The 144179-nt window shown below is 37.8% G+C and overlaps 3 protein-coding genes and 1 pseudogene across 10 annotated transcripts in view; 2 read left to right on the top strand and 2 right to left on the bottom strand.

The window, feature by feature from the left end:
* The window catches only part of LOC127415739 (circadian locomoter output cycles protein kaput-like), a 91714-nt gene extending 56298 nt beyond the window's left edge, over positions 1–35416 (top strand). For 6 of the 8 annotated variants that reach the window (XM_051654612.1, XM_051654609.1, XM_051654607.1 and 3 more), the window contains 19 exons: positions 7113–7172; positions 7690–7838; positions 8513–8604; positions 8766–8855; positions 8966–9086; positions 15294–15407; positions 16726–16844; positions 17148–17230; positions 18116–18222; positions 18738–18885; positions 20366–20441; positions 20582–20726; positions 22753–22853; positions 23059–23148; positions 23585–23743; positions 24731–24970; positions 25202–25386; positions 26134–26407; positions 29539–35416. In XM_051654612.1, the coding sequence (XP_051510572.1) occupies positions 7113–7172; positions 7690–7838; positions 8513–8604; positions 8766–8855; positions 8966–9086; positions 15294–15407; positions 16726–16844; positions 17148–17230; positions 18116–18222; positions 18738–18885; positions 20366–20441; positions 20582–20726; positions 22753–22853; positions 23059–23148; positions 23585–23743; positions 24731–24970; positions 25202–25386; positions 26134–26407; positions 29539–29835 (2650 nt within the window). In that variant the 3' untranslated portion in view covers positions 29836–35416. The remainder of the gene's footprint in view (positions 1–7112; positions 7173–7689; positions 7839–8512; positions 8605–8765; positions 8856–8965; positions 9087–15293; positions 15408–16725; positions 16845–17147; positions 17231–18115; positions 18223–18737; positions 18886–20365; positions 20442–20581; positions 20727–22752; positions 22854–23058; positions 23149–23584; positions 23744–24730; positions 24971–25201; positions 25387–26133; positions 26408–29538) is intronic. The other 2 variants (XM_051654613.1, XM_051654614.1) reach the window with 2 other exon arrangements.
* A 10258-nt stretch (positions 35417–45674) lies between these two features.
* On the bottom strand, positions 45675–51551 carry LOC127415740 (transmembrane protein 165-like). The gene is made up of 6 exons (XM_051654616.1): positions 51254–51551; positions 49860–50091; positions 48128–48303; positions 47820–48005; positions 47227–47332; positions 45675–47062 (listed from the first exon to the last, which is right to left on the bottom strand). The coding sequence occupies exons 1-6, from the start codon at positions 51389–51391 to the stop codon at positions 46986–46988; spliced, it is 915 nt and encodes a 304-aa protein (XP_051510576.1). The 5' UTR covers positions 51392–51551; the 3' UTR covers positions 45675–46985.
* Positions 51552–54599: 3048 nt separating this feature from the next.
* LOC127415983 (polyprenol reductase-like) lies at positions 54600–57476 on the bottom strand (annotated as a pseudogene).
* Positions 57477–69422: 11946 nt separating this feature from the next.
* Positions 69423–121981, top strand: LOC127415736 (vascular endothelial growth factor receptor 2). The gene is made up of 30 exons (XM_051654601.1): positions 69423–69707; positions 91901–91997; positions 92243–92457; positions 92840–92961; positions 94142–94310; positions 94679–94815; positions 96274–96466; positions 100161–100278; positions 100659–100831; positions 100929–101085; positions 104938–105049; positions 105238–105346; positions 105986–106330; positions 106438–106584; positions 108446–108577; positions 111133–111239; positions 113381–113516; positions 113606–113710; positions 115082–115195; positions 115534–115622; positions 116402–116567; positions 117411–117502; positions 117593–117715; positions 117834–117945; positions 118319–118418; positions 119093–119198; positions 119358–119482; positions 119712–119796; positions 120554–120639; positions 120759–121981. Exons 1-30 carry the CDS (start codon positions 69644–69646, stop codon positions 120973–120975), a joined length of 4053 nt encoding a protein of 1350 aa, XP_051510561.1. The 5' UTR covers positions 69423–69643; the 3' UTR covers positions 120976–121981.
* The last annotated feature ends 22198 nt before the right edge of the window (positions 121982–144179 follow it).

The raw sequence follows: 144179 nt of genomic DNA, 5'->3' as shown, positions 1-144179 counted from the left end.
CACAAGTATTGCATTGTTTTCATTGGATAAATGTCACTGAGAGGTCTTTAGGGAAAGACACATTTAGCTACATCTAATTGTTCATATTAGTGCTGTTTCACTTTACTCATATGATTCGCAGGATCAAAACAAGTGAGTCGTTGTAGACCGTTAGATCATGTGCCCTGCAGATAACAGAAGAAAGTACCACACTCTGAGTGTGCCATGACTAATGGTCATGTTTGTGTGGCTTCACAACAATTACATCCCTCTGTTCTCACTTTAAAGCCATAGAAAATGTGTGTGGTGCGTGAGTGTGTCAAAGTGAGTCTCATAACTGTGCAGAGGGTCCATATAAATACACCAAGTTTAAGCTTAAAGGCAGGTGTGGAATGGGGTCATTCAGAGTCGTGATCCAGTACACACGCTCTTATGCTGGCACCATGTCACGCACAAGGCTGTAGTGGAAGATCCAGTGACGCATTTTGCGGTAACTGACACTTGCTGGTGTCCCTTAAAATGCGACCAAAGCAATCATTTGCAATTTCTACGTAATATGGTGCTTCTATGGCTCTGAGGCAGACAAACTTTACTAGATTCATGTCGTAAAAAAAAAAAAAAATGTATTCTTTTTGTGACAAATGAATGAGTTAATTGATGAAAGAAACTGACACATATAACTTGCCCTTATCGTTTAGCAACAAAACAAAAATTAATCCTACCTGGTCTCATAGTTGGGTCATACTAAAACATACGACTCGTAGAGAAAATAAATGAATCAACAAACAATTTTTAAATGTAACCCCTAACCCAAACCTAACCTAACCAAAAAGTTTAACCCCTTACCCAGACCCTAAACCTAACCATGCTGGTAATAGGAAAATAACTTTTGTGTACAAAGGAAGAACGTGGTTTGGAACAAGATGAGGGAATTATATTACAGGTTATATTACAGGTTAATGCATCAGTCATTTGTACTGCATAAATAAATGTGGAATGAGTAACCAGATTTGTTCACAGATTTTTCCTTTTTTTAAATAGTGTTGGATTAAAAGGTAGCTAAAATTTGATGCCTGTTTTGTGTCGATTTGAAATGCGTATTGTTTTTTAGTTTCTATGGATTAAAGGTCGTACCTATTTGCACAAGCCAAGTCATACGGTATCTTGAGATTTCGCCATTTCTTACTAATTATTACAAGTTTTCGATTTTGTTGGATTTATCAAACCCATAATCTGGATTGACCCATTTTTGGTGCAAATTTTTAAAGAGGTGGTTTAAACATTGGCTATTTTAAACTCTTTTTCTCTTAATTGTCATGTTTAAATTATGTTGCCTGATACTACCTCTTGTACCCGCCCACCATTTCAAGCAGATTAAATTTTAGAGAGTATATATAAATATATTTTTGTTAGCCAGCCAAATCAGTTGACGTCAGTTGTATTTCTAAACTCACTGATAGAAATTTACATTCGCAGCATGTAAATCCACCATATAATGTGACCATTTCAGAGCAGTGCTTCCTTATTCATTAACACTAACTTTGAAGCAAATGGGGCGAACTCTAGATTATATAAAAATGCTGGTAATGGACACCCATTGACAAGCAAAATGCACATTCATTTATTTTCCCAGCCTGTTATTTGTACTCATTAATCTTCTAACTTTGCAAATTCAAACTCATACGTTAGACTTGCGTCAGTAGTATCACGCACACACAAAAAGCACATGCATTGTAAGGTCATGCTGATCTCTTCGGTTACATTGACAGACACACTTGGACATTCTGTGTGAAAGACCAATTATTCTCAAGGCTAGAAAAGACTGAGTGACTGTCAATGCAGTGATGACCTGAAAGGGATAGTTGACTTAAAAATGAAAATTCTGTCATCATTTACTCACCCTGATGTTGTTTAAAACCCAAATGACTTCTGTGAAACACAAAATATGATGTTAGAATTTTAGGAATATCCTCAGTCACCATTCACTTGCATTGCATCTCTTTTCCATACAATGAAAGTGAAAGGCGACTGACCACTGTCATTCTGCCTAACATCTCCTTTTGTGTTCCACGGAGGTTGCGTTAGTTTGAGTGATGTGTCCACATCTTCAAAACCATAATATTAATACATTTCTTTTTGATTTTAAGGACATTTTTGTTTACTTTTGTATGAGAAACAACTGTAATACTTGTATTTTAGTGTGGGTTCACCACTTGATGTTCAGTGTAGAATCTTGGTCCAAAAGCAAAACCAGCTGAGAACCACAGCTGTAGAGAGCTGTTTTGATGCACTCTTTGGTCAGGTGTATGTTACTGACCAATGGTGACCTGAGAAGCAACCATGACGTCAGTCCTTCAAAATCAAATCCCAGTCACTGCCATCAAAAACTGTTCTCAGATCAGCTGTCATGACCAGCTGATCTCCCTTGCTGTGCTGTGAAAGGCTAGCTGCTGAGTCAGAGAGCACTGCGATTCTAAATATATATTGAAACACACAGCACCCCTACAGGTCTTCACTGCAACCTCCATCACTGACCTACTGCCTCTTTTAATGAATTATTGACCACATTGAATATTGCATGGCCTGATATGATGCACAGTATCGGGGAAGCTACTGACAAAGTACAAGCTACTTAAATGTGCTGTAAGTGATTTTTTTCATGGAAAAGTATGCAAAACATTTTCTAACTCCCTTAAAGATTTGAATGGAATGAGTGCCTGAGAAATCTCACCGGTCTCTGTGACAGCTGTAGACTTTGTAAACAGCAAACAAAAATGTGTCTGTGGACCACGGACATTGACGCTTTTTACCTGTCAGTCATTTTGCTTGTTCTCATAATGTTGTATTTGAAGCGGATCTTTGAGGCTGATTCATAAAGTTTGCCAGTTGAGGGTGCTGTTGTGCCACTTTTGAATTTGACAGCCACAGGAAAAAACAATGCTGCTTGGTTTTGGTCTCAAAATTATCTTTGGAGGGTGGGGTTTTGGATTGAGGGGGCGTGGCTAATTAAATCATTCTCTGTTGACCTCTCTCATCAACAAGGCATTTCTGTCCACAGAACTGCCGCTCACTGGATGTTTTTTGTTTTTGGCACCATTTTGAGTAATTTGTAGAGACTGTTGTGTGTGAAAATCCCAGGAGATCAGCATTACAGAAATACTCAAACCAGCCAGTCTGGCACCAAAAATCATCCATGCGATTATCTAATCAGCCAATCGTGTGGCAGCAGTGCAGTGCATACAATCATGCAGATATGGGTCAGGAGCTTCAGTTAATGTTCACATCAACCATCAGAATGGGTAAAAAATGTGATCTCAGTGATTTGGACCTTGGCATGATTGTTGGTGCCTGATGGGCTGGTTTGAGTATTTCTGTAACTGCTGATCTCCTTGGATTTTCATGCACAACAATCTCTAGAATTTACTCCGAATGGTGCCAAAAACAAAAAACATCCAGTGAGCGGCATTTCTGTGGATAAAAATGCCTTGTTGATGAGAGAGGTCAACAGAGAATGGCCAGACTGGTTCGAACTGACAAAGTCTACGGTAACTCAGATAACCGCTCTGTATAATTGTGGTGAGAAGAATAGCATCTCAGAATGCTATTCTAAGATACGGGTTGGCGCAGTTTTACCGGCACGAGGGGGACCTGCTTCCCCTCTTTTGAAAACCACCAGCCGCCACTGATATACAGTGTGTGTGTATGTATGTATGTATGTATGTATGTATATGTGTGTGTGTGTGTGTGTATATATATATATATATATATATACTGTGTATATACTGTGTATATATGTATGTATGTGCATATATATATATATATACTGTGTATAAATGTATGTATGTATATATGTATGTATATATATGTATATATATTTATATATTTGTATATATATATATATATATATATATATTTATATATGTGTATATATGTATATATATATTTATATATGTATATATATATATATATATATATATATATATATATATATATATATATATATATATATGTATATGTACAGGAAAGAGCGGATTTTCTTGAAACCCAGCGAACATGCACAGATCCCTGCATCAAAACTAACAAACTTGTATGATCTTGCAAATCAGTGTGTTCTAATTTGCAGGTGCAGCATTCTGCTTGCATGCCTCCAACCTATAAATTAGCATTTGATTGGTTAATACCTTCTTTCGCGCGTACAGATTTCAGGGTATTATCTCACTTAATCTACTGCCTGCTGCTTTCGATTTTTGCTCCGGGATAAAGAGGTCTGTAACTGCTTGTCTAGGTTACTGACTCTATTATATCTGTCACTGCAGATAACTTCATTGCACATCGCTTGCTTCAATCATACGGAGAGAAAATTAAGCTTTAAATTATTGAAAAAATAAATAAATAAATAGTGTAATTTGTGGATTTAAATATCAAGTATTTTGATATCATTAAACATGATTAAATCTGAAAAAAAAAATATGTTTGTATGTATGTATACAGTTGTGCTCAAAAGTTTGCATACCCTTGGAGAATTGGTAATATATGTACCATTTTTAAAGAAAACATGAGTGAGCAGGCAAAACACATTTCTTTTATTTCTTATGGGATTCATATTCAACTGTAGGTTATAACAGAATGGCACAATCATAAAACAAAACATGGCAACAAAGAAAAAAATGAAATGACCCCTGTTCAAAAGTCTGTATACCCTTAGTTCTTAATACTGTATATTGCCCCCTTTAGCATCAATGACAGCGTGCAGTCTTTTGTAATAGTTGTCTATGAGGCCCCAAATTCGTGCAGGTGGTATAGCTGCCCATTCGTCTTGGCAAAATGCCTCCAGGTCATGCAAAGTCTTTGGTCATCTTGCATGAACCGCACGTTTGTGATCTCCCCAGAGTGGCTCGATGATATTAAGGTCTGGAGACTGTGATGGCCACTCCAGAACCTTCACCTTTTTCTGCTGTAACCACTGGATGGTAAACTTGGCCTTGTGCTTAGGGTCATTGTCATGCTGGAAAGTCCAAGAGCGTCCCATGCGCAGCTTTCGTGCAGAAGAATGCAAATTGTCTGGCAGTATTTTCGGATAACATGCTGCATTCATCTTGCCATCAATTTTCACAAAATTCCCCGTGCCTTTAGAGCTCACACACCCCCAAAACATCAGTGAGCCACCACCATGCTTCACAGAGGGGATGGTATTCTTTTCACTATAGGCCTTGTTGACCCCTCTCCAAACATAGCGCTTATGGTTGACCATAAAGCTCTATTTCGGTCTCGTCACTCCAAATTACAGTGTGCCAGAAGCTGTGCGGCGTGTCAAGGTGTTGTCGGGCATATTGTAACTGGCTTTTTTGTGGCATTGGCGCAGTAAAGGCTTCTTTCTGGCAACTCGACCATGCAGCTTATTTTTGTTCAAGTATTGTCGTATTGTGCTCCTTGAAACAACCACACCATCTTTTTCCAGAGCAGCCTGTATTTCTCCTGAGGTTACCTGTGGGTTTTTATTTGTATCCTGAACAATTCTTCTGGCAGTTGTGGCTGAAATCTTTCTTGGTCTACCTGACCTTGGCTTGGTATCAAGCTTCTTAATAAGTGATTTAACAGTACTGACTGGCATTTTCAAGGCTTTGGATATCTTTTTATATCCTTTTCCATCTTTATAAAGTTCCATTACCTTGTTACGCAGGTCTTTTGACAGTCCTTTTCTGCTCCCCATGGCTCAGTATCTAGCCTGGTCAGTGCATCCACATGAGAGCTAACAAACTCATTGACTATTTATACACAGGCACTAATTGCAATTGCCATTTGGGTGATTTCTGTTATCATTATGATTTAAAAAGGAACCAAACAACTATGTGATAATAAATGGCTTCATATGAATACTATCCTTAAATAAAAGACAGTTTTTTTGCATGATCAGTCATATGTTCAAAATCAATGCCAAAATGTCTAACTTTTGCCAGGGTATGCAAACTTTTGAGCACAACTGTGTATATATATATATATATATATATATATATATATATATACACTGGCGGCCAAAAATGTGGAATAATGTATAGATTTTGCTCTTATGGAAAGAAATTGTTACTTTTATTCACCAAAGTGGCATTCAACTCATCACAATGTATAGTCAGGACATTAATAACATGAAAAATTACTAATACAATTTGAAAAAGATGTTCAGAATTTCTTAAACTACTTCAAAGAGTTTTCATCAAAAAATCCTCCACATGCAGCAATGACAGTTTTGCAGATCCTTGGCATTCTAGCTGTCAGTTTGTCCAGATACTCAGGTGACATTTCACCCCACACTTCCTGTAGCACTTGCCATAGATGTGGCTGTCTTGTCGGGCACTTCTCACGCACCTTACAGTCTAGCTGATCCCACAAAAGCTCAATGGGGTTAAGATCCATAACACTCTTTTCCAATTATCTGTTGTCCAATGTCTGTGTTTCTTTGCCCACTCTAACCTTTTCTTTTTGTTTTTCTGTTTCAAAAGTGGCTTTTTCTTTGCAATTCTTCCCCTAAGGCCTGCACCCTTGAGTCTTCTCTTTACTGTTGTACATGAAACTGGTGTTGAGCAGGTAGAATTCAATGAAGCTGTCAGCTGAGGACATGTGAGGCGTCTATTTCTCAAACTAGAGACTCTGATGTACTTATCCTCTTGTTTAGTTGTACATCTGGCCTTCCACATCTCTTTCTGTCCTTGTTAGAGCCAGATGTCCATTGTCTTTGAAGACTGTAGTGTACACCTTTGTATGTGGGGGGGGGGGGGAGTCAATTTCAAGCATTGTATAGCCTTCATTCCTCAAAACAATGATTGTCAGATGAATTTCTAGAGAACGCTGTTTTTCTGTTTCTGGAACTGGGCCTGGTCTTATGCTTTCATTTAGTTACTCCCCAACACTGATGATTAAACACTATGGGGTGGTCATTATTTAATATTGCCTCATTAGAAAATGAAGGATTGCAGATCCTTGAATACTAATAGTTGTGCACAATTAACGATGTTATGATCACATACTCCGAAATGGGTGGGGAAGGAAGCTGGCTTTGATTGGCCAGTTAAACAGACAGGGTAGAGCTGACATTGGTTAAGCTGGTCTAACCTGTTTTGCTATTGGTCTGTTTTCAGGGATGATAGCAGTATTTTTGATGGGTTGATGGAAGAAGATGAGAAGGACAAAGCAAAAAGGTGATTAGACATACAAAACAATGATTGTGATAGTAATTGCTCACTTGGAATATTCTTTCTCTCACTTCAAGCCAAATTCTTATTAGAAGCCAACCCCTTATTTCCATTTCTTGATGCAAGAGTGGTTTAAACATGATTTAGCATACTCATGTTTAGATAGACACCTAGATGTCTAGAGAGTTGTATAGACGAGTCATTCTCTTGGTAGTTTAGCCAAAGTGGTTTCTCACCAGAAATAGAAACTCCAGTTTGACCTAGTTATGACTGCTTATGTACGAACTGTATTTTCTGTACATGATCACAGTACCGTGAATTGGTTTCTCTCACTTTTGCCAGTTAGATCTTTGTTTGATGAGATTGCTTCCTAATATCACTTTGAAGAGTGTGAAGTGATTTTAAAAGATTGAATACTCTTTGTCAGTTGGGAATTTCTGAAATGCCAATGAAATGTTATCCTTTAAAGTCAAAGACTGATTTCCTCTGTGAAATTTTCCACCTTTTGTTTTTCCACCTACAGAGTTTCTAGGAACAAGTCTGAGAAGAAGAGGCGGGACCAGTTCAATGTGCTCATCAAGGAACTGGGCACCATGTTGCCGGGCAACACCCGCAAGATGGACAAGTCTACCATCCTACAGAAGAGCATTGACTTCCTGCGCAAGCATAAAGGTTGCTGTAGTGACATGCTTACACTTAGTTATGTTTCACATAATAACTCGTAGTCATAGTCTCAAAGTACTGTATATTTTGTATGCGTCAAAATGCATATAAACTAAACTGCAAATATAATGTGCAGTATAATATGTAGGAAAAAAAGACTTTTGTTTTCATAGTTTCAATCAAAGCTGCAAGATGTCTAGGTTTCTTAGTTAAGTTAAAACTTCCAAACCACACTTTTTACTGTTGTTGTATTCTGGCCAAGAACCACATACCTAGACAGGAAAGGGCTGCCTGACAATATGTAAAACCACTTTTAAAAAAACTGCTCCTTTTTTTTTCCATACACAGTAGCAGATCATTAAAACATTGTTGCAGCTAAAATAAATTAATACGTTGTACAGGGATAGTGACATGTATAATCAATCTTGAACCATTTTAAACAACATTTGACATTTTATCATTATGCATGTAGTTTTTAGGACCATATTAATTGATACTACATTGAAAATTTGTACTCCAAAACTATTTTCTCACATTGCAGGGCCATTTAAAATTAACCTTTCAAATGCAAAAATTAGGAAAAACTTGATGACCAGTCAGCACCTAAAAAATACACATATATTCATATAAATTGTAACATAAACATTGCATTCAACTCCTGTTACCTCTCTCCACTCTATCAGAAATTGCTGCACAGTCTGAATCCAGTGAAATACGTCAGGACTGGAAGCCACCCTTCCTTAGCAATGAGGAGTTCACACAGCTGATGCTGGAGGTGAGAGAACTTTCTCTCACTGACACACACACTTGCCGAAACCCCATACTCGTGTATGAATTTGGCAAAAACTGAAACTACAGGCCTGCAATGTAAGTCCCAAATTCTGAATTCTTCCAAACTCCAGCTAAATTGATATTCTGCATTGCTTCATTTTTTAGGCCCTAGATGGCTTCTTTCTGGCTATCATGACAGACGGCAACATAATCTACGTCTCAGAAAGTGTCACCTCTTTATTGGAACATCTACCTGTGAGTATTAACACTCTTCTGGTTGCTATGTGTGCTTGTTTACTTCTGTAGGTCTGAGAGATGTTGACTTAATGTCCTGGGTTTTGTTTGAATTTTTTTCGTATTTTCAGTCGGATCTTGTCGACCAGAATCTGTTGAATTTCCTTCCCCTGGGTGAGCACTCCGAGGTGTATAAAGCCCTGTCTACACACATACTAGAGGGAGAGACCCTCACACCAGACTACCTAAAGAGTAAGAATCAACACTTATTCTGTCTCGCACTTCAATCTGGGCACATTCTGGTCCTGTCCCTCTAACACCACTGTCCCTATGAGGTCACTTAAAGCATTATTACTGATCAGATAGCTATCCGATCGAAAAGACCAAGTGTAAATGCAGAGGAAGTGATTTGAGATGCATAGAAGATGCAGCTCACCAACTGTCAATTAGGGGTGTTACGATTCACTCGTTTTGCATCGATTAGTAATCCTGCCAGTTCATATGCATCGATCTTGAAATATGATTGTTGAATAGATAATCGTTAGTGTTGGTCAAAAATAGATTTAGACTGTTAAAAGTCCAATGAATCGCGTTTAATCAAATGAGTAAACAGTATTTTAGAATATATAAATATTAGATTAGTTACATGAGACCTATACGGCTTCATTCGAGACTGTCCTCACTGCAGACTGTAGCACGATGAAGTGGTGGATTTAATCCGATTAAGTCGATTTCCATGACGTACTGGATGTTTTGTTTTTTTATATTTGCACGCCCACAGCTACATATTATATCAGATTCTCTTTACAATGTGATGTTATTTAGTGTTGTCAGTACGGCATATAGCCTATACTTCATTTTGTTTGACAGGTTATATTAGCCTAGTGGATAGCTAAATGTTAGTAGTTTAACTACTGCCGGTAGATCTGTGTCTATATAAGCTTTAATGTTTAATAAATTAATCGATATAATAAATGTTTGTTTCTCTCTGGCAGCTTCAGAATTTCGTGTTTAAATACTTGATATATGCAATGTTTTGTTTTTAATCACCACGAAACTGCTCTACTTGTGCCGTATCGTAATCGACCATTGCGGGATACATAAAGATCAACGTTTTCTTCTTTTTATTCTTGTCATCTCAAGTAAGTCATATTTAATAACAATATACTGTATGTGTTGTCCGTAATCCACATAAATTAGTTTTAGAAATAAAAATCTACTAGCCTACACATTTTTATTTGTCCTTTTTGTTTTATGTAAGGTTTAGAGACTGAAAATATCTATCTGTAACTGTATAATTACACTCTTGTCTTAGAGACGTTGTTTCATAGACGTGTAGAAGCAGTCATCGGCGTGTAATTATCATTAATGTATGAATCAAATAAAGGCTATAGCCTATATTTCTCAATTATATAATCCCAATTCAAATTAAATGTATATGTTCCCAAAACTGAATACAAAAAAACATATAGCCTAATAGTCATAATACATACCAAACAAATTTACTCCAAATACTCAGCAACCTCTCATATTCTTTAGAAGACTAAAATCCCCGATGCTCAAAAGTTATTAATACACTATACTATACTACTAATATAATTTTTTTTTTTTTAAGGAAATACAATCATTATTGCACTTTTTCCCTTTTTATTGACACATAAGACTACATACTTTACACGCTGAATAAAATGTTTGCATTAAAACATCCAGTATATTGCGGCTCTGAACGTTTAAAACATGGAATTAGTCCACTACGTAATGGATGTCCGTGATGTAGTAGGTGAAATCCACCACGTCATCGTGCTACAGTCCGCACACTGTTAAAGATTTTCCAGTCAAAAAACAGTAAAGAACTGGCAGCAGATTTGCCAGCAAGTTACTGTAAAATTAACGGTGTCTTGCTGTTGCTGAAATTAACAGCTAGATACTGTTTTTACAGCTACAGTATACAACTGTAATTTAGCTGCATATAGCCGTTAAATGACATACTATCTACTTTTGTTGAAATTAACAGCTCCCAGCATGCACTGCGGCATGAAAAATTGGCTTTTACACTGGGCACGTTTGCTGCGGTCCGATTCCGAGTGCGATTGTTCCCGGTGCCCCCCGCAGCATTGGTCTGGTTTCACACTCACTTGATTCTATCGAACCCCGGTCCATTTGCGTTCATCTTACGTCATCATAAACGCGCATGGAGAACACAACGCGACTCATCATACTTTTAGTTTTTTTGTTATTTTGGTGCCATTATGCACAGCAGAGTGAACTACAACTGCGTTCAGATGTCCAGGGGAAGGCAAACAGCGTTTTTTGAGGAGACAGCTGATTGCAAGGAATTCATTTGCATCTTTGTTTACACTGCACGCATACTCACGCTCGTGTCCAAGTTGAAGTTATCGCCACTGTCATCTCCTATTATACCCTGTATTTATTAGTCGAAACTAATGATGTCGTCATCGGCTAAAACGCATGCGCAGGTTACTTTACTTCCTGAACGAGTGCGCACCCGAGTCTGAGTTGCTTTCACATTCACGCGAATCGCGCTACAGTTCCATTGCAACCGAACTCAAACCACCTCCTACAGGTAGTCTCGGGTTCGGTACCGTGGTGCACTCCCCGGTCCGCATGACAGCTTTCACATTACCAATTTATCATGCGAACCGTGCTCTGATTCGTACTAAACTGCCAGTGTGAAAGCACCCTTAGATTTTTTTACTATTTACTGGTATATTTTGATGTATATTTTGAAGTTACTTGTATTTTGATGTTCAGCTTTTACTTTCTTATGTAAAAGTATGCTTGTTAATTGTCACCACTGTTGCGTTTTGTATGCCGAGAGTTGATTTCTGTGTGTGTCTTGTTAACAACTAGAGTTATGCTGTAAGTTCATCAAAAACATTAAACACTCAATTTGCTGATATCATTTTGCTGAAATATCCTTTAATGATTTTGCTTTTATGTTTTTATGTGTAATGCATCACTGTTGCCACATATAGTGCCTTTTGCGAGGTATGATCAGACATTCAGTTTGAACTTAGGTTTTGTCTTCCAGGTAGCGCAGTGCAACAACTAGTGTTGTACTTAAACACAAATTGACTGACTGGAAGAACATAATATAATAATAAAGAAGGTCCAAGGTGCCAGCTCAAGAGATCACTAATCACCATAATGGTGACTTCAAACAAAACACAACTATTGATAACAAAACAACAACACTAAATAAAACTAAGACTTCTATTAAGTCTGAACACAATTTTTTTACATGTTTGTTTTTTTTTTGTAGCCCCAGTGCATTGCCAAATCATACATACTTATTCAAGTGCAAAGGCTTATGGGTATTTCACCATTATAACCCACAATGTAGTGCTATACTGTTATTTTACTGTGTACAGGTTGTTGTTGTTGTTGTTTTTTTTTTTTTTTTCATAAAAAATATACTGTTCAATCCTGGTAACATTTTACATTTAATATGTACATTGCTTCAAAGGTTGACTTCTCATTAGACAAGTGAAGGCTGATGCGAGATGATAAAGTACAGAGGAGTTGGTCAGAAACATCATGAACACTAACCATGTGCCTCAAACTTGGATTTTCATGGGGGGTTTTAAAATATACGTTTCAAAATGTCACTAGCTTTCACCAAGATGTTTAAATGTTCGTTTTTCCCTAATGCCTTGCAAACAACAGCTATTTACCATAAAACTAGTCACTTCACAGTGAGCCTGCTCACAGCAAACCACTGTATTTAAGAATCACAGTAGATTGCTGTAGGAATTTGGCCATAAATTTACAGCAGTTTTTAACAGAGCAGCGAGGACCTCTTGGTTCATTCTCTAGCGCATCCCAGAGCACGCGCCCTCACAGCTCTCCTCTCACAGACATGCGCTCACGCTGCAGTCTTCCATCACTCTTCACGGGATTGCGCCTGCTCTCCGTTCCATCCATAACTCTCACTGAAACTTTTTCTGAGCAGCTTTCCAAGTCTTTCAAGCATCTTATCTACTCCGGATGGCCACTATCTCATGAGCAAATGACAGCTCACAATAGTGCTCTTGTTGCGATTCAAATGCGCTCAAACCATTTGATAAAGCTGCCAACTCGCTGCATGGCTACTACATGGTCGGAAATTAAGAGGAGATATAAAAAATGCCATTACAAATCATGAACATGCTCCCGAAATTCAAAATGTGGGGGCAAACAATTGCCCTCGTAATTAATTCTTCTGTTTTGTTTTTGTTTTCTGATATAGTTGATTTTTAGGGTAAGACGTATACATTCTCAGACTTAAGAATTTGTATTAATCAATTGATTAAATTGATATTTTGACAAACAGATAAGACACAATTTATGTTTTAAATTGTTAAAAATGATGCCCTCATAAAGGTATGCCCCTGAAAATCAAATAAAGAGGGTAAATATTGACCATAAATATAAAAGTTAATTTCTGACACTGGGTCACTACTGAAATAAATTGATTTAATTGTGAGGAAACTTCTAAAGACGTTATTCTCTATAGGATAAAATAGTGCCAATTTACTGGTATCATTGTTTATTTGGGGACTTGGTTTGCAGAAAACATTTAAATTGAAGTCATCTACTGTATATGACTGCTTATCTCTTTTCTTTGAAATGGAATGTAGTCAGATGATGTTACTTTAATGTTTGGATTAATATTTGGATTAGTTCATTGATTCAGGGTCCCCACGGTCATAAAAAACCCCTGGAAATATTAGGGAATTTTAAAATTGTGATTTCAAGGCCTGGAAAAGTAATGCATATTAATGAAAATACTTTTTATAGTGAAAAACTTTTCTAGCTATGTTCATTTTTTTAGCTATGTTCATATTTCATCTTTGAAATATTTTATTGGCACATTGTGCTCTTGTACTATTATTGCATTCCAAATAGCCTGCACTGTATGTACATGTATTTAATGTTTTCTTTCAAGTTACTGTCATAAGATATCTCACCTGTCTCTGTAACAGCACTAGACTCCGCAAATAAAACCGCAAATAAAAATGTGTCCACAGACGTGGACAATGGCACTTTCGACCTGCCAATAATTTTGCGTGTTCTCATAGTATTGTAGGTGCAGCTAATTATTGAGGCTTACTGCCATTTTTAAGCCATGTTGTTCATAACAGGTGTCTGTTGAGGGCGCTATTTTGCTGTTGTTGTTTTAAACAACCGTTTCTGCACGATGTCGGTCTCAATAAAGCTCATTTGGTATCTTTGGAGTGCAGGGATTTGGAAAGCAGGGGCGTAGCTAATTCAACAGCTCAGTCTCGTGGAAGTAGACCGGCTTAAATCGCTTACAGCACCTATACTATAAATGCATTTAAAAAAAATGCAGAATTGAATCGTTAATCGAATTGAATTTCACTGTGAATCGAATTGAATCGTTTTGAATTTTCAAAAATCGTTTTTGAATCAAATCGAAAATATTTGAATCGTGAATTAAATCGATTCGCTTACAACCCAAAAAATTCACACCCCTAGTGTTAATGCATCTGGTTGTTCAGGCCACATGCGTTAACTAGGGCTGGGTTAAAATATTGATTTTCAGATGAATTGCAATCTTCATTTAAACGAGATCTACATCAATCCTTAAAATTCCAAAATCAATCTTTTAATTTTGCTTTAAAGTTTACTGCCATTTTAATGTGTTGATTATTATACCTGCTAAACATATTGCAATTGAACTGTTTAGTTTGGGCCCTCTTGTTTATTTTCTAAATTAATATTTTCCTAATGTACCAAGTTAAAAGGTTCCTTGGATAATTTGCAGCATTAGCTGAGAAAGAATTTCTTTTACATGTAAACAAAATAGACAGTTTAACTGAAATATATCCAGATTAATCATAATCGAATCAAGAGTTTGTCAATCAGAATCGAATCAAATCAGGATATCTGTATCGATACCCAGCCCTAACATACATTTTACTCCACCTAAAAAAGGAAAGAAACTGAACTTCATCAGCATACGGGAGTTTGGGACCACAATAGTCCACATGTGAGTCAGGAATCATGGATGAGAATTACAAACACGAACACTAATTGCCAAATGGGGCGAAGAGAGTATTTAACAGAAACTATCAAACTTATAGTAACAAAATTATCTTTTGAAATCATTTTTGTTGCCTGGCATTAGCATCACCATCACCATGGAACTGAACTCTGTATGTGCATACAGGAACAGTAGATCTGATTTGTATCCGTTTTAAGGAGACACGTTTATGTGGTTATGTTTAAATAGAATTTGCAATTCGATCAATCAGGACGCATGAAGTGACTGTGTGAAATTAGGCCCTTTCTCATCTCCTCTTGACTGGATCATTTGTTTCATTCGTATTATGTTGCATCTGGGCTCTCTCTCTCTCTCTCTCTAATCACATAGTGGCTGTGACTAGCGCACATAAATGCTATTTTCTTGTTTTTGTTTTGTTTGTTTCTCCTTAGCAAAAAACCAGTTAGAGTTCTGCTGCCACATGCTCCGGGGGACAATCGACCCCAAAGAGCCACCCGTTTATGAGTATGTGAAGTTCATCGGAAACTTTAAGTCCCTCAACACTGGTGAGTGTCAGAACCAATGCCTGTGGCATCAGCCTGAGTCTTTCATATGGATCCATTTATTGAATTACCCAGCCAAGTGCCTGATTGCTTGGCTTCTTTGCAGAGTTGATGCAGCCAGGATCATTATTTAAATAGGGAGTGTTGGGGAAAGCTAGTGTGGCATCGACCCAGATTTAATATCATGGGAAGTTGACCATTTGTGATTAATTTAGTTGTAATTTCTGTAAAGTTTCTCATTTCTGTGCCATTATTGTCACCAAACAGAAAAGCGAAAATAAGGATTGTTTTCAAACACTTTATCCATCTTCCATTGGTTGTCAAATTTATAATGCCGCCCTAAACTCAAAGCCAGTGTTGCTATGTTAGGGTGGTTTGTTGGGATACTTAAACAGACAGAGTAATGTTTTGATAGCGCCACAGAGCCACAGTATTCATGTTTCCATCTAAATTACGAATTTGATTTATGCACAAAATCTGAATATTTGCGAATAAAGCAGCGTTTCCGACCACTGTGTTTTTAAGCAAACGCTCTTAAGCACTTTAATGTTTTCTAACATTCAATGGCAGAGGTAATTCTCATCATTTCAGAAAAACCAAAGCAACCTTTGAGATGCTATGCGTATGCTATGATATTGATGGTATTCTCTGAGCGAATTATGTGTTCACATGGCTTGTTGAGGCAAAGTCATATTACTTTTTTGATGCGCCAAAAATCTGGAGTTCAAACTCTACATTTTCATGAAAGGTTTGCTGGAAGTTTACCAATACAGGTGAAGAGCTGCAAACTTCTGGCAAACATTTGTGGCGAATAACAAGGTAATTTGCATGTGAAAATAACAAGTGGCGAATTTGCGGCAAGTTTGCCAAAACTTTAGATTTTTTTTGTAGAGCATCTTTATTCCTATATAAATTCTGTAGGAATATATTTGGCAAATGTCTCGTTTTCGCACAGGTCTTATTATCAAATAAAACATTTATCCACCTCAAAAGAGCGTTTAAGTTTTTGATGCGCATTTTTTAGATTTTTATTTTTTTTATATTTCAGTGGAAACAACCTACAATTGTAGTTGTCTGTGGAAGGTGGAATAGGAGAAAGTATTTCAATTTAAAAAAGTTACATTACATTTATGACGTACTTTGCACAAAGTACACACAGGAAGTTCCGATTTTAAATACAATATGTGTTTTTAACATATGAATTAAATTCAACACAAGTGCTGCCACCTAGTGGCCGACCAAAAAAAGAAACTGAATTCTCCTTCAAAAGCTTCCATTAATTAAGATTTGCTAATTGCCCTGATTTGTCTATTTTCTCTAGTGCCTAACTCAACACGTAACGGCTATGAGGGAGTGATCCAGCGATCGCTGAGGGCCGCATTTGAAGACCGAGTGTGTTTCATTGCAACTGTGAGGTTAGCCAAACCTCAGTTTATCAAGGTAGGCTGAGCCAAAGCTGATTTGGCACCTTCTCATTGGTCTGCCTGATAGATAGTGACAAACATCAATGAGATCTGCTTGTGGATGTGTGTGTGTGAGAGAGCTGGTGTCTATGTGTGGGCGTGTTGATAGACACAGTGCATGTTTGTGCAAGAATTAGCTTTGTTTTTTAGACTCTGATAAATGATCAGCATGCAAAACAGTCTCTGAGTGAGAAGTAGGTCACTTGGTTTCTGTTTTCGTTAGATGTATTTCTGGGAGACGTACATTAAGAAGGTTTTGTGTGTAACCTCTTTTCTACAGGAAATGTGTACTGTGGAGGAGCCAAATGAGGAATTTACCTCCAGACACAGTTTAGAATGGAAATTCCTGTTTTTGGACCACAGGTACAAACCATCATTTGTTCTAACTGTTTGGACCAGTGGTTCTGACATAGTGCCAAAATTGGTTATCGTACAAATTGGCAACAGAATATCTGCAAGGACACACATCACCACACCTTACACATCTTTTCACAAATTTACTGCTTTTAGTGTCTCTTCTATTTCTCCATCACATCCCTTCATCCACCTTCCTTTCCACTCTGTTCTGTCACCTGACTCATGGTACATTACAGTACCATGTTTTCGAAAAGTCCTACGCCCCTGGCTGTGTAAGCCTGTGACAGTCACAACACACTCCCCTTGAGACTGCTCTCAGTTCAGATTGTATTTAGACCTGTGTTTGTTGTACATGAGTCAGTTAACCCCTGAGGGCCTGTGGTGGGACCAGCTTGCACTTTGTTAGAGCACAATATGGCTTGGATCAGAGTCTTTAATCAGTGGCTCACGTGCAGCTTTTGTTCGCCCATGGGCTCAAAGAACTACATAAACATCTGGAATAGCACAAACCTAATTTTCTTGGTAAAATCCTCAAATGTGTATTTGCTTGGCGAGATTTGTACTGAGTTTAGATGATTTATTGCTGGCGCCATCACTATATTTGGTTCAAATCAAGGTTTTGGTTTAATCGGTACAGCTGCTATGTATTGGAGTGAATAAGATTTTCCGTGGTATCATTTGTTTAGCAGAGCTACCAAGCCCCCCTGTACAAATCCTTTTATGCCTATTTAATCCCAAAAAGCTTTGTGACGTAAATGACTCGAGAGTAATGCCTGAAAATCTGTCATTGCAAAAAAATGAAAAACACTTGACTGCAGTCAATAAATGGGCTGTTTTATTCTAAAAATGGGTTTGAAAATGTTCTGAAGTTGCATACGTTATACTCTGCAGGGCACCTCCCATCATAGGTTACCTTCCTTTCGAAGTCCTGGGTACATCGGGGTATGACTACTACCACGTGGATGACCTGGAGACCCTGGCCAAATGCCATGAACACTGTGAGTTGAACTCTGCTGCACTTCTACAAATGGATGATGGTTTGATTGATGATTTAATCACATTGTCTTGGTTGACATGTGCAGCATACAGTGGGTTCAAATGTCCACATTGAATATCTGGAATTGAAAATCTAATTAAAACCTGGAAATGAACAAAGTGTAAGGATTTTGTAAATTTTAAAACAAAGAAACGTTATAAGAGAAACACTATTTCTAGGTCACTAAACCAATAAGCAAATTTGTGACATTGACCATGTTAACATACATCATGCTGAGATAACATGGTTTATCAGATTTTGCTGTCATTAAAACAGAAGCGGACATACCAAATACTAAGGAATTCTCAAATTTTTCAATTCAAATTTTCACTCAGATTCTTATGCTGATAAAATAATTTGTATTGCAAAAAAAAAAAAAAAAAAACATTTCCACTTGGTGGACTTTTAAACCCCTTTGTATATGTACTGTATGAGTTATGACTTTTTGGGTAAGATGTAAGATGTCTCTCTCTGCAGTGATGCAGTACGGTAAGGGGAAGTCATGCTATTACCGCTTCCTAACTAAAGGTCAGCAGTGGATCTGGCTTCAGACTCACTACTATATCACCTACCACCAGTGGAACTCTCGGCCAGAGTTCATCGTCTGCACACACACTGTGGTCAGGTGAGGGCTCTACCATGCACCAGGGAACTCACATTTTACACATACACACAAATTTGCGAGGACCTCCCTTTAATCAGTGTCAGAATTTAACTGTTCCAATAAGAGGCAATATTTGCCCCCTGCATTTAATTTTCAGGTGCATTTTATATATATATATATATATATATATATATATATATATATATATATATATATATATATATATATACACACACACACACACACATTTAAAGGTGCATTCAGTATGTTTTTGTTCATGTTGTCTAGAACTTACACTGACACCTAGGGGCCTGTATGCAGCATCATTCAAAATCACTAGTTTTCAGTTACTGTTGCCAATGCAGAATTTCACTATTCACAGTAATTTAATCCTTGAGTGAAAGTGGCAATAACAAGGTGGTTGCTGAGATAAAACGAGTAGTATTCAACTGGTCATGTGATCTGAACATGAGGGGACCCTCTCCATGTAAAATAAAATAGCTTTTATAAGGTTAACGATATGACTAGAGTCTTTATCTCATGTGAGTCGCCATGATTTTATACATATGTTTCCAAATTACAGTTAATTTCATGAAGAATAAAACTTTTTTAATAAGGAAAAAAATTACTGAGTGCACCTTTAAGAGGACATATTTGTTTTCCAATCAGATACAATATTTATTTAAAATACTTAAATTTAATCAATTAATTAACAAATTATCAATCTGAATAATTAAATTGAGAATTTAATACCTCTCATACAATAATCAATAACAACTAATATTTCAAACTGTATTTATAACTTGGCCTGAAATATAGTTTTAAAGCTGAAGTATGTAATTTCTGCAACACTAGAGCAACCAAATGGAATTCCAAAAATAAGCATTGTTTTCAAACATCTTTCCGAATACGCACCCCGCCTGCCGTTCGTCAAACAAAGAGATGGTCCTGCCCCCAAAGCCATTGGTTGAGTAATGTTGGTGGGCGGGGTCTAAATGGGTTGCTCAAAACAAACAGAGGAATTTTTATAGCGCCACAGAGACACTGTGTTTACAGTTTTCTCGAAAATTAACCTGTGAATGGCTTACTTCTAGTTGTCTCTGCATATTATGTTGGGATAGGAGAAAGTATTTTAACACCGAAAAAGTTACACGTTCAGCTTTAAGAACTATATCAGATGTTTAGAAATTTATCAGTGGGGTATATTGTTCTTAAATTATGATTATTACCCCCTAACACTTACACTACCCATTACAAGCACCCTTTGGCATTTTTTTATATTGTAATAAAGAAATTATTTGGCCCATTTATAAACCTTTTTATAAGTAGGATCATTTATCTCAAGTATGATTTATTTGATTTGTGCAAGACATATTTAGATATTTGGCCATTACAAGTTTAGCAAAACAAGTGTACACGGTTTGGTTGGGTCACATCCTGACAAGAAAGAAACAGAATTGTTATGGTCTGATATACTGTCTCTGTGTGTTTTCTCTCTCAGTTATGCTGAAGTGAGGGCGGAACAGCGCAGGGAGCTGGGTATTGATGTGTCGCCTCCTGAGATCTCGGCAGACAAGGTAAGACATTCCTGAATCCAATTCTCTATTCCAAATCTTTCAACAAATATAACAGGAAAATAGGTCAAATATCATTACATTTAGAGTGGCAAAAAACTAATATGGCAAATGCTATCAACCACTTTCACTCTCTGTTTCAGTCTCAAGACTCGGGCTCTGAGTCTCAGTTAAACACCTCCAGCCTGAAGGAGGCGCTGGAGCGCTTTGATCACAGCCGCACGCCGTCAGCCTCCTCAAGGAGCTCTCGCAAATCCTCCTCACACACCGCTCTCTCTGACCCCACATGTATGTATTACATATTACAGAGAGAATGCAGTTTCTCATGATCTTAAAAATCTTTTGATCTGCAGGTGTATGCTTAAATGTTTGAAATTAGTTTTGTAGGCCTGAGTAGCTCAGTGGTAAAAGACGCTGGCTACCGCCCCTGGAGTCACGAGTTTGAATCCAGGGCATGCTGAGTGACTCCAGCCAGGTCTCCTAAGCAACCAAATTGGCCCAGTTGCTAGGGAGGGTAGAGTCACATGGGGTAACCTCCTCGTGGTTGCTATAATGTGGTTCGTTCTCGGTGGGGCGAGTGGTGAGTTGAGCGCGGATGCCGCGTGGATGGCGTGAAGCCTCCACATGCGCTATGTCTCCGTGGCCATGCGCTCAACAAGCCACGTGATAAGATGGGTTGATGGTCTCAGACGCGGAGGCAACTGGGATTCATCCTCCGCTACCCAGATTGAGGCAAATCACTACGCGACCACGAGGACTTAAAAAGAGCACTGGGAATTGGGCATTCCAAATTGGGTGAAAAAGGGGAAAAATTCCCCCCCCCCAAAAAAATTTTTGTTTTGTATACAAAAATATAATTGTGCCACCATATTAATTTATTTCATTATAAAACTACAATTTAATAAAAATAAAAATTTTTTTTTTTTTTAATGGATGACTTGGACCAAATAATAAAGAAAAGCAGCCAATAAGTGACCAACATAGATGGGAACTCTTTCAGTACTGTTTAAAAGCATCCCAGGGTGATACCTCAAGAAGTTGGTTGAGAAAATATCAATAGTATATATCTGCAAATTCTAGGCAAAGGGTGACTACTTTGAAGATGCTAAAATATAACACAGTTTTGATTTATTTTGGATTTTGTTTAGTCACAACATAATTCCCAAAGTTCCATTTATGTTATTCCATAGTTTTGATGACTTTACTATTATTCTAAATGTGAAAAAAAAGAAATTATAATAAAGAACGAATAAGTGTTTTAAAACTTTTAACCGGTAGTGTGTGTGTGTGTGTGTGTATATATGTATGTGTGTGTGTGTGTATATATATATATATATATATATATATATACATATACACCGATCAGCCACAACATTTAAACCACCTGCCTAATACTGTGTAGGTCCCCCTCGTGCCACCAAAACAGTGCCAACCCACATCTCAGAATAGCATTCTGAGATTATATTCTTCTCACCACAATTGTACAGAGTGGTTATCTGAGTTACCGTAGACTTTGTCAGTTCGAACCAGTCTGGCCATTCTCTGTTGACCTCTCTCATCAACAAGGCATTTCCATCCATAGAACTGCCGCTCACTGGATGTTTTTTTTGTTTTTGGCACCATTCTGAGTAAATTCTAGAGACTGTTGTGTGTGAAAATCCCAGGAGATCAGCAGTTACAGAAATACTCAAACCAGCCCATCTGGCACCAACAATCATCCATGCGATTATCTAATCAGCCAGTTGTGTGGCAGCAGTGCATAAAATCATGCAGATACGGGTCAGGAGCTTCAGTTAATGTTCACATCAACCATCAGAATGAGGAAATAATGCGATCTCAGTGATATGGAGCATGGCATGATTGTTGGTGCCAGATGGGCTGGTTTGAGTATTTCTGTAACTGCTGATCTCCTGGGATTTTCACGAACAACATTCTCTAGAATTTACTCCGAATGGTGCCAAAAACAAAAAACATCCAATGAGGGGCAGTTCTGTGGATGGAAATGCCTTGTTGATGAGAGAGGTCAACAGAGAATGACCAGAATGGTTTGAACTGACAAAGTCTACTGTAACTCAGATAACCGCTCTGTATAATTGTGGAGAGAAGAATATCATCTCGGAATGCTATTCTGAGATGCGGGTTGGCGCTGTTATGGTTGCACGAGGGGGACCTACTGATCGGTGTGTGTATAAATACAGTATGTTACATTTTAACCTAAACTTTTGATGTTGATAACATCCACAATCATGAATTGATGCATCAACTATCTTTGTGCGTATTTTAATAGTGTGAAAATATGTTTGTGTCTCTTTAGCCACACAAACAAAGCTGCAGACAGACCATAGCACACCGCCTCGCCAATCAGTGTCAGCCATTGAGATGACATCACAGCGGAGGTCCTCCATTAGCAGTCAGGTTAGTATATGTCATCATCAGTGAAACTATGAAATATATTACCCTCTTGTCCAAGTGAGTTAACTAGAACGAAAATACTTCAAAAAGAACATCACCTCTAGCAATTCTGCTGCTGTTGTAATAATTTCTAGTTTAGCTGTTGGTCATATTGTCCTTGATGTCCGTGTATGTGTGAGCACTGAACCGTGTCTGTGTTATCCCTCAGTCGATGAGCTCTCAAAACACAGGGCAGACAATGGCCACATCTCTGGTGTCTCAGCCTCAGCAGCTGCAGACTCTGCAGCCCACTGTGCAGGTAATTCAACCATCATCATCACCAGTGCCCGATGCCAGTATCTAGAGAGCAGGGTTGTGTGTGTATGTATGTATGTTTTCCTTGGCTGATATATCGGTGTATCACTATTGATACAAGGTTTATACTGTATGTTGTAGTTTAGTTTCTACACATTCATAGAATATGAATTCTATATATGTGTGTAATCCTCAATATTAAGTGTTTCCTTTGTCAACCTGTAGTGTCGAACTCTTGAGGCTGTATTTTCTTCTTCTATTTTCTTCAAGTGTTTGCCCTTGACCTTTACGAGCCGTTGTTTTCTTGCCACAAGGCATTTTGCAGAAACTGTTTGAAGACTGGCATTGTGCTGAAAGCATTAACCCTTATGGTATGTTGTGGAAACCCAGTGAGGCTCTTTTTAGCAGTCACGTGACTAGTGCTGTTCATTGTTTTGCAGCCAGTGCTGCAGTTTTCCACACAGATGGATGCAATGCAACATCTCAAGGAGCAGCTGGAACAGCGCACACGCATGATTGAGGCCAACATCCAGAGACAACAAGAAGAACTGCGGCAAATCCAGGAAGAGCTGCAGAAGGTGCAGGGACAGGGCCTACAAGTGAGAGCGCCCCCTAGTTTCCAGTTAAAGGATAGCATTAGTGGTTGAAATAAGAAAAAATGTGTTGTAGGTGAAGATCATCTTGTTGTCTTGGTAGAAGAGATTAGAGGATACCAAATTAAGATGATGCTTTCACTTAGATCTAACTTTTGCAAGCTATTTTTTTTTCCTTCTTAAAGATGATAATTCTCACATCATTTACTCGTCTCTAACTCGTATGACTTTTGATCTTCTGCGGAACACAAACAAAGATATTTTCATGGATGTATAAATCTGTTGCGCAGAAGAAAGAAAGTCATACGAGTTTGAGATGGCAAAAGGGTGAGTAAATGATAAGAGAATCGTCATTTTTGGGTAAACTATTCCTTTAGTTGTGGCAGTAATTTTCAAATTTGGTTTTCTAACTTTTCAGGCCAAGGATAGCCTTTGATTAAATCAGATAATCCAAAGATATTTGTTTTTTTTCACCACTGAGAAAATCTTTTTGAGTGCAATCCTAAAGACTGCAGAATTGAAATCTGAAAGACCCTGTGAAATGACTTAATGAGCAGTTTTCTTTCCTGTGTTGACATGTTTCCTATTGAAAAAGGAAGTTGGGGGTGGGACATATCGAAAGGCCCAATAGGCTTGTTCATAAATATTTTGGCTATATAAATCTATCTGTTTCTGCAGAATAGAATGTGAATATCTGCTAAAGGCCTCTGTCAACTTTTAGGAGTCCTTGCAACTCTTTGGTCAGGCATCATCAAAATCATACTAATAAATAATGTCTAAATCCAATGTTTCAGAGTCAAAAGCAGCTCATTTTTTAATCTTGCCTTCAGGAAATCAAAACATTTGGATTCTGTTCACAGGCTAAGAGAGTAAACAATATAAAACATTGCCATTGTCAGTCGTCTCGGTTTTATGCTTACTTTACCTATGCTTAATATGCATTTTGGATCAGTAAAAGTGCACTCTCTGTCGGTAATTGACACCCTCTTGTAGATGTTCTTGCAGCCAGGAGGAGGCGGTCTTAACCTTGGCTCAGTGCAGTTGACGCAGGGGTCATCTGTGCAGCCAGGAGGCGCTCTTTCCATGCAGGGGGCAGTGGTGTCAGCAGGGAATCTGCAGAGTGGCCTGCAATCCACACATACAGGGACACAGCACACTGTCCAACAGCATCCACAGCAGGCACCCCTACAACAACAGAACCTTCTCAGAGATCAGAGCTCCACTCTAACACAGGTAAGAGATGTGTTTGTATTGGTGAACTGAAAGTAGGTTTTATTTTTATAGCACTTTTTTTTTACAGTACATAATGTGTCAAAGCAGCTTTATAGAAAATATTGCATCTTGTAAACAAGTCAAAAGTGTGTGTGCGGGGGGACTCCATAAGATGTTTAGGTGAAGAGGGAGAAAATCTTGTGTGGAACCCCTTGCCTTGACTCTTGAATATTCTCTTTGTCTGTTTCTCAGCAGTCTCAGAGGTCGTCTCACATGTTGCAGTCTCCTCAGGGAGCACTGCCTGCATCTCTCTATAACACCATGATGATCTCTCAGCCGACACAGGCCAACGTAGTGCAGATCGCCACAAGCCTGGCCCAGAACAGTAGCCCCAGCGGAGCCGCAGTTGCCACGTTCTCACAAGACCGGCAGATACGGTACAGCATGCCCAGGGCCAATCACATCAACTTCATTAGCACAGTACATGATCTCTTAACACATATTTGAATACTAGACTGGCTTCAGCAATCATTTAAACTTCATTCCATTACCTGTTGCTAGATATAAATATGTATTATTATATACTATATATTATATTATTATATATTACTATACATGCTCTGATAAGTCTGTCTTTCTGTTATATTTTGTATTTGCCTTATTGAATCTATTTAGGTTCAATGTTTTTATTAGCTGATTTTGTGATCATGCTGCTTCAACCAAGGAGCTATCCAAGTACCAGCTTAAATGAATAATACACCTAAAAATTTAAATTCTGTTATTTACTCACCCTCACCTTGTTCCAAACCTGTATGACTTTCTTTCTACCATGGAACACAAAAGAAGATGTTAGTTAGGCAGAATGACAACCTCAGTCACCATTCACTTATATTGCATCTTTTTTTTTCTTCTTTCATACAATGAAAGTAAATAGTGACTGAGGCTGTCATTCTACCTAACATCTCCTTTTGAGTAAATGGGTGAGGACAAATGGGTAATGTCAGAATTTTCATTTTTGGGTGAACTATCCCTTTAATACATTAGCTTTATATTAGACCATTGCTACTTCATGACAAAAGAAGCCTTGAGCACCTATGGAGAAACCTGACCATGCCATGGTGCCACTGACACCTGTGTTGCAAACAGAAACTAATAACAAACCACTGACTCACCTCCTCACACAGGTTCCCCGCTGCCCCACAGCTACTTACTAAGCTTGTAACCAGTCCAATGGCATGCAGTGCAGTTATGGTGCCTACCACCATGTTCATGGGGCAGGTGGTGACAGCGTTTGCCCCGCAGCAGGGCCAAGCTCAAACAATCAGTATCACCCAGCAGCCATCTGCGCAGACACAGGAGCAGCAAGCCCAGATGCAGTCACAGGCAGCTGCAGGAACAACCCAACAGCAAGGCCAGGCCCAGGCTCAGCTTGCCCAGCAGCAAACACAGTTCCTACAGGTACCATTCAAAGTATTAGGATCCTGTGAGCAATAGAGATTACTCCTTGATTTGCATATTTTTGGTCATTTATTACTGATTAAGACTAAGGTTATTGATCATTACAATAACTAAGTCACTAAAGAAAATAAGCAAGTATTTATTTATTTTTGTATCTGGCTATTTGAATTGGACATCCTGCCAAATAACTATCAATTTCCTGCTAAGTGCCTAGAATAGCAGCTTAGAATAGAATTTGATCCTCAGTTGCAGGGGTCAACAATAAGGATTTTAGTGAGTCAGATAATAGTTCAGATTTGTACTTGCCCTGCCATCATATTCACTGGCCCCACCACACAAATTATTATTATTATTTTATTTTTTTTACTTTCTTTTCTTTAAAAAAACTAAACAAAAGTAATAATATATTTTTAATTTGCAATAAAAGACGAACATTTTAAACCTATAATGTAACTCAATTTGAGCTATAAACGTCATAAACACTTTTTACTGGAAAAGATGGCATAAGGTGTACAACATTACTGATTTATTTACTGTTTAAAATGTTCAAACCATTCTAACGGATGCTTTACAAGTCACTTTTGCAAATTACAACAAATCCTCATCTATATTGTTACCTTGGTGACATGTTTACAGACATATCAGCTGAATTCGCAAACCAACAATGTTCAAAACATCACAGGAAACCAAATGTATCAGTTCACAAGTTATAAAAACACATGCAATAATCATCGAATGTTAGATCAATGGAACGTAGGAACCAGTGTTATTATTGTTTATGAAAACTAAAATGGAAGCCAAATAAAAACAACATAAAATAAAAACAAAAACGAACATACCATTGGTAAAACTGAAACTAAAATACATTTGCACGGCCTAAATTAAAAATGATCAGAAATTAAATGTAGTTTTAGTATTTAGAAAGTATTTAGTTTTGAAAAGTTTAAAGTATTTAGAATTAATACAAATTTGTAGTATGTTGTAAAAATTATTATGAGAAATAAATGTAAATACATAAACTAAATTTACTGAAAAACTAAAACTAATCTGAAGCTACAAACACAAAAAAAAAAAAAACTAAAACCTAGCAATGGTAGGAACTAGGGCTGTCAATCTATATATATATATATATATTACATATGATGTGCAAATTAATTAATTGAAATAATTGCATATCAATATTTTTGGGATAAAGCCCCTGCCCCACAAAAAACAATTTCTTTTATATATTAAATCATTATAAAAATAATAATATGTAATAAATATTATAATTCAAATACATAACATCATGTACATATATTGTGGCAGCAGACAAGTAAAGCATTTAGTCAATACATAAAGTGGCTTTAAAAGTCAAAATATTGTTTGTGTTCTTTCCATATCACTGAATATTACCCTTTTATTGCCCTACTTCCCTCTGTGCTATTTTTAACTGTTGGTCTATGTACTTGTGCGTCAGATGGACGCTTTTGGAGCGCCTTACTTTGCAGGGCTCCAGACTGAAAAAATGACTTAGGAGCCACTGGCTCCTAAACTGAAACATTCATGAGCCAAATGGTTGTTTTTAGTCACCAAATCACAGAATTGCTCAGTTTAGATTGTTGTTCAGAAACAAGATAGAAAGCCAAAGAAAAGGAAGACAGCTGATAATCCATTAATCGAAGGTTTAATAAACAGTACATATAGTTGAGAAGATTTCATACTTTATACAAATATAAGAGATAAAAATATTTTTTTATTTAGTACTGCTCTTCAGAATCTACATAAGCAGATATTTACATAAAGTTTGCATATAGTAGTGTGTTGCCTTCTTGAGCAATGAATGTTTGCACCTTGTGTAATAGTTGTGTATGAGTCCATCAATTGTCCTAAGTGTCAAAAACTTGAGATATATATATATATATATATATATATATATATATATATTTAAATTGTTTTACAATATTGCCTTATTCTTTCTTTACTGTTACCGGATGGCCCAGACACAGAGACTACAAGAGTGCAAACTGAATGAAATCCCAGATGCAGTTTATTGTGCTACTCCAATCCCAATCAATAATTACCGGAATGAAAAAAGTGGTACACAATACGGGACTTTTAATTATAAAGAAGCCTTAAATACACATGGGACTCTTACTTTGAAATGTCTGCACTCCCAGTTGTGAGCTCACCTGACAGCTGATTCGCTGAGAAAGTGAATCTGATTCAAATTGCTAACCTGAGCTCCTGAATTCAAACCCTCAGTTCTTTTCTGGTGATTAATGAAAAAGACCCGGTTCAAAAGAGTAATTTGTTCACGACTCTCTCGCACTGGATTTGTTGTTGTTGCATGCGGTGCAGCAAGCTCGTCAGAAACAGAATAGGTGAAAAGGGGCGCAAGACACACTGGCGCTCTAAAGATGTATTCAATAACGCACAAGATGATATCTGACAAAACCACACATGAACGCACACAACCCGACTGTCGCCAATGGCGACTAGAATTTAAATTATAGTCGCAATCAATTATTTCTGGTCGCATTTGCGACCATTTTAGTCGCAGTCTGGAGCCCTGCTTTGATTGCATTCTCAATGCATGTCAAGGGTTGTCAGCGTCTCTAGTCATAAGCGCTGTGTTTTTAGGACGCTATGTCAAGTTAAACGTAGTTTGAAACTTTGAGAATTGCATTCTGTTGTGCTCCGTCTTTGAGCACAAGAACACATCATCTATGAAAGGCTGTGCTGCCTGCTCTTGTTGGTTTGATGAGGCACGTTGCCTGTACAGCTGGAGCGCTGACTGCCCCCTCCTGCCACTTATTCGAAAATATGTCAATGTGGTACATCAAGCTTGAATTACTTCTATGGTAAGAACATTTCTTATTACAGAATTTCTGTACGAGTCGGGGGACGGGGCCATGATTAATTGCGTTCATTTTTTTTTTACAAGATATTTTTCATGTAATTAAACACAGCCCTAGTAGGAACGCATTCTCTGTCCCAACAGGGCAAAGGACCATTCTGTCAACTGGCCCAAACATCTTTAACACTGGGCCATCCTTATTGTTGAGCCCTGATGTCTTTAAATATATACTGTTTTGTTGTTGTTTTTCTTTTGTTAACATGTCATTTATGCTGCACATTTTCTCTTGTAGGCACCGCATCTTTTACACAGCAATCAGTCTGCCCAGCTCATACTTCAGGCAGCATTTCCTCTGCAGCAGCAAGGTGCGTTTGCAGCCACAACACAACAACAGCAGCAACTACAGCAGCAGCAGCTGCAGCATCAACAACAACAGCTGCAACAGCAGCATCAACAACAACAGCAGCAGCTGCAACAGCAGCAGCATCAACAACAGCAGCAGCTGCAGCAGCAGCTCCAGCAACAGCAGCAACTGGCAGCTCATAGGTCAGACAGCATGTCAGACCGCTCCAACGCACAGCCACAGTAACTGAGCCTTGGCTGATCACAGGGCAGCAGGGGCCGAACCAAGTCTCCATTGAGCAGTCTTGCATTCTGGTAGTGGTCCAAAAGGGGTTGTTTGGAGCTGAATGAAAACTATAGCAGTATTTGTACTGTACCCTTTCAGATACCCTTCCCTTTCCACTGCTTGGAGGTTCAGGAGAAGGGCAAGACCTAAAGTGGTGTTGTTTTCCACCCTATGCCCTCTCTGACCTATGTTTTGATCAGTGGCTGCTTGCACTGAATTCTGGAAGAGGTCCGAACACGAAACACCAAACTTTCTGCTGGCTGGTGGCAGAGAAGCAGGTTCCTGGTTTGTTTTCATAACCCTGCGTGCTCCTCAACCTGTCACCTCCACAAAAACAAGGGGGAGAAGGGTTCCACCCTCCCCTTTATCATGTCCGTTTGTCTTGTACACCCAATGTGTGCTGTTGTCACCCTTTCACAGGTTTAATTTATGCAGAACACTCTGGTTCACGAGCTGGAGCAAGTACTTCAAGACTTCGAAGAAGTCCTCCTGGACAAACAGCGCCTCTTTGTCTGTCTCTAATTTTCTTTTTCTCCTTTCCCCTCTCTTGCTCTTTCCTTCTCATTTTACTTCTCGAAAGTAATTATGGGTCAGAAAATATTTTTAAGAACGACACGTGGATTCAACTTTTATTGTACAGTTCACCTGTAAAATTTTGTGTAAATATGTGGACAAAAGGAAAGAGAAACTAATATTTTATATGATGCATGAGATGAAAAGTGTAGTCTGTTATTTGTAGCTTTGAAAATACTTTTTTTCTAACATTCAAAGGAAAAAAAGCAAACTTATTACACATGATGGCTGATCTCTTTACAGACTTACTTTTTCCAGTGGGATGGGGGGTGAGTGTGTGGGTATGTGCTTGCCTCATGTGTTTGTATGTATGTGTGTCTGCCTGGAATGTGTGTCTAGAATGCTTTATCCGCAGTTTGTGTCACAGTTGGTTTAAAAACTGCCTTCATATTTTAGTAAAACTGTTATATATAAAGATATATTGCTTTGTGTTATACAGTGACACCTTAGTAACTGCAAAAATATTGATCTACATATTTGCAGAGGTTTTTCCTTTGTAAATACTTAGAATAGGATTTAGTACATTACGTGGTTAGACAAAAATCTAAAAATGGTGCTTCGACTGTTACACTGTGCAGTTGTGCACCACTGCATCATAATCATTACAGGTTTTGAAGGCTGTGAATGGCCTCTAATGACATTCACTATTATGTACCAATGTTTTATATTTAAAACTGAATGCAGGATTATGAAGATGAGAAATATATTTACATAATGTGTAACAATCTTAAATCATACAGGTAAAATTGCTTAGGGCTAAGCTATAGTTTCCTCTAGTTTTAAAATTGTTTACAGTATGGTTGTTTACACTGTTGTACAGTGTTTTAGGGTATGATTGTACTAGATGGCTAAGAAAAGAAAGATATAGAAATATAATTTCACAGAACCAAACCTAATTGTCATTTAGATAGTAAATTGTCATGTTTGCACAGCTTTAATGCAGATGTTAATGTTGGATCTGGACAAACAATGAAATTTCAGTGCAGTTAAATGCATCTCCCATGACTTGACTTTGCAACCAATCTTCCAGACAACTCTGGAAAAGCAGGAATGTATAGGCTTAATAAAGTACCTCTGTAACAATGACATGTAAAGAATATAGCTGCAGGAGCATTATAGCAACTCCTGATCTATACCATAGGATAACATGGTATTTGTTTGGTGATTTAGGTCTACCAAAGTGTAGAACTATAACACTTATAGGCGAATGATCAGATCTAGTTTTGCCCAAAGCACAAGCTTTAGCTTTTTCATAATGAAAACCCAAATTTTGACAATCTGAATCTAAATAAATTTGCTCAATGTAGTATTAACATTTTAGATATGCCAGATTTACAGTAAATACATCCAATGTTTAAATTTTAATTGTGACTCTCTTTTAAGCTGCTCAATTAAGTGGCTTCCACATGACTCGCGTCAAGGCTTCAGCGCATCGCTCAATGGCAGGGAAAAATGCTGCTTTGAGGTCCAGATGAAATGTCTCATTTTTATTTTAGTGGTGGTACTGATGGATCACCTTAATTTTCCAGTAATCATTGGCTGATGCTTCAAAAGGTCAACGGCACCTGGTCAAAGTTGAATTTTTTTTTAACTTTGAGCACCGCGTTACATCTCTTGATGGAAGCGCAATGTGTTGCCAGGGGTAATGCTGGAGCTGATGCTTTACTCTATAGAGTTCAGTGTATTTGGCAACAGTGAAGTGAGTTATGTGGAAGGGCATTGTTAGAACAGAAATTTAGCTATCATGAATTTTCAAATTCAAGAGTACATTTTTCTGTAGGGAAGCAGTACCTGTACCTGTTAGACAGCTAATACAGTTCACAACTAAGATTTTTGCTGTTAAATGAATCTTCCATATAAAATAATAATAATAATAATAATACACTATACATTTTTAGCTTTTATTATAAAAGTGAAAAAGTCACTTTCATTAGCACTTTCGGATGACAGGTATTTATTGATAAATTGCTCTTGTCTGAAGATCATGTTATTAATTTTTATTATTCTATCTAATTTTCAAAGGATAGTGCACTAATGAGCAATATTGCCTTATTCAGGTTAGTACAAGTAGTCAGGTTCTGTAAATTAAAATGTTTATCATATCAGACCTCAGTATATTAGTGCCAGTCAGAATGTTTTGTTTGCATGGGATATTTAAGCCAACAACCCCAGAGTTCTGGTCTATTCACAGTTCATATTGCAGTATCCATCCAATTACAGAGTAACCCCAGTAATCTTTGGTAATGCAGTATGTAATCTAAATCTGTGCCACTAGGTTACTCATATTCGTTCAGTCAGTCAATCCCATTGTATATGGTGGTCACCAGTTTGGCCATTGAATTGTCTTCTACTAAAATAGATTGGTGTACTTTTCAGTGCTACTGACATCTCTTCTCTTTAAAATGTAATGTATGTGACTGTGTTATCAATGTTTTCCCCCCGACTGAACAGCATGACTAGAAACAGGCTAGGCAGGATTATTGCCTGAATGTAAAAATGTCACTTAGCTTTATAGTGGGTATGCTTTATAGTAGGTATGCATCCTAACTCTAGAATCCCATCTAATCTGTTTTGTAACCATGGACATTTTAGATAGAATCTCATTTCAAACATAGATCTTTTGGCCACATCCACACTTTTTCATTTCTGTTTGAAAACGCACTTATTTAGCTACATTTACACATCTTATCCACACTGGAATGGTGTTTTCCTCCACTGAAAACACTCTCCATAACCACAAAGTTTGGAAAACTATGATGTTGGGAAATGAAACAGAGTTTTTAAACAAAAACGGATGTACCCTTTTCACAGACCTATGATGATGCATTTCCGCCATATTTAGGGGTGTAAATATAGTAAACTATTTAGTGCAAATAAAAAAAATAAAAAACGAGTTACCACAGCTGCTAAGTATCAGAAAATTTGCCATCTTGTCTCTTCTGACTGTCGTAATCAACCACTCTATTTTTTCTTAATTTGAAAAGTTGTGGAAATGTAATAGTGCCATTTTTCTTTTGATGTTGGAGCAAATGTGTAAGGAAAAATTATATTTGCCGTGGTCTCCCATTCACTGCTATTGAGGTTTACCCTGCAATCCTTTACATTCCGCATTCCAAAACCCGGAAGTGTGAAAAGGGTTAATTGATTTTGCTATGTTTACGCCACCAACAAATCTGTTCTCCATAATCGCATATTTGGGAAAACGATTACAATGGGAAACTGAAAACAGAGTTTTCAAATGAAAATGGATTGATCTCATCAACACTGGAATGGCTATTTCCTCCACCGAAAACTGAGACTTTCGAAAACACTCTCCATAACTGCATAGTTAAGAAAATGATGATGTTAGGAAAATAAAAACAGAGTTTTCAAATGAAAACAGATTGATGTTGCTACATTTACACCTCTCATGCACACTGGAATGACATTGTCCCCCACCGAAAGTTGAGACTTCAAAAGACTCGAAAACGCTCTCCATAACAGCATATTTGGGAAATCGCTGACATTAGGAAGCTGAAAACTGAGTTTTCAAACAAAAATGGATTAGTGTTTATCTTGCCTTAGACTTTAAATAGGGCATTTCTTTAATACGGCCCCAACGTGCACATTCTTAACCATTTAACACTTAATAAATAAAGCATATTTTAAAGAGGGATATATACAAATCATAGATTTTATTTTTCTACAGCAAAGTCAGAACAGAGAATTTATGCAGCTAGGCTATACTTGATGTGTAAAACACCTGTTATAAATGCCTTTTGCTAAGAAAGGGAACCAATAATAAAGCTTACTCCATATTGTAACCTCAGATGAAGGATTTAAACAAACTGTGACACACTGCTGGACCAGTCGAACTTTCTCCCAACAATGCAGTTGGATTCTGGAAGTGGTTATTTTAAAGTCTTTGCCTGTATGTAAGAGAGGTCATTTATGCTCCAGGCTCCTGCTTATGTTATGGAGTATTTGAAGGTAATTTTTTTTTTAATTTTTATTATAACTAGTCTTGATTAATAAGTATAGGACACATACAAATTCAGGCTGGGCCTAGAATGACCCTATCCTTTGATGCATAACACATCCTTACTTTGTCACAAACTGGCATCAGATGTCAGCAGTTGACACTTGGGATGATGTTTTAGAGTTCAAGGGGTTGAGTTTTTTTTTTCTGCACTGATTTGTATTGTGAGCCCCAAGGTAACAGTGAAATGTCGTGGCTTCCTCGGGTTGGTTCAGAATACTCAATTCACATCAGTTATTTTTTCTTTTCTCACACTTTATTTATCTTGTGCTAGTGACCTCTTCAATGAAATGCTTTCTTCTGCACTTACCATAAAGAGACACAAAAACAGCAGTTTCCCCTCCTTCAAAATATAGTTACCCTCGAATGTTATGTACCCCTAAATTGTTTTTTGTGCTCAGTGCAACTTCAACATGTCAGTTGGTATTTAGTGATTAATCCAAAGAGCTAGAAGGAAAGATTGGGAGTACTTCAAATCTTGTTAAATTTGTTTGCAAAACTTTAATGCTCATCTTAAAGATGCCCAATGGAAAAGGTGGTGTTGAACCAAGTTTAATGTTTTGTAGTTCTGATGTACTCACTAGAAGTTCTGAATGTCTATCAGTGTTCTCTCTTGCTATCATTTAATCTTTGTACGTGTGATGTTCTTCGCAGAGCACTTGTGTTTGGCTCATGAAATGTATCTGTTCAGTACACTTTATGAAAAGCTAAAAAAATAATTTAAAAACACCTATAAATAGGTTTCACATGATAATTCATTCTATGGGGCTACCAGAGCATGGCTCTTTTTTTCCTAATATCAAAGAAAATACTGTAATAGCAGAAATAAAATAAAAAAATTGTGTGCTGTATGGGGTTCATTTTGTGAGCCAGGCAATTCTTACATTAACAAAGAAATAATGGAACCTTTTTAAACAATGTTCCATTTATTCCCCTTATTCAATTTTGAAAATAAACATATTTTAAAAATTATACATCTCGGCTGTCTTAAATTCCTTTGTTTGTTGTGATGTACTCTTTTAAGTAAATGTCAAATTATTAAAATTATTTATTATAATTTTTACATTAAAGGGATATTCCGGGTTCAATACAAGTTAAACTCAATCAACAGCATTTATTAAATAATGCTGATTATCACAAAACATCATTTTGACTCATCCCTCCTTTTCTTAAAATAATTTAGGCCACAGTGAGGCACTTACAATGAAAGTGAATGTGGCCAATTTTTGGAGGGTTTAAAAGCAGAAATATGAAGCTTATAATTTTATAAAAACACTTAATTAATTCCTCTGTAAAGAGGAATTGAATTTTCATTTTTACAGTAGTTTTAGGGTTTGTTGACAAAAGGGTTAAGTTTTAAAATTGGCTATAACTTTACACAGAAAAAGTTAGTAAGTTGTTTTATCACACTAAAATCATGTTAACACATATTGTTTACATTTTGTGGATATACTTTTGAAAGTGAATGTTTTAATATTTACGAATTGGCCCCCATTCACTTCCATTGTAAGTGTCTTACTGTAACTCAGATTTTTGCTTTTTATATATATATAAAGAAAAGGATTGGCAAGTAAAAATACATTTTTGTGGTAATCAATATTATGCCACAAATACTGTCGATTGGGTTTAACTTGTATTGAACCTGTAACATTAATTTGATTATAACTATATTTACGTTTTAAAGCTTTTTAGTTTTTTATTTATTCATTATAATTCATAAAACATTTTAGGATTTAGTATGTTAAAGCTGCACTACGTAACTTTGTGCTCAAGCGACATTTGTGGTTGAAACTTAAAATTGCAAGCAATTTGCGGAAGAATACATTGTCAGTTGTGTTCTGGCCCTGCTCTTCTGGCGGATGAATCTCCTAATTTGAGTTTAACTGGACATCGCCTGTGTGTGATAATGACTGGAGCCGGAATAACGTGCTATTTTCATGTTGATATTATGTTGTACGATTAAACATTTGGAACGGAAATAATACATGGTTTGATGAAGATAAACAACACTCATATTTAAATGTTTGAATGAATTTTACACTTAAATCGCTTTTCTGACCCTACACTCAAAGCACTTTAAAATAGAGAACTGTCTTTTGGTCTTAGGTTTTTTTGGTCTGAGGCAGTTTGGTATGATGCCTTATTGCAGTGGTTCTCAATTTTTTTGGTTCACGCCCCACTTAAAACTAGAAATACTTCCTCCAGTGGGCGCTTGACCGCTCAGAAAACCGAATCCTCCATTCATCCGCATTTAACTATCAGAAAGTTTTACATCTCCTTGGAGACATTTTTACACTAGATAGTTTTTATTATTATTATTATTATTATTATAATTATTATTAACCCACACTCAGAATGGATGTATGAACTATAGTCATATAGAATGAATTAACCCCTTCACAAACCCAGTCGGGAAGGAAGTTTCATTTATAATGAAAGTGCTTGTGACTTTATGGGAAATTACAACGGCCTGAATGGTTGTGTCAAATGATGGGGAGCCCGTACTTAAAAAGAGGGGCATAAGTATATGTTTGGCCAACAAAATAGCAAGCGCTTTAAACAGAGAGGACTTGTGAAGACAGAGAAGTCATGTCTAGGTTATAAAACCTAGCAAATGTGTTTTGAGAAGGCCATCCTGCTGCAAAACATATGTCTTGTAAAGACACACCATTCATCCATGCCCATGAGGAGGCCATGCCTCTAGTTGAGTGTATTTTAACACCAATTGGGCAAATCTTATCCTGTGAATCAAAAGCCAGGGCAATCACATCAACGATCCAGTGAGAAAGTCTTTGTTTGGAGACGGACATTCCTTTCGTGTGTCCTCCATAGCACACAAAGTGCTGACCAGACAGTCTGAGCGTATCAATGTATGTGTATAGCGCCCGCACAGGGCATAACAAATGCAAGGATTGTTCCTCATCCTAATTAAAAGGAGGAGGGTAGAAGGCTTGAAGGTGAACCACCTGCACTCTGAAGGGCGTGGTTAGAACCTTAGGCACATAGCCTTTTCTGGGTTTGACAGTGGCTTTTGAAAGACCGGGACCAAACTCCAGACATGAATTGTCGATTGATAGTGCATGTAAATCACCAACCCGTTTTACTGAGGCCAGAGCCAGCAGTAATGCGGTCTTAATAGAGAGCATGCGCAAATCAACAGAGTCCAAAGGCTCGAAGGGGGGCCCTGCAACCGCTTTTAGGACCAAAGTTATGTCTCAAGTCGGGACTGTAGCTGGCCGAGGTGGATTTAACGTTCTTGCTCCTTTAAGGAACTTAAATCATTTTTGCCTATAGTGGCGCCGGATTCAGGTGCGTGATACGCAGATACAGTTGCCACATAAACTATGAGCGTTGACAGAGTAAATCCTGCGTCTAATCGCTCTTGAAGAAATATAAGAATTTCAGGTATGGGGCAGTTCACTGGGTCTTTACCAGGTGAAAGACACCAATGAGTAAACACATTCCATTTTAGCACATAGAGGCGTCTTGTGGATGGCGCTCTGGCCTGCAAAATTGTGTTCATAACTGAATGCGTCATTTCTGGCACGTTTAGCGCACTCCGTTCAGAGGCCACACATGCAGTTCCACAGCTTGGGCTGGGGATCCAGATTGTGCCTTGAGCCTGAGAGAGAGGAGTTTCCCAAATCCTCAGGAGTGTCTGAGGTTGAAGTCTCCATTCACCCGGTATCACCCCTTGGCGTGACAACAGGCCCGTACCGTAATTCAGACAGACAGACATATGTGTCGCTCTCAGGGAAAGGAGATGACGCTCGCTCCACAGGAGGTGAAGGTGGAGTCTCATCAGTGGTGGTGAATGAATTCCGCCTTGGAGGTTTATATATGCACAACTGTCATGTTGTCGGAGTGAACCAGAACATGACAGATCCCTATTTCGGACTGAAAAGCCTTCAAGGCTAGGAATACAGCTGATAGCTCTAGGTGGTCCAGGTGCCAAAAGTCGGGTGTCCATCACACACCGCCCCCAACCTGTGTTGGAAGCATCTGTAGTCTACTTTCCGCATGAAAATTTGCCCTCGCTGGTAAAAGGCAGGAGTTGTCCAAGGTGCTAGAGCAGCTATACAGCGGCAAGATATAGTGATGCGCCCATGGCGCCAAGCATGTTGTGGCACACGGCGCTTGAGCCAGCACTGAAGAGGTCTTGTGTGTAAAAGACCTAATGGAATGACAGTGGATGCCCAAAAAGGAGATTTTTTTTTGCTGGGGGAGAGCATACTCTTCACCCAGTTGACATTGAGGCCCAAGCTGTTTAGATGTTGAAGTCTCTGTGCTGGCATAACAGCCTCTGATTGGGCCAGTGACAGCCAATTGTCGAGATAGGTCAAAATGCGCACGCTGCTCCGTTTCAGAAGGGCGAGAGCCGCATCGATGCACTTTGTGAACTTGCGAGGAGCCAGAGACAGTCCGAAGAGCAGGACTTTGAATTGATAAGCAGTTCCCTCGAACGCAAATCTCAAAAACAGCCTGTGATGTTCGAGATACATTTTTTTTATTGATTCATATAATAAACAGATAAAAGCAAAAACAAATACAAACCGAATCAATACTTAACCCCCTCTATTACCCCCCCTCAGTCCCCAACCCCACCCACAAGAACACCCCAGTGTTCCCACATGATTATAGACACACAAAAACATATATTAAAAAATAAAATAAAATAAATCACACACATAACATCTACACCTCTCTCTCCACTATCCCTCCCCGAGAGCCCTCCAAAAATGCCAAATATTTGTCCCACTTTCCCACAAATAAGTCCAAATTATCCAATCCTCTAGATACCTTCTTCAAAAGCTGCCACCCTCCCCATCTCCGCATACCACTCCGGAAATGATGGCACTCCGTCCGACTTCCAACCCCTTAAAATAACTTGTCTGCCAATCACAACACTAGTCAGAACCCAATTTTTAATACATTTGTCCCCCAAATTTATGACCGCCCCATCGCCCAAAATACAAAGTCAGGGGCAAAGTAAAACGTCACAAGTGCCCAAAACATCACACAAATAACTCTGAACCCTCAACCAAAAATCTTGAATCTTAACACACTCCCAAAAGACATGAGTTGTGTCTCCAACTTCTGATTGGCATCGCTAACAGGTGGGTGTGTCTTTAAGACCAAGCCTATATAATCTAGAGGGGGTCCAATAGAATCGATGTAAAATCTTAAATTGCATAAGGTGCACACTTGCATCTCTAGATGTATACTTGACATTTTTCAGAATCCTAGCCCACACTCTCTCCTCCAATACCAAATTAAAATCTTTCTCCCATAATCTCTTGATAGAAGTTAAAGCTCCGTCCCCCAGACTCTGAATTAGCAGGGAGTAATACACTGCTGCCTCATGACCTTTTCCAAAAGCAGCAATCACCACTCCCAGAGTATCTGCCGCTCTTGGGGGGTGCATGCTACTCCCAAAAACAGTGCAGAGCAGGTGGTGCAGCTGTAAATACTTATATAATTGAAATCTGGGAATCCCAAAATGTTGAATCAAATCACACTCACATATAGGTCACCGAGTGTACTAACCCCCCTCACAATCCAATCTGGCCAACAGAAAGGCGACTTATTAATACATAGTTTAGGGTTCAGCAATATGCTCAAGGCTACATTTAAATAAATATCCGAGTTAAACACTCTGGACACTTTTGTCCATATCGAGTGTAAATGCGATATAACGGGGTGTGACTTAACTTCTCCAATTAGTTTGATAGAAGGGCTTTGCAGTGGTGAGATAGGGGCAAGAACTTCCTTTTCAATACAAAACCAGGGAGGGGCTCTCTCAGGTGGAAGCAACCAATGAGCCAAATGTCTGAGACCGAATGCATAATAATAAAACCTTGGTCAATCGGCCTATGTAACTTACTGAAATTTAACCTGGGACACTTACCATTCCAAATGAAGGATTTTGCAATGCTATCAAATTGCTTGAAATGAGAGGGGGACATCTACAGGGAGAGATTGTAACAGGTAGATGAATTTTGGAATACAATTCATTTTAATTACATTAACCTTCCCAATCATAGATAAATGTAATGAAGCCCACCTGCCCACATCGTTCGAAAATCTATTTATTAAGGGATCAAAATGAACTCTGACTAAATCAGACAAATTTGCTGGGAATAAAATGCCCAAATACTTAATGCCCTGTTTGGGCCACTGGAAGGCCGTTTCTGGACAGTACGCTGTCAGAGCCAAAGCTTCGGATTTAAACCAATATCCTGAGAACTTGGAAAAGGAACTGATAATTCTGTGGAGGCAAGGCATAGATCTAGTAGGGTCGGAGACAAATAATAAAATATAATCTGCGTAAAGCAAAAGCTTATGTGCCACACCTCCCGCCACCACACCTGGAAAATCCTCCTCCTTTTTTATGGTTCCAGGGCAAGACAGAACTATAATGGGGAAAGAGGGCAACCCTGCCGGGTGCCCCTATCCAGAGTAAAATAATCTGAAATTAATCCATTTGTTTGTACCGCTGCTACAGGGTGTCTATAAAGTAACTTAATCCAACCAATGAATGTACTCCTGAACCCATACATTTCCAAAATCTTAAAAAGATAATCCCATTCTACCATATCAAACGCCTTTTTGGTGTCAAGTGAGATGGCAGCGACCGAAGACTGATCATTCGCTACTGACCACATAATATTGATGAAACGCCTAATGTTATCAGAAGAGCTACAGCCCCGAATAAACCCCACCTGATCTATATATATAAAAGATGTCATAACTTTACTTAATCGGTTAGCCAAAATTTTTACATCTAGCTGGATCAGGGAAATTGGATGGTAACTATTACACTCCCTTGGATCTTTGTCCTTTTTGAGAATCACACTGATCTGGGCTTGTGTCATGGTTGGGGGAAGCTTTCCATTCTTTAATGATTCCGTATAAACTTCTAACAAAAGTGGAGCCAATTCTGTAGCAAAAGATCTAAAAAAATTCAGCAGCAAAACCATCTGGCCCCGGAGCCTTGCCTGTAGGTAAGGTCTTAATTACCTCGTCAAGCTCCTCCAAGGTTATCTCAGAATCAAGACCATTTTTTTGTTCAGTAATCAATTTAGGGAGTTCTAATGGTTCCACAAATTGTCTAATATCCTCATCAGTAGACGAAGATGTGGAACTATAAAGATCAAGATAGAATTCTTTAAAGGAATTATTAATATCAATGGCCGAGGTAAAAATTTCACCAGCAGATTTCACTTAGGGAATGGTGGAAAAAAATACTCTCTGCTTTATATATCTAGCCAAAAGCTTCCCTGCTTTGTCCCCCGACTCAATGTATGACTGTCTTGCCCTGAGTAACCAAAACTCCGCTTTCTGCTACAAAATAGTATTATATCTGTGTTTCAATCGGGTCAATTCTCTGAGGCCATCAGACGACATTCTGCACTTCAGCTCTGCCTCTGCACTTTTAATATTCCCTTCCAACTCCACGAGTTCTCGTGCTTTGGATTTTTTGGTAAATGAGGCATACTGTATGATCCGACCCCTGAGAACCACCTTAAGTGCCTCCCAAGCCATGCCCACAGAAGATACTGAGGACCAGTTGGTTTCCATATAAACATTGATTTCAGTCTTTAACATTTGTTGGAAATCAGGATTTTGCAAAAGGGATACATTAAAGCGCCAACTATATGATTTATTTTTCTCCGCATGTGGCAACACCTCTAAACTCACCAGGGCGTGATTTGAGACTAAGATGCTTCCAATTGAGCAATCCACAACAGATGAAATGAGGGACTTAGATATTAGACTTAGACCTCCCAATATTATAACATCCTGTGATGCTGTACAAATTGGACATGAAAGTACTCATTTTTCAGATCTATTGACGCAAACCAATCGTGTGGGTGGACGTGCGATCTGTTTCCAAGTAATCATTTTGAATGGGTGCTTTACTAGTGCGTGATTCAAATGTCTCAGATCTAGGATTGGCCGAAGCCTGTCGTCTTTCTTTGGGACAAGAAACTAACGGCTGTAAAACCCTTTTTGGGCTTGAGAATTTGGAACAACCTCTATCGTGCTTTTCACGAGACTGTATTTCGGCTCGTAACACTGGCGAGTCTTCAGAACGCCTTTGAAACGGGGTGGCCGACGTGCAAATTGGATCGTATACCCATGTTCGATCGTTTTTAGCATCCAATCTGAAATACCCATAAGGACACGTGTCCGTGTAACGGGACAGAGGGCAATTTGGTTTGCTCATTGTATGATATAATGTGCTGCTCGCCAGTGGGATGCAGTTGTGCACAATGTGTGGGCTTTGAAGAGGAAAAAGCTCTTTATTGAGAATATGTGAGGGTCTCGTGCATATGCCACGAGTGCTGTATTCTTTTTTGCATTTATTGCATTTTTTTAATTGCATTCATTTGAATATGAGACACAGAAACAACATTTTGAACAATATTGTGAACAACAATATTCCTTTCCCAGTGTTGTTCCTCTCCAATCAAACCTTCTTTGGAGCAGACCCGGAGGGAACAGCAAGCTCTGCATGCCACTTCAAAGGGCTGTGCCTGTCAGGGTTTTGTTTTCCCCATCTGCATGGGCCGCACACTGTTACGGCTGCTTCCGTTTGAGCCACTGCTTGTGTGGCCTCACCGGTGGCTAGGCGGCGGCACTGAGGCAGCAAGCATGGGGCTTTTAGCCAGGCACTGAGGCAGCAGGCATAGGGCTTTTAGCCAGGCACTGACTCAAAACAGAGCGGAAGCAAACCAGCTGTGATGTATTACTACGTTTCGGCATAAAGTGTCTCTCGTCCATTTGCGTGAGGAGTTTGGCTTGAAAGACCTGGAGCACCACCATTGCTTGGAGTGCTGAACCAGCTAGCAACTAACTAGTATGCTAGTGTGGATGTCAGTCGGCACAGCTTGGAAGGATGAATGGGGCGTGATTTCCACTGCTACTCGCTGGACAGAGGTGTGCCACTACCGCCTCCTCCACAGGGGGTACTTGGGCATAACCTTTGTTTTCCCTGTGATCCACATTAGAGAGGATGGAATCGCTGCACGAGCGAGCTGAATAGGGCGTGTGCCAGAATTTTGATAGTTCTTTATAAACTTCAGGGAATAACGGGGCAGATCTGTGGAGCACGGCCGCTTGACGGCGTCCGGACTGCAAAAACCATTCATCGAGGCAAGATTGTACAGGTTCCTCTGGAGGAGACCACTCGAGATCGAGATCGAGCTCTTCGACCACCCTTGAAAGGATGCAAACATCTCCTTGTCAGTGGCACATGCATGCTCCTCGCACTCGCTGGGGGAAGGGGTGGCAGCGTAATCCACTGACCACTCGCCTGATGCAGCGAGAGACATGACATTGTCATCATCCCTAGTGTCTGAACCACTGCACAAGATGAGGCTGTGCGCTCCTGCAGAGGTCTGGAGCTCGTCACACATATAATGTATAGGCAAAGACACATTACATGGAGACTGAGGGCCTTGCGGGCTGTGTGCCGGCACGAGATCAGCCTCGAATTCATCCTGGTCGACCTCGCGGCCCCGCCATGCCTCGTGTGATCACTCGCATGCGCTCAGAACAAGGGTGAATTGCTAGCGAAGCATCTTGAGACTCATGCCCTCACAGTGAGGACAGCCTGTTTCGATGAGAGTTGACTCTGCATGGGCGCAGCCCAGACAGTGACTGCAGCTCTCATGCTGATCTGATGGAGGGATGTGCCTCTCATACAAGGAACACTTACGGAACGACATCTTTAAAAAGATGCAAACATGTAAGCGACTCATCTATATATATACATACATACATACATATACACACACACAATATAACTATCACAATTGCTTATAAGGATACACAACTCCGTGAAGATCCCTCCCGCTGACTCGTGTAGTTGATGGCGAAGTAGTAGAGGGCTTCTAGACGAGAGATGAATCGCTGTCTTGAAGAAAATTCTGAGGAATGGCATTTGCGCACCTGCTTTTACAGCGGACAGTGTCGCGCTATGGCTCAAACACCATAGCCAATATTAGAATATTGCCGTTATTGTAGAAGGGTTTCAACTAGGTCGTTTAGGACACTCCCCATTTGCGTTAGCAGAATGCAATGTCAAGTGTATCGAGTCGTAAGGGAACAGTTGTTTAGCAATGGAAAAGCTAAATAAAAGAATGGCAACACTCACTGCTGCTGAGAAGTATACTTAAACGTACATTTTGGCAATTTGAATCGATGTTATTCCTGATGAGAGCTGCTTCAAACACAGGCAATTTGTGAAAAAAACTTGTGATCTCTTTCAGTTTCTCCCTTTCTCTCGCTCTCACGCAAACACACTACCTTGTTACTCCAATGCCGAAAAGAAGCACATCCTCAGTTGCCAGTTCTAAAGTGACGTTTTCGAACTAGCAATGGAGGCTTGAGCTGTATCAAAGCTAGATACACTTGATCAATACAAGTTTTTATATTATCTGAAATATCTATGGGAAGTGCGCTCCCCCTCCCACACACGTGAACACACATATATGCATATGTATGTATTCGCGAGCGAAAAACAGAGCCGTCGTGTCAGCGCACACCTGCGTGTCAGTGTGGTTGAAAAGTTACGATTTACATCAGAGAAGATATATACAAAAATGGGGACACTCACTGCTGCTGAGAAGTGTGCTTAAATGTACATCTTTGCGATTTTGAAGCGATGTTACTTCTGATGAGAGCTGCAAAAAATAAAGGTAATCCCACACAAGATCTCTCCGTTTCTGAGTTTCTCTTTCAATCATTCAAACACAAACTCACACACACACATGCACAAACGCACTACCTTGTTACTCCAGTAAAGCAGCGCAAGCTTCGCAATCCATTGCTGTTTCTAGTTCTAAAGTGACGTTTTCGAATTAGCAACGAAGGCTCAGACTGTATAAGAGCAAGATGCTGAATCCATGGTGGAAGGAAGTAGTTCCACTCACTTAAGAGCGTTTTATGGACGAAAACCAGAAAACGTCTTGAGATAAAATCCGAATGATGTTACCACACCTTACTTTATTATTATGTAATTCAGTGGTCCGTCGTTAATTATTCCTTACATCTAACACACGCTATTGTTGTCTTTCATTGCAACACGTTCTGTATATATCTGTTCAATCGTGACCCTTTAGAGCTAGAATTAAACAACAGCATCACAATTTGCTCCTTGGATATACATTTGAGTATTCAAATTATGAAAAATAACCACATCTGACTGACACTGACCATTTTATTCAATATTTACAGGAATCACAGTTTTTGTAGTTAAATTCCTCTGTGACAGATTATTCAACACACTTTCCAAAATTAAACAACCCCTGTCAAATATTGACAATAAAGTCAAGTCACCCTGAAAATATAACAAAAAACAACTACAACAAAGCTAACCCCCTCCTTGGCTAATAAACATAAATACAATTCTTCAACCTTGACAAAATCTCATCATTCCTGTGTTCCATAGTAGAATAAATAAAAACTCCTCAGAGGAAAAAAAAGGGTAGACTTCAGAATTCCTTAAATTACTCTTCTTTGATGAACAGATTCCATCAACATTTTGCCAGTGTGCTTCTTTGAAGGGAGTCTGTGAAAAGCATGTCCATAAATCTTCATAAATGCATTTATAATTGAAAAATAATGACCAGTAAATAATTTATCTGAGTTAAAGGCCACATGTGATGAATGTCTACGTGTAAATTAAATCTAACACGAAGTCATACTACTTTTGGTTAGAATCAGTGTGTTTTTAGCCATTGACTTGATATTGCAATATGGATAAAGAATAGAAAAGCCCATCATCAACTGGCAGCTTAGACACCAAGCAAGACTGTACTGTATTGCAAACGCATAGTTCCATGCTTCATTACAGTCCTATGTGAACAACATTCATATCTAGCATGTTTGTTATTGTTGAAGGAATATATTACAATATACTGCTATATTGCTGAGGTTCTTACCCACTAAATGCTCCTGAGATGCAAGTAGATTTACTGCTGTGCAGTGGTTAGACAGCACAGAATGTCATGGGGACAGTGATGTATACTTTTTGTGGCTGAACTGGTTTTAGTTTTACAGTTCTTGTAGTGAAGATGAATTGGGCTTGAATATAGTAGACTGAAACCAAGTTCAAAGGGCCAGGATTTACCCAAAGTGCACTGCTCAAACACAAGTTAAAATGATATGAAAAAGGTTAATGATTGGCTATTTAAAACGTTACGTATGTGCCAGCCCTTGACATATGACTGATAGTTCAAGTAAACTGTTAGGTGGCATACTGGAGAAATATGGTGATCACCTAAATACAGACTAGTGTATCTGGTTGAAAGTAAAGAGACAGAAAAACCTGAAATGCTCATTAATACATGAGCGGTAAATTGTCATTCATTCAGCCTTAGTTTCACCCACACAAAACACAGGTGTCACAAGAGTAACACTCTAGACATCCACACTTCACACAGTCTCTCTTTGTATGGGTTGTCCTGTAGCGATTGTATGTACAAAATGAAACCAAGAGTCACTTCTTCAATCAGAATCCAGAATCAGGCTTGATAAAGAGGGCGGAGAACGCAAAGGCGAGGAATACGATTCCACCGATAATTGTAACTAGAGAGATTAGGGGGAAAAAAAAATAATACCATTAATAACCAATCAGTCAATTAACAATGATGCCATGAAATTAAGAAAATAATATGAAAATAGATTCTTTATAACGTAAACTCATAGAACTTAATGTTTTAAGCACTGTAATAAATAAGCCATTATCTCACCAGTTCTGACGGATATCTTCTGAGCCACCATCCTTCCACCAATAACAGCCAGTCCTGTGCACAGGCAGTGTCCCAAAGTTCCACCAACTGCTACTCCAAATGGATCCTGCAGTACAACACAAGTTTGGGGCCAATCATTCACTGATAGAACAACTCTAAAATGATTTGCTTGCTGCTAAAAATGAGTAATTGTGAGTAGTATGATGTTACAATCATCTTGTAGATGTCTCACAGAGCTAGTTAAATGTATTAATTGGCCTATAGTTTTTCAAATAGATTTATAGAATGTTAAAAGTTTTTTTAGCCTTTCCTTACTATGGAAGGCGCAGACAAAATTAATAAAACCCCATATGCTGTTTGTTTTTCCAAAATAATACTAACCAGAAAAAAAAAAAATGAAGATTTGGTGCATAATACGGGACTATTTTAAACAAACACACAAGGCCACAGAGGAAAATGGATGAATAATAAAAAAGAAAATCTGCAACTATGGGCATAGATTTTTGCAGATAACCGATTTTTCCAAAAAGCAACTATCGGCACAGATTAATTGGTAAAACCAATATATACTGGTCTGTCTCGATTTATTATACCTCTCTCGCAGCCAGTACAATGGTGGCAAGCTGAGAGCGGTCGCCCCACTCAGCGAGGAAGGTGAGGGTGAGTGCCTGAACGAAAATGGGTGAGATCACGCTGTGCCACTTCCTCTGGGGCAACATGGTCGCTGCTGTCCCTGCCTCCACATCAGGCGCTCCATTTGCCATTTTATAGCGTTGCAGCTGCAAGAGAGAGAGAATCAGCAAGTCAGAGGTCAAATAAGATGCTTAAATTATGCAGGGGGTGTTATATTGCCATGTCTGAAGACAGACACTTTGGTTACAAGTAGATGCTTCCCTATCACCTCCTCATCTTTTTTCTTTATCTCTGCCTGGACCTCCTCCAGCTCCTCCTGCCCTTCATCAGGACTCATCCTCAGTCCCTCCCTCAGCATTCTCAAGCCAAAGATGGCGAAAAGCACTGTCGATATGTAGTAGGTGTAGAGCCGTGGAATAATGGTAGTGGCATAGCCAAACAGGACTATTGGGAACACAAATGGGTCACAGGTCCTTCAAGCATTCTGAGAATTTATACAAGACACACAGTAGAAAAACACTCACCGTTTACATATTAGCCATTTAGGATGTATTCAGAGAGACACACTAGCCTAAGTATATTTAGCCTATATATACCATGTACCGTAAATACACCAGTTTTATATATATATAAGCAATATCACACAAGCAAGAGTGCGATATGGCCCTACATCAGCACTGCTGTGATTCAGCCGCAGGCAGAGTGCCGTAGGCAATCACAGCAGTGCTGATTTAGGGCCATATAGCACGATTACGAGTGTGATATTGCTTATATACAACAGTTCAATGAACAACTACATTTTAAAAAATTAGGAAAAACTTAGTACGGTCATAAAAAATGCATCCGTGCATGGAACTACTTTCTTATGCCATGAATCAGAATTTGCCGTTGCTGGTTCTAACCAAATGATGCATCCAAGCCTCTCAAAAACGTCACTTTAGAACTAGTATCACGGCTTGGACTGTTTCTAACATGTTATTGGAGAAACAAGGATGTGTGTGTGTGTGTGTGTGTGTGTGAGAGAGAGAGAGAGAGAGAGAGAGAGAGAGAGAGAGAGAGAGAGATGGAGCATGTGCGATCACCTGTTGATGATGCTGTAGTCTGTTAGTCAGCTTTCTGAAGATAATGTCATTTTGGTGAAATTCATCCTATTTTCTCAGTGGAAAAATAGCTGTCCAAGCTGGGACATTCCTCCCTATTTCGCGGTAGCCTGTCTGTCACTATTGAAACCGCAATCTCCTCTGCCATTTTGAACAGTAGTTTCTCTCCAATGTGGAAAGTCTGGTAAGAGGTAAGCGCCTTGAGTTTGTGTAATTAATCAGTCTGTTGTGTCTCTCAGCTGTGATAAGCCTTAATGCTGAAGTTGTTAGTTCAAAGCCATTTAAAGCTATTTCCTAGCTTTAGTAGTAATACGAGCGATCATGCAGTACTCATTTCACATCACCAACTGGCTCATAATACACGCAAAAAGGGCCTTTTGCCTCCACCTGCTGGCTAAAATATGTAATGTCACAAAATTAAATGTAAAGAGACAGATTGCTCTTAACACATCTGCACTGCTCTTACACTTTAATTAAGAAAGGCACGAACACAAGCGGAGTGATACACACAGTGAAGCGTCCGAGTGCTGATGGTGTCAGACCATCAGTGGATGAGAAAGAAATAAACCCAGATAATTTGAATGACAGGTAACACGAGTAAAGAACTAAAGAAAGCTGACATGCACATTTAGCACATAATCAAAATTAAATTAACTAAAGCTTGTGTGATAGTGACAATCTCTGATTTCACAGTTTCACTTAATTTCCTATTAATTGTCTAAACTAAACTACATCATAGAAATCTCTGGTAAATAGAAGATGAAAACACCATCAATCACTCCTGGCAACCAAGGTAAACTCCTCTGAATTGCATTGTTGTGATTGTGGTTATGTGAAGTTTCTCAATTTCTGAATAAGATAAAAAAAAAAAAAAAAGCTTTAGAACTGTATTTTACCCACCTGACAAACACGTCATGAGTCCCAGAGCCAACATGGCACCCACCAAAATAGTGAAGCGATTGTAGCGCATAGCCATGATCGCCGCGATGAAGAACGTCTTGTCTCCCAGTTCAGAGACAATGATGACTGAAATGGCTGCCACAAAGGCATGAATAAAGCCCAGGTTTCCTTTATTGGGCTCATCGACACTAACTGCTGGGTCAGGTGCATGACCGGTGGTGGCCTTCTGGAGCTGAACAGAAATTTTGTTGGTTGTTAGATCAATTATTAGTGATGGTAACAATCGCACGATACTTCAGAAGCATGATACTTTCTTGTTTGTGATTCTTGTAAATCACAAAATGGAGAAGTAGAAACACTTACAGTAACTCCTATCTGGGTCAATGTTAACAAACTTATGATTTGAAAGATCTTGAAGACGGATTTAAAGAATCTCTTCAAGGAGACACATTACAACTACTAAGAGCAATTGTGTTTGTCACCCCATTCACATGAAATACACATGGTGACATCTGAAATGTGTGTATTGCCAAAAGTATTTGTACCATTATGACACTTTTGTTTGAATCACTGACTCTTGGGTAAAAGTGACAAGTGTCAGCTAAATATGCTTTCTTATTCTTCCAAATATCTTTGCCTGAAGAAAATATCATATAATTGGGTACAACAACGTAAAGAAGTGATCAAGAATATTTAAAATGTTCAGCTTTTTAATCATCACCTTCTTTCTCACACATTTTGAGTAAACCTGCAGATTTACTCCACTAGCTTCCCTTGTCACCTTATTTTATTGCCGTGTTCTGCAAATGAATCTCATTTTGATACTTCATCCATAGATCCTTTAGATGGTAGAAGTCTTGAGGCTCTAAGATTTTACATAAACAGCAGATGCATCTTTCTAATGATTCAGAATATGAAGCGCGAGAGTACATATCTTTAAGATGTTATGAGATTTGTTCACACACACACAAAAAAAAAGGAAACTAAAGTCAGCCTAAACTGGTTGGCTAACTGCATGGTCGGTTTGGAGCATTTTTATTTATTCATTTATTTCTGGAGTTTAATCTGGATGACCATCTAAAACGAGTTAAAACCATCTTCGACTGGTGTTAGTTGTTTTAGCAGGAAAACTAGATGAAGAGTAATACTGTCTATACAGTAATCACTGCATGTCAAAACTGGACCATCCGTTTATTCCAGCCTGATAAGTCATGTGGATATAAACCTGTGAAAGTGAGTGTAGTCAAACTAGTTTGCCCTGAACTATAACGCTAATGTACAGCCCTAATTACCCTGTAAATTCCAGCTTTACTCCACTTTGACGAATAGACAGTTTTAATTAAACCTCTCCCACGCGTATATTCATTAGCGTATAATAAATGTTTTATATGTACCTGCACAGGCTGTTCCTCTTTAATGACTTTATTCTCCTCTTGAGTTGCAAAAACTCCGGCTGACAACAACGCGACGTTCAAAATCAGGAAGCATATAAATCTGCGCCCGCCATGCCGCTCACCGGCGCGGAGAGGCATTTTTGTGGTTGGATAACACGGCTCCTAGTGTTTTAATACTCTGCAAAGTACAATAGTAAAAATGTCACATTTATGTACATCCACTTTAGGTTGTTACGGTCTTGTTAACCCACCGTGGTCAACCTGGCGGAGAGGCTGACGCCAAGGCAACACACGAACATGCTTTTTAAAGCGCACCGTGATTGGTCAGTTGAGAGTTCAACGTGTACCCAAGACCTTTACGTCGGTAAAATTGATAGAGACTATTGGCTGAGACGTCTGTTTCGTTGACGTACGACGGAACACCTTCAGTTAGGTAGAGTTGCAGCGCAAAAGGGAAATACTGTACAAGGAACGTGCATAGCCCTTATACCAAGTTGAGCCTGCAAGGTCAGCAACAAAATGCATAGACATAGATATTCTAAAGGCGGTACAGAAGATTTTCTTTTTTTAATGGATGTCTATGGAGGAAATTCTTGAGTGTGGTAAATAAACTACTTTTGTGATTAAGGTGCTCATCACTTAATTAATTTATCGCCTGTCAGCTAATCTTCAACACGTTTGACACTACTAAAATGCTTATAGAGTGAACTATGTGTTTAGTTTACAACTACCAAAAAAAAAAAAATAAAATAAAAAAAAAATAAAATAAAAATCGGAAGGTAAAATCGCTGAGGTTGTTACTTTAGAATAAAAAATAAATAAAAATAAAAAAATCGGAAGGTAAAATCGCTGAGGTTGTTACTTTAGAATTAAAAAAAAAAATAAAAAAAATCTCTGGCTCATAGACTAATGAGTAAAATTAAAGGGATAGTTCACTCAAAAATGATTTACTCACCCTCATGCCATCCCAGATGTGTATGGCTTTCTTTCTTCAGCGGAAAACAAACCAAGATTTTTAGAAGAATATCTCAGCTCTGTAGGTCCATACAATGCAAGTGGAAGGTGATCAGCACTTTAAAGCTAAAAAAAAAAAAAAAAAAAAAAAACAGAGACAGTCGTAGAAAAAGTCATCCATACAACTCCAGTGGTCAGGGCCGGAGTGGGATTCATATTCAGCCCAGGATGTCATGTCCAAGTCAGCCCACACCCAAAAGGGGGGTTGGAGGTGAAGATGATAACAATAAAAAAAAGATCACAGCAAAAATATGCAATATATGTAATTACTTGAAAATTATTTAAGCTCTCCATGTCATTATACCACATACGGCATTCACTAAGATTTTCACTTTGTCATAAGACATCATTGTATGTCTTGTAAAAGTAAATGAATGTTAAAGGGATATTTGATAATTTCCTCACCCTCATGCCATCCCAGATGTGTATAACTTTCTTCTGCAGAACATGAATGAAGATGTTTAGAAAAACTGTTGGTCCATTCAAAGCAAGTAAATGAGAAGCAGTGAGAAACAGATCAATAATTAAGTCATTTTTTACTATAAATCTCCACTTTCACTTTCATAAGTGCTCTTCTCTCTTAAGAGTTCTTCTTCTGTTTTTGGTGATTTACATAAGCATATCGCCCCCTACTGGGCAGGGAGGAGAATTTATAGTAAAAAAACTTAAATATTGATCTGTTTCTCACCCACACCTATCATATCACTTCAGAAGATATAGATTAAACCACTGGAGTCTTTTTGGATTACTTTTATGCTGCATTTATGAGATTTCTGTACCTTCTGAGTTCTGATCACCATTCACTTGCATTGAAAGGACCAACAGAACTGAGAAATTCTTCTAAAAAGCTTAATTTGTGTTCAGCAGAAGACAGAAAGTCATACAAATCTGGGATGGCATGAGGGTGAGTAAATGATGAGAGAAATTTCATGTGTGGGTAAACTAAGTTTATTTTAAAGACTATCTTGGCACATAATAACACTATAGAACTGTAAATGTTTATAACTCTTTCAAGATGTACAGGCTCACACTTTAAATGGTCAATGCTTTGTATTTTAGATCATTAAAATAGCAACAGATCCAGTGAAACAATGAAGGTTGAGTGGTTGTTTTTACATTTTTACATGCCATTCAAAAACGTGCCATTTTACAATGATAAGGGTGAAATAAAAGACTAAAAATAACACATTTGTACTTTTCTTTTACTTGGAATGTAAATGTTCAGGACAAAGGCAAAATGGTTACTGTCTCTTTAAGAGGGATTTATCGCATGATACAACATTGAAGGCACTTTGTGCAGTTTGTTTCGTTGAGTTTAATCTTTTGAGAGCTGTAAAGTCCCATTATTTTCGTACCGTGTCGTGCTGTTGCATCTGTATTCATTTACTTTAAGTATTCTGTTATTTTGTGACAAAAAATAATTTTGCTATTATCATTCTGCACTGCTAGGGAAGAGGATTTCAGAGATTAATTGATTGAGATTGTGAGACTGCAGTCAGTATTAAACTTTTGATGATCATGTACCTGAAGCACGTTCATCCATTCAGCTATTAGTAGCCTATCTGTTCTCGATGGATCTTCCGTGATCCTTCCCGTGCTGTCAGGTGAAGCTACTCCCTCATTTGTTTGGGTGTGAGATGATAAAATACAGACTGCGTCCGCTATAATACGGAACGCAATTCTGATCCTTTAAATACTGGATGTTACGGACTGTTGGCAATTGTTATGCGACATAAGATGAAAGTTTGTCAATCAACATGCGGGCCTAACCGGCCCAACTTTTGACCGGCCCAGCGGGAATTCTCTCGATCTTCCCGATTGCCACTCCGACCCTGCCAGTGGTTAAATTAATGTCTTCTAAAGCAATACGATCGCATTGGGTGAGAAACAGATCAATATTTAAGTCCTTTTCTCTACAATTGTTTACTTCCGGTGGCTCTACAATGCACGTTCATGAGAGGACCGAGTACACAGCCTCTCCTACTGTGGTAACATGCTTGACCATTAAGCTGTCTCCTATGACAGAGCCGCAGAGGTGGTTATCTCAATAAATACAAGAATATCTGATATTATCCATACTGACACAGCTTAGGAAGGAAGCTGCTTTTGTCAATCACTTACTGCGGTGTCTATGTCAGTCCATTGCAGATATGTTGTTTGTATTTCCCTTCACTATAGTTCTTCAAACAACATACATGGTCAATAGGTGTCAGCTCTCTCTGAAAAGTGGCATTGAGAACATCTATGCTTTTGTGCACTGCAGTCAAGTTTATTCATTCATTCAGTTCTAAATTCCATATAAATAGATTATTACATAAAAAATAAATAAAAATCACTGGACAAAAGGAATAAAAGCTTTGCGTTGACAAGGATATGTTTCAAACATCCCCTCTGTATTAATCATGACAGAGCTGGGCTGCCAGTGCCTGTTTACAGAGTACATAGAATACCACCAGCCACCAGGTAAGTGAACTGCTACCACAAAAACACTCATGGCAATGTAAATCAGAAGTTCAGCCAGGTAATGAGGACAAGAGACCACCTCAAACCAGCCACCATGTGGCATCTTGTGGGCCAGAGTCTCCACTTTACCTATACATCAAAGCACAGAGTGAACAAAGGTTCAAGTCCAGTTGTGGCTTTTAAACAGACTCTTCATTCCTCACAAACAAATGTAGCAATTTGTTAGTCACATTCTAAATTTGGTTGTTGTTATTTAACTGAAATGCATGAATTTGGTTACTTGGTTTCTACCTTATATACTGATATAAAAAACAAGCTGTATAGAGCTTTTCAGTTTGTAGTCCACAACCCCGGAAGAGAATTCGCCATGGGTTTGCTCTGGATTTTCCTATGGGGTTTTATAATGGGAGTTTTGGATTAATGAGTAATATGAGGTCTGTGGTAAATATTACTTAACGATACGTGGGTGTTTTGTTCTACAACATATACTACACACTTTTATACCTCAAATGTGAATTTAAGCCGTATTGAATTGCATGTTTACACGCCGGCTTCAAAATTCACGTTTGAGGTATAAAGTGTAGAACATGCTGTAGAACAAAATGTCCACGTATCATGAAGTAATGTCTACCACAGATCTTAATTTACTCAAACGTTGAAAAACCCCATGGTAAAAACCCAAGGGAACCATGGTGAATTAGACTTCCATGTTCGCCAACAAATTGTCACGGCTGAAGAGCTATGTTATCAAAACTGTACATATCAAGGTTTAAGGTGGCAAAATTATTTAAGGATTTTTCTTTTGCCAGGCAACTTCATTGGTTTCTTACCTGAGGAGTCAGTTCTTAGCTTGGCCAGCATTGAGAGGGACCGATGCTGGAGGGGTGATGCCCAAATGAAAATTAGAGTCCCGATTACATGATGCCATGTTAGTTGATAAAAGAAATGGACAGATGGAGCCCCTAGCAGAGCAGAAGGACAAACATTACTTTATACAAATATCTGTCCTATAATTGTAAATAATATACTACAAATTCTAATATTAGCATTTTTAGTAAAACTCTGGGATATCGTAAATATACTAATAATACTAATATTAGCATTATTAAAACTCAGGATCACTGTACTTTTGAGTTTGTCTGGTTAGGTTAGGTGTTTCCTACATGGCAATATGATGACAGGATAGAACTAACCTGCTTTAGGCAGAGATACATTTATACACAAGACAGTTAGTCCAAGTAGGATGTAGTAACACAAACCAAATGCATACTGGACTATATGGATAAACCCATTAGAGAATACGCTTTAGAAGGCACTCCAGTAGCCATCTAAAGGAATGGATCCATAGTTACACTTGTAGAAGAACAACGGACAGCTGCAACTCTTAAAATCATATGTAATATTTAATTATGCATTTGATATTTACGTTTCATAAATGTAAAATACATATAAAAGCACATTCTTATAAGTATATTCTCAAATATCCTGTAAGATAAAATGATAGAACCATTACAGAAGTTTACCATTGTAACCATAGTCTTTGCTCAGACGCCACAATTACTACAGTTGTTACTACAGACATAATAAATTAAAGCTGAATTGTGTCTATTCTGTACTACCAAACTGAACTGCAAATCTAAAAAATCGCTGCGTCCAAATATCCATACTTCCCTACAATATAGCATCCCAAAAATAGTAAGCCAATAGAGTAGTATGTCCGAATCTTCAGTATTTATAAAATAGTAAGTGGAAATACCCGGGTGACCTACTATTTCCAGTGAGATTCTGAAGTGCGGATTGACTGGACACTTTACTATCCTGTAATGCCATGGGAGCCAAGGAGACATCACGTTCAAAACGCTGGATTTAAAAGAACGGCAGAGAACTGTGAGTCAGATGGCACTTCTCAACTGTAAATCTAAATATATAACAAGAAAGTTGTTCCTTGTGCTTAAATGGTGCTTATTTAACAAAGCCAGAGAAGATTATTTTTGTGGTTGTTGTTATTACACCACATATTCGAGTCATTGGGCAATGTCCACATTCACGGATGAAGTATTTCCAGAATCTATTCACACTACTCGTATACCTAAAGAATGTACTGTTTTTACCGCCTGTCATGATCAAATACAATACAGTACTCAGACAGTACGCAATTTCGGATTCAGCTATTGTTTTCAAACAGTTTTTTTTCCCCCGAACACTCCCCCAGTCTGCTGCTGATTGAAAACAAACAGATAGTCCCGCCCCAAACTCATGCTATTGGTTGAGTCAATATTGTTGCGTCGGGCTGGACAGGTTTCTCAAAACAAGCAGAGCAGTCTTTATAGCACCACATATAGATGAAGTTACTGTTTACAAATAAACGCTCTGTCCTGCCCCTTCTGGGTTCTTTTGGTTGCCCAGAAAAGAGCTACTGTCTATGGGTGCTTTGTTCAAATTGTGCTGAAACTGCCCAAACAATGCTGTTTGTGGGGCTGAAACACCCCTTTTCCCATAGATTATTGGAGATAAGGGCTTCTTTAAATTTCCACCAGATCATTGCATCAGGAAAACTCTGCTCTATTAGACACAATTGACCCACAGCACATGTTGGTGGATATTAACTTTTTTTAAAGAAGAAATCACGCAAACTCTGATCGCAAACGGCTGTTTATAATTTCCAAAGTGCTGTCTCTGTGACAGATACGAAGTCAAATATGATCTAACGATGATCTTCTATGATCAAGACCACCAGATACGACATAACGGGAGGAACGGGACCCATCTCCACCACCGCAGTGCATGGATTACTGTTTATTAAAGGATAAATGAATAAAAATAATGTCATACTACTAAAATTATGTCTTTGCATTTATTTTGAATGCAGTAAATAATATTGTTCAATCGAAAACAGCTGTTATTAAGTTTTGATTTGGAATATGATCATATTGAAGTACGAATATTATTATTTATTGTATGTGGGTTAATAATTCAAGCAGTTAAGACACATATTGTATGTCTGATGGTAGTTTTCATTTCTAAGTACCAAAAGTACTAAATTCTTAGGCTATAGAAATATGTTAAAGGTGTGTAGATGTGTATTCATCACCCTGTTACATGTCCGACATGATCATACAGGCTCAATGAACCAAGTTTAAACTTGCTTTGCCGATATATCAGAAAAGAACCCACATACTTTCTTCACTGTAAACCATAGATAAACCATTTATAATAACTTTTATTAACAGACATTATTACATTCTATAAAGCTTAAAAGATTATTAGAACTGCAGCGCTGCCTATTTCCACCACTGAAATCTAATGTTCGAAAGAACCCGCAAGCGTGGGTTCCTGCGGTGTGACGTCAGAGTAATTTCATTATAACATGGTGTTTACAGTTTTCAAAGATATCAGCCTGTGAAAGGTTTACATATAGTTGTCTCTGCATATTAAGCTGTAGTAGGAGAAAGTATTTTAACCCAGAAATTCAGCTTTAATATGGGGTCTCTGGTTGATCTTATTTGAAATTTGATGTATGTTCCAAGCAGCTCTTGGGTTGCAAGCACTGATTGCAAGTCAAAAACCAAGGCGTGTCAGTCAGCCAATCAGGGAACTCCACATCCATGATGAAAGAAGGAATGGAGAACAGTAGGAAGAGCCCATTCCACATGACTGACATGGCATAGAAATGACAGAAACAGCTACAGAATACATAAGAGAAAAATGTTTCCCTACATGCACAAACTATCTGAGAAATATACAGAATGACTTGAAACCATATTTATCCCCAAATCACCTCTTTGATGCATCAAAATTGAGCTGCCAGCATGGGCGTGTGACGTGTTCCTTAGTTTTTCCATTTCAGATTAAGTCCTGAAACACCTGCTCAATTTTATAAGGCAGTGGCAATGAAAATGTATAGAGGCATAAAGCTACTAGAAAACATAACGCTAGCAAAAACCATATAATATTAACTATTGGGACGGTGTCAAGCATCGCAGCATCGTAATGCCATCCGCTCATTTAAAGATACCAGGGGGAACAAATACTTAAAATGTCTGGTTCTGTGCACTGACATTTGCTGATCGATCCCAAACCCTTTCGTTGTCATGTCACATAAAATAAAATCCACAATACAGAAACCACTGCATTACTTTGATATTTACAGCATTTTAGCTGAAATGATATCAAATTAAGTCCTCTATGTAGTATCTACAATGTATGGTTCTACTTATGAACACAGGGGGGCAGCAGGCAAAAATATTTAGCCGTGAGTCTATCAAAAATGTATTTGTTCACTGGATAAACTGGTTAGATGTATTTTCTCTCACCTACTTACTGCTTACATGCACAGACAAACCTGACCTAGGCATCATGACCCAGTTAAAATATGACCTTTACCAGGTTATTATTATTATTATTATTTAGAAATATTGTGACAGAGTGGATGCATAGGCTACCTGGTGTTTTGTTTCTGTATACTTGAATTATCATTGCATAAATGAAAAGGTAGCTATAATGTTTGGTATCTGACTTGACATTTCAAGCAGTGTGTCATGCTATATTTAATCAAAAACTAGATTAAACATGTTTCTAATTGTAATTAGGTATAATAAAGTATAATTATTAGATGTGCACTTTTATTAACTCAAATTAAGAGACTGCATATGTACGAAAACTATCAAATAAATGGTGACCAATTACAGTACCAAAAATATACACTTCCCTCTATGCATTTTAACATAATGTCTTGTTTTGTTTTGTTTTTTTTTATCCTAAAATCTTGATGAAAAACAAAATGCACATCAGTCTTATCCTTCAACTATACCCAATTGTATTTAATGAAAATACTAAATCAGAATATTATTGTGAGAATGCATGCTACACATTATACTGGAACTGTTGTTAGATTTTATGTATCAAAGAGGTGATTAAAAGTGAAATAAATTCTCTTTTATTATCATCTATTTATATCTTTCTAATTTATTTATATTCCTAATTTATCTCTATTGCCTGTTTATTCTTATCTATCATACTTTGTTATTGCATTACGTGGTATTTATTATATTGCTACTTTCTGTTTTATATTTATGTTTCTGCTGTAATGTCTCAATTTCCCCCTGGGGATTAATAAAGTAGTATTGTATTGTATCGTATCTCACCAGGGATATTAGCTTTGTAAAATAAGATGCAAGATTTTATTTCCGCATGTTGGAATCTAGTAGTGCATTTGCAGTTACTCCAGCCATTTGCTTCGAACAATTCTGAGGTTCAAATGACATAATTTAACTTTAAATCCTATCAAATGTAACATTACCTTCAAAATCCTTACTCTAAGTGTGCTAAATTAATCTAAATTGTTATATATAACAATATATAACAATTATACATATATATATATATTAAAAAAGGGTCATATGTTTAGTCTTTAGGTAAGTAAATGTTCTCAAAAGCAGTAGGGTATGTGTGAGCTCATGGCTCTGCGAACATCAAAGAGAAGCTTTTGTGTTTATTTGGGCTCATCTTCTGTCGACTCAAACAGGAACACTGAGACTGTATGCACTCTTAGGGAGCCAGCTGTGAACGTGTGTTTTTCAGAATTGAGGAAGACATAATCTCACAAAACAAGACTAAACAAACACAGCATCACTAAAATTCCCCAATACACAGGGAGACTGCAGATGTTGTAATCTCTCAAATTTATTATTTTTATTGTGAGAGTAAAAACGCATCCTGGTTGTGTTATTGAAGTTACTTTCAGATGATTACTTGATTCTGACAAAGAGTTGAGATATTCATATTTGGATGACAGCAGAGGATAAGGAGAGTTAGGCGTCAGTTTCTGCAAGGGATAGTTCACCCTAAAATGAAAAACCTGTATGAATTTCTTTCTTCCATGGAAAACAAAAGTAGATGTTAGGCAGAATGTTAGGGACTGACAGCCTCAACCACTATTCACTTTAAATATATGGGAAAGATGCAATGAATGTGAATGAGATTAACAGTTTGCCTAACATCTCCTTTTATGTTCCACGGAATAATGAAAGTTATACAGGTTTGGAACAACATGAATCTGAGTAAATGATTACAGTATTTTCATTTTTGGGTGAACTATCCTTTTACCAACAGAAGCAACACAATAATAAAAATGCATGAACCTCTTAGTAGCCTCACATGTCTCTGACATCTAACAATTTTTAGACCTCACAAAAAGACCTGACTGATCTCACAGTGAAATTGGAAACAGTAGGTTGACTTTCTTTAGCTAAAAAACAGACTATTTAGCCTGAGACGGACCAATGGTATTAAAATGATTGGGAGAAATTTGAACCCCTTATGACCAACTGATGTAGAAAAAGAAGTCCCACCTTGCAGGTAAAAGAGCCAATCACATTTTAGAAACAGACTTTGCCTGTCAGTCAACTTGAGAATGTGAATGTGCATTAGCTGGACCAGTCTGAGAAATAGCATTTTTTATGCTTGATCTAAGCTAAAGAAGCACAATTTATGATACCATTGTTGTCAGATTTTACTGCTGATTTGAAATATGTTAATTAATGTTAATTAATTTTAATCTTGACCAACTGTTTTGGAGGTTTCAGTCTTTCCCCATTCAAGTAGATAGGAGCTGTACTTTTATGCCGTGTTTACATAGAAAATAGCTTGCCAGACTGCGAGATGGTCGCCAAGTTAACTGACTTGCCTTGAAAGGGACTTAGGCTTTGTGCTTACCAAAATGCGAAACACTGTCCCAGTGGCCAGAGCGGTAAGTGTTGTTGGGCACAAGAGCAAGTGTTAGCTCTATTTTTTGGAGGGGCCCCAAAAGCAAGTTGTGAAGTGAGTGGCTTTCAGCTGTACAGGCTTCAATACTGTGAGGAGGAATGCATATTTTATCAACTTTACCCCCCAGCCCAAACCCCAAACCTAACCATCAGTGTAAATTATACCAAATGAAGTTGTATTGTCATATACAAAAATGTTACATTATAGGGGAAATGCAACCTCCAAATCACGCTCGTCTCTGATTATGCATACGCGATTACTTCCTGGTTACAACGTGAGATGTGAACTCGCTTGTTGGTGAGTGGGCATAATATGGCTGATCCAAGGGTACCGGAACTTTCAGAAACATCATGCCAACCTCCCATGTGATCATATTGAAAAGACAGAACTTTGAACATTTCATTGGTCTAATTAATGATTTAAGTGTATCCATGATGTGATGAATTGACAGTGTTATAAAGTAGTAGTTAACCCTTTAGTTCTTCACAGAAGATTGAATATTATTGATTAAATTCAAACCTTATTTTGTGCAAGCTTTTTCAGGATTGATTTAAGAAGCTATATTGTTAATGTTTATAATGCATTATTAATGTTTTAATTAAGATTGTGTATCTGTGTATCAAAATAGCTGAAAAGGCCATTAAAAAGTTATAATTTTTTTTCTCATTATATGTCCCTACATTTTTACCCTTAACAAGATTATGATTTATAGCAGGAAGCAGAGCAATAACCATACTAGACAATATGCGTTTTACTGTTTGCTTGCACACTTTGTCTGCCAATGCAAGGAAACCTCATTATCCTCTAGAACTATTAACTATACTGTGTGTTCAATCAGTAAAAGAGAGAGAGAGACAGACTGTTTGTGTGTGGCAGAGATATGTAAGCTGAAGCCTCTAAAATATTTGACTCCAGGATGCCTCATAGAAAAGGCAGGTTTCCTATCTGAGGATGTGTGCACCGTTTCCTGCCCACTCCCGACTCTTCCTCACTCTGGATCCTCATTAGGCTCCCCTCTGATTCTCTCATTGTCACTTCTCCCCTCTTTCCATCCTTTTATCCCTCTGCTTATCCATCAATGCTGCCTCTTCACACAATTTTCCATGGCCTCCACTCGACTTCCGCTTTGCAATCCCCAAACACCAGAACACACACACTAACCCCATTTCTCACAATACCTCAGCCTTATTTTTCATTGTTCTCTATACATTGCACCAATTCTCTACCTCTCTCCAACACATACACAAACACCTAGTGAATCTATTTTAGAGTTTGACTGAATCACTGTAGATTTTCACTGTAATGTGTTGCGAGCTTTGAAAAGCCCCTCTGTCCAAAAAAATCACAGGTGAGAATCTAATTTAGTCTAGGTTAATGTTTATTCTCTGGAAAAATACATCATGAGAAACACTGATAGAAAAACAAAATAGAAAAACAACTAAATTATGGGAGAATGCTGCATTTGGATTAGCCCTGACCAAAATTAGAGAAGCATCCATACTGAGATACAATAGCTGGAATACAATGATAATGCAAACCGCTCATAACAAAACCAACAAACATTCAACCAGTTCATAAATTAAATTGGTTTATATATGAATCGCTTATGAGTTCTTGTGATGGCTTTTTGCCACTGTGCTGTGGCCAGATAACACTACTGAAGTATTATTCTCATTTCAGCCTCCAACCAACAACCACTAAATCCTCATTCCCAGCTACAAACCAGATATTCTCAGACTTTTGTTCCTCTGTTTTTTGCAGCCGTGAATTTTGTGGCCCTGCTCTCTGGCAAAATTATGTGAAGCATGCCATTAATCAGACTGAAAACAGGCTTAACTGTGATGAACATTTAGACTTTTCACATGCAGTTCTTCTGTAGTTACTTCTCACAGTTTGAGGAATTACGATTTTTTTTTTTAACCATAATTACAACAGATAAAATGACAAGAGAAAAAACAACTGACGTTTTCACATGAACTGCTGATTTTTTCCTGAAAGTATTTAAAAAATAATCCATTTTAAAAGTTACTGTTAAATGGATATACACAAAACAGGGGTGTATACTTCAAGCCATTTTCAAGCCTCTTTCCCCTCCTTTTTGTGATTTAAATGCAGTAGTATTGTTTACCATGGCATAGACAGTTTCTTTAGCGTTAGCCATTCGAATGTATGTAATTGACTTTGCTCTTCTGTAAGAAGTCAAACAAATTAAAGGTTGTGTTGCTAACATAGTTATGGATGTGAATACACACGAGCTAGTTCAATATGCCATTACTGTCTTTAATACTTTGACGATATAATTTTTAAACCCAGAGTTTTCCTGTCATGAGGTTCTGAGAGCCTACAGTGCTGTGAAAAAGTATTCTGTTTTTGTGTATATCTCATACTTAAATTATTTCAAAAATTCAAACAACATTCTAACATAAAACAAAGGCAATCTACGTAAACACAAAATACAGTTTTTAAATGATAATGTTATTTATTGAAGCAAAAAAAGTTATCCAATACCAACTGGGCTTGTATGAAAAATTATTTGCCCCCTTAGCTACTAAATCCCCAAATCTATGAAACTGCATTCATAAAGGGGTTCAGCTGGATTAGACACACCCAGGGCTGATTACTGCCAGCCCTGTTCAATCAAATCAACACCTAAATAGAACTTTTTCAGCAGCATGAACCTTTTAGCCAACAGGTTTCACCCAGTAGCACACTATGCTAAGGTCGAAAGAAATTCCAGAAATGATGAGGAAAAAGGTGACTGAAATACATCAGTCTGGGAAGGGTTACAAAGCTATTTCAAAGGCTCTGGGACTCCAAAGTACCACAGTGAGAGGCATTGTCTCTACATGGAGAAAACTTGGCACAGTAGTGAACTTTCCCAGAAGTGGCCGACCTTCCAAAATTCCTCCAAGAGCACAGCGACGACTCATCCAGGAAGTCACACACACAAAAAAAGCCAAGGACAACATCCAAGGCACTGCAGGCCTTTCTCTAATCAATAAAGGTCACTGTTCATGACTCCACTATCAGAAGGACACTGGCCAAAAATGGCATCATGGAAGAGCGGTGAGGCAAAAACCACTGCTAACCCAGAAGAACGTTAATGCTTGTCTGAATTTTGCCAAAACACACCTTGATGATCCTCAAAACTTTGGGAGAATGTACTGTGGACTGATGAGTCGAAAGTGGAACTGTTTGGAAGACAGGGGTCCCATTATAACTGGCAAAAATCAAACACAGGATTCCACAAAAAGAACATCATACCTACGGTCAAGCATGGTGGTGGTAGTGTGATGGTTGCTTTGCTGCTTCAGTGCCAGGGTGACTTGCACTAATTGAGGGAAACATGAATTCTGCTCTCTACCAGAAAATCCTAAAAGAGAACGATCAGTCATCAGTCTGTGAGTTGAAGCTCAAGTGCAACTGGATTATGCAGCAAGACAATGATACAAAGCATAGGAGAGTAAGTCCACCTCTGAATGGCTCAAAAGAAACTAAATTAAAGTTTTGGAGTAGCCAAGTCAAAGTCCTGTCTTGAACCATATTGAGATGCTGTGGCAGGACCTTAAATGCAAAGAAGAGTGGGCCAAAATTTCACCACAGCATTGTGAAAGACTGATCTCCAGTTATCAGAAGCGTTTGGTTGCAGTTGTTGCTGCTAAAGGTAGCACAACCAGCTATTAAGTTTGAGGCAGGTAGTTTTGCACATGGGTGATATAGGTGTTGGATCACTTTTTTGCTTCAATAAAAATATATATTTGAAAACTGTATTTTGTGTTTACTTACCTTTGTTGTATGTAATATCTCATCTGAAGATCTAAAACAATTCAGCATGAAAATACAAGAAATCAGTAAGGGGGCAAATACTTTTTCACATCACTGTATAATACATGCCAGAAGACTGTAGATAGTGAGCTGTTGTTTATACAAATCTTGGTGTAAGCCAGATTTGAACATGTTCTTGACTGCGTTCCCAGGTGAAAATCGACTGTCAAGATAAGGACAGTAGATTTTAGCTTAGAGATCCACTGCCACATTAGGTGTAATGTACTTTACAGTAGTATTGCCTTGCTCCACAATGCTTTCAAACAAATCAAACACTCACAAATGTGACAGTATCTTATATAGCATTGGATTTATTGTGCATTTGAGTTCATACATTTCACATGATTCATGAAGTGGTATGCTTAGAGCATGTTGGTCATACTGCTCTCTCTCTCTATTGTCTTGTGCTGGTTGGCTGTAGGTTACTTTTCCATGGTTTTCCCTGTGTTTTATTTTCCAGTAACCAGTGCTGATGACAGAACAGGAACTTGCACACCTTGGCCAGGGCCAGTGGGATGTGGGACTCAAGAAGTATTCAATAATTATATCACAGTAAAAAAAAAGTGTGCTTTTAATTTATAACATAATTAAACTTAAACAGTCAAAACCTAAAATTATAAGATTTTAAATGCATGTTAGAATCAATTGTAACTTTAACAGAAAACAAGACTTTTGTATCAAGAGATCATGGATGTCATAAGGATGATGCCCCTAATTCTCCGTGTACTGGAATATACTGTATGATGTATTATAGTTTTCTAAAAAAAAAAAAGTTTAGTCAGACAATCTAAATTAACCTGTATTATTCAAGTCAAAAGTATTATTTAATATGATTGAATCAATCTGAATGCATTAGGTTACACCAACAAAACTAACTGTAAGGGTTAGATTAAGCCGAAATAGATCCTTAAGGGAACAATTACAGGTTGCCACTTTTTACAGTGTGCCAGATCGATGTAATTTATGCTTAATCATCTTAATTTGTATCCAATGATATATTGTCCTTGTTTTGCTCTTGCTTGTATTGAGACAAAGCTGTACATGCCACTCGATTGAAAATAGCACATCTAAAAGTACAAACCAACACAAAGAGTTCCCTTTGGGGGCTTTTCTATGCCCGCTGTTCACACTGGTCCAAAAGATAGGAAGTGCTTTCTTTTTCTGATCTCCTGTTCAGAGGGGAAGTGCTTTGGTGCTATGACTCCCAGTAGAAATGCCCAGGACAGGAAACATGTGGTGTATGGAGACTCAAACTCTAACCCTTTCAATCAAGACCCCACCTCAACAATCCAGGCTTTCTAAGACCCAATGCATCAGCACACATTGCGCACCCACCAACAACAACTACGGGAAAAAAAAAAAAAAAGTGTAATTTTGCTGGTTCTAAAGTTTAAAATCTGACAGAAAAACCCACAGATCTTAAAGTTCCTATAAAGAACAAGTAGAGTGCTGATATCCTAAATATCAGCACTCTTGGAACGCTGCTTGTCCAATCAGATTAAAGGGCCGTACCTGTTGTATAATTGCAGTTAAGTCGGGGACAATGTAGGGTTTCTAAACTGTCAATGTTTGGCCTGTACTACCAATGTCCTCACAAGGTTGTGTAGCTACACATCCAGCAGTTGACTCAAGACACAGCATTGTCCATCATTCATACGCAACACATGGCCTTTTCAAGTGCATTGTTTTTTCTAGAGATGTCCTGTATCATACCAGCTTACCGTTACACAACAAAAGCTTTATCCTTTGGATCCACCCATATTCCACTGGCAGCTTCTAGGACATTCTATCTCAGCTTGCTGCAAAAACAAGGGAGGTTACCAGTACTCAATCTCCTTACCTTCAGAGAGAGAGAGTGGGGGAAAAGAGACACTGTTAATGATTGTAGTTCTGTAACTCTTTAAGTTACAGGAAAAATGACCACCCAGATTGTTTACAGACAAAGGAATGGTCAAAGGGTCTTCCTCTGCTAAATAAATACGTTTAAGACTGTTAGTTGTTTAGGCGCAAGCTCTCAAATAGTCTGTACCATTTTTGTTTCGGTCAGTATGCCTGAAGCCAGTCCAAGTATAGGGTATTTAATGAAATGTAAAGACAGTTTTGTACATTTAAAAATGCTGTGAAACATGTTTATAATTTTAAAGGCAAAAAAAAAAAAAAAAAAAGAAGTGCTATAGTAAAAACTGTTAAATGGTTAATTGGCAGTTACTTTATGCCATGAAAATTATATTTCACAAGACAATTTAATTTTACAGTAGAATTGTTAACTATTTTTTAAGTAGAAAGTATGATTGACCTAATAGTTATTGGTGACAATTTATTTTAGCCAAGTTTAACAAGACAGTTGTAACGTAGAGGTAGGCTGAAGACAGAACGAGATGAAGACGATGATGAAATGAAGAACCCAAGTGCAGTTTATTTACAAACGTGGAAATCCAGAACGTGAAACAAAAGACTAGACTTCACTACAACTTTAATAAACTATGAAATTAAACCATAAACAAGAACATGAAGCAAAAACTATGAATAAGACCGATAACAAGACCATGCACAAGTGCTACAAAGTGTTGCACAACCACAATACCTGACAAAGGACAAGAGAACATGAGGACTATAAATACACAGACTAGGGAGAACATAATAACAAGTCAACCAATGAAAATACAGAACTGATAACGAGTTGCCCAATGACAAACTAGAACTGATAACAAGATGACAAGACTAATAAAGAAGAAACAATAACAAGATGAAACCCATGTTAAACAAGATCACGTGACACAACCGGGTAAATCACATGACAGACAGGAACTAGGAAGTAAACTTCAAAATAAAAGACATGAAATCAAAACATGAAAAATGAAAGTGAACAAAAATACACAAACACGTGACAACAATACATGTACAATGCAAATTACTGTGAGAAAATCAGCGATTCCAAGAATTGCCTGCATGATCCATCACATCTGATTATGTTTTATACAAATATTAATGTTTTCTTTTTATTTTTGCATTATTTTTGTGACATTGTGTGTTAGCCTGATGGAAATCTGTTGTTTGTATGAGTGACACTCTGCACTGTGTATACATGATTGTTGGCCTTTGCTCCTGAAAGCAAGTTTCCTTTTATTATTATTATTATTTATTTTTTTTTTTTTTACCATGAATAATAATAATAATAATAATAATAATAAATAAGCTTATTTATTCCAATTGTTATTATTATTTATTCCTTATTTTTTTTTATAAAGAAAACTCACCATTGGCCTTTGTTTTGTGCATGTTTAAATAGTGTTATTATATCTAACTCTCTCCATTCTTACACTGAAAAAATTATTTATTTTTAAGATTTAAACAATTTCAAAACAAAATTCCATCAAACTGAATTGTGTAGGCTAATGTTTAACTAAATTAAATTAATTTAAATAGTTTTTCTGAAAGACTAAATTCAATTTGATGGAATTTTGTTATGAAATTGAAATGCGTAAATATTAAAATTATTTTTCTCAGTTACTAATATTAAATCAAGTGTATTTCAGAGATCTCAAAAGGTGTCATTCATGTCCAAAGCAATCAGGTATACTTTCTGTTTTATTATTTCCATACATGTGCCAAGAAAGTAAAAGTGAGGAACAAAGAATACTGTGGAGCGTTTTATGTATTAATAGAACTCTCTCTTTCATCCTTAATTTCATTTGGGGCGCAATGGCCACTCGTCCATATGTGCGTGTCAAGCTCAAAACCTGTAGTCTACCTGGATTTACAAACATGGCCTATGTCATTTAATGCAAAGGTAACTAATGTTATTGACAAACCTATGATTGAAGAAGCGTCGTCAACATTAACACAGTTAATTAAGTTTAACATATTGATTGCTGTTCAGATAGCTAGGTCGAGATCAGTGCAGTCGGTTAGTTTAGTGCAAATGATGCATTTTGCATATTTGCACACTTCTTGATTGACTTAAATGCCTGTCGTAATGGATCTCTGATAAACTCATTCTGCATCGGCATTTCTGTTTAGCCCCTAGACATTTAAGTAAACGGTAATATGTTTGTAACGAGTGTGGCGCTCCTCCCTCATCCTCCTCTCCATTAGCGCACTTTCATTCACTCATCCATCAGTGCGCGCAACAGGTTTCCACCTGAGTCAAGGCAACGCAAGGATTTATCATACCTAGTTTGTGTTTTATTCGTCTCTGCAGGTTTAAGGATAAATAAAACATATATTAAAGAGCACAATTGTGCCGTATAATCGTGATGAGGAGCTAGAGACTGTTTTCCCTGAACTTTTCATGCCGGGACGGTCCTGCATTAGTGGCGGGCGATGGCAAAGACATCTATTGTCCTTTCTCTCGTCGACATTCTTTTTATCATCAACTTGGCTATAGGTAGGAAATACACATATGTTTACATATGCAAATGTTAACATCGTCGTTCTATTTCACATCATTATAGGCAACTATTTGCAAATGCTTTTAACTGTATTGCACAGCTTGTTAATTGGTGATTGATCCTACTGTTGCCATTGCTGAGTTTCAACTCGTGTTTGTGTTATGCCATATAATAAGTGTGAATGTTGTGCACTTTGTGGTTAGTAGGCTAGTTGTTTCAGACAAAAGCCTCTGTCTTTTTCGCACGTTTCCTCTTACCTGTATTTGGGTAGACACTAAAAGTTGTTTGGGTAGAAAGTTCCAAAATATAGGTTATATATACATTTTAGTATTGTTATTATTAGTAGTAGTATTAGTATTATTAGTTTAGTAGTAGTAGTAATACAAATGCATAATTAGTTTATATTTAAGCATGGTGTTTATAGCAATTTAGCTAGCCTACTGTGTGGTTTAACTATTGAGGAAAAAAAAAAAAAGAAGAAAAAAAGAAGAATGTCAGCAGCATCAACATCCTGCACTTACAAGGGTAGAACAATGCAGAACATTAACCAATGTAACTGTTTTTTCTTGTCCCAATCTGTTCTAATAGAGGTCAAATTAAACTTACATAAAACTTAAATGTATAGTTTCAATATTCCAGCATAGAATTGACTGAGAAAGATGTTTGTACACTTAGAAGAGTTCAAAATAATTAATCTGATTCATTCTTGGCCTTATCTTGTAATCCCTTCAGTTCGCTCTTATTCAACAGATACAATCAGGCCTTCACCACTATTGTTTAAAAAGCTTTCAGCGCCCAGTAATTCAAACTTTAAAACAAACAGTTGAATAAGTCAGTCTCCATGGAGTGCATGTGTTTTAGCGTTATTGTGTTTTCATGTGTGCCCACAAGAGTGTGTGTGTGTGTTCCCTGAGCTAGTTCCTCTGGAGCAGGAATCCCACCTCAACCTTTGGAGCGTGGGGCCATTTAGCCCGGCCCCGGCCCATCTGCCATGGCTTCCTGTTTTGACACAGCCAGGCCACTGTTCTGCTCTTGCAGCTCCAATGGAAAATATCACAGGGTCTCACATCACACTGTTACATCCCACAATTTACTGCAGCGCTACTCGGCCCGCGTGATTATAACATCATCAGAAATGTATTTATCAGCAGCCTATCAAATCTGTATGAATTTTGAGGTGTCCATTTTCATGAGTTCTCTACATTGCTGAATCACGTTAGAGAGGGAATTCAACTGCAAGAGGATGTTACAAAAAAAAAAAAAAAGAAAAAAGATTCATATCTGAGCATGTCTGATGTTATGAGAGCGGCGCTCGTTCTGCGCGTGTTCATACACAGTACGTGTGTGCTCACACGTGGTTTGTCAATCAAACATGCGCTTGCTCTTGTTTTTGAACACATCTCTGCTGTATGCAAGGGTGTCATTTATGGGTGGGACAGGTGAGACATGTCCCACCCACTTTTTGCCTTTGGCAATTTTGTCCCCACCACTTTTTGAAATAGCTTTCGTCAGGAAAGTGTCTAATGTGGAGGAAATATCTCCAGTTCTTGAGCAGGAGTTTCCATTTCATTTGTGTGTATTATAATATGTGACAATTCAGCACTGGAGTTTGTTATAATGAGTACTAGTTGCAGTTGTTATCAATGACACTGATTGACAGCTGGCAATGTTCTTGTGCACCAATTTGGCGCTCAATTATGTGCTCCGCTGTGGAGCAGCTCGCACTCTGCCCAGTTAATTTGCGAAGCAAAATGCAAACAGAAGTGTCCCCACCATCAGCAGAGCGTCTGTAAGGCTTCCCTGGGCACCGAATAGGGCTGCTAGGATCACCGTGACAACCGCCCAACTGCGGTGGTGGAGTGCCACCAGTGGTGAAGTGCACGTGAACGTAACATCTTATTAAACCTAGGAAAACCTGAAATAAATTTGTGAAATAATAGAAAACAATCAGTATAGTGAAGTATTAGATCCTTTGTGACTGTTTTGTCATTCTTTATGCTAGAGATATTGATTATTTCCCTTTTTTAAAGACTTTAAATTCTTATGGCACCAGTTTATTTTCACAAGGTTTTACGCACGTTATTCAAGTTCAGCTGTGAATTCACTTCATTCTTTACAGATATAAGTGGCAATTTTATGTTTATGTTGTTAATATAGCTTATTAATGTCATTTATATCCACAATATTCCTGAGTCCCATGATGCTTTGCGGGCAATGTGGGCGGAACTTCTGGTTAAGTGTAAACAATCGTTATGTTATGTTCTAACACAGCATTAAAAATGACAGAAACTTGAGAAAAAATGATCACAGAATGATAGTGAGATGATATTGTTCTTCCTCACCTATCTGTTAATGATTATGCACTGTAAAAAATTTTGTGCTGGTTTTACTCAAAATAATTGAGGCAAATATCTGCATCAGCTTTTTGAGTGTTTTGAACTTAACACATTTTTGTTTGACATACTAGACTTTACATGTAATGTCAACTCAGATGTATTAATTTACAGGCCATTTTTTTAAGTTATAAAGGCAATATTTATCTATCTAGATTTACTTATTTTTTCTGAGCGGCTACACAGATTTTTAAGTTAGTTACACTCAGTTTTCAAATGCATTTAATTTATATTCCAAGTTTCCTAATATAGCCTATTCATTATAAAAAGTTTGGACAACAGGTGTTTCAAAAGAAATTCAAAATATTTATTCATATAACAGTGTTACAAATTAATTGAACATTTCAACAGCAATACATTTATAAATGTATCCAAGAAAAATACAAAACCACAAAAACACCAAATTATAAAGACTAAAACACAAATAGGAGTACAAAGAAACAGGTTTGGTGTCAAAATATGTACAAAAAAGGAACAGTACCTATTATTTCACCATGAACTACAGTTACATTTAGTTTTAATGTTAAACACTGAATAAAGTTTAGAAAATAGTACCTGTGAAGTTTACAGTGTTGCAGCAACATCACATACAAATTTAAAAATAAAAAAATGACAGTAGCAAAGACAAATTAATTTTGCAAACTTCATAATTAAGCGGAATGTGCAAAAATTGTTAGCTACTTATTTAATTAGCGATTTTTACATAAAAAAAAAAAACGTTTTGAATTAATATGCCACACTAATACACATTAAAACATGACTGCAAAGACACACTTGAAGACTGTGAACACAAATTAATAAAAAAAAATATATATATTATATGCAAGAAAACCTAAAAGGTACATTTGCCTTTACATCTGAAACATCAGTATAAACCTCTGCTCCCCCTTAATGACTATCCCAACTGTTGGACTGTTGTCGTCAGTAACTTTGCTGCAAAGTCATTGCAGCATGCTAGGTTAAAATATACCCAAATTGGGTTGAAAATAAAAAAAGAATTCTTGGTCATCAAAATCACTTTACCACAACCACACAGTGAGAGAGAGGCAGGCAGACTACAGTAACCATTTACAAGGTAGAAATGTATTGTCTGTTTGGGTAAACAAGTTTCCAGTCTGTAGAAATTCACTCAAATTTGCTGTTTGGAGTAATTCATATTTAAGACGTAGAACGCTTTGAAGCAAATGTCCACTGTGCCCCACACGGTGCAGGAAATCAGCCACTGGTACCAACCTGTAAAAAGAGAAATGACTGTGCATCAATACATGGAGACCTTTAAGTACACATCTTTAGGAACAGTAAAAACATTATGTATCTGACACAGTACTCATGAAATACAAGTGCTTTTTCTAAAGTATTTAGTATTTTCAGTAACATTTTTCAATAACTTTGTATTCATTAACATTAGTTAACTACATTAAAGTAGCAATGAACAATATTTTGAGTTAATGTAAATTTATGAAAATTGTTCATTGTTAGTTCATAATGCATTAATGTTTACACACAGTGGTCAAAATCGTTCACCCAAAAAATGTATACAGCGTGTACATGAGTAGTGTATGTGTACAGTGCTCTGCAGATGGGTCAAGGGCAAGAAATGCATTTACTAACATTAACAAATAGGCCTAGAACCTTATTGTAGTGTTACTGTATTTCCTTCTGAAGGCTACCCAAAAGGCCCAGGCATACTCACTAAGAAGTTCTTTTTTAATCTTCGCTCCGAGCCAAAAAGAAGTTCGGAACAGCTGAGCAATAGCATACTGTTTGGGAACATACAATTCATTTTTCAGGATATTGTTAGATCTAAGGGCAGTTTTGATGGTGGGGCATCATGCAACTGAGTGTGGGTATGTGTGTATGTCCAAATGAGTACATTTAAGTATTTAATCCTATGATTTTAGAAATGTCTGTTAACTTACCGGCTGTATGTAATTGAAGGCTTTCCTAGTTCCTGTGAAGCTTGGTCCGAACATTTTCCTTCCAATCGTTTATCAATGTTGAGAGCACAATAGGGACCAGAAAGGCGATGTCAACTTGTTTGTCTAAAATAAAACGAGAACGTACAATTGTTGTAAATGTAAATTAAACAAATGTAAACTAAAAAAGTTGAAGTCTTGTTAAGAAAATTTGACTGCTATGATATTTGGATGTATGCTGTGAAATTAATTTATGTAAAGTTCACCCCAAAATGAGAATTCTATCATCAATTACTCTTCATATGAATCCTACTCTTGATTAGTTATTATTTACTTTCACCTCATGCCATACTAAACTCTTATGTTGTTATTTTTCCAATGGAACAAAAAATTTAAAATCTTTGAATGTTCTTCAAATTCCTTTTTTCCATACGATGTCGGGACATAGTAACCAGTGTGTCAACCACCAAAATGGACATAAAATCAGTTTCTCCTTTAGTGTGTAATGGCATGAGTGTGAGTAAGTAATGACAATTTTAATTTTGGGGTAAACTATTTGCTTTATGTAATTTAAATAGCTAAACCTGAATGACAGCACAGTCTTGACAAACACTATCATATATTTGCAAGCATAATTAAACCATGGTATTTGAGGTAAAACCAGAACCACAAAATTAACCAGGATTACTACAGTCATAGTTACTACAATATCATTTTATTAAAACCTTGGTTACTATAAGGATACTGCAGTATCACTGTAGTAAAATCGTTGTTACAATTTTACTATAGAAAAAAAATAAACTTCTGCCAAAATAGTCTTTAGCTGCTAAATCTTTAGCGGTTACTAAAGACATGGATAGTACAATTAATATAACTGTAGTAAAACCCTAGCATCATGAGAACGAAAATCTGAAAGATGTGCTAAAATAAATGTATTTGATAATCTTTGGATTATTGATTCCAGACCATTGAATGCACAACACACGGTGGTCCGTCATCAAATATTGCTTATTTAAAATAATATAAATTGTTTAAAGAAGTACTTACAGTTACAGTGTAGGGTTGCACCAGCTGTGCGTGAGGTCTCACTTAAGTTGAGACGTAAAGTTCACAGTAAGGGCTTAGTAACTACTAGTTAGTTTGTAACTAAGTCAGTGCTTAATTTGGTTGCACCACCTGTTCTTAAGGCAAGACTTAATTAGTAAGTTGTAAACTCTCCATAAAGTAATGTGTAGTCACATAATATGACGTTTACCTGTATTTATCAAATAAGCAGCCTTCAAATTTGTACACAGAAGTGTTAAAAAAACGTGAATTTCAGTTTGGTCTCGTCACGGTTGATGTTCAAACCTTGTTTGCTCACGTAACTGTCAGCTGTAATAAATTACATCCAGAAATACGATACGTAGTAAAACAAGATTTCATTAATGGTTTATTTAGCGGTTTATGTAAATAACAATATTCAACAACTGTATCTATAATGAATAAGGGACAATACATAAATAAATACTAATACAACAGTGTAAGGGGGTTCAGTGGAAAGGAGGAGGCGAGAACCGGCTTGACAACTTAAATAACAATTTATTAACCAAAAAACACAACCAAAACACACAACTAAAAACACAGAGTACAGCTGTCTGCAATTCTCTCTCTCTCTTGAACTGTCGTCCCCGGCCGCCTTTATCCCTCGCGCGCCCCATCAGGCTGATTGGGGACCGGGTGTGTCTCATTCCAGCCCGGCCCCGCCCTCCTCGGCTCCACAAACAGGCTGGAAAAATAGACATTTATTCATTTTAATATCTTATATAATTTGTATATGTTGAAACTTGACACCGTACACAGGAAAGTGCACCGTTAGATCGGTTTCATGTTGAAGAAGTTCGTTTTTTTACATAAAGTTTTCTCCCGTAAATTTAAACACGTGTTACGTAACATCATCATATATGTCAAAAGGATTGAAGCCTGTCAACCAAAACATGAGCACATTGATGTCATTAAATGAGTCTGCTTTTTTATTCCATCAGTTACTCCTGGTCAGAGGCTTCCGTGACTATTTAGTTTATACGTAGGTTTACGTCCTACCCAAGTTTAATGGTGCAACGCTCAAATATTTAGTAGTATGTAAATTGTGACTCAGTGCCCATTTATAACACAACTTGGCTAAGTTGTAACTTACGTAGGTCCCCAGTGGCGCCCGTCTCTCGCAGTTCAGCCTTCACAAATGTTTGAAACAGCATATCTCTATCATGCCCTCATCCGCAACACAGCATCGCTCAGTTACAGGTATACAGAAAGTGATCAACCCAAGATAAAAACCTGAAAATGAGTTGAGAAAACAAACAAAAGCGGAAAAACTTAATCAAAAAGTTTTGAAAGTTAATGCACCCCTGTGGTGTAATGGTCGCTGTGATTCGCGTCCGATTAACACCTCGAATGTGCATTAATTTTCAGTAATTCGACAGTCAATTATTCCTTCATATGTTCAAAAATGACTAACTAAACCTATAAAACTATGACTTACAACTTACATCTTCCAGTTTACTCTTTCAGTTTGGCACTCTCTCTCGCACATGGCAGTCTTGACAAAGATTTGAAATCGTACGTAACGATATACAACGTACATTGTTTCTTTCACGTCTGCATTTCTAAACCGTTGACACAAACACACACAAGAACATATTGAGCATATTATTAATCCAAATGACAGAGAACAAACAAAACTATATCAATGAGTCCAGAACTAATTGGACTCATTGGCTGAATTCATATAAAATTCAAGCAAAATCTTATTACTTACAACTCAAGTAAGGTAATCATTGATTTATGGCAAGACTAGCATTAACAAAATGTACTTACAATAAATGGCTCATCATAAAATTATGAATCAGCTCATTTAACGAGCGTTTTGCCTCAACTTACCTTATGTAACAACATTAAATCATTCTTAAGTAAATTTGCTGTTATCTAATTTGATTCGTACCTTTTTTTCCTGTTGTTTTGACTCTTCCGTGACGAGAACTTTAATGTAACCGAGCGTTCGTATCAGGTTCGCCTAAACACGTGCATATAATAAAATAAAAAAACAGAGACAAGTTAAAGTTTGAACAGAACTCCTCCCACATTTATTTGATGCAGCACGTTTGAACTCTCAACTGAAATGCCCACCGCGTATCTGGCGCGCATGCATCTACAACCAGCCTACGGCAAGCCCTGATGGAAACACACACACACACGCACACACACGCACACACACACACACACACACACACACACACACACACACACACACAATCACTTAGTGTTACAACAATACACTCCATCAAAATTAAGTATTTTACAGTAATGAGTGCAGCTTCATATGTTAAAACTTTAAAATTACTTTAAAATCGCACATATCTCATGGTATAGTCTACTGCAGAGACGTGTTTCCTGCTGTTTAAACCAAATTGCATCAGTCAAGTCTTTTACTGTAAGTAAATGTAACTTAAATACTATATCGAAAATCCACACGCCTATAAAGCCTTTACTCAAGATAATCCATACAATACTTAACCATAAAAATTATGTGTTTGCAACTAATGAAATGCGGCAATAGTTGTTGAGCGGGGGGCTGTGCTGTAGTAAAGACACTTCCGCTTAAATATCCGTGCTCTTAAAGGCACCTGCGCTTAAAGGGGCACCTTTACATTTGTGAAGGGCACCTTTAGATTTGTGAACGAAACGGGCAGGGGCTTGCGGCCCTGTAGCCCCCGTTCTGTGCACGTCAGTGGATGGAAGAACCTGAGCAGACTAACCTGAAAAGCTATGTAGTCTATTAGTGCCTTCACAGCTGTAAAGTTGGACATGTTTTGAGAACTGTAGATAATTATGTTTATTTTAAAGCATATATTGAGTCTAATCAGAACCTGAAGAGTTTGCTGTACCGAGATGTACTTACTGCAGATACAGTGGAGGTCCAGACAGCAGGATGCTCGTGTATTGCAGGACTCAGGTGATGAGACTCATGCTGCCGTTTTTTGGATAAAATACAAATATTTTTTGGGAGATGACTGTATAGTAAGCTCAGTCTAGCTTTATAATAACTAGTTTACATACATAACCTCCGTATCTAAATGCTATAACCTACATGAAATGTTTTAGTGTTGACTGTTCTTGTGTAGCATTGTACACAACAGTTCAATGTTCTCTGTAAAACAGTATGTATTATTTAAAAAACTGTACAAATAAATGTAATTGATACTGTCCATAATTGATAATGTCCACACTGCTTTCTAAATCACCTTTTCCCCTGAAGGGAAGATAACCACATTCTGCAAAGACACTCAAAAGAAAGTGAATTGTAGGCAGGAAAAATGCAGGAAAGAGGAAAATCATAATACAATTAATTTCAAACATGATAAAACATCTCACTATTGTACATGTATCATCTAATAATTATGGTCTTTCACTGTAGAATTGATCCATTTAGCATCACAGCATGAAAACAGTTGAAAACTCACAGACAGTTCAGGAAAAACACAGTTCCTTTTTATACTCAGTAATAACGCCATTTTAAAACATGTGAAACATTCACAAAGGCCAACGCTGAACAGAAATGAACAAACTCTCAAATTGTCTAATTTTTCAAATTAGATAAACTTTCAGCACATGTACACACACCTGTTAGCACAATACTGCTATCGTTTATATGTAATTCACTGCGCTTTACTTCTGTACGTATATCGTAGCTGGACCGTAACGGTGGATAATATAAGTAATCCCCCCTGTTGACTTCTTGCCAATAAAGTGAAAAGAGCACACAAACAAATTATTCCAAGCTTTTTCAAACAGATGTTCCTAAGTCAATCCTTCTGTAGGCAGCCAGTGGAAGAAGCAGCATCTGGGACTGGAGTGCTATGCTTTGCGAGTGGTTTCTGATCATAACATTGCTGTTCTAAATAAAACTTTAGTTTCGCTTGAATATTAGGATAACCATTAACAGCACACGTTGTCCCGGAAATTTTAAAGACATCTTACAACATTTAAAAAGCAAGAATCTAACAGCATGACCCGCAAGCAAGCAGTGACCGGATACACACAAAACACCACATCGCACTTCTGCTAGCCAACCAGAAATTCCGCCCACCTTGAGAAATACAGTGGACTCGCTGAGAATATTGTGGATAGGATAGGATGTGTTTGAAAAAAGGTGATTCACCCACCAAGCGCTTTAGTTTATCGTGTGCAGCTCTTCATTTCCTGTTTCTCCTCAAAATACTATGACTGGATCATTTGACAAGGTTTTATTTAACAAGGCTTTTCTGCTTCTAAAACATTGCCAGTGCATTATCTTGCAGTGTTATTTATTTCTCCTCATATTTTCGTCAGCAGTAGCCTATGTTTTAAGTAGAAATGTCTTATTATCCTCATGATATGCATATTTCCATGTTGTTGTTAACGGAATAATACTAATACTAATAATACTACTAATAGTACTACTACTAATAATAAAAACACCTCATACATGTTTGTCAGTTATTTCATTGACAGAATGTGTCAGTGTGGCTGGAAACATCGTAACCCCAGACTGACGATTAAAAACACCTGACAATTGTAAAGCTTTCAGCCAAGGTTGGGCTGAACCATTTAATTATTATCCAGTTGCTTACTGATATTTAGTCATGTTTACTATTCGAATATAGCTATATTAAAAGACTTTGGCGTTCTAGAATATTTTTACCTGACGTAAAATAGGCTTGGTTCAATAAAAATCAATACAAACAATTTAAAACGTTTTTTTAATGTTATTATTGGTGTTTCATATGATATTTTACAAAGGATTTAATTTTTATTCCTTGTTCATTTACGCACTTTTTAAAGTATTGAAAGACAATCAACAAGTAATTTGTGCACACTTCAATCTTACACTTTTTTTTTTTTTTTTTTACTCTGCGTGTATGTGCATGAAGAATGTCTTAATTTCTGAAATAATCTTACACTTTTTTTTTGTTGATGAAAATAAGTTGATCAGACACATTCTTTGAAAGAGTGAAGAAGACTCTGGGCTCTGTTTGTGGGACTGCGCGAGGCGCAGCTCAACAAACAACAACTTAATTCTGAAAATATAGTGAAAAATTATGTCCCGGCCTGACAATCTCTTTTGGAGCCATTTTATGAAACAAAAATGTATGAGATTTGTGTTAAACTTTATAGAGGCCATGGTTTATTTTTCATTTATAATCATGTTTTGGATTTGGGTAGTTAAACATATAGGATTTTTTTTATTTTATCGTTATTGTGATTATATTTTCGTTTTGTTTGAAGTGTAATTATAATTTAGAAGTTTTTCGTGTTTCAATTAATGAATTTTATTTTTAAAGCAAAATCGACCAGTAGAAGTGAAATACCTGCAAGCAAACAACTGACTAGTGTTGCAACTTAAGTTTTTACGGTCATCTTAACTAACATCGTCTGGGTTTCCTGAAGCTCCAAGTTGAAGGTCAGTAGCACTTAAGTAGTGCTTAATTTCTAAGTCACATTTCCCAAAATAATCGTTATCTAGTAAAAATGTTTGTAAATTAATGAGCAGTGTTGGGCAAGCTACTCAAAAAATTTAGCTAGCTAAGCTACCAACTACTCAACAGAAAATGTGTTAAACTAAGCTAAAATCTACCCTTCAGAAAAAGTAGCAAGTTACACTTCAAGCTACACGGCAAAAGTAGCTTGCTACATTTAAGCTACTTCATTTGTTTTCAACCGCAGATGCACAGAGTATACTGTCTTAGACAAAAGCACCTAAAAGACCTAACATGCCGTTTATTAAAGCCATGGTACAGTATATTACAGTTTAGTGCAATACAGTACACAAGTATACAGTAGGTGCAATATGTATGTGCATGTAAAAAAAAAAAAAACATGTAAATTCATATTTAGACATGCTACCTATACAAACATGTTCAACATGTAAAATCACTGTTTTTTACATTTTATTGTTCATATTTATACTACTACCTCTTCAAACACGTGTTCAATATGCAAAATCACTATTTTTACATTTTAGTTTTTATATTTATAGTACTACCTCTACAAAAAATAAAAACTGCGTACATACAGTATACTATTCATCTTATCCTGTAATTCTGTGTCTAGCTGTTGTAGTTCTGCATGTACTGGAAGCTTTTGATAAGAGGCCAAATTCCTTGTGTGTGTGTGTGTGTGTGTGTGTGTGTGTGTACAGGTTTGGGTGGTTTACGAGGACATTTTTTTAGGTTACAAACTGGTAATTACAAGGGTATTATGCTATAAATGTGGTTTATGAGGACATTTCTAGTGTCACCCTAATTCAAATCGCTTAAAAAACATACTAAACTATGTTTTATTGAAAATGTAAGAATGCAGAAAGTTTTTTGTGAGGGTTAGGTTTAGGGGTATGGTTAGGGGATAGAATCTATAGTTCGTACATTATAAAAATCATTATGTCTATGGAGAGTCTTCATAAGCATAGCCACATCAACATGTGTGTGTGTGTGTGTGTGTGAGTGAGAGAGAGAGAAAGAGAGAGAGAGAAAGAGAGAGAGAGAGAGAGAGAGAGAGAGAGCACATCTGGGCAATAACAATGTGATTTCTGATGGTATCAGATGGTAATACCATGATACTTTGATATACAACTATTTATGCACCATTCTGTGGTTGCATGGTACTTCAGAGTACTTCAAAGAATACCATGTTACTACCATGGTAATTTGATATATGATTACCATATTCATATACCCTTGTATTATCATGGTGCTCCCAGGTAATGGTACATATCCAAAAAACATGGTAATGTCATGGTATCTATGTCTATTTGTAGCGAAGCTACTGCCCATCACTGTTAAAGAGAGTTTTGAACCTACTGTATCCTAAGTCCATTAAGTGCAACTTAAACGTATCTTTCTGGCATCTTTCACAGTTTATCAAAGACATTGGGAAATGTAATAAATTGTATTAATAATTTTAATCATTGGAAAGCCATTGTAAACTATTTTAGAGGATAAAATAAGTGTTGAAATCAGTATGAAATCAACAGGCAGTCTCCTCAGTATGCACATGACAAAAACAGATTATTTAAGAAGACATGTGAGTAATGTGACCATGCAGTTTAAAACTTAAATAAAGATGCCTGAATAAATAATTAAAATATGGTTAAAAAAGGAGATTAAGAGTGAGAGTGTGCAATGAGAGATTCCCTCTCTCTCTCTCTTCCTCCTCCTCCTCTTCTTCCTTCCTCCAGTAGCTGGTTCGGATTGTCTAAAGTCTGTTTTACATGGGAGTAACAAATTGTATGCTGCATAATGGCAGTAAGGCTACAAGTACACAGTGCCTTGAACCCTAACCAGATGATCTATTAATATTTAGACAGGTCTATGAGTAGTTCAATACTAATGCCTGTCATTTAAATCTTGTTCTGGGCACATTTGTTCAGTTTCCAGACTAAGTAACAAAACGGCTGGGTTTCCCAATGTTGCAACTTACGATCATCTCAACTAACGTCGCTCGTTGTTTTACGATGTTGAGTAAAGCCTGTTTCCCAAACCAGTACGTAGATCGCTCATTATAAAGTTGAACTTAAGTTCTTAGTTACGGGAGCTATCCGGTTCATTACTTTGGCCAATATATGTCCAGAAGTTTGTCTTCTCTACATGAAAATTAATCCAGGGGCACATTAACGTACAGGCTTATACGGGCTGAAGCCCAGGGGCCTACAACTGCCATGGAGCCCAGCGGGAGGAGCGCGTACAAATGCTTTCAGCCAAGTATTCTGCAGAACAGTAATGAGTGTTTTCAAATCTGTGGCCGTTTCCAAACCAGGATGGGCTTTTCTAAACTAACCAATGAAAGTAGGGAATCTCAATGGTTTGAAAACGCTAACTGATTGGGAAAAGCCCATTTTTGTTCTGCAGAGACGCGGTTGTTGACATGGTGACAGTGCACAACCATTAAAGGCGTCCGTGTAGTGCTTGTTCAGTGCACAGCAGTTCTTCTTATATGCAGGTCCATGCAGTTCTGTTTCAATCAAATTTTGTGGCGGTAAGAAAGACAGCATGTATAACTTATGATTTAAGATTTAACAAAACACATCAGGAATATGCTTGCTCTAGCCTTTGTTAAAATATTGATCAATATGAGTACTGGCATTTGTTTGTTTAAATAACAACAAACAATGGATTCATGTATTTATTCATTGACTGACAAAATCTACTGACAGTCTTAAAAGTACAGTTCAAGTTATCAAATTAATAATGGATTTTTTTATTTTTATTAAAATGCTTAAATTGTTAATCAAGAATGACTATTTATTAAAACAGTAAAAGATTATTTGACATTTTCTGCGCATACACTAATTCATATTCATGAGTTTTGCCACTTTGTAACATCACTATATATATATATATATATATATACACTATATTGCCAAAAGTATTCGCTCACCCATCCAAATAATTGAATTCAGGTGTTCCAATCACTTCCATGGCCACAGGTGTATAAAATGAAGCACCTAGGCATGCAGACTGCTTCTACAAACATTTGTGAAAGAATGGGCCACTCTCAGGAGCTCAGTGAATTCCAGCATGGTACTGTGATAGGATGCCACCTGTGCAACAAGTCCAGTCGTGAAATTTCCTCGCTATCAAATATTCCACAGTCAAATGTCAGTGGTATTATAACAACGTGGAAGTGATTGGGAATGACAGCAACTCAGCCACGAAGTGGTAGGCCACGTAAAATGACAGAGCGGGGTCAGCGGTTGCTGAGGCGCATAGTGCGCAGAGGTCGCCAACTTTCTGCAGAGTCAGGCGCTACAGACCTCCAAAGTTCATGTGGCCTTCAGATTAGCTCAAGAACAGTGCGTAGAGAGCTTCATGGAATGGGTTTCCATGGCCGAGCAGCTGCATCCAAGCCATACATCACCAAGTGCAATGCAAAGCGTCGGATGCAGTGGTGTAAAGCACGACGCCACTGGACTCTAGAGCAGTGGAGACGCGTTGTCTGGAGTGACGAATCATGCTTCTCCATCTGGCAATCTGATGGACGAGTCTGGGTTTGGCGGTTGCCAGGAGAACGGTACTTGTCTGACTGCATTGTGCCAACTGTGAAGTTTGGTGGAGGGGGATTATGGTGTGGGGTTGTTTTTCAGGAGCTGGGCTTGGCCCCTTAGTTCCAGTGAAAGGAACTCTTAATGCTTCAGCATACCAAGAGATTTTGGACAATTCCATGCTCCCAACTTTGTGGGAACAGTTTGGGGATGGCCCCTTCCTGTTCCAACATGACTGCGCACCAGTGCACAAAGCAAGGTCCATAAAGACATGGATAAGCGAGTTTGGTGTGGAAGAACTTGACTGGCCTGCACAGAGTCCTGACCTCAACCTGATAGAGCACCTTTGGGATGAATTAGAGTGAAGACTGCGAGCCAGGCCTTCTCGTCCAACATCAGTGTCTGACCTCACAAATGCGCTTCTGGAAGAATGGTCAAAAATTCCCATAAACACACTCCTAAACCTTGTGGAAAGCCTTCCCAGAAGAGCTGAATCTGTTATAGCTGCAAAGGGTGGGCCGACATCATATTAAACCCTATTGATTAAGAATGGGATGTCACTTAAGTTCATATGCATCTAAAGGCAAATGAGCGAATACTTTTGGCAATATAGTGTATATATAAATACTTTTAATTTTTATGATTATCTATCTATCTATCTATCTATCTATCTATATACACTATATTGCCAAAAGTATTCGCTCATCTGCCTTTAGACACATATGAACTTAAGTGACATCCCATTCTTAATCCATAGGGTTTAATATGACGTCGGCCCACCCTTTGCAGCTATAACAGCTTCAACTCTTCTGGGAAGACTTTCCACAAGGTTTAGGAGTGTGTTTATGGGAATTTTTGACCATTCTTCCAGAAGCGCATTTGTGAGGTCAGACACTGATGTTGGACGAGAAGGCCTGGCTCGCAGTCTTCGCTCTAATTCATCCCAAAGGTGCTCTATCGGGTTGAGGTCAGGACTCTGTGCAGGCCAGTCAAGTTCTTCCACACCAAACTCGCTCATCCATGTCTTTATGGACCTTGCTTTGTGCACTGGTGCGCAGTCATGTTGGAACAGGAAGGGGCCATCCCCAAACTGTTCCCACAAAGTTGGGAGCATGGAATTGTCCAAAATCTCTTGGTATGCTGAAGCATTCAGATTTCCTTTCACTGGAACTAAAGGGCCAAGCCTAGCTCCTGAAAAACAACCCCACACCATAATCCCCCTCCACCAAACTTCACAGTTGGCACAATGCAGTCAGACAAGTACCGTTCTCCTGGCAACCGCCAAACCCAGACTCGTCCATCAGATTGCCAGATGGAGAAGGGTGATTCGTCACTCCAGAGAACGCGTCTCCACTGCTCTAGAGTCCAGTGGCGGCGTGCTTTACACCACTGCATCCGACGCTTTGCATTGCACTTGGTGATGTATGGCTTGGATGCAGCTGCTCAGCCATGGAAACCCATTCCACGAAGCTCTCTACGCACTGTTCTTGAGCTAATCTGAAGGCCACATGAACTTTGGAGGTCTGTAGCGATTGACTCTGCAGAAAGTTGGCGACCTCTGTGCACTATGCGCCTTGGCATCCGCTGACCCCTCTCTGTCATTTTACGTGGCCTACCACTTCGTGGCTGAGTTGCTGTCATTCCCAATCGCTTCCACTTTGTTATAATACCACTGACAGTTGACTGTGGAATATTTAGTAGCGAGGAAATTTCACGACTGGACTTGTTACACAGGTGGCATCCTATCACAGTACCACGCTGGAATTCACTGAGCTCCTGAGAGCGGCCCATTCTTTCACAAATGTTTGTAGAAGCGGTCTGCATGCCTAGGTGCTTCATTTTATACACCTGTGGCCATGGAAGTGATTGGAACACCTGAATTCAATTATTTGGATGGGTGAGCGAATACTTTTGGCAATATAGTGTATATATATATATATATATATATATATATATATATATATATATATATATATATATACAATCATAAAGATTAAAAATTAAGAGTGCGGCACTCTAGGGTACAGGGATCCAGCTTTGTGACCCCTGACCTTTCCGAAGTTGAGTAGCCCTGATGTACTGTGTCATACTGTGCTTATTCCACACTTTTACATCCCTTACTATTTCCCTCAGAGAACTTGATAGTTTGAATAACATGAGTTAGTTATAGATTAGTTTCCCTTGGCATAAGCCCCGTCCTACAGTTCAGCATCAGGATTCTCGCTCGAACCATCAGAACCTGCCGGAAGGCTATGACGGCAGGTGGTGTTGGGGTGGCGGTGGGTGAAGCAACTCGACATACGAGAAATGAGACACAGCTGTGGGACCTTAAAAGGCATAGGCTAGATCAGGGGTTTTCAACATTTTAGGACATGCGCCCCCCCCCCCCCCGCCCCCTACTTTTGTCTAATTTCATTTGCGCTCCCCCCCCCCCCCCCCCCCAAAAAGTAATGCATACGAACATCATTAACATATTACTTAAATGTGTACCGTGCATAACCTTAGTTACATTGAAACATTAAATATATAAACAGTTTACTGAATTCAATGTGACAGCTGAGCCTGTTTCTGAGAGCACATCATGCCAGTCCGTGGTTCAATACCTGACACAGCTAACCGTAAATCATTTTCCACTGTCAATAAGCATGAGCGGTACTTGTTTTTGATGTAAGTAAATACTGAAAATGTGGCTTCGCAGAGCCAAGTTGAGGCAAAAGGCAAAAGTACATCAATTGCAAGTCTCGCACTGACAGCCAGAATTCTGACAGTGTGGTTGAGTCAAACAGTGCTTTCAGAGTGCTGTCACTTGAAAGGTGCAGAAGGGCATCCTGCTGATCTGATGATAGTAGCCAAGTTGAATATGTAAAGATCGCCTGATTAGCTGGGGGAATAATCAGATTGCCCCCTCTAGTGGATGACTAAAGATTTGCTAGTTAACATTCGCAGCTGTTTCACTCGAGTGTATGCCTCTGAATTAACAGGTGCTCGCGCCCCCTTTAACAGGTGCTGGCACCCCACTAGGGGGTTGAAAACCCCTATGCTAGATAATGATTGGATGAGATTCCGGAATTGAATGAATGAATGAATGATGTAATGCTACAACGAGTCCTCTGTGAGAATTATCACTAAGGCTTCCATTTCTCTCAGAGAACTCGATAGTATGAATAACATGAGTTAGTTATAGATTAATTTCCCTTGGCGTAAGCCCTGTCCTATGGTTCAGCGTCAGGATTCTCGCTCGAATCATCAGGACCTGCCGGAAGGTGATGACGGCAGGGTAGAGGAGCTACCCCCAAAAGGAAATTAGAACATAATTAAAACTCATGTCCCCCCAAAAGGAAATTAAAACGTATTAAAAACTTGTCACCCCAAAAGGAAAACTAAACTAATACAACCAGGTCTCAGGTGAAGGAACCTGAAAGAAGAAGAAATATTAGTAATACCATGAATATAACCTTATATGACTAGAATGTAATGTGCCATACCATAATGAAAGATGACTAGCTTTGTGAAATGGCATAGCTTCCGATGTGTCTGTGCTAATGGACTGCCCATGGAATGGGTGGCATTGGTTGCGATGTGTCTGTGAAACAATCTGCCCATGAAATTGGCACAATGCTTGCGATGTGTCTGTGAAACAGACTGCCCATGAAATGGGTGGCATTGCCTAGTGATGCGTTTATGAAATGCAATGTGTCTGTGAAACAGACTGCCCATGGAATGGGCGACAATGCTTGCGATGTGTCTGTGAAACAGTCTGCCCATGAAATGGGCGCAATGCTTACGATATGTCTGTGAAACAGACTGCCCATGAAATGGGTGGCATTGCCTAGTGATGCGTTTCTGAAATGCAATGTGTCTGTGAAACAGATTGCCCATCAAATGGATAGCAATGCTTGCAATGCATTTATGCAAACTACTGCCTGTGGAATGATTGGAAATGCTTGCAATGTGTCTCAGCAAACAGTGCACCCATGCAAAGTTGTACCAAGCTGTAATATGCAGAATACATAAATGTAGATTGTTAAAGACGATCATATAATTTTGACATTATTAGGGCAGTTTAAACAACAATGCAAATACCTATACTTGTACATTGAAATGTCCGCTTATTAAAAGGAAAAACATGAGAAAACTGCAATACATGATTGGTATATCCCATTTGATTTAAAATATTCTGACTGACATGCTTTGCTAAGATTCCTAATTCAGTTATGTTGATGTGCAGTTGCCTACCGCTATATGTCAGTAGGCAAGCAACAATGATTGATCCTTCTGTTTAAGAGAGAACGCGATAGTAAACGTTCTTACAAATCATGCAAGATATGGTGTTAATGTGAGAAAGGGCATCTACAATGAAAGCATCAGCAGGAAATATTATAAATCGAAGAAACAGCAGTGACAATCCTGCAACAGCAAAATAGCCAATGGACTATAATACTAACGAAATACGAGTCAAACATATGTAACCATACCTGAACTGAAGAAAGATTATAATCAGACCACATGCACTTAAGTATTATTCATATTTCAAAGTGCATGAATACTCAATCCTGATTGCCCAATGCAAGAATATAGTAGGGAATGCAAAAACCATCAATAACATATGCAACATGACCCTGACTTTGCATATCTGTGGAACAACATGAAGATCGGTGAGCACCGACTACTCTTGTAAAAGTTAACATTGACATTGCTGCTTGAAAAGTGATTACAGGATGCAGTATGAATAATCTAATGGATGGTGAATAGTGAAAAAAAAAAAAAATTCTCCCCTTTTCTCCCCAATTTGAATGCACTCTAGGTCCTCGTGGTGGTATAGTGACTAGCCTCAGTCCGGGTGGCGGAGGATGAATCTCAGTTGCCTCAGCGTCTGAGACCATCAATCTGCACATCTTATCACGTGGCTTGTTGAGCGCATTACCGTGGAGACATAGCGCGAATGGAGGCCCACGCTATTCTCTGCGGCATCCATGCGAGAACCACACATTATGGCGACCACAAGGAGGTTACCCCATGTGACTCTACCCTCCCTAGCAACCGGGCCAATTTGGTTGCTTAGGAGACCTGGCTGGGGTCACTCAGCATGCCCTGGATTCGAACTTGCGACTCCAGGGGTGGTAGTCAGCGTCAGTACTCACTGAGCTACCCAGGCCCCCAGTGAAACATTAACAACAGAAATGCCTGAAACCCTAATGCCAACTATGGATAAGAATATTGTTCCCCCAAAAGAATATATTGCTTGAAAGTGAATACAAGTGAATGTGAAGTTGAAAGTGAATGCGTGTTTTGCTCACATGCGAGACACAGCTGTGGGACCTTATAAGGCATAGACTAGATAATGATTGGATGAGATTCCAGAATTTAATAAATGAATGACGCAATGCAACTACGAATCCTCTGCGAGAATTATCACTTAGGCTTCCATATACAAAACCATATCCAAATCCAGGCCAGGCCATGGAAATTCATTCAGACTCCCAACCACTTTTGTCCTCTCCCAACTGACTCCATTGACCATGTGTATCCATGCTTATACACAGATACAAGCAGTGGTTGACTGTTAGTTTTAGTGACATGGTTACATGAAAAGGTTCTTTTAACTCTAAAAAGCTGGAAAGGAACCACTCAGACATATTATTTTTGACTGTACATGCAAACACAAATTGTAGTTTCTTAATCATGAACATTGTCATGTTGGACCAAGCAATTGGTTTAACCATGATGGTTAAGCTAACCAATTAGAGTCTGTAACCACCATAGACAATGATGGTCCCACAACAATATTCAGATCAGTGTTCAAATCAAATGGGTTTTTTAGTGGTTGATTAGAGTTGTTATTGCGAGTGTACTGTGTTCCATTCACTAGAAGTTGTGGTTTGAAATTGTATGTTTAACACCTCCAATTGCTTCTCTTAGAATGAACAAGCATGTGTCTCAGATTTAAGAGTTAGCATGGGGTTAGAATAAAGGGATAGTACACTCAAAAAATAGGAATTTTCTCATCATTTACTCACCCTAATGCTATCCCAGATGTATTTGACTTTTTTCTTATGCAGAACAGAAATGAAGATTTTAGAAGAATATTTTAATGTTATTGGTCCTCACAATACATGTGAATGGTGACCAGAACTCAGACAGTCCAAAAATCACATAAAGGCAGCATAAAAGAAATCCATTCAACTTTAGTTGTTAAATCCATGTCTTTAGAAGTGATATGATAGGTGTGGGTGAGACACAGATAAATATTTAAGTCCTTTTTTACTATAAATCTGAATATTTATATAGCTTCAGAAGATATGGATTTAACCACAGGAGTCTTTTGATTATTTTAATGCTGCCTTTATGTCCTTTTTGGACCTTCTGAGTTCTGGTCACCATTCATTTGCATTGTATGGACCTACAGAGCTGAGATATTCTTCTAAAAATCTTAATTTGTGTTCTGCAGAATTAAAAAGGTCATACACATCTTGGATGGCATGGGTGTGAGTAAATGATGAGATAATTTTCATTTTTGCGGGAACTATCCCTTTAAAGATTGCTGCTTTAAAATGAAGCTGGAGAAAAAGTTAAGTTTAGGATTGAATTCAGTTAGCCTGGGCATAATATTTACCATGTTAAAGGCACTATGGAGACTCTAAAACACTGTAAAATACTGTACTTTTTTTTAAGCTACTTAGTCTTGAGGATAATCTGATATATTACTGCCATATTCTCAGAGGTTTATTGCTCTAAGGATGGAAGCTAAGTATTTCAGTGTTTGGTTTAAAGGTGAAATATAGTGATATGCTGTCTAGAGATTCAAATTTACAATGGCTGTTTTGTGCGCTTTCTCTATACTGTATATTCTTGGTTACTTGTTTTGATATAATTCAAGATAAACAGCAAAGCGGCTGGAGCATGAACCATCTATTTCTCACACAAACTTCTCAAGTATTTATGTATATTCTGGACACTGTACTCTGTTGCATCAGTACACAAAATAAGTGCATGGTACATCTGAGATGAAGCCAGGATAAGAGCATATGAATATCATACAGTATACTAAAGTCACTCAGTAATATTGAATTGAGTACTGTTTATAAAGGGATAGTTCACACAAAAATAATTTTCTCATCATTTACTCAACCTCATGCCATCCCAGATGTTTATGACTTTCTTTCTTCTGCAGAAAACAAACAAAGATTTTTAAAATTATTTCTCAGCTCTGTAGGTCCATACAATGCAAGTGAATGGTGGTAAGAACTTTTAAGCTCCAAAAAGCACATAAAGGCAGCATAAAAGTAACCCAGACAACTCCAGTGGTTCAGTCCACATCTTCAGAAGCAATATGATAGGTGTGGGTGAGAAACAGATCAATATGTAAGCCATTTTTTTTAAACTATAAATCCCACTTTAGCTTTTCACTTCTTTTGTTTTTAGCGATTCGCATTCTTCATGCATATCGCCACGTACTGAGCAGGGAGGAGAATTTATAGTAAAAAAGACTTAAATATTGATCTGTTTCTTACCCACACCTATCATATATCTTCAGAAGATATGGATTAAACAACTGGAGTCATATGGATAGCTTTTATGATGCCTGTATGTTCTTTTTGGAGCATCAAAGTTCTGGCCACAATTCACTTGCAATGAATGGACCAACAGAGTTGAGATATTCTTCTAAAAATCTTCGTTTGTGTTCAGCAGATGAAAGAAAGCCATACGCATCTGGGATGTCATGAGGGTAAGTAAATGATGAGAATATTTTCATTTTTGGGTGAACTATCCCTTTAAGTGAATACCAGCTGCTTTTTAAACAAAACCTTATTGTATTTTTCTTTCAGCGATAGAGCTTAGGTTCGTACCTGATCCTCCAATCCTAAACATCACTGAAAAGACTCTCAAAATCAATGCTTCAGATACACTGGAGATCACTTGCAGGTAACAGTTCTGTCTTTGATTCAAATTGAGGTTCTTTGTTGCTCTAAACAGAGACTATTTTATTTCTCTCTCTCTCTCTCTCTCTCTCTCTCTCTCTGTGCTGAGGATTTTTGCATTTGCGAGAAGGGCAAGGGACACTGTCAATTCAATTTCTAATTGTAAAATCAGAAAGCAGTGAAAATAGATATAAACAGTGAAAGTGTTGCAGTTCACTCTGCTGAAGGTCTTGTCTACCTGCTATTCAGAGGTCGCCAGATCCTGGAGTGGTCTACACCTCACAACCGAACCCGTTCCGAAACCCGGCTCACCATATCCGACTGTAGTGGTGAAGGACTTTTCTGTAGCACATTAACCCTCACCAAGGCAGTAGCCAATGAGACGGGAGAGTACCGCTGCTTCTACAAAAACCTGCCAATAGAGGATGGGAAGACTTCAAAAGCGGTTTATGTCTTTGTACAAGGTATATTTTTCATGAATACTTATTGTGAATATTTTGTTTTACATATTAAATAGATTAGTTTGAAAACAAAACATGTGTATTGAAAGAGAGTGGAAGAGAGAGTTGGGAGTTTTACAAAAATATTCATAGCATACTTCCTTTGTTATCATTCAGAATAACCGAAAAAATTTTAATGACCCCTTTATTTTCAGCCTCCACGTTTTACTTTCAAATACAATATTTCATATAAGCTATAGACTCCTCCCCTGCCTAGACAGACAAAATATAGGAAATTGCTGGGTTGTTTTGAGAGTTGGTTAATGTAAGTGTTGTTGTGTGAACTTGCACTCCACTCCATACCTATGAGAATTAGTTTAATCTAAGCAAAACATGCCCTTTGCAGATTACCGCACACCATTTGTCCGAATGGCTCAAGATTATGATGTGGTGTTCATCCGGGAGGGAGAACAGGTGGTCATTCCCTGTCTAATATCTGTGGAGGACCTAAACGTTACACTTTACACAGTGAGTATATGCACACATATATTCTCCTATCCTAGATGCACTCTCTCCTTTCACAAATATACACACTTCCACCACAGTAAGCACAAATGTATACACACAGACATCATACAGTACATTATCCTAAATATGGTCTAGGTATACATAATACCATAAACCATACTGTTGATAGCACACTAGCTTGATGAGTTCTCTTTATAGTGTCTACGTACTTTCTTTTGAAACAGAAAGTTGGGGTGGGACATGTAAAAGGGCTTGTCCCCTTTTTTAAATAGCTAATAAGCTACAGTTTATGTTACAGCCATGAGCATGATTTGTTGCTTGCTATTGTTAGTCAGAAGTAGGTGGTATAGGGAGGGACATTCTCATTATGGAGATCATTATATTTGGAAAAAATGTGTGAGTGCAAGATGAGTCATCAATAGTTTTGGTTTGATTTCCAAGAAAAGAAATACTGTATTTTTAAAATGCGTACAGTATATTTACTACAAGTAAATTTTGTCAACTTGTAGGACAACACTAACATGACATGGACCAAAAGCCATAAAACTTTAAATATGGAAAAGGCATTTTCAAATTTTCCAAACATAATGTTCCATTCACTTTGTTTTCAACCATAAAGTTAATGAAACAAACTTTTACCAGCTTAGATAACAAATTGTCTTACTGTCTTGTGCAAAAGACATTGTTCGAAACAGTTGTGTCCTAAAGTCCTAAAAACCAATATGATATGTAGTATACATATCTTTGAACGAGTTCTCTGTATCAGCAAAGATCGGCATTAATCATAGAAACTACAGAATGTGTCAAAATGTATTATTTATAAGCTACTCAAGTGTCTCAGTAACACACTCATCAAAATTTGTTTATTTGTGATTCTTACTGGTGATACATTTTAAAAAGTGGTGACCACCAACTGTTACATTAAGGAACTATTTCTGATTTCTGATCTGATCTAATCCTTAAAATTATTATTATTATTATTATTATTATTATTATTATTATTATTATTATCATTTTTGTGTGTGTAACCTAATGTATTAAGGTTGATTCAGTGATGTTGAATAATATTTTTGACCTTAACAAAACCAGCTGATTAAATGTTACCACATGAACACATTTTTTAGGTTAAAATCTTTTCAGTGCATCATAATTGTGAGTTTATGGTGTTTACTTTTAACAGAAGTATCCAGTAAAAGAACTAGCCACTGATGGGAAAGAGGTCATCTGGGATAGCAAGAGGGGCTTCATCCTCCCTAGTCATGTAGTCAGTTATGCTGGTGTGGTCTACTGTGAAACCATTATTCAAAACGAGACCTATCAGTCCTCACCTTACATTGTGGCTGTTGTTGGTAAGCCAGATTTGAGAACCCTGAATTGTGCATGAATCAACATTTGTATACTGTATACTTGTAAACTATGTGTTTTTGTATATTGTTCTATACTATGAAATTTTCATCTGGGCAGGTGAATTATATATGAAGTTCCATAAACAATATGAACATGTGTTATGCATCTGACTTAAAATTCTTGTTTATTTCAACTTTATGAACATGTTAGAAACTGATAAAAGCTTTCTATTTTAGAAGAGATGAGATTGCATGTTTCACAAATTATTTGTTGAGACTATTGAATACTCTGGTGTGAGATCAGCTGCCCTGGTCTCAAGAGAACAGTGCTCCACCCGGCACGTCGCTTACACCCCTTCCCTCTTCCGCAGGATACAAGATCTATGACCTCACCCTGAGTCCAGCTCATGAGAGGCTGACGGTGGGGGAGAGGCTAGTGCTCAACTGCACAGCTCACACGGAACTCAATGTGGGAATCGACTTTCAGTGGACCTTCCCTCATGCGAAGGTCAGGAACTTAAAATTCATCATCAGCCAATCTCTTGTGTGATTGCTGATATTTGCCCATTAAGTTACCCTCACATTTATGTTGTCCTTAAGCAGTGGCGGGCCATGCATTTAAAGTCTAGGCCTTCAGTGTGATTCATGCCATAAAGAAAACACAGTTTCACAATGAATAAGACACCCTATCACTTTGGGCATCATACATTATGTCGCAGCTAACTAGTAATACCAATTGACATTTTAAAAACACGTCCACACAAGAAAGCCAGAACTTGAAATGACACTTAATGCTCAAGCAAGCCTAATTTTAATTGCTGCATGACTGTTTGTGAAATGAACGTCTCCCGAACAGACATTCAAAAATCATAATTTTTCATATGAATCTACCAAGGAGATCTGTAATACCTGGAAAAATCTATCTAATAATATTTGCAATTTAAATGTTGCATGCAGAACATCTCGTATTTTTAAATCCATAAGGATCTCTTTCTCAACGGCAATACCAGCAGTAATGACAGTCGACTCATCAAAATCTCGCGCTCTTCGCTTTCAAATTACGACACTTAAAGTGTGATTGCGACTCTCAAGGCTAGCTAGAAGGCCTCGACCAGGACATATGCTAAAGATAACACCCACCAAGAACAAATAAATCAATCTGATTGGCTGATGAATCTGACAATCTGACTTTAGTTGCCCATTCATTTACACTGTTGAGGAATTCTGAAGAAATTCTGAAGGCCTGACGGGGTGGAGCTCAAACTCACGCGCTGCTTCGGGCATGCGATTTGTGAAACAGTTGTCAAACTTTGCTTGTAAGCATCAAGGAACAGATTCTGACTGGATAAACTTTAAATTTTTCTCTATTTGTTTGTAGATTAATTAAGAGTGGAAATCGATTAAAAATACATAGGCAAAAAGGTGATTGAGAAATATTTATTTATTTGGCATGTTAGGCCAGCAGAGAAGGCTTTGCTGGCCCTGAGAATTCACCACTGTCCTTAAGATAGTTTAAGCATAACATCAATTCAATTTAATTAAATAAGAATCAATTCAATTCAGTTTAGGTGCTTTTTATGTATATTGGCTTTCAACAGAATACAAATTATTTACATATTTTATGACAAAAGTTTAAGACTTAAATTGAACAAACAATGACAAATTCAAAATAAACAAACAATCCTCCTACCCCACCCAACCTGGCCAATGCAGGTTGATTTAGTCATATTAAATAATATTTTTTGTCATGATTAAAACCAACTAGTATAGATGTCTCCACGTGAAGCACATTTTTAGGTTACCCGACAATTTTTTTTTTTAGTTGCATTTCATCAAATATAATTTTATCAGAAAGGTGAAGACCAAATATGTCTATGTATACTTTCCTTTTTATTAAAACACTGTTACCTTAATTTTGTTGATTGCAATTCCATAAAAAACATTATGCAACTCTCTCCCCTTACAGAGAAGTGTGAACAGCACAACACAACGGTCACGTTATGACACCAAATCCTACAAGAAGAAGCTGTGGAACTCTTTAGAACTGTCCAATACCCTCATTGTACAGAATGTGTCCATAAATGACACAGGAGAGTATATATGCACAGCCTCCAGTGGTCAGATGCAGAAGGCTGCCCGTGCCTCCCTCATTGTCTATGGTACGACCCTAATTTCATAGTCTTTAGGAATAACCTCAACTTCAACAAATGAGCAGCATCGAGCATTATATATTTTAAAGGGGTGATGACATGAGGAATAGTGGTGGTAATTTTGATTCATTTCAGTGACTTGATTCTTTTGATTCAGTTCAACAAAAAGATTTGTTCATATTCATTCATTAATTTGTTCATTGACCATTTCTTCAAGTTACACCTTTGTGCCTGTAGATGGCACCAAATGACCATCTTTTAAGTAATTGCATAGAACCAAAAGCTGTCATTCACAACCAGAACAAGTCTAATTATCCATTATTAAAGTTTGAGTGTCTACAAATCTATTAAGAGACTTCAGCACTGCAGAGTGTTTAAGTATCATAAGCATTTCCCCACAAATTACAAGAAAGCATATCTATCATACTGTGTGAACTGCTGAGCCTGACTATTTTTCAAGCTATACTAAAAAGACAACAATACTAGCCTGAAGAATAATTATGAGTTCCAATAATGTTCGTATGTCATTGTAATGAGTGGTCATCACTCACTTTTATTCATAATCCATCCGGCCCCTTTTCTTGTTGAACCAGACTGACGAACTGAACATACGACATGCAGCTCCTCCTCTCATTCAGCCTGTCAACAGATCATTGTTCATCAACGAGATTAATTTAATTAGTTCATGTACGAGGTTAGAACTATGAACGAACGACATGACCAATGAGTTCATTCAAGGGGTGTATTCGTTCAGTGTGTCAAACCAATGATATACTCCTTCACAGCTCGCTCTGAAATGCCATTGGCTTGCGCTAAAATCAGTCTTCAAAAGCATCACAAATGGAATTTGCATGTCTACAAATGTATGAAGACACTTTAAGACTAGAGTTTAAACAATAACTCTTTCACCACAAATGGCAGGTCTTATTTTCCCTATATTTTGTCAAATGCTGGACAGAGAAAGAGAAACAGAGTAAAAGTTCAAGAAAAGCCTAATAATATCTTACACTGTGCATCAAACACAACATTTCCATCTGTAATTCATGTTATTTTAACTGTATGTCTTTAGTCATTATTCCACATTCATAAATTGGGGATTATGTTGTGTATACAGTTAAAGTCAAAAGTTTAAATACACCTTAGCCAAATACATTTAAGCTCAGTTTTTTTTTTTTTTTTTTTTTTACAATTCCTGACATTTAATCGTAGAAAACATTCCCTGTCTTAGGTCAGTTAGGATCACTACTTTATTTTAAGAATGTGAAATATCAGAATAATCGTAGAGAGAATGATTTATTCCAGCTTTTATTTCTTTCATCACATTCCCAGTGGGTCAGAAGTTTACATACACTTTGTTAGTATTTGGTAGCATTGCCTTTAAATTGTTTAACTTGGGTCAAACGTTTTGGGTAGCCTTCCACAAGTTTCTCACAATAAGTTGCTGGAAATTTGGCCCATTCCTCCAGACAGAACTGGTGTAACTGAGTCAGGTTTGTAGGCTTCCTCGTTCTCACTTGCTTTTTCAGTTCTGCCCACAAATTTTGTATCGGACTGAGGTCAGGGCTTTGTGATGGCCACTCCAATACCTTAACTTCGTTGTCGTTAAGCCATTGTGCCACAACTTTGGAGGTATGCTTGGGTTCAATGTCCATTTGGAAGACCCATTTGCGACCGAGCTTTAACTTCCTGGCTGATGTCTTAAGATGTTGCTTCAATATATACACATAATTTTCCTTCCTCATGATGCCATCTATTTTGTGAAGTGCACCAGTCCCTCCTGCAGCAAAGCACCCCTACAACATGATCCTGCAACCCCCATGCTTCACAGTTGGGATGGTGTTCTTCGGCTTGCAAGTCTCACCCTTTTTCCTTCAAACATAATGATGGTCATTTTGGCCAAACAGTTAAATTTTTGTTTCATCAGACCAGAGGACATTTCTCCAAAAAGTAAGATCTTTGTCCCCATGTGCACTTGAAAACTGTAGTCTGGCTTTTTTATGGCGGTTTTGGAGCAGTGGCTTCTTCCTTGCCGAGCAGCCTTTCAGGTTATGTCGATACAGGACTCGTTTTACTGTGGATATAGATACTTGTCTACCTGTTTCCTCCAGAATCTTCACAAGGTCCTTTGCTGTTGTTCTGGGATTGATTGCACTTTTTGCACCAAACTACGTTCATCTCTAGGAGACAGAATGCGTCTCCTTCCTGAGCGATATGATGGCTGCGTGGTCCCATTGTGTACAGATGAACGTGGTACCTTCAGGCATTTGGAAATTACTCTCAAGGATAAACCAGACTTGTGGAGGTCCAGAATTGTTTTCTTTTGAGGTCTTGGCTGATTTCTTTTGATTTTCCTATGAGGCACTGAGTTTGAAGGTAGGCCTTAAAATACATCCACAGGTACACCTCTAATTCAGTACTCCTCCTATCAGAAGCTAGTTGGCTAATTGCCTAAAGGCTTGACATCATTTTCTGGAATTTTCCAAGCTGCTTAAAGGCACAGTTAACTTAATGTATGTAAACTTTTGACACACTGGAATTGTGATATAGTCAATTAAAAGTGAAACAATCTGTCTGTAAACAGTTGTTGGAAAAATTACTCATGTCATGCACAAATTAGATGTCCTAAATGACTTGTCAAAACTATAGTTTGCTAATATGAAATCTGTGGTGTGGTTAAAAAATTAGTTTTATTGACTTCAACCTAAGTGTATGTAAACATCTGACTTCAACTGTAGCTATAAACTTGTCTTAGTGCATTTCTCCCCATTCACTCCTGTTGAACGTGATTGACTCGAACTGAATGAACGACATGCCTCCTCTCTTTCAGTCATTCAGCGGATCATCATTCACGAATGAGATGAATGAGTCGTTCATTTTGTTCGCCAATGAGTTTACCAGTACATTTAGTTTGTTCATGAACGACACCTCTCATCTCCTTCAGACTCAAATGTCTGACTAGAACTCGTTCATTGATGGGACATATTCATTCAGCAGGTCAAACCAATGATATGCTCCTTCACAGCCCGCACTCGAATGATATTGGCTAGTGCTATAGTTAGTCTTTACAGGCATGAAAAGCAGTAGAGCTCATTGGCTTTGAAAGAGTCAGTGAATGGAGGTGAACGAGATTGATTCTTTCACTTAAAAGATTCATTCAAAAAGACTGATTCGTTCATGAATGAAACCACTAATGAGGAATAAAATTTTCCTTGATCTTTTAACATAGAAGAGGTCATTGTACTATGAAAACATACAGTTTCAGATCTCAAAACTTCCTCCCCACTGCAAAAAGAGCATTTGTTGAAACCAAGCTGCCAAAACGACTCATTCTCTGCTTCCTCCACATTGTGATCATGCCATACTGTGTTATACAGTACATTTGCATCTGACCGCCTCTACAATAACACATCAACACCTACCTTACCTTATCAGTTCCGTTGCCCCACCCAGTAGTGTCGAGCTGTGAAATGACATGTCAGTCAAGAGCAGAGAGCCAATAATAACAGTGGGTGTTTACTGTCAAGTCTTGAAGGAGAAGCAGCACCAAAACTGAGTGTTTCTTACAGAGGTTAAGAATGAGGGTGGACAATGTTCATGTTTTACAAATATATGATATTTAAACTGTGTATAATATGTTTTTGTGCAAAATACTTTTTTTTTACATTGTATTAATAGTATGCACTAACTTTTTTTGATATTTCAGAGAAGCCATTTATAGCACTGAATGATCAGTTGTTGCAGACTGTGGAGGCAACTGCTGGCCAGGAAGAGGCAAAAATCCTTGTTAAATACTATGCCTATCCAGAGCCCTCTGTCAAGTGGTAAGTGGTCAGCAGAAATAGTGTGTGATTTTGCATAAGAGGTGAAGTATTTTGGGCGCCTTGGGTATGCTTAGCCAATATATACTACAGGCACTACATCGCCTCATTTATAAAGCATTTATAAAAGCTTTATAAACACTTTATAAGGGCTTTCTCCATTCTTGAATTGAAATTCTCTATTATCTCTCTGTTAAGAGGTTTATTAATAACCAGTAATGTGCATTGCATTTTTTCTTAGTTTTTTTTATGCTTTTTCCTGCTATGTGTCAGATTGTTTGAATGTATTGTCCCTTTAAAGAATGGATTAGGATTTTCTGTTCAACTGACTGACTGAACTTGAAGCTTGAGCATGAACCTTGCTTTCACTTTTGTCCACGCAGGTATAAGAATGACCAGCCAATATCCTGGAAAGATGAGTACAGGATGAAGCCTGCCAGAGGATCTCTCACCATATACGGTGTAACAGAGAAGGATTCTGGGAATTACACCATTATAATGACGAATAAGGTCACCAAGGAGGAGCAGAGAAGAACTTTTCAACTGTTGGTTAATGGTATTGTCACTTTCTAGTTTTCTCCTCTCCTCTCCTCTCCTCTCCTCTCCTCTCCTCTTCTTTAATTGTGTTTGTGCGTGTGTGTTCATTTACACAGATCGTCCTAGGATATTTGAGAAGGAAGTACCTTCGGATCGAGATGTTCATATGTATGGCAGTAGCCCTACATTGAGATGCACTGCAAGCGGAGGATCCAGCCCTGTCACAATACAATGGCAGTGGATGCCCAGAGAGGACTGTCCAATCAGATTTCAGTAAGTGATAACACACATGATTTGATGTTGTTGGGTGGGGGGATAGTTGCTGACAATATCTTTAGTCATTGTTTTTGTTGACAAAATATGCACAGACTGAGAATGTTTGCGGGTCCTGATTTGCTGATTGATTTGGTTAGGAGAGACCGGGGCTAGTTGTCACAACTTTTACTTCACTGAATATTTCTCAGAGTAGGTTTATTTTTTTAAAGTCAATTTCTGCATAGCCACGTACCTTCTGGACTACATAAAGCTGTTGAACATTGTGATTGACCAGGAAAAAAATATCCTTGTGACAACTTGCCCCAATAGCAGGGGATGTTGTCAGACTGTATGGGGTAAGTTGTCACATTGCATCCTGCTATTAGAATCAGAATAAGAATCAGCTTTATTGCCAAGTATGCTTACACATACAAGGAATTTGTCTTGGTGACAGGAGCTTCCAGTGTACAACTATACAAAAACAATACAAAAACAGCAGCAAGACATAGATAATAATAAAAAATAAAACTAATTATACACTGTGGAGCCGAGGAGGGCGGGGCCGGGTTGGAATGAGACACACCCGGTCCCCAATCAGCCTGATGGGGCGCGCGAGGGATAAAGGCGGCCGGGGACGACGGTTCGAGAGAGAGAGAATTACAGACAGCTGTGCTGTGTTTTTAGTTGTGTGTTTTTGTTTAATAAATTATTATTTAAGTTGTCAAGCCGGTTCTCGCCTCCTCCTTTCCTCTAAACCCCCTTACACTGGTGCCGAAACCCGGGAAGGAGGAGGGATTCCCGTCGCAGAGTCCTCGACACTGCCGTCCACCCAGGGGAGCGCCGCTGCCGTCCGACGGGGGACGGAGTAGCCCGACTACCCGGACGCGGGGAACGGCCGCCGTCCGCGAGGCGAGTGGGGACGGGACTCCCCGACCGCCTGGAGCGAGGGAGCCGCTGCCGGGGGCGGAGGAGTGCCCTGCCGTCCCCCGGGAACGCGGAGGGGTTGAGAGAAGACCGCCGTCCACGGGGGGGAGGAGAGAAGTGACTCCCCGACCGCCTGGAGTGGTAGGGCCGCTGCCAGGGGCGGAGGAGAGTCCCCACGGGACGCCGGGAACGCGGAGGGGCGTTCTGTCCGCTGGGGGTCGGAGGTCTGACTCTGGTCCGCCCGGGGAGGAGCGGCTGCAGTCCGCCTGAGAGGGTGGAGTAGTGATCGAGGACCACGCGACGGCGCATCAGAGAACCGGTGAGGGTTTTTTTTTTTTTTCTCTCTCTCTCCTCTCTCTCTCTCTCTGCCGCTCCGTGTTGGCCTTTCCCTCGCCATTTTGTGTTGTTTTTTTCTCCTCCCAGGTCGAGGAAGGCGGGGAGGACCCGCCGGCAGTCGGGGCATAAGGCACGCCCCCCCCCACCCGGAGAGGAAGGGTGAGGGGGGATGTACGTCATGCCGGGGGCTCCCCGGCCTGAGGCAACGCCGGGAGGAGTGTGGAGCCGAGGAGGGCGGGGCCGGGTTGGAATGAGACACACCCGGTCCCCAATCAGCCTGATGGGGCGCGCGAGGGATAAAGGCGGCCGGGGACGACGGTTCGAGAGAGAGAGAATTACAGACAGCTGTGCTGTGTTTTTAGTTGTGTGTTTTTGTTTAATAAATTATTATTTAAGTTGTCAAGCCGGTTCTCGCCTCCTCCTTTCCTCTAAACCCCCTTACATACACATACGTACAGACACACACATACATACACACATACACATGGGTAGTGCAAATCTAATACAAACAATACAGTGCAAACACAAATCTGTTACGTACAGTGCAAATGTTTTTTTTTTTTTTTTTTTCGGAGGAATGAAATGGCTGAAGAGGTTCGATGTGTTGGATAAATATAAGAAAGTCTAAACTGTGTATTGCACATAGTTATTGCTCAATGGGGCAATTTAACTGTTCATGTGATGGATAGCCTTAGGGAAAAAACTGTTCCTGTGCCTGACAGTTCTGGTGCTCAGAGCTCTGAAGCATTGGCCAGAAGGCAACAGTTCAAAAAGGTAGTGGGCAGGATGAGTGGGATCCAGAGTGATTTTTCCAGCCTTTTTCCTCACTCTGGAAGTGTATAGTGTATAGGGGGGAGGGGGGGGGGGCAACCAATAATCCTTTCAGCAGTCCGAACTGTCCTTTGTAGTCTTCTGATGTCTGATTTCATAGCTGAACCAAACCAGACAGTTATTGAAGTGCAGAGGACAGACTCAATGACTGCATCAGTGACATAGGTTTCATATTAAATAACTGATCCATTATTTACATTTCTGACATTTAAGGAAACGTGACAACCTGCCCTGACAGCAATGTGACATGCCCTGACCTTACTTACATAAAATATGCCTTTGTCCTTTAAACCTTTTGATAAAATCTACATTCATAATATAGTTGACTTGCCTCAATGTATTCCAGTGTGGTTTGATAATGTTCGCTTGTTTACACTGAAAATGTACTTTCGAGGGTTGAATTGAATTCTCAAAAACTATTCTAATTTAAGAGGGATTTGAACTGTGTGTTTGAAACCAACATACAAAACCTCTGCTAGAGAAAACACATTTGTGGAATTTGACAACTAGCCCAGGTCTCCCTATTTGTGTCGTTTTTGTGTGTATTCTCTCCATTCCATCATTAATTACTTCTTCCCTGGTTTGCAAGTGTATCCTACAGTGCAATTCATTAGGTGCTCTAATTGGGCAGTCATCCTGAAAGTACTGTTGTGATTAGGCCACCCATGATTGCTAATTTGGTTTGTCCCATTATGCTAAGAAATGAGCACCTGTGAGCTTTGGTAGACTTCTGACTTTGATTGGCAGACTGCATTCACAGAACAGCTCGTCCAAGGATGTTGTGATCATGTCATGAGTGTTCAGGGTCAGCCATCACGCGAGCCCCTTATCTACAGACTGCACCCTCACCTCTTCCGTAGCCCTCATCATAACTTCCTGTTGTTCTAAAAGCAGACACATTCAAATCCTCTGTCCTTGATCAAACAAGAAAAATAACACAATGTCTATCACTGCACCTTACTAACAAGGCTTTACCCTGGACACCCTTTTCTTCACCTTTCACTTCATTTTTTATTTGTCCTATTTTTTGTGCTTGTCTTTTTTCATCTTTTCCCCCCTTTTCCTCTCTTTCTTGTCTCGTCTCCTACGGTTGACCTAAATGAGGCACTGATGTCTAACCCAAGTCTGACCCTGATGTCTGCTTGTTGACATTTCTGATAATTCCCATTGCTCATAAATATGTAATGTAACAGTGCTAGAAATAAAACCATCTGTAATTGAATGAATTATGGGATGATTTTGACAATTGCAATAACAGATGTATTGGTGCTTTACTTCTATCGTGGATAGTTGTTTTTGATTCAGTTTCATTGTGTTTTCTGTTCCTGCTGTGAATATGTATAGCTAGATGTTTATTCTAGTGTGTGTTAGTATTTTTTGTTGGGGGGGTTGGAGTGCGCGAGTGTGTCTTCCGTCGATGGGGGTGTGACTTTTAAGCGCATTTCGTTCGGGTTAGGGTTAGCGCCATGATGATACACACAGCAGCCCTGAGATCTGGCCCTGACCTATATCCTAATTATTTACAATTAGTTGTTTTATTATTTACATCTAGTATTGTTTTTTCCTGCTGTCTGTGACCTTATCAGAATAGACCTGTGGCACATTTTTGGGTTGTGAGTTGTGACTTTACACTCTGTTTGTACATGCATGGGTTTGAATTTTATGGATCTATAATTATTGTAGTTAAGATCATAATTATTATGATTATTACAGTGGTAATTCTATCTTTTATTTGACTTTCAGCATTTATTCTCTGCGTGTTATTGTATGATGTTACAGCCCAAAGTCGGACCAGAATGTGGTGAAGTGTGATAAATGGAGGGAGATATCGAACAACACAGGAAAGAATCCCATCAGCAGCCCTATATCTGCTATTGAGAGATCTCTCAAGGTGAACATCCTCACTTACCCTCACTTGACCAGAATGATTAGCTTAGGGTTCATACATAAGCTGTAGAGCAATTTCACACTGTTGTAATGGCAAAAAATGAATGGTATAACTGGTTAAAAATTTTATTTTTACAATGATCCACTGCCTTTAGATGCAGTTTTGATGTGTCATTGTGTGTTCTCCCATAGACTATTAGCACACTGAAGATCCAGAAAGCAGTTGACCATGCTCTCTACAGGTGCATTGCCACCAATAAGATGGGAACGGATGAAAGAGTCATAGTATTCCGAGTAACTCGTGAGTGCTTCCTTAACTTAAAAAAAAAACAAAAAACACCTTCCTTTCAATACACCTGCTGCTCTTCCTCAATGCAGCCTGCAAGAGTCTCTTTATAATCTACATTAAAGGTGCACTCTGTAATTTTTTTGTTTATGTCATCTTTGATTTACACTGACACCTAGGGGCATGGATGCAGCATCATTCAAATGCAATAGTTATCACTTCTGGATGCCATTGTTGAAATTCAATATTCATAGTCAGCCATGATAAATTTAATCCATATGTGATTGTGTTGAATAGCATCCTGTGATCCTAACATGGCTGCCCCCATGTGGGGACACCCCAACCCCCCCCCCCCCAATGTAGAATAAAACAGCTTTTTTAAGGTTACTAATATGACAGGAGTCTTCATCTCACGAGAGTGCTCATGATTTAAAAAATATTTTTTTAATTCAATTTATTTCTTTAGGAGTAAATCTTTTTCAATGAGGAAAAGCTTACTGAGTGCACCTTTAATACCAGCTGTAAATAGAGCTCAGGACTGTACATCCCAGCTGGAAAATATCCACTTAACCCACTGGAGCCACTGTAAAGTGATCAATCACTTATTGCCAGTCAGAGCTTTCAGTGTTGACAGCCTGTGTTTCTTCCTCACAGATTTCCTCAACCTAAGTGTTCTCCCCTCTAGCAGCCCTATTGAGGGAGAAGATGTGGTAATACGCTGTGTAGCTGATCGGCTGCTGTACAGTAACTTGCATTGGTATCGGGTAATAAACGTAACCAATCCTGATGCCTTTCCAGTGGCTGTGCCCTGCGATACCCTTACTCTGTCACCTTTCCACCAGCCTAATGTCACCATATCAAGCCTGCAGGGCACCAATGCAACACTTGACCTGCCCATACCAAATGCCACCTTGATGGATCAAGGCCTGTACGCTTGCCAAGTGGAGAACATGGGCACCAGTGAGAGAACCTGCTTACTTCACAACCTCAGACTCCAAGGTCAGTGTCATTTGTGTACTTGAACACATTTGAACATAGTACAGTGCACAGGATGCGTTGGTGTCAGTATGAATGTACATCATATCTCAGTGTATTTCTTTCCGTAGCTCTTGAGGTGTCAAGAATTGTGACCAATCTGACTGACCAGAGAGTGAATGTAAGTGACTCTACCACACTAGTGTGTGAAGTTTGGGGTACACCAACCCCTACTGTTTTTTGGACTAAAGACAATCAGACTGTCATAGAGGATTCAGGTGAGAGAAACTTATTCTGGAATAATTAAAGGAATAGTTCACCCAAAATTGAAAATTCTATCCAAAATGTATTGTATCCCTTTAGAAGACTTGGAATATGACACAACAGTCACATGGACTGCTTTTATGAAACTTTTGGGTCCTTTTCTAAGATTTAAAGTAAAGCACTGACATTATACTGAAAAGATGGCTTGCAATATTCATTTGAACAACTCCTTTTGTGTTCAGCATAAGAAAGTAAGTCATACAGGTTTGGAACAACATAAGGGGAGTAAATTATGACAGAATTTTAATTTTTTGTTGAACTATTCCTTTAAAAGCTTTTTCTTTGTATCCTTAATTTTATCCCAAATTGTATAAGTTCACTATAGTGTTATTTCTCTTGTCACAGGCAAAAACATTTAATAATAAAAAATCTATGAACGGGTACTATTATTGGATTGACTTGCATTTCTGTTTATTGCTAGGCTAGAGAAAATTATTCAATAATGTAAATGTATTGATTGTTATATTAATTATACAGTGTTTAAGAGATGTAACTGTCTTTAAGAGTGACTAGTTTTCTTATCCCTTTATTTTTTTAGTCAAATACTGTAAATGTAGAACAGCTGCCCAAAGGTAGGAGCTGGCAGTGTAGATCTGGGTTCCAACAATAGAACAGGGTTCCCAAGGGGATAAATGGGAAATGAGAAAATATCAGGCCTGAAAAAATCATGGAAATAAATAAAACCCTAAAAGTCATAGAAATTTCTATAGAGACATTTAGTTTTCTTTAGCGTTTCTTTAGCTTTGATTGTCAGTGGTGGCAAAGTTCTCCTCATCCAGGGGATGCATGGGAGATGAGAAAGCCGAATCCTCCATTGGGCCAGATTTAAATCGAATCACATTTTTGTCATACTGGAGACAATTGAACATAAATTTGTAAAATCATATAAAACAATTAAAGGAATATTTCACCCAAAAATGAAAATTCTCTCATGATTTACTCGCCCTCATGCTATCCCAGATGTGACTTTCTAACACAAACAAAGATTTTTAAAAGAATATCTCCGCTCAATAGATCAATTCAATGCAAGTGAATGATGACTATGAATGATTTACAAAAAGCACATAAAGGGAGCATAAATGTAATCCACTCATCGTGGTTAAATCCATGTCTTCAGAAGTGATATGATAGGTGTGATTAATATTTAAGTCATTTTTAATATAAATCTCCACTTTCACTTTCACATTCTTCTTTTTTTCTTTTTGGCGATTCACATTTTTTATGTATGCCGCAACATACTGGGCAGGGAGGGTAATTTATAATAAAAAAGGACTTAAATATTTATCCGTTTCTCAACCACACCTATTATATTGATTCTATTTAAGCTTCTATTTAACCACTATATCGATTACTTTTATGCTGCCTTTATATCCTTTTTGGAGCTTCAAAGTTCTGGCCACCATTCACTTGTATTGTATGGACCTACAGAGCTGAGATGTTTTTCTAAAAATCTTCATTTGTGTTCAGTAGAAGAAAGAAAGTCTGGGATGGCATGAGGGTGAGTAAATGAGAGAATTTTCAATTTTGAGTGAACAATCCCTTTAATTCCGTGAGATGGCCCCCAGCAATCTCTCTATTATGATTTTTAAAAATCCTTATCTAGTAATCACATAAATGAAGTAATGGAAATCATGGATATTCATTGGTCAAAAGGTGCGGGAACCCTTGTGGCACTATAACCAGTGATCAGCCAGTATAGTCCTACAGTGCTGCTTTTACAGTTTGTGATGTCAAAGGTAAAATGTAAATGCTTTTTATAGCATCAGCTTTGGGGCATAGAGTAACTTTTATATTGGGATGCTTTTCTGTTGCCAGGTGTGATTCTGAAAGAGTCCAACCAGATCTTGACCATCCAACGGGTGAAAAAAGAAGACAGTGGTCTATACATATGTACAGCCTGTAACCAGCAGGGTTGTGACTCTGACCAGGCTCGTCTTATTGTGGATGGTGAGTCTGTATCCAATTAACAAGTACCAACATCCATCCATCCATCCATCCATCCATCCATCCATCCATCCATCTATCCAACTATCTATCTATCTATCTATCTATCTATCTATCTATCTATCTATGCAGATAGATACTGCATACAGTGCAAAACTGGTGCAAAACATTGACCAAAGTTTTTGAAGCAAAGGTTTGCTTCAGATAGGGCAAAAGTACAACCAGAATTATTATGCACTGTTAGTTCTTACAGAAAGACTCTGAGAATAGTTTCCTTTGGCTGAAAGCCCATCATATGGTTCAGCGCTCAGATTTTCACTCGAACCGTCAGATCCTGCCAGAAGACGATGACTGCAGAGGAAAGGAGCTTACCCATATGGCAGGACGGGATCTAAACTGGTGATGATGAGGTGGTGAAGGGTGAAAACAACAGTGGCATAATGAAGCGATGAAGAACAGCTGAACTGAGCTTTTAAAGCAAAGGCTGTATTATGATTGGATGAGATACATACATTGAATTAATGACGTGATGGTTACTACGAGAATTCCTGTTAGAACTATCCCTTCATCTTCCATTTCCTGTCATATATTCTGATCTGGCAAGTGGCTTTCCAAAAGTGCAAACATTTAGTACAGCACTGGGATGCTTCACTATTTCTGTGTCCAATGTTGATTCTGCTTTGGCTCTGTGTGGAAGTTTTTTCTTTAGCGATGCAAAAATAGACAAAATAATTGTCCAGGGCTGCATTTCCCAAAAGCATCGCAAGCTTAAGTTGATCGTAGAGACCACTGGTGCCGTTGAGTGCCAATGGTTTCTACAATCTACTTAGGCTTATGATGCTTTTAGGAAGCGCAGCCCATATTATGTCTAAAATTTAAGCTGCTCTATATAAAATTCTTAGAAATAGAACTGTTGTAAAAGCAATACCCTATATCACACTGGCAGTTGTGCAGATATTCAGTAGAACAGCATTCTTGCCTGTGTTACTGGCCACACCATTAAAGACCACAGAAAGCATTTCTCTAAAAGTGTCACAGATTAGAGGTGAGCTCAGTCTCCCACTGACTTTTATCCTGATTTGAGAGGAGATTTTGCTTTAATCAAGGCTCTGTGGCAAAATAGCTCTTTTTTTAGTCCGTCAGGAAGAGGGCTCAGTTAGCGCACATACTTTAGGGAGTGCTAAAAGAAAACAAAGCAAATTCCCAGAACACAAAAGAAGACTGGGGTGACCACCCTCTCCCTCTCTCTCTCTCTGTCACTCACACACACATTTCTCAGATACTTGCATCTTCATATTCTTCCCCTCTTCACACACATCAGACACACACACACACACACAGAGAGCAGCGACACAAATAACAGCCAGAAAAAGAGACGGACACAGGGTGTACGTGACTCATCTCTGCATCACTGTTTCTTCGTGTCATTGCAAAGGCGACTATCAGACGCCAGTCACATTCACTAACAAGGCCTGCTAACAAGGAGCCCTGTTCCCACGAGAAGAAAGAGCATAAACCAGAGAGAAAGAGAAATTACATTTAGTGACATTTAGAATCACATAAAGCGTTCATCAGATAGGACTAAGTACACATTAATACAATCATATAAGATGTAAACATACAATCCATTTTATCACAGTACATGAGCCACAATATAATCATGAACACATCATCAACACATACTTGACCATATTATTTTGATTAGATAAAATATCAGGGCAGCACACAATTCACATTCCTGCAATTCTTAAATGGCCAGCAGCATAGAAATATTTCCTGTAAACTAGGTTCTTTCTTGCAATTCCTGCCATTTTTTTGCCAGAAATATAAAGTGAAGCATTGTTTTAGTTCCTCTCCAAAAAAGAATTTACCTAGTTGAATTATAAAAATTTAACAGGATATTTAAGGGAATAGTACACCCTAAAATTAAAATTGTCTCATCATTTACTCACTCTCGAAGATGTTTAGAAGAATATCTCAGCTCTGTAGGTCCATACAGTGCAAGTAAATGGTGACCAGAACTTTAAAACTCCAAAAAGCACATACAAGCAGCATAAAAGTAATCCATAAAACTCCAGTGGTTAAATCCATATCTTCAGTAGTTATATGATAAGTGTGAAAGAGAAACATATCAATATTTAAGTCCTTTTTTACCATAAATTTACACTTTCACTTCCACATTCTTCTTCTTTTGTTTTTTGGCGATTTGCATTCTTCGTGCTTATCGCCACCTACTGGTTGGGGCTGGGTAAAGTGAAGGACTTAATTATAATCTGTTTCTCATCCACACCTATCATCTCGTTTCTGAAGACAGGGATTTAACCACTGGAGTCATATGGATTGCTTTTATGCTTTTATGCTTTTTATGTATTAGAATATTTTATTATTATATTATTATATACTGTAAATAATATTTAGAGGAATTGTGTCTGTTTAATTAGTGAAGTGTGGGAATCATTTTTATTATTGTTATCATTATTGGTAAGGACGGTTATAAAGTGTCTTTGTGTGTTCTGTTCTCTTATGTTTTTTAATTGATCATGTGACCCATCCAACAGGTGCAGAAGAAAAGATGAATGTGGAATTGATCATGCCTATTGGTGCTGTGGTCATCGCCATGTTCCTCTGGCTCCTCATCGTCTTCGTCATTCGTAACAGGAAACGGGTAACATTGCATTTCATCTCTTTTTCTCTCCCTGCCTCATAAACGCACACAAATGCACACAATGCTCCTCTCTGACTGATCAGAACTGACTAACCAGGCTTGGCATGTGCCATCTCTATTGTACACACAGCCCACATGCTGCTCTGGTGCATCACGTAGACCATTCATCCTAGGGCCCCAGTCCCCTCTGTACCCCAGCCGTAATTTAGACTTTGGATGTGGGGACTGAGTAGGTGCGAGAGGCGTCCAGTAACTCATTAGTGGTTGTCTTTATAATGAGGGGCTGATTGTGGGGGACTCAAGCATAACAAGGGTTGAGGTCCTTAGCTTGCTCTGTCACTCAGCCATGCTCTTTCAGTTGTCAAATTAATTCAATTTTAATGTGATTTATTGGCATTTTATGTACATTTGCATTTGAATATTTACATTTGTGCACACAGTGAGAAATTGTGCAATGTAAAATAAAGTAAAAAAAACAGTAGTGTAAATAAATACTGCAATAAAATGCAAATAAAATGCAATATCAGTAGAGCAAGGTAAAGTAAAATAATAACAAAATAACAGTGCAAAATAAACTAAGAAAGTTAAATTATTACTTTTAATTTTAATTTAAATAAAAATGAATAAATCAAAGAAGTGATATTATTTGAACAAGTAATTAATAAAGATAAACTAAAGGTGTTGAATAAAAATACTCTGCAAAAGTTATAACCTGCAATTACCTAAGGTAATTGCATGTTATAAGGAGCTATTTTTTTTATTCTTCTCTATTTCTACTTGATCTAACCCTTAAAATTAGTTTTGTTGGTATATTTAAGTTGATTCAGTTATGTTAAATAATATTTTTGACTTGAATCAAACCAATTTATTTAGATGTTATCACATGAAGCATACTTTTTAGGTTATGACTTTTTCAGTGTTGACTGAAAACATTTCTCAGGTAACACAACACGTGCTTCATGTGGTAACATCTAAATTAACTGGTGTGATTCAAGTCAAAATATTATTTAATATGACTACATATTTAACATGACTTAAACCTGGCTTCATTAGGTTACACCAGTAAAAAGGGTTAGATCAGGTAGAAACAGGTATCCTTAAAGGGACTGTTCACCCAAAAATAACAATTCTCTCGTTTCAAAAGAAATGACTTTCTTTTTTCTGCTGAACACAAACAAAGATTTTTAGAAGAATATCTCAGCTCTGTTGGTCCATGCAATGCAGGTGAATGGTACCAGAACTCTGAAGCTCCAAAAAGGAGATAAAGTCAGCATAAAGCCCAGTGGTTTAATTAAAGTCTTCTGAAGTGGTCCAGTTGTTTTTTTCTGAGAACAGACCAAAATATAACTCTTTTACTGTACATCTTGCCATTGCATGATAATTCACTCCAATGGTGTAATCCATGTCTTCTAAAGTGATCTAACTGGTTTTGGGTGAGAATAGACCAGAATGTAACTCCTTTTTAACTGTATATTTTGCCATTGTAGTCTCTAGGCACGATCATGATTTCAAGCTCAATTACACTTCCTAGTGTTTGACGCATACGCAGAGCGCTAGATGGCTCTATAGGGAAATCGAGTTTGAAATCATGATCGCCAAGGGGACTGCTGTCAAGATGCACAGTGAAAATGAATTATATTTTGGTCTGTTCTTACCCAAAACCAACTGGATCACTTCAGAAGACATTAATTTAATCACTGGAGTTTGGTGGATTATGCTTATGCTGACTTGATCTGCCATTTGGAGCTTCAAAGTTCTGATCATCATTCACTTGCATTATATGGACCTGCAGAGCTGAGATATTCTTCTAAAAATCTTTGCTTGGGTTCTGCAGAAGAAATAAAGTCATACATATCTGGGATCGCATGAGGGTGAGTAAATGATGAGAGAATTCTCATTTTTGGATGAACTAACCCTAAGGTAACAACAGCAGGTTATCACTTTTTACAGTGTAGATGTGCCACAAATAGTATTAATGAGCATAAGTTAAGGGATGGAGACACATATTCAAGGCAGATCACTCATAGTCCCTCATATTACACAAGCAAACACATACTGAAGCAGTCCTTGTGTTCCTAAAAGTTTTCCATTGTTCTGTGCTCTCCCTCTCCCTCTAATCCCCCCCCCCCCCCCTTTTTCAGCCTTATGATGGAGAGCTGAAAACTGGCTACCTGTCAATCATACTTGACTCGGATGATATGCCGATGGATGAGCACTGTGAGAGACTGACCTATGATGCAAACAAGTGGGAGTTCCCACGTGATAGACTGAAGCTAGGTGAGACTGAGCCTCAAAACACCTAAAACCTTTTCACAAAAATGCTACTGTACATGTTTAATGTTCACAAATTACACTGTGTTTTCTAGGGGAGCCGCTGGGCAGAGGAGCATTTGGCCAAGTTGTGGAGGCGACCGCATATGGTATCGAGAAGGCCACCACCTGTTCTACAGTAGCAGTGAAGATGCTCAAGGGTATGAGGCATCTGCTCATTTGGCTTTAACCTATTGTACATCTGATTTATATGTGTGGTTTATACAAAATGTGTATACACACTGCTACACATGACATACATTTATCAAAATATAGATATAAATAAAGATATATCATCATTTGAGTTTGTGTCAGACCCAAAGTCCACAACCACAAAGCGCTAAATGTGAGTAAAATTGGCATTGCTGAGTAAATAAAATTTTGTTATTCACCATGGCCAGGAACCTTTCAATAAAATTTAAACCATGTATTATGTTGCAATTCCATAGAAGATAGCCTGACCCTCGCTGATATAAGTGATATGTACAAAATCAAACTGTCTACTAAAGAAAACCTCTGTGGCGACTCACTCGTCTTCAAGCAACTTTTACCTTACTTTTTCTCCAGAACTCCATGTGGCGATATTTTGAAGATTTCTATCATCAAGCCACCAAATTTAATGTATTTGGAACAAAAATTAAGCTTTTGACAAAACCAAGAACAAAATACCTAAATAATCCTGTTTTCATAAAGAGATAAACATAAATTATATTTTTAATAAAACAAAATAAAATTTTAAAAAAGCAGAATACATGGCCTGCTTTCATGGGCCTAGCAATATGAATGGTTGATTCTTAAAGGAATATTCCGGGTTCAGTACTAGTTAAGCTCAATCGACAGCATTTGTGGCATATTACTGATTACCAAAAAAATTTATTTTCACTTGCCCCTTCTTTTGTTTTAAAAAAGCAAAAAATTGAGGTTACAGTGAGGCACTTACAATGGAAGTGAATGGGGGCCAATTTTTGAACGTTAAAATACTTACTGTTTCAAAAGTATAGCCACAAGACATAATGTGTGTTAACATGATTTAAGTATGATGAAATCACTAACTAACTTTTTCTGTGTAAAGTTACAGCCAATTTTACAACTTTGTTACCATGACGATGCAATGTCAACAATCCCTAAAACCCTAAAATCACTGTAAAAGTGATGATTTAAATAACTTTACAGCTGAAATAATGCATGAGTTTTAACAGAAGAATTAATGCATAATCTTCAAATTTCTGCCTTTAATCCCTCCAAAAATTGGCCACATTCACTTCCATTGTAAGTGACTCAAACATCGATTGAATCGTAACATCGATTTTTTTTTTTTTTTTTTTTAAAGAAAAGGAGAGTCCAGTCAAAATTGATTTTTGTGGTAATCAGCATTATGCCACAAATGCTGTCGACTAAGCTAAACTTGTATTGAACCCAGAATATTCCTTTAATATGTGCAATAAAAAGTTATTTTTTGGTTCTGGCCAGACCTGTATGTCCTTACTTCATGCTGTATCACATCTGGCTGCAATATTCTCCAATTCCAACAGAGGGTGCTACCTCCAGTGAGTACCGTGCTCTCATGTCTGAGCTGAAGATTCTGATCCATATTGGTCACCACCTCAATGTGGTCAACCTTCTAGGAGCCTGCACCAAACCAGGGGGTTAGTTTCTCATTTCACCCCAAATAAAATGTAAAAACTGGTCAGTGTTGAAATTAAAAAGACCTCAGATATTGACAAAAATTACTTCTCTCTCTCTACTCTAAATACTTTTTTGGAAAAGTAGTATCCTTCCTTCTCTGTCTGAAGTTTGCTGTAGGCATGTTCTGTTCAGTAGGATGTGTGTAGAATGTTTATGGCTGACAAAATGTACAGTCACAGTAAAATGTAGTAAGCAACATCTGTCACAAACACCACAAAGTGATTGCTGGTTGTCGAAAATGTTCCCATATTAAAAGTCTCTCCTCTTATTCGTCTCTTTCTTTTACTGACTTCATCAGGACCCTTAATGGTGATTGTAGAGTACTGTAAACACGGTAACCTCTCCAGCTATTTAAAAAGCAAGCGAGGAGAATACAGTCCCTACAAGGTAAATGGCTCCATATTTCATTATAACCCTGTCAAAGTGCTTGTGATGTGGTTTCACAGATCACAGGTCATGATTTTAACAATGCTCTGCCATCCTCTGATGTGGTCACATTGATTTAAGAGCCTTATGTTGACTTTGGGCCACAGCCAAATTAATGTAAGGACTTCGAATGTTTTTCAAGGTAGAAACAGTTGTTTAGTTGCACACAACAAAGAAGAAGCATCATGCCCATTCAGAAACTGACTTCACGTGCCCCTGCAGACTTTTGAGCCAAGTGGACAGTTATTGTAGGAAATGTTTTTTGTATAAAACAATGTGGCAGAAATTCATGTAAACTTTGGTCAGTTTAATCGAGTTGCACCTTCCACAGAACAGATCATTATCTTTAAACTGAAAATTCTCTCATCATCTATCCATAAAGAAGTTATCAAAATGTCAAAGCTGCTTTTTTCCATACAACACAAATTAAAGATGATCACTGGCTGCTAATTTCAGCAATTTTGTTTGGTTAAAAAAAAAGTTACAGTTTATACTCAGTCAGGATTTGAACCCTGGTCTCCTTGCTTGCGCATTGAAAACTCTAATACTTGACCAATCAGTCTTGCACTTAAGCAATGAAATAATGAGCCAGGACTGCCACTGGTGCTATGTCAAATAAATAGGTGCATGATTCCACTACAACAAAATATGTTACAGTAACAGTGTTTAACTCTGACAATCATACTAACCAACAACCCTGACAACAACTGAAACAGATCTGCCTGTGTGTTGTTTCTCAGAGGCGTACTTCACGGCCAGGCAGGAGAAAAGTACAGCAGCAAGAGGATTTGCGTGAGGGGGATCTGGGTCTGGGAGCCAGCACTAGACTGGACATCTGCACTGGTACTGCATTGTGCACCAGACTGGGAGAGCAGACAACCACCACCCATGTGCAGGATGAGCAAGGTACATTAGACGGCTTGTTGGGTACTGGTAGTTATTGGACATTTATGGACTCTTATGGAGTATTTAAACACTTAAAGGAATATTCCGGGTACAATACAGGTTAAGCTCAGTTGACAGCATTTGTGGCATAATTTTTATTTCAACAAAAAATAATTTGGACTCATCCCTCCTTTTCTTTAAAAAAAAGCAAAAATAGAGGTTACAGAGATGCATTTAAAATGAATGTGACCAATTTTTGGAGGGGTTAAAGGCATAAATGTGAAGCTAATAATTTTATAAAAGCATTTATATTAATTATTTTGTTAAAACATGTATTATTTGAGCTTTGTTTAAAATTTGGGGTTTAAGGGTTTACGACATTACGTCAATATGGCAACAAAGTTGTAAAATTGGATATAACTTTACAAAGAAAAGGTAATCAAGCGATTTTATCACTAAAATCCTGTTAACACGCATATTGTTTTCGTCTGGTGACGTATACATTTGAAACAGTGTGTATTTTAATGTTTACGGATTGGCCCCATTCACTTTCATTCTAAGTACCTCACTGTAACCACAACTTTTGCTTTTTTTTAAGAGGAGGGACAAGCCAAACAAAATTTTTGTAATTGGAAAAAAAAAGAAAAAGAAGAAAAAAGAAAAGTGAAGTTAGTTCTGAGGAACCATCTATGATTGTTTTTACATGCCACTTGGTTTGATATCTTTTTATCTAATGCAGTTAAATTAATACATTTTAAGAGTGGCTGTCTAAAAGAGTCCAAATACTTTACCTATTTTGTATGTTTTAATTAGACTTGTCTATGCATTTTTACAACTTAACTCATAATGAATGTGTATGTTTAGAGAGTTCAGACTGGGATCACCTGACAATGGAGGACCTCATCAGCTATAGCTTCCAGGTGGCCAAAGGCATGGAGTTCCTAGCCTCCAGAAAGGTAATACTGAAAAACACCACAAGAGTTAATTTGTTCAGATGGCTAAATTACTGTATATCTTCATTTATAATACTCCTTTGTGGTTGGTAGTGTATTCACCGTGACTTGGCAGCCAGAAATATCTTACTATCTGAGAACAATGTGGTGAAGATATGCGACTTTGGTCTAGCCAGAGACGTCTATAAAGACCCTGATTACGTCCGTAAAGGAGATGTGAGGACTGTTGCTATACACATGGACAAAAATTCATTTTATTTAATTTGTTTTGTGGAATACACCAACATATACAGTACAAGAGCATTGCCTCTCTCTCCCACGCTTTCTCACCCAGGCTCGTCTTCCTCTTAAGTGGATGGCTCCCGAGACCATATTTGACCGTGTGTACACTACACAGAGTGATGTGTGGTCATTTGGTGTGCTGCTCTGGGAGATCTTCTCACTTGGTAATAAGCCTTGAGATGTTATGCATCTCGCAGAAAAAACTTTAAATGTAAATTAAAGGAATAGTGCACCCGGAAATGAAAATTCTCTCATCATTTCCTCACCCTCATGCCACCCCAGGTGTGTCTTTGCCGCTTATACTAAATCATCAGCACGCATGGAAAGCTGCTTATCCAATCAGATTAGAGAACCGGGACTGTTGTATGTCAAAAATAAAAGACCTTGCAGTGTTCACATTAAAAGGAAACAATTCTTTTGTTTTATTTTCAGGAATAGTATAAGCTTAAGATGAAGTAAAGAATATTGCAAGATTGCATTGATCTTCTGTGCTTACAGTAGTTGATGTTGTCTGATGGTTTATGTCTTTTGGCGCAGGTGCGTCTCCATATCCAGGTGTGTGTATTGATGAGTCTTTCTGCAGGCGACTCAAGGAGGGAACCAGAATGAGAGCTCCAGACTATGCAACACCTGAGATGTAATTATACACTTCTTATTACAAGCTTTTAGTATTAGGATCTATTTGAGACAGTGACAGACAGTGAAATACATCTTGGATCCAGGTTTTTGATAGCCCAGGACCCCATTTACACCTTGTATTAGCATCCATTTTGGTCAGTTGGCAGCACAACAGCTGTCGAACAGCTGTCACAAGTGCACAGCCCAAAATACAGTTGTGAAAGGGGGTTCAAAACATTTTGTGAGCCAGTCACTCAAAACATTATCATAGGTGGTCAAAAATTCATGTGACTGCATCGCATTTGCAGTGTAAAAGCTAATGCGTCCATGTGTCTCACCCGTGATTGGATCACTTGAGATGGATGTTATTAGGTACAAATAGGGCCCAGGTGATTTCAATCATAGTTAGCTGTATTTTTAACAGATAATTGCTTGAAGCGAATAGGTTGCAGAATACAATTATGTTTAAACTTGGAAATACAGAAGGACTTGCATATTTTCCTTCATATTTTCCTTCATTCCTTCATAGGCTCTGTATTATTTCTATTAAACATATGACATATTTTGGGAATGTCTCTGTTTTTGGAAAATCTTGAAGTTGCTATTTTAATGAATGAGATCAGAGATGTAGCAACCATAAAGTGGATTCTTGATTAACCCAGCCTCTTCGATGTTAATATTGAATTCTTCCAGATATCAGACCATGCTGGACTGCTGGCTTGATCGGCCTAAAGACAGGCCAACTTTTACTCAATTAGTTGAACATCTTGGTAATCTGCTACAGGCTAGCGCACAACAGGTTAAACTTGTTTTTTTATTTTTTACTGTAATTTCTGTTTTTATGTGATTTTGCAACACATAATTTACTGTTTGTGGTGTTTAGTGTGATTCCACTTGTCATTGGACAAAACTCAAATGTGATTCTTTGAATTTAACTCATATTTGTTGTCTGTTTTAGGATGGAAAGGACTACATCCCATTGACAAATGGAGAGATGGAAGAAGAATCAGGAACATCTAATAGAGCACCTTATGTAGGCAGTACAGAAGCCCAGCTCCACTATGATAATGCTCCACCACTGGGGTTAGTTTACACTAACTACTTTGTCTAGTGTGCTGTTGCATCATTGAACTAATTTAATCAGGTTATTTATATGCCAAGCACTCAGACATTTCTTTGCCCTAGTTATATGACATCGGTTGCTTATTTGTCCATCCAACCTCGAAGATCTGACATTGGAGGATAAAATGTGCTGAACCACTCCTTTGTCAAACTAATGTAACAGTGGTCTCACTCAATGTTCTCCTGACAGGTTCCCACAGCAGATAGACAATTGTGTAATGCCAATAAGTATGACGACTTTTGAAGACATTCCCCTGGAGCACAGTGCTGTAATGGTAATTGAGCTCTACATACATACTACAGCCAGGATCTAAGCATAAAAAGGTCTTAAAAGAGCTGTTTACATGCACATAATTATACAATTAATGTTGATAGTCTGGTTAAGCCTTTTTTCTGAAAAGAAAATGGATTGCAAAATATAGACATTTATATGGTGTTTCTTTACAATAATGTTCCTTGTCTTTACTACGATGTTTCTTAGTGTTTACATTACCCACAATTCTGATTAATACAGCCTTATGCAAGCTGTTCTATTCTGATTTCTAAGCTGATTTTTAGAAACCAGAATAGTGATTTAATCAGGTTATGGCAATCAGGTTAAAACATTTGTATAATGTTTACGGTGCTGGGTGTTACCTGATTTCAAAGAACAGTAATTAGTTATTGTAATCGAATTAAATTTTTAGTCAAAAAGTAGTGTACACATTACAATTTAAATTCTTGTAATCAGATTAGTTACTGAATTTCAATTAAAGCTGAAGCATGTAATTCCTGTGACACTAGCGTGACCAAATGAAATTGCAAAAATAAACGTTGTTTTCAAAACAGCTTTCTGAATACTATTTTTTAGTAATTTACCCAATACTGAACATTTACATAATCAGAATATGACCAAATTCCAATTAATATCGAAATCAGTAAAATCAATCCAAAAACACTTTCATTAGAATCGACAAGGCTTTACATTGTTGCATCTTAGAAATATTTATAATAGTAAAAATTGTCTATTTTAAATTATCTCCCGCTCTACAGAATGGTCGCATGGACTGTGGAGTGGGCTTTTCACGTGAGCAGATGAAAGCTTTGGATCGCCATGTGCAAAGAACACCTAATTTCAGGTGAGATGTAGCAACATCACATTCATCCTGATCTCAGTACAGCTTATACTTGAACTTGTGTAAACCAGGAAAATTCCACAGCCATGTAAACATGTTTGCGTTCATGCTTTTACCCTCAGCCCACTCCTGCGGTGCAAGAGTAAGGAGTCTTTAGCTTCCGAATCATCCAATCAGACCAGCGGCTATCAGTCGGGCTACCACTCTGATGATGCAGAAGCACCAATATACGCCAACGAGGAAATGATCCTGAAGAGAGACTTTCGGAAGAAACCTCCATTGCCCAAGAGAGATGACAAGTTCACCGCAGATGTCCGTTACAGTGCACCTCCAGTTTAATATCGACACCTGTGTTTATAGATGAGCTTCAACAGTGTTTTTCTTTCGCAACAACACACTTAGCCCTGTCATGCTCATTTCATGCAAGTGGTAGAAGAGTTTTAGATCATGGAAAAGTCATAGAAATTAAAACAAAACTGTAAAAGTCATGGGAATGTCATAGAAATATCTGTATATACATTTTAATATTTTTTGTGGCTATGCTTAGATTTAAAATATTACTGTAGATTGGCTTTAAATTGCATAATGCAGTCAATATAAAATTATATTTAAAAATCCTAATCCAGTATACTGGAATCATCATGGACATTAATTGGTCACAAGGTGTGGGAACCCTGAACCTTCAATGTCATTGTTCATTGAATATTAGGTTTTTCCTGCCATTAGCCTACTCATAATGACACTGGTATTATAACCACATGCACTGCATCATCTAAAACAACAAACTTTTTAATTGGCCCTCAAGCTTCAGTTTGAATTGTTAACTTTTTTATTATATTCATTTTTATAAATAAATGTAATATATTGCGTTGGAACAAGATGTTTTGGAGCAGATAAGATGTATGTTGTATTTGTATTCTTCTAAATGTCAGGGGAGTGGGAAAGCCTTAGCAATACAGTCCTGTTTACACAGACTGCAGAGCAAAAGCGTTCTAAGTGTGTCCACACCACTTCCTGAGCAGAGGCACACCCTCTTCCTACCGAACAGGAAATAGCAACTGGAATGTCAGACAACTGAGTGTGTGAATGTTTTCCATTTTTGTCTTCATCTTTTGCATTGTCTTTAAACAAATGATGGCCAGACTTTTTCTCTCCCAAGTAACAAACAATCTGTCTGATTTTATCTCATCTTTGTTTCTTGGTTTGTTTTTTGATTGTACAGTTTATAATGAGGGCCTTTTTGTCTTTGTAAGAAAAATGTCAGTATTTTGCCATTTTGAGTATTATTTAGTAAGACATTAATGTAATTAGTTTTTAAATTAATAAACTCTTGCCAGTCAAAATATATATGCGGATGTGTGTGTTTCCACGCACATGTGCGTACATCTTTTGAGACCCCACTCTTCCTGTATCTGTTTCTCAATGACCCTGAGAAGACAATGTACTCTTATCTCCAGTTTTTTCCTCACTGTTTATGTGTGTCTGAGAGAATGGGACAATGCACACTAGCCTCTGTGAGCATGACTTTCTTGTTTTCTACTTGCATTTACATTTTGGGTTTCATGTATTTGTATTTTTGTGTATGCAAAACAATGCTCACACAGCCTTGGGTGTTGTTTTAGGAGTGCTGGTCTCAAAATGGCCACCAAATATAGCATGCACAAGGCCATCAAAGCACAGTGAGCTTTTCATCCAGCTATTGTTTACGCTTATTATTGTATTGAGGATAATAAAAATGGGGTCAGTTGGATTAACACCAATGTGGAAACATAACAACAAAGTTCAGACAACAAGCGAAACACTTTTATTTGCTTTTTTTTATTATTATTTTTTTTTATTAAATACTATATATATGTATATATATATATATATATATATATATATATATATATATATATATATATATATATATACATACATACATTGGCGGACAAAAGTTTGGAATAATGTACAGATTTTGCTCTTATGGAAAGAAATTGGTACTTTTATTCACCAAAGTGGCATTCAACTGATCACAATGTATAGTCAGGACATTAATAACATGAAAAATTACTATTACAATTTGAAAAAATTAAACTACTTCAAAGAGTTTACATAAAAAATTCCTCCATGTGCAGCAATGACAGCTTTGCAGATCCTTGGCATTGTAGCTGTCAGTTTGTCCAGATACTCAGGTGACATTTCACCCCACACTTCCTGTAGCACTTGCCATAGATGTGGCTGTCTTGTCGGGCACTTCTCACTCACCTTACAGTCTAGCTGATCCCACAAAAGCTCAATGGGGTTAAGATCAATAACACACTTTTCCAATTATCTGTTGTCTGGTGTTTCTTTGCCCAATCTAACCTTTTCTTTTTGTTTTCTGTTTCAAAAGTGGCTTTTTCTTTGCAATTCTTCCCATAAGGCCTGCACCCCTGAGTCTTCTCTTTACTGATGTACATGAAACTGGTGTTGAGCGGGTAGAATTCAATGAAGCTGTCAGCTGAGGACATGTGAGGCGTCTATTTCTCAAACTAGAGACTCTGATGTACTTCTCTTGTTTAGTTGTACATCTGGCCTTCCACATCTCTTTCTGTCCTTGTTAGAGCCAGTTGTCCTTTGTCTTTAAGACTGCAGTGTACACCTTTGTATGAAATCTTCAGTTTTTTGGCAATTTCAAGCATTGTATTGCATTCATTCCTCAAAACAATGATTGACTGATGAGTTTCTAGAGAAAGCGTTTTCTTTTTTGCCATTTTTGACCTAATATTGACCTTAAGACATGCCAGTCTATTGCATACTGTGGCAACCCAAAAACAAACACAAAGACAATGTTAAGCTTCATTTAATGAACCAAATAGCTTTCAACTGTGTTTGATATAATGGCAAGTGATTTTCTAGTACCAAATTAACAATTTATCATGATTACTCAAGGATAAGGTGTTGGAGTGATGGCTGCTGGAAATGTGGCCTGTCAAGATTTGATCAAAAAGGACTTTTTTTTTCAAATAGTGATGGTGCTATTTTTTTTACATCAGTAATGTCCTGACTATACTTTGTGATCAGTTGAATGCCACTTTGGTGAATTAAAGTACTAATTTCCTTCCGAAACAGCTAAATCAATACTTTATTCCAAACTTTTGACCGCCAGTATATATATATATATACCCCAATTCCAAAAAAGTTGGGACAGTATGAAAAATGCTAATAAAAACAAAAAGTAGTGATCTGTCAATTATAATCAGCCTTTGCTATATTGAAAGCATTACAACTACACATTATATGATGTTTTACCTTGTGAGTTTTATTGTTTGTTTGTTTTTTTATGTACAGTATTTTCAAATCGGATGATTGAAACACACTCCAAAAAAATTGAGACAGGGGCAATTTAAGACAATTTGACGAGTTAAAATAACAAGGCAATGTGGAACAGGAGATGTTAAACTGGTGAGGCAGTCGTATCATAGTATATAGGGAGCCTCCAAAAACAGCCTAGTCCTTCAAGAGCAAGAATCGTTCAAGACTTGTCAGTTTGCAAACAGATGCTTCAGCAAATAATCCAGCACTTTGAGAGCAATGTTCCCCAAAGACAAACTGGAAGGATTTTGGGCATTTCACCCTCTACAGTGCACAATATAGTTAAAAGATTCAAGGAATCTGGTCAAAGCTTGGTGCGTAAAGGGCAAGATGAAAACCACTTCTGAATGCGTGTGATCTCTGATCCCTCAGATGTCACGGTCTTTTAAAAAAAAAAAAAAAATATTTATCCCCTTTTCTCTCAATTTGGAATGCCCAATTCCCACTACTTAGTAGGTCCTCATGGTGGTGCGGTTACCTCAATCCGGGTGGCGGAGGACAAGTTGCCTCTGCTTCTGAGACCTCCATTGGCCTGCCTGCAGTCCTGACCACCTCCAATTGAGAATGTGTGGTGCATTATGCAGCGCACAATACGGCAACGAAGACCCCACACAATTGTGCAGCTTAAGACCTACATACTGGATGAATGGGGGAAATTTCCACTTTCTAAACTTAACAATCTTGTGTCTTCAGTGCCTAAATGCTTAATAAGTGTTATTAGAAGAAACAGTGATGTTTCACAGTGGTAAACACTCGAAAGTCCCAACTTTTTTGGAGTGTGTTGCAATCATCTGATTTGAAATTACTGTACATATTTTTTTTTTTAAATAAAATAAAATAAAATTTAAATAGTTAAACATCATATAATTTGTAGTTGTAGTGCTTTCAATATCACTCCTTTTTGTTTTTATTAGCATTTTTCATACTGTCCCAACTTTTTCGGAATTGGGGTTGTATATACAGGTGCATCTCAATAAATTAGAATGTCATGGGAAAGTTCATTTATTTCAGTAATTCAACTCAAATTGTGAAACTCGTGTATTAAATAAATTCAATGCACACAGACTGAAGTAGTTTAAGTCTTTGGTTCTTTTAATTGCGATGATTTTGGCTCACATTTAACAAAAACCCACCAATTCACTATCTCAAAAAATTAGAATATGGTGACATGCCAATCAGCTAATCAGCTCAAAACACCTGCAAAGGTTTCCTGAGCCTTCAAAATGGTCTCTCAGTTTGGTTCACTAGGCTACACAATCATGGGGAAGACTGCTGATCTGACAGTTGTCCAGAAGACAATCACTGACACCCTTCAAAAGGAGGGTAAGCCACAAACATTCATTGCCAAAAAGCTGGCTGTTCACAGAGTGCTGTATCCAAGCATGTTAACAGAAAGTTGAGTGGAAGGAAAAAGTGTGGAAGAAAAAGATGCACAACCAACCGAGAGAACCGCAGCCTTATGAGGATTGTCAAGCAAAATCGATTCAAGAATTTGGGTGAACTTCACAAGGAATGGACTGAGGCTGGGGTCAAGGCATCAAGAGCCACCACACACAGACGTGTCAAGGAATTTGGCTACAGTTGTCGTATTCCTCTTGTTAAGCCACTTCTGAACCACAGACAACGTCAGAGGCGTCTTACCTGGGCTAAGGAGAAGAAGAACTGGACCAGTGGTCCAAAGTCCTCTTTTCAGATGAGAGCAAGTTTTGTATTTCATTTGGAAACCAAGGTCCTAGAGTCTGGAGGAAGGGTGGAGAAGCTCATAGCCCAAGTTGCTTGAAGTCCAGTGTTAAGTTTCCACAGTCTGTGATGATTTGGGGTGCAATGTCATCTGCTGGTGTTGGTCCATTGTGTTTTTTGAAAACCAAAGTCACTGCACCAGTTTACCAAGAAATTTTGGAGCACTTCATGCTTCCTTCTGTTGACCAGCTTTTTAAAGATGCTGATTTCATTTTCCAGCAGGATTTGGTACCTGCCCACACTGCCAAAAGCACCAAAAGTTGATTAAATGGCCATGGTGTTGGTGTGCTTGACTGGCCAGCAAACTCACCAGACCTGAACCCCATAGAGAATCTATGGGGTATTGTCAAGAGGAAAATGAGAAACAAGAGACCAAAAAATGCAGATGAGCTGAAGGCCACTGTCAAAGAAACCTGGGCTTCCATACCACCTCAGCAGTGCCACAAACTGATCACCTCCATGCCACTCCGAATTGAGGCAGTAATTAAAGCAAAAGGAGCCCCTACCAAGTATTGAGTACATATACAGTAAATGAACATACTTTCCAGAAGGCCAACAATTCACTAAAAATGTTTTTTTTTATTGGTCTTATGATGTATTCTAATTTTTTGAGATAGTGAATTGGTGGGTTTTTGTTAAATGTGAGCCAAAATCATCACAATTAAAAGAACCAAATACTTAAACTACTTCAGTCTGTGTGCATTGAATTTATTTAATACACGAGTTTCACAATTTGAGTTGAATTACTGAAATAAATGAGCTTTTCCACGACATTCTAATTTATTGAGATGCACCTGTATATTTGTATATATATATATATTATTGTATTATCATTACATTTTGACAGCATGCAGTCAAACTGGCATGGACCTGATGATCCATTTTATCCCAGCATGATTTTAATTGTTCCAAAGAGCATCTTGTGTGCTTTAGTGGAAGCAAGGAAATTTGACATATTGTTTAAAGGAGTTAAATGGAAAGTTCACACAAGAATGAGAATTCTCTTATCCTTTACTCACCCTGCCATCCCAGATGTGTATGACATTCTTTCTTCTGCAGAACACAAACAAAGGTTTTTAGAAGAATATCTGTTTGTCCTCACAATGCAAGTGAATGGTGACCAAAACTTTGAAGCTCCAAAAAGCACATAAAGGCAGCATAACATTAATCCATGAGACTCCAGTGATTTAATCCATGTCTTCTAAAGTGATCCAAACGATTTTGGGTGAGAACAGACCAACATATAACTCCTTTTCACTGTAAATCTTGAAATCAGCAGTCTCCTTGGCAATCATGATTTTAAGCTTGATTACCCTTCCTAGCGCAATCTAGCGCTCTGCACATGTCAAGCACTAGGAAGTTTAATTGAGCTTCAAATCATGATGGTGCCTAGAGACTGCAATGGCAAAATATACAGTTAAAAAGGAGTTACATTTTGGTCTATTCTCACCCAAAACCAAAAGATTTGATTACTTTAGAAGACATGGATTAAACCATTGGAGTGAATTACTTTTATGCTGCCTTTGTGCTTTTTGGAGCTTCAAAGTTTTGGTGACCATTCACTTGCATTGAGATATTCTTCTATAAATCTTCATTTGTGTTCTGGAGAAGAAAGGAAGTCTTACACATCTGGGATGGCATGAGGGTGAGACAGTAAGTATTTTTTGGGTGAACTATTCCTTTAACTTTGTCACTGTCACAAATTGGCACACATTTGATTAGTGACCTAGAAATAGTGCAGAATGATACATATTTCTTCTTCATTCTACATTTTAACTTGCCTGTTTATTTCTTACATATTTTCAGTGTGGTCTCTGACCTTTGGACCCCACTGTAAATTCTGTAAAAAGCATCATTTATTTGGATCAGCAGATCTTCCACGTGTTCAAAGCTATATTTAAAATTTTCTGTTTGTCCTCTTAAAATCTAACCTAGTCAAGTTACTTTTTAGGTGCTGTGTTGCACAGTCTATCAGAAAAGGTATTTTCTCTATGTTCTGAAAACACCTTGCACCTCGTAACCTCTATGTGCACTTCATAGCTGGTGTTTGTGTAACTCTGAATAGGAGGCTGTTCCCTGGCACTGATACCCACTGCGTGAGGAAGCTATGTTTACATTAACCTGCTCTTTACTGGTGCCTGCAACTCCTGAGAACATAAACATCAAAGGGCTAACAATAATCCGACTGCAAAACAGAGGCACACTTAAGGACATGTGATTTTAAAGTGGTCACCCTAAGACCTATTGCAATAATTACTTGCAGTACCGTTGAAGACACAAAAAACAACTATGTTAAATAAAAACAGCAATGATTTCCTTCACAGTACTACTTTTAGATGGCAAGCTTCTCACTAGCATCATCTAAAGATCAAAAATGATTCCACATGCTCCTGTGTGTACCTACTTACATGTCACTGCATTAAAGTCACTGTGGATGTTGTTAGTAACATGGCAGTTTTACCCAGTTTAGATTTGAGATTATAGATTAGGGGATGACCAAGTAGTAATGTTAACTGTCTGTGTTCATAAAAAGCTTACCCTTCTTAGATGCAGGAATTCAATATATTTTCCTTTGGAATGGGTGAAATGTCCTGCAATGATCTGCAATGTCAGGAAATATCTTTAAACACACACACAAACTCTGACACACTCCCAGCTAACAATTTGTGGTTCCCAGAATGTTCCAGAAACGTTATAAAATAAATCTAAAAAGGCAAGGCAATTTATTTATAAAGCATAATTAAAAACAACAGTTAGTTGACCAATGTGTTGTACAATTCTTATAACATATGTAAAAAGCAAAACATACAGTATACACCAAAATTATACAACACAGATGTCTATCTACTCAACATAAACAACAAGATTTCAACATGTCATGAAACAGGGTTCGATAAAAAAGCCAGGGAAAAAAGATGAGTTTTTAATAGAGATTTAAATGACGCCAGTGTGGAGGCAATTCTTATATGCAAAGGCAAACTGTTCCAGAGCTTCGGGGCCAACACTGCAAAGGCGTGGTCCCCCCATAATTTACGTCTAGACCATTAGCTAACATTCTGAATAAGTTCTTATTAGGTTGTCAAACAGCAAACTCCCTGCAACGTTATGGGAACTTTAGTTTACGGTTATATATACATAAAAAAGAAAAACCTAAAAAGAATGTTCCATGAATTGGAATTGGTTCCCACAAAAATAACCAAGCGGGAGTCATATGGTAATGTTAGGGGAACGTTCTAGGTCTGGTACCCTTGGGTAGTGTGTAAGTGTGTGCAAGGCAGTGGATATGGACACTAACATTCACACTGATATGTGGCTTAAATAAATCACTGGAAAAATATTGAGAGGTCTGCCAATAGGCCCATCAGTGTTCACACTATATAGAAAATAAAATCTATTTAATGTAGCTTAAATCAGAGGGAGGGCAGCCCCTATACAAGCACAGTGCATGTTTCAAATTTTCCCACACTTCTTGAAATCATAATTGACATTTACAAATGCATTTTGAAAAAGTATCTACTCTTGAATAGCCTTGACTTAACTTGTGCACTTTGCAAATAGTAACAAAAATCATCTTCCTGTGAGTTCAGAAAACACACAATAAACTTAACACGAAATAAACCGAACCATCCTCTTAATATCTGTGTTACTGGTTACTTTACAGATGCCGAAAGTCTCGCGAGAGTCGCATACGACGTTCACACACCGTGTTTATTGTTTATTTGGAGTCCAACAGAAACCATGCACCCCCTACCCCTAAACCTAGCCCTACACCAAAATCTAACCCCTAACCTTAGAAAACGCAAATGGGACTCTCGCGAGACTTTGGCACCCGGAAGACAGTGTTATTATAGTTTTAGATTTTTAGTTTTGTTTTTATTTCTATTTTATATTCCATTTGTCATTACAATTTAGTTTAGTTTTCGTTAGTTTTCACAGTTTGTCTGTTAGTTTTAGTTTAGTTTTCGTTTTATGTTGGGTTCTGAACTCGCAACTACATTGGTACAGCTAGTAAAAACATGCATCAAACTCCACACCAACCCAGCCTTGTTTTTTATTTATTTATTTTAATTACAGATATACAGCCAATAACCTACAAACAAGGAAGTCTTAAATAATGCCTAAACTAAAACTCTGCTAACTAAATTCAGCTGACTCGATACATGTGTTAACGGACTAGGTTAATGGTCTACTCAGACAACACATTGTTTCCTAGAGCTGGCAGAAAATACTCAAAACAGACACAAGCAGCGTATCTATTTGATCCCATATCTTGTGTTACCTTTATCTAGTGGTATTTTCATGTTTAATGTGGATTGTAAATGTTGCAAATTTTATAATATAGGGTGAATATGTGTAAAGTGACAACGGACATTTAAGCTTGATCCACATTGTATCCATATGTATTTCCTTAAATTATTATAAATCATCACTAAACTAATCTTTGGGGAGTAAACAATCACTACTAGGATGTAGAACCTTTGAAGAACCTCTTTTGACCAAATCCCAGATTTTTTTAAGCAGTACTGGTAAAGTGGGACAGAGGAAAAATGATTGTCTAGAAAATATCTACATCTGTTTGGAATACATTTTTATATTTTCATATACACTTCATATTAAATCATAAAATTAAGTTAACTTGTTCTTTTTTATAACCTTAACAAGATTTACCTCAAATTTCTGTCATTTTCTTTACCATTGCTTTTCCCAACGGTGGTCATGAAATGAGCTCTGCCACACATCCCAAAAAGATAAAGGGAAAGTTGACCCTAAAATGAAAATTCTCTCATTTACTCAACCCCATGCCATCCCAGATGTGTTTGACTTTCTTTCATCTGCCGAACACAAATGAAGATTTCAGCTCTGATGGTTCATACAATGCAAGTCAATAGGGGCCAAAACTTTAAAGCTCCAAAAAGCACATACAGGCATCATAAAAGTAATCCATAAGACTCTGTGGTTAAATCCATGTCTTCAAAAGTGATATGATATGTGTGGGTGAGAAACAGATCAATATTTAAGTCCTTTTTTACTGTAGACATCAGCTGTCTCCTTGGCAATCATGATTTCAAGCTCGATTGTATTTTCCAGCACCATCTAGCACTGTGTGGACTCTACTAGTAAGTGTAATCGAGCTTGAAATAATGATCGGTCCTGTAGACTGCAATTGCAAGGTGTGCAGTGAAAAGGGAGTTACATTTTGGTCTGTTCTCACCCAAAGCAGAGCACTTCAGGAAACACTGATTAAACCACTGCATAACTTTTATGCTGCCTTTATGTGCTTTTTGGAGCATCAGCTTAAATGTTCTTCTATAAATCGTTGTTTGTGTTCAGCAGAAGAAAGAAAGTCATGCACATCTGGCATGGCATGAGGGTGAGTAAATGATGAGAGAATTTTCATTTTAGGGTCAACTATCCCTTTATCTTTTTGAGGTTTTAAATTGATGACTTTACTTTGGATGTGTGGCAGAGCTCATTTCATGACCACTGTTGAGAAAAGCAATGGTAAAGAAAATGACAGAAATTTGAGGTAAATCTTGTTAAGGTTATAAAAAAGAATAAGTTAACTTAATGTTATAATGTGAAAGTGTATATGAAAATATAAAAATGTATTCCAAATAGATGTAGATATTTTCTAGACCATCATTTTACCTCTGTCCCACTTTACCAGTACTGCTTAAAAAAATCTGGGATTTGGTCAAAAGAGGGTCTTCAAAGTTTCCACATCCTAGTAATGAATATTTCTTCATTTTTGCTTTTGACAAAGGTAGAAGACATCCTAAGCTTTCTTTAAAGGTATAATCTTATGTTATGTGTCATTTAGATCATAAGTCAAAGTGTCAAGAAATGTACCCCATTTGTTCTCCCAGGCTTTGTGAATTCAAGCAATAGGCCTGTCTGTGTCTATGCAGGTCTGTTGTGACATCTAGTGGTTACACAGACATGCTAACGTATGTGTTTGTATCTGATATATCAAAGTCTGTCACAAAGCTAAAGATGGCTTAAAACAAGCTTTATCCCTCATAGTTTCAGGCTACTCAAAAGCATGTCCTGAGTTGCTGCAAGGTGACCTATAAGATTTCAAGTTCAATTTTGGCTTCCATGTTGTCTGTTTTATAATGTAGGCTAATGTGCATATTGTATATGCTATATGAGATGCCATGACAAATTATTGTAGAGCACATTTAATAATTCACTACAACTTCAAATCTTCAAAAATGCCTCAATTCATTAGCTTCAAAAGCAAGTCTTTATGGCATAAACTGGTCAGTCCAGGAGTACACAACCAGAACCCCCTCTACCAAGGTGGAGCGGAGCAAAGCAAAGCATAACGCACCAGTACACTGGAAAGACCAGAGGCCGATCTTTTTGAATGGATGTTTATGTCGGAGATACTTCAGTGTGCTGAATAAACTGCTGTTGTGAGGTAACAGCTCGTCACTTAATGAATTGAGAGCATGTTCGCTAATCTCAAACATGTTTTACACTAAACAATCTATTTGGAGTGAACTATGTGTGAAGATTACTGTTTTAAAAAAGAAGTCACGGACATTTTGCGACAGGTAGGCCTAGGTGTCAATTTACGGCTCAACCCTTTTAACCGCAAATTATTATTTTCTGTCGTAACACTCTGAGCGCGGTTCACGTGATTCAAGTTGACGTTATGGTCGCTCCTGTGGCAAAGCAGTGGAGGTAGATGTCTCAGTGTAAAAGAATATCTGGCACAGCCCTAGCAAGATACCTTTACCTCAGTTTTCCTACATACATATATATATATATGGGGTGCCTCTAGGGGGAGTAGGTTACTCGCTTTCCAAAGCACTTCTCTGAAATGCTGTGTGTGCAAGGAGAGCTAGCCTAAACTAATCTAACACGAGAGTTACATGAGCACAGAAGATGATACATCAACACCTTCAGGCAAATTTTGAGTTTTAGTTCTTGTAAGAACCCACAAGAGAGGTATGTGGAATTCAGGTGAATAATGTTGAGCTTTAATACTTCATAAAAAATATTGCTCTTGGGTTGTTTTCACCTCAAGAACTGACATTTTTGTATGCATTCCAACATAAATAATTTTTCCAAAGCAATATATCAGCACTAGAAGACTGACAGCTGCCCCAAGGAGTATCGGTATCTGGAAAATCTAAGTATATAAGTATCTGGAAAATTTATAGACACAATTTAAAGCTTTAATCTCTAGGCTATAGCACACCCTGAACATACCCAACGGTGGTTTACCAATTAAAACCCTAAAATATACAGATAACTATTAGAAGCTCATTTTACTCTCTCTTCTGATCATGTTAACACAAAGCATGCCAATGAAATACCATTTCTCATAATTTTATTTTTTATTTTATTAGTATTATTTTGTATTGAAAATAGTCATTTGTGGGGCTGAAACCACTTGGTGTGGCATATTAAAATGTTTGAATGCTCCACTTTACACTTTGTGGCTTGAGGCACCATTTACAACTGCACCTTGACTCAGCTGTGTTAAGGTTCTACATTGTGATGGTCTGTGTTTTGAGTGTGTAAAAAGGTAAAAATCTGAAGCGCTTCAGATGCTACCACTGTAGCTCAGAGTCAATCTCTTCCTTCCATTGTGACAACTAATGACTTTTGTCATTATGTCTTTTATATTAACAAGGTTAGGTTTAGGAGTAGGGTTAGGGTTATAGCTTCTCGGAGTTCGCCCACTAAGGATACAACTCGCGGCAGTCGCAGAATAGGACTTTGCAAGCGGCAAGTCAGGAAAGTTAAACCTCATTGGCAACAAAGTGCGTTCGTCATTGGGATGGGATTGGCTTTGTGTTAAATATTTTAAAGAGACAATGTCTTCCAACATACTCTCATGACAAAATATCACTTGGTGGACTTTTTGCCATAACATGTTGCCCTTGCTCTCAATATTAAATGTCACTCTGATGCTGTATTCAACTCATTTCAGAGCATTCCATTGCTTTACACAAGACATAATACTGAATATAATTTGCTCATTGTTTTGGTCACCAGGGCACACAAAGGGAGTTTCAAAATGTCTGAGTTGCAGCTCAAAAAATTAGAAAAGCCCCATTTTCAATGCTATCTGTGCACTGTATTCCTGACCTTCCAATGCCGTGTGATTGTTTTGCATGAAGAACAGCCAACTCAGCAATAATCAGCGTGAGCGTTCCCATCCACTGTAACAGTCAGATACCGACAGCACTCAATTCGACATTCAATATTGCCACCTCATCAAGTGTTACGACAGCTTTGATGTCAATGAAGTCAAATACCATTGGTTGTCATGTGAGTGTTTGCAACATTCTAATGTTTAGATGTATATTTTTGAATGAGATGCGACTACCTTTATGGAAAGAAAGATATTCGGAAATTAAAAGTGATTCAGTTTCACTCTCCTCCTCACATGGAGCTATCATACTTTGGAGGACTTTGAATGCAGCACGAGTCATTTGGATACTTTTATGGTGCTTTTTAATTATTTTATTTTAATATATATATATATATATATATATATATATATATATATATATATATATATATATATTTTACTATTTATTGTGAATGTACTTGTATCTGCTTGTTTTGTCTCTTGTATTGTTGGTTGGGTATATTTTTGTTACATTATTTGTTATATTTAGGCGTAGGTGTGGAGTTAGGTGTTCAGAAATAACTACATTAAAGTGTAATGTAAATAAAATTATTATGACTACATTCACCTGCCTGTTAAATTTTTTTTATATTGTTTATAAGTAGTTAGGTTTAGGAATGGGGATCTAAAATATCAATATGACTGTATACTGTAACTAAACTCATGTTTAGAAGTAAAATGAAACAGTGCAGTTAAACATGCGGGATAAATCCGAAAATTGCCTATGATGGAATTGTCGGAACTGAGATGAGAACGGCATGACAATGATATTTTGATGATGCTGGCAAAATGTCGCCACTGTGACATATTCATGATGAGACTGCCCTGTGTCTTCGACCATTTCTGAATTTGTTGTTTTTATGGTCAAGAAACTGAATTTACTGGCTCTGGACTGTGCCTGTCTTAGCTGTTGAGTCCAGCTGTACAGGAAGTGGTAGCTTTTAGATTGTCAGTTCCATGAGTGTGAGTCTCCCACATCACATTCCACTCATCCACACAGCTGTGTTTGAGAAAAACAATGTCAGATGGAAAAGACAAGTAAACTAATGAAGAGACAATAGCCCATCCCTACACCATTACTCATATACATGCACTCTGTATTGGCCTTTTGTAGCACAGACAAATCTGTTATTGCAGAGACCCTTGTTTGATTCAGGTTCACTGATTTTACTAGGCATCAGTAAAGAAACATCAAAACGCATTTCTGAGTTGTGGATTTCAGCTGTGTTGGCCCTTGAGTAAGGTTTGTGTGTTAGCTGGTCCTGGCATTTAAAAACCATCTCTCTATTGTCTGCGTATGAAAGGTGTTGGTGAGGTAATTTCTGCCAAGCGAAATTTATTTTAACATTAATTACATATGTGGGTTAACTGTTACCAGACAAAGAGAGCTCATTGTTTGAGAAGACGTTTTAGGATGTATGCAACTTTTGAGGAAAGAACTATAAAGAGACACTATTTGACCATAAATGGGCTGGATAACAAATAGATTTTTGCAAATATGACAGCAAGGAAGTTGAATATGATGTGCGCGCAAGACTATTATATTGATTTCTTTGGATTTGCTTTGTTATGGATGAATCAATTGTTTGTCACAAGAACAAGATTTCCAGGAAAATTAGAAAAACATCTTTACATCCACAGACTGTAACCTGTAATTTATGTGAAAAGAAATGGCCTTTTACTGGTTGGAGCATTGTCAGTGTATGAGTTGCCACGTGAGATGAAGCACTGAGCATGCTTTTCTTCCTATATTTGTTTGTGTGATGCTACACCGATTTGGGTTACAGGCTTGTGAAAAGATTGTGGAGGAAGGAAAGTTAGTTTCCTTGTCCTGTGCAGATCCAGAGAAACAGGATGTTTGTATGATGACCACAAGAATGCTTAGTGATATGATAAAAGGTGACACTCACTCTTGCGTATGTGTTTGATGAGCCTACAGTCTACTGTATGTAGTCCGGATGCCCTTCAGGATGTTTTTGTGTGTGTTTTCTTTATCTCATTCTCATACATCATATAGGCTTATTTGGTTTTTGTGCATTTTCATGGATGAAATGGTGTTGGTCCCCCAGTACACATGAATGGAGAAATTAACGTAATATTAAAATAGTAAGTAAATGATGAATTGACCTTGCATAACTGAACAGTGTTGGGATTTAAATTGATCCATTGATGCACACACAGTGTAATATTATGACATTTTCTGGTTTTCCAATAAAATAGTGTTTGACCAAAAAAATGCAAGTGTAAGTGTTATTATTATTCAAATATGTGTCTGTGTTTGTTTATACAAATTTTTGCTCTTTAGGAAATGTTTCTGGGTTAGATATTCCAAATAAACCTATAATTATAGTCATTTTACCAAAATGTATGCATCCTTGTGCCAAGTTAAAAATAGTTTTTTTAAACTTTTTAAAAACATGTAATTTTGTTGTGTTCTGTCTCGCTGTTGTTGAAAACAAAAAGGCGATCTCTAAACAAATATTTAGATGTTTTTGTTGTAAAATTTTGCTATTTCAAGAGATGACATGAATTCATGTCTGATTTGCCCAGCCCAGGCTTTTCTTAATAGGATATGGACACGGCAACTTTTTTTAAAAAATATTTAAAAAAAAAAATTCTCCCAATTCCCACATACATAGTAGGTCCTCGTGGTGGCGACCTTAGTAGGTCACCTCAATCCGGGTGGCAGAGGACAAGTCTCAGTTGCCTCAGCTTCTGAGACCGCCAATCCGCGCATCTTATCACATGGCTCATTGTGCATGACACCGATGAGACTCCGCATGTGGAAGCTCATGCTACTCTCTGCGATCTATGCACAACTTACCACGCGCCCCACTGAGAGCGAGAACCACTAATCGCGACCACGAGAAGGTTACCCCATGTGACTCAACCCTCCCTAGCAACCGAGCCAATTAGGTTGCTTAGGAGACCTGGCTGGAGTTACTCAGCACACCCAGGAGTCAAACTCATGACTCCAGGGGTGGTAGTCAGTGTCAATACTCGCTGTGTTACCCAGGCCCCCGGACACGGCAACTTGTGCATAGTTACCTTGATTGGGAAAGTTGGATATAGCCTCCACACAGTGTTTGTGCCTGCAAGTTTCCCAAGTGGTCCTCGGAGTTCCAGAGAGCATTCCTGACGAAATCCTGCTTTAATAACTTAGTGCTGCGCAAACAACTTTTTGCCCATGTCTTGTTATTGGAAATACCATAAAGGTGGATGCCCTCAGCAGAAAACTAATAAAGAGAGAGATCCTATGGACTCAACAAAGAGAAAATAAAACATTTTTGAGGTTCATCTGAGGGGCAATTCTTAGACGACACTAAAAGATATTTGATGTATATAATTAACTATAACACAGATTTGATATCTACAAGGAGTCACTTTGCAAAGAAAATGGAAAAGGGTCTTTGGGTAAACAAATTGGATTCACATGGTTGCTTTATAATAAGAGTGGGAAAATCAGCAGAGAGTGAAGTCCAGTGAGTGAAGAAAAATGAACTCAGTGTTGCAAACGTATTGTTCATTGAATCCATGTTGACTGCAAAAACAATTGTCATTCTGGAGCCTAGTAAAAGACACAGAGGCAGTATAATATAAAGGTTGAAAAAAAAATTATGTGCATATTATTCAGCAGTTCAGCATTTTTGGCTATAGATTTTGTTTGTATTTTATTTGTCAGGATTTTTATTATTATTATTATTCTCCCTTAAAACTGATAATGCAGACCGTACCATAAGGCCTAGAGACATGAAACTTTGCGGAATGGTAGTGCTCACACAACTTAGACATACATGTTCTTACCCTGATCGGCCAATAGGTGGTGCTATAACAAAGGCAAATGCGTTTTGGGCCATAATTCCTGAACCGTAAGGGCTAGAATCAAAATTATTTTCCCTCTAAATCCTTGAATCTCCGATTTTATTTCTGTCTAGAATTTCTTTCCACCATTTAAATTTTTTTGAAAAACATACTTTTTCGAACTTCAAATGCCAAACGCAACCAAACCAGGTATACATAGTCAACCGCACATTTAGAAGATGTCCACAAATTTTGTACAATTCCGCCCCTAGGGGGTGCTACAACTAAAAAACTGTCATAACTTCGCAGCCATTTGAGTGACAAAGTTCAAATTAAATATGCATCATCTTTGATTCAAATGATAACATATTCTTCAAAAAATCGATTCGACAAATCAACAAAAATGGCGGCCAAAGGCCAATCAAATTTCAGCACCTTATAACTCGTATTGGGAAAGGCCAAGGATTATGGAAATGACTATACATAAGCAGGGTGTCAACTCAAAGCTGCTTAACAAATTTTGTGACAGTCGGCCACACGGTGGCACTATAATGAGCTAATTCGCGTTTTTGCTAATAACTTCGGAATGGTATAGACTACAATACAAATTTGTAGCTTCTCTGAATCCACCAGTGCCCCCCAGTTATATGGGCACATGGATTTCCATTCCCGATGGAAAACTTTTATCATGTATATTTTTTGGAAAAACCTACCTTTTCGAACTCGTCCTAGGCCGTTTGTCTGATCTGCACAAAACTTTGTATACCTTATCTACAGACCCTCCAGACAAAAAGTTATCAAAAGAATTTTGATATGTCAAATCGTTCTGAAGATAAAATCAAATACGTATTGGGCTGTGGCCCATAATAACTAATTGGCCTGTATCTTGTGAGCACAATTTTTAAACTTAACAAAACTTAGTATAGATGCACAAAAGAACATTATGAGGTAACATGCAAAATTTCATAAATTTGACAGAGCTATAACATAAGAAATAGCTATTTTTTACAACTGTAATTGATGCTGTACATAGCCAGAGGGAGCCACACAACAAGAAATGTCTTTGAAAGAATACAAACAGTTATATTTTGCCATTCAGCCTTTCCTTGTAAATCAGATAAATAAATTATTAACAGCTTTTTTTCTTTTTAATTTCTCCTTTGGAAGAATAGCTTCTGTTGTTCTTATTTGTCAGTTGCTTTGGATAAAAGTGTCTGCTTAATGAAGAAAGGTAATAAGCATATAGTAGCCTATATTAAATGTTCTTCGTCTTTTCTTCCTGTGATGGGGAGGGCCAGACAGAGGCTACAAGAGTCCAAATTGAATTAATTCCAGATGCAGTTCATTGTGCAACCGAAATACCAATAACTAGGGATAAAAAAAATCGCTTGTCATACATTTCCGAAATGGCCTAACGATTGCACTGCTCTGCAACACCGGAAAACACTCACAAGCCCCTTGTTGAACCTTGTTCATTGGCGAAAAATATTAAGGTAAATAATGCCTTTTATTAGGCTACTATGTATCTTTGTATATAAAATGTAAACATAAAAGTGCATATAAGTGAAAATGATTAGATCTCTTAGGGCCTTAGATCACATCTAATATTCACAACATGTCCTTTTGTGGAGTTTGTTGTCCACTGATTTATTTACTTTAAACAACAGCACAACCCATTGAAGAAAATGTTCGTTTGTCCCTCACACTCATTTTCATCACGTCAAAAACCAAATATGGCGCTTCTATGAAAAAGGTCCATGTGTGATCAGAAATGATCAACTGTTGTTGATGATGATGATATAGTGTTGATGAAATATAACAATGTTTACTTTTAATTGTTTATATTGTAATATGCTGTAGATAATTGTAGGACTGCCAGTTTTATTTCCCTTATCTGCCTGAATGAGCAGCCGGAAGCAGTGAAGTGCAAACATTTCAAAATAGAAGTCCCCGGTGTGTTTCAGCCTTTACAGTTAAAAGTTCCACACTATAAATCAAATCTTTTTTTTAATTTTTTTTTTATCCCTAGTTATTGGTATTTCGGTTGCACCATAAACTGCATCTGGAATTTAATTCAATTTGGACTCTTGTAGCCTCTGTCTGGCCCTCCCCATCACAGGAAGGAATGACGAAGAACATTTAATATAGGCTACTAATTGTTAAAAAATCATCTTTCAACACATTATCGTATCAGCAAAATCCAATATTTGTAAACCTCTAATTTGTATTTATTTATATAATGGTACATAAACCAATTTTAATGTGATATAAATGTGGAAAACATGTCTTGAGTATTTTAAACTTGCATTCAGCCTATCCTGTTTTACTGATAATCAATGTTAAGGCTATGTTGAATGTGTGCCCCTGCCTGTTTAAGTAAGAGTCTGCGATGCATGATTTATTTTGAGATTGTGTGGTTTTGTTTTGGGATGGGGATACAGTATCAATTTTATTTGTTCAGGTCTTGAAAACAATCTTTAAAAGTCTTACATTTTATTTTAAAAACTCTGCAGCAACCCTGCTATAAGGCATCTTGCTACGGTCCATCTGTTTACTCTGCTAGTATAATTATCACCTGCTTGAAATATGTCTGAAACATGAGTGTGCGCACTCATGCCGACAAAAGAGAGATCAGCAGTAAACAACAGCCAATGAAATAGAGAGCGCAATAGGAGTGAAAGACATTGGGAAGAAGCAGACAAAAAAATTATTATAAAATAAAAATATCACCCGCATCTCACAAACCGCTGTCTTATTCTTTCAGCTGTTTTTCCCTGTTGTGCAAATTAGTGCAGATATGGGCGCGAGCTCATCTTTCATGCTGTTTGTTGACATATTACGAATAAACTCTTCCATTACTATGCCTATGCATGTGAGTTTGTGAATGAATTTTGGGATGGTAGTTTCATTTGGAGTCGAATGGTTGATATAGTCTACAATCGCAATATTACCATATTAAATTGTATTCAGGGAAGAAGCAATAACTATGAACTTACTTTGGTCATATGAATGCAGACAGTTTTGAATAATGACGCAGAGAGCCCAATTGGAACCTTATGTAGGTTTGTGGAGTGAACTCGGCAGCATAAAGTGCATCTTACATTTTCAGACATCTTGTTGACCAACATCGTTGGAAAGTGCTGATTTACAGGCTTTTTACCAACGTGTCAATTTGCAGGCTATTAATATCACCAAGGCTTATTATTTCAATGTGTTTTATAGTAGATAAAACATGCTGTATTTTTATTTATTTTTTACCAGTGCGGGAATGCGCACACCGTAAAAAATCTGAATAAAATTACTGACATGACAAGGAATTAAAATTACTGAGGCTCTAGTAATTATTAAATTCCCCCACATCCACATATAAAACTAATCCAGTCTGAATAGGGTCTAAATCTATCCCTCAGCCTTTGTTTTCATTTCTCCGCCCCCCCCCCCCCCCCCCCCAAAAAAAAAAAAAAAAAAAAAAAAAAATCAAGAAGACCTATGGCTTATGTATGTTTATTACCTTTCTTCATTAAGCAGACACTTTTATTCAAAGCAACTGACAAATAAGAACAACAGAAGCTATTCTTCCAAAGGAGAAATTAAGAAGAAAAAAGCTGTTAATAATTTATTTATCTGATTTACAAGAAAAGGCTGAATGGCAAAATATGACTGTTAGTATTCTTTCAAAGACATTTCTTGTTGTGTGGCTCCCTCTAGTGGACAAAAATTATAATAGCCTATTTATGTACAGCATCAATTACAGTTGTAAAAAATTGCTATTTCTTATGTTATAGCTCTGTCAAATTGATGACATTTTGTATGTTACCTCATAATGTTCTTTTGTGCATCTATACAAAGTTTTGTTAAGTTTAAAAATTGTGCTCACAAGATACAGGCCAATTAGTTATGGGCCACAGCCCAAAACGTATTTGATTTTATCTTCAGAATGATTTGACATATCAAAATTCTTTTGATTACTTTTTGTCTGGAGGGTCTGTAGATAAGGTATACAAAGTTTTGTGCAGATCAGACAAACGGCCTAGGATGAGTTTGAAAAGGTAGGTTTTTCCAAAAAATATACATGATAAAAATTTTCCTGCGGGAATGGAAATCCATGTGCCCATATAACTGGGGGGCACTGGTGGATTCAGATAAGCTACAAATTTGTATTGTAGTCTATACTGTTCCGAAGTTATTCGCAAAAACGCGAATTAGCTAATTATAGTGCTACCGTGTGGCCGATTGTCACAAAATTTGTTAAGCAGCTTTGAGTTGACAAAGATGATGCATGTTTAATTTGAACTTTGTCACTCAAATGGCTGCGAAGTTATGAGTTTTTAGTTGTAGCGCCCCCTAGGGGTGGAATTGTACAAAACTTTGCGGACATCTTCTAAATGTGCAGTTGACTATGTATACCTGGTTTAGTTACGTTTGGCATTTGCGTTGTGTAGATATTGATCAATTACTCAAATCACGTTAAATCAAAGGAATTGTATCGTTAATATCTTCAGAACAATTTTAAGTATCGAAACTCTTTTTGATAACTTTTAGTAGATGATGTATGCCAAATTTCGTGCTGAACAGACTAACGGTCTAGGAGAAGTTCCAAAAATGTTTTTCAAAAAAATTTAAATGGTGGAAAGAAATTCTAGACGGAAATAAAATCGAAGATTCAAGGATTCAGAGGGAAAATATATTTTTTAATTATAGCCCTTACGGTTCAGGAATTACAGTATGGCCCAAAACGCATTTGCCTTTGTAATAGCACCACCTATTGGCCGATCAGGGTAAGAACATGTATGTCTAAGTTGTGTGAGCACTACCATTCCCCAAAGTTTCATGTCTCTAGGCCTTATGGTACGGTCTGCATTATCAGTTTTAAGAGAGAATAATAACAATTATAATAAAAATCCTGACAAATAAAATACAAACAAAATCTATAGCCAAAAATGCTGAACTGCTGAATAATATGAACATCTGTTGTGCCTTTTTAACATAATTTGTTTTGTTTTTTTTCAACTTTTATACTATACTGCCTCTACTAGGCTCCAGAATGACAATTGTTTTTGCAGTCAACATGGATTCAATGAACAATACGTTTGCAACACTGAGTTCATTTTTCTTCACTCACTGGACTTCACTCTCTGCTGATTTTCCCACTCTTATTATAAAGCAACCATGTGAACCCAATTTGTTTACCCAAAGACCCTTTTCCATTTTCTTTGCAAAGTGACTCCTTGTAGATATCAAATCTGTGTTATAGTTAATTATATACATCAAATATCTTTTAGTGTCGTCTAAGAATTGCCCCTCAGATGAACCTCAAAAATGTTTTATTTTCTCTTTGTTGAGTCCATAGGATCTCTCTCTTTATTAGTTTTCTGCTGAGGGCATCCACCTTTATGGTATTTCCAATAACAAGACATGGGTAAAAAGTTATTTCCAATAACAAGACATGGGTAAGAGGCCAAGATATTAAAACAGGATTTCGTCAGGAATGCTCTCTGGAACTCCGAGGACCACTTGGGAAACTTGCAGGCACAAACACTCTGTGGAGGCTATATCCAACTTTCCCAATCAAGGTAACTATACACAAGTTGCCGTGTCTGGGGGCCTGGGTAGCTCAGCGAGTATTGACGCTGACTACCACCCCTAGAGTCGCGAGTTTGAATCCTGGGAGAGCTGGGTGACTCCAGCCAGGTCTCCTAAGCAACCTAATTGGCTCGGTTGCTAGGGAGGGTAGAGTCACATGGGGTAACCTTCTCGTGGTCACGATTAGTGGTTCTTGCTCTCAGTGGGATACGTGGTAAGTTTTGCGTGGATCGCGGAGTGTAGCACGAGCCTCCCCATGCGGAGTCATCGCAGTGTCATGCACAACGAGCCATGTGATGCGATGCGCAGATTGGCAGTCTCAGAAGCTGAGGCAACTGAGACTTTTCCTCTGCCATCCAGATTGAGGTGACCTACTAAGGTCGCCACCATGAGGACCTACTAAGTAGTGGGAATTGGGCATTCCAAATTGGGAGAAAAGGAGATAAAAAAATAAATAAAAATAAAAAAAATATATAAAAAAACCAAAACAGCAATAATGTGATGAAATGCTGAAACCTAACTTAATGCTGAAATCCCTGAAAACAAAGTAGTGTTAGTTATAATATGAATAGGAATTAATGTTGGTTTAGATTATATTTTGATTTCTAAAATATCTCCTATTGAATGATTGTTTTACATTGTATATTATAAGGCCTGTATACAAACTAGGGCCATCAATACATTAAAATAATTACTGGTAAATTTTACACACAAAATGTATGGCTATGCATACAAAAGTAAAATAAAGAATACAGCTGCAAGTAGCAATTATCAGGGTTCAAGCCGCTTAGGGCCTTTAAGTGCATACGAATAATCATGAAGTGCAAAAATTAACAACTGGTTAACAATAGACAAGTACTATTGTACAGAGTTGAAAAATGTTATTATTACATAATAATGACCAATAGTTTTGGAGATTTTGCACTTTCCC

Source organism: Myxocyprinus asiaticus, chromosome 25 (genome assembly GCF_019703515.2).
Source record: "Myxocyprinus asiaticus isolate MX2 ecotype Aquarium Trade chromosome 25, UBuf_Myxa_2, whole genome shotgun sequence".
NCBI lineage: Eukaryota > Metazoa > Chordata > Actinopteri > Cypriniformes > Catostomidae > Myxocyprinus > Myxocyprinus asiaticus.
This window is presented reverse-complemented; position numbering and strand designations above follow the sequence as displayed.

Excerpts from the sequence above, each read along its gene's own strand:
- LOC127415740 (XM_051654616.1), bottom strand. The coding sequence starts at position 51,391 with ATGCCTCTCCGCGCCGGTGAGCGGCATGGCGGGCGCAGATTTATATGC. Across the intron at positions 48,304-49,859 it reads ACTCATGACGTGTTTGTCAG|TCCTGTTTGGCTATGCCACT; the intron begins GTGGGTAAAATA and ends TGTTCCCAATAG. Across the intron at positions 47,333-47,819 it reads TTGTACTGGCTGCGAGAGAG|GATCCATTTGGAGTAGCAGT; the intron begins GTATAATAAATC and ends GTTGTACTGCAG.
- LOC127415736 (XM_051654601.1), top strand. The coding sequence starts at position 69,644 with ATGGCAAAGACATCTATTGTCCTTTCTCTCGTCGACATTCTTTTTATC. Across the intron at positions 115,623-116,401 it reads GAGAATACAGTCCCTACAAG|AGGCGTACTTCACGGCCAGG; the intron begins GTAAATGGCTCC and ends GTTGTTTCTCAG. Across the intron at positions 117,503-117,592 it reads AGTTCCTAGCCTCCAGAAAG|TGTATTCACCGTGACTTGGC; the intron begins GTAATACTGAAA and ends TGTGGTTGGTAG.